The sequence below is a fragment of the Haemaphysalis longicornis genome, unplaced genomic scaffold (genome assembly GCF_048455015.1).
Source record: "Haemaphysalis longicornis isolate Haplotype H1 unplaced genomic scaffold, Haemaphysalis longicornis Haplotype H1 scaffold_4, whole genome shotgun sequence".
NCBI lineage: Eukaryota > Metazoa > Arthropoda > Arachnida > Ixodida > Ixodidae > Haemaphysalis > Haemaphysalis longicornis.
Window position 1 is genome coordinate 148,264,706 of NW_027526361.1, and position 144,179 is coordinate 148,408,884.

A 144,179-nucleotide genomic window follows, 5' to 3' on the forward strand; every position below is an offset into this window, starting at 1 on the left:
GGGCGGGGCTGGCCTGCGGCGCTGGGGAAGCTGACGCACATGTGGTAGAAGCTAACCTTTTGTACCTGAGCCCCTGATCTCTCCGCGCTCTTCTTGCTCACCTGCAAGTTGACGCTGACCTCCGATCGTGTTCCTAAATAAGCGCTCGACTCGGTGCTCGAGACGCTTTCACGCGCATGTGGCAATTATACACGGTCCGGAAAGCAAACACCCTTATTGAAAGCTCATTCTACAGCACACAGAAGGGTATACAATTGAGTTGGGTGCCCTTTCACTATATACACAGCTCAAAACACGATTCCGTGCTGCAGGTAAGGATTACAAGAAAGGCAGCCAATTACCCATCACTACATTTACAAACTGTCCTACTCGTGCGAAATAATACAGCTGCATCAGCTGCTACATTTTGACACTTTCATAAGCACTATTACATTGAATTTCGTTCACATTAACTTCATGGCATTATTCTTAATCAGGAACAGTGCAACTAAGGAAAACATTGACATTTTGTTAACAGCAATGGAAGGTGTGAATCGTTCTTGCAAGGGTGATACATTGATAAGAAGAACACCAGCTCAAACGTACACGTTTTACACTCGGTCATGAATTCTGCATAATTTACACTGCTGGTCATAATAATTTAGGCAAACAATATCGAAAATATATACCAACCAAGGGCTAAGTAATAGTTGGATTGTACAGCAACAGAAGTACTCGAGGAGTTTGATATATGTCTTCTGTACAGGGCTATTGACCACAGTCTCTTCACTGAAGCGACCAGGCCGAGTTTGATGTCAGTAATCATGCGTGCTACCACTCACGCTGTTGCCAAAGTCGATTAGTTATTTTTAACAATTTGTGCTTCATGCACACAGAGATTGTGCTGCATAAGATACGATATTTAAAAATAGACAGCTCCAGCAGGATCCGAATGGCGCTGATGCCCCCCCTGTAATCGGGAAGGCACACCAAATCGTTACCACTTAATTTGGCTCTGTCCATTATTCGACCGTAACCGCCACCAGCTTTTAACTCTAGGTCCCGCCCCTGCGACTAAACAGGAACACGTTAGTCGGGTCCGTGACGAACCCACCGCACTAGAAGAAATTACTGAGTACGCCCTTGAAAACAGGCTCTACAAATTGGTGTAGCAGCCTGGCCGACTTTCCCGTTCGGTATACAATGTGAACTGTCTGCAGCGTGCGCTGTTTTCAGTGTGAACCGCATTGTCCACAGTGTGAACTGTACACTTAAGTCTGAACTGTGCGTTTTGCTGCCACTGACTGACTTTAATGTGTTCATTTTGCGATTAGGACCCCAAAACTGCCACTCTGTTCATTGTGCGAGTTGTGACCTTCCCCTTTTCTCCTCATCCTTGCTCCCCCAGGGCCCCATGGACTCTCATTTATTGCAGTGTTACACTCACTCAAATACGTATATTCTTTTCGCTGGGACTAATGAGTAGTTGCCCGTGAGCTTGAAGTCACGGTAGTCGCAGCAGAGATAAAACTAAATAAAAAAGTTATCCCTTGGCGCACTATGCTTACGATAGTGATCTCGGAGTCCAAATAGCGGCAAAAAATTATCACTTTTAGAGATCCACTGATGGGTATAGGTGAGCAGTTTGTGTCTGTTTCCTGCGACGCATTTGTAGCTGCCACATATATATATTTCTTTAGTGTCTGGACTTTTAATTCGCCAGCATTGTGTCACAGCTCGTGCCTCAACTGTAAGCCACACACACGCAAAAAAGTATACAAATGTATAAACAAGAAATAACAGGGAATAAAAAATATAATTAGTACAACACAAGTTGCCCGCGGAGCGCAACCATCGGCCACCCGCAAAGCAGCCGAAACGAGGGGAGGGGGAAAAAAAGAAAACATCCACCTTGCACGAAGTCGCGCACATATAGGTAGAGACGTCACGGTACTGCGTTTAAGGAGGTTAAAAAATCGCAATTTGTTAACGTCATTGGCTGCGCCCCTGCTTAGGGGTTGTGGTCGGCCTGGGCCCCTACGGGATATGATTTGGGAATGCGCCGCCCGGCCGCGGCAGCGGTGATGCGCCATCCAGCAACTAAGTGGAGATCAGTGGTTGCTTGTCTAGATGCCGTTCATTCTTTAGATGTTGTGGGGTTAATAGCGGGGTTAAAGTAGATTGGTTTACTTTTCCCTGCAATAGCCAAACCGGCGACGAGAGAGACTAATCAGTCTTCGTCTTCTCGTTTCGCCCCGCTAGCAAGCTATCTGCCCCCACCCCGCGGCTGCGCGCTGTACCGCGCCAGCCGCGGCGGGCCGTGGCTCGACGGAACAAAGGAAGCGACAAGTGTTTTCGCTCATTGACATTTATTACTTAATAATAAACATCCAAAGAGCATGCAGGCTAGCTGGTTGGCGGCGAGGATCTAGTTCCTCGCCCGGGCAATTTAAGGGAATCGAGACGTTCGACTCACCGCGACAACAGTCATCTCCGGGGGCGCCTCAGCGCGCTCGCGTTTGCCTCGCTGGGACCCCGATGGCAGCCATTGTCGCCCTCCTTTTCGCCCGATCCTCGAAGGAAGGAGGTCGCTAGGCACGTCCTTTCGCCTCGCTTCCCGAGCTCCAACTTTCCCCGCAGCTCGCATCCCGCGCGCGCTCGCCGGCTTAAAGACACTCCTACGGCGAGGAGGTAGATCCCCCTCGCCGACGTCTTGCCGAGCAAGTTCCCGCGAGGAGCAAGCGGTGTGGCGAAGCCGAACCAAAGGGAACGCGCTGAGGTCGCGTTCCCACATCCCTCCAACCTTAAACGTTTCCGTACGGTGGAAAGAATAGCATACGGGGACATCTAAACGCAATGTTCGTAACACTATACAGAACATGAAGGTTCGCCCCCGCGTAGTAGCTGTCCTCGCACTCGCCGTCATCAAACATGCATCGTCAGCCGCATGCACAATCTTACGCTCAGGTGTCGCAGGTAACACCGAGGTTGTTCGAACACGCATGTCATGCACAGATGCAGTCTTGTCGTCGACAGCGGTGTCCGGGGCTGCTTTCGTCAAGACCCGCTGAGAAGGCATCAGCTGGCCCAATGCAACGGGGGCCGCAGAGTTCTCAGCCATAGGTTCGACGTAGCGCAGCACAGCTCAGGCCAACACGAGCATCGTTGCTCGCACTGGTGCTCTTGTCAGTCGGTGGTGAGGATCAGCAGGTCCCGTCCAGCCCTGGCCGAAGACAGCAGGACAGGGTGTCGAAGCGTAGTGCTGAAGCCAGCCCGAGCAAGTGTAGCGACTGCGCTGACAGATGACCGCCGTACAGCCGCTGCTCTCAGCTAGGATGCGCCGAGGACGTATCAGCAGGCCCAGGAGCCTCCCGACCGCAAAGTGCGGCCCAGCACCGAAGTGACGCCAAGCCATGAAGCACACGACGGCGCCGCCCGCACCAACACGCCCTCCCTCATGGAGGTAAACAGCAGCCGTAGGGAGCTCCTACGGAGCCGCTGCCAGGCCTCCTCCAAGTAGCCACCACGCCAGGACAGCCGCGAGTGGTCCCCAGCTCTGGAACGCTCGTAGACTCGGAGCAGCAGGTGGCATCACAGACATCGCGTAGCAAGCAAGCCTGGGTGACTCGACTCGCATTGCGTATCACATCGGCATTCCCGCAAGCCATGAAGTCAGGCAAGGAAGAAATGCTATTCCTCAGCATCGGCCGCGTGGCACAACGCTAAACAATTGCGGCTGTCAAAAGACGGTTTCCGACAGCGCACAAAAAAACTCACTTTCTTGAGGCGAAGGAGATCTGTTTTCATGCTACGTGCAGAACCACTTAAAACAAGCATTCCGACGACACGCACCCCGCCATTCAGTGGAGAAGAGGGGCCGTTTCCCGTCCGTCTGCTCCCGAGCTACGTCCCCCTCGTTCGTGCCCTCTCCAACGCGGTGCCGGCTCCGAAAAGCCTTCGGGCAATACGCATCTTTGGCAACGACCGGCAACCCAGAGGCTTGCTCTACTGCCCCATTCGCACAGCCGTGAAGGAGACATCGGCTTTGTTGTCGGCCCTGCCCGCTCGCTGCAATACAAACAGCTTAATGAGCGGCGGCGCCCATCGCGTCTCGCGATGTCGGAACGCCCGGTGCCGAGCCGCAATACCAGACAGCCCATACGGCACCCGTGGCCCCTGGCCACACGGCTCGAAGAGCCCCGACTCCCGGAGTCGATAAAAGAGACAGCAGAGAAAAAGAAAATCGGGCCAAACAACGCAGCTTCCGTACTCGCTCACTTCGGGCTTGCAATTACAGCGCGGGCCTTATGCCCTAGCGCGTCATGGGTGCTGGACTTCAGAATTTCAGTGCCTCAATTTGCCGCGGCAGAAACGTCCCGCCTAAACGGCGCACTGAGAAAACTCGGCGCTCACATGTTCTAGCACAATGTAGCAACGTTCACTCCGCTCTCAAGAAAGTACGCCTGCCTCCGCTAGCGATCTGATTCACGCTAGCAGTAACACTTGTCAGGTTCGGACAAAGAACTTTTCTCACACCGAACAAACACATGTTCCTTGTTCCGAGAGCCAGCCCCACGTTGGGCGCCAGATGTGGGGTTAATAGCGGGGTTAAAGTAGATTGGTTTACTTTTCCCTGCAATAGCAAAACCGGCGACGAGAGATACTAATCAGTCTTCGTCTTCTCGTTTCGCCCCGCTAGCAAGCTATCTGCCCCCACCCCGCGGCTGCGCGCTGTACCGCGCCAGCCGCGGCGGGCCGTGGCTCGACGGAACAAAGGAAGCGACAAGTGTTTTCGCTCATTGACATTTATTACTTAATAATAAACATCCAAAGAGCATGCAGGCTAGCTGGTTGGCGGCGAGGATCTAGTTCCTCGCCCGGGCAATTTAAGGGAATCGAGACGTTCGACTCACCGCGACAACAGTCATCTCCGGGGGCGCCTCAGCGCGCTCGCGTTTGCCTCGCTGGGACCCCGATGGCAGCCATTGTCGCCCTCCTTTTCGCCCGATCCTCGAAGGAAGGAGGTCGCTAGGCACGTCCTTTCGCCTCGCTTCCCGAGCTCCAACTTTCCCCGCAGCTCGCATCCCGCGCGCGCTCGCCGGCTTAAAGACACTCCTACGGCGAGGAGGTAGATCCTTCTCGCCGACGTCTTGCCGAGCAAGTTCCCGCGAGGAGCAAGCGGTGTGGCGAAGCCGAACCAAAGGGAACGCGCTAAGGTCGCGTTCCCACAATGTCTATGTCTGTTTTGTTATCTGCATCCTTGTGTCTGTACCGTTGTTTTGCCCTTCCGCTAATGTAACACCTCGCAAGGGTCCCCTGAATGAAACCACAATGGTAATAATGATGAATAACTAAAATATCTTCGTGTGAAGTAAAAACGTGTGATACCTTTTTATTGTACAGCTTCTTTTTTGTTGATCACCAGTGCAGGCTCATTGGCGCTGTTCCTGCTGAAATTGTATCAGCGCTCCCCTGCTATGGTCTCGCCTTTGGTGGCAGCAGTGAAAATTAAAAAAAATAACTGAGAGGCGAGCGTACTAATAATAAAGCTGTTTTTGAGCAACTAGGGCAGAAGCTGCTTTATTTTTAAGCAGTTTCAGTAAAGCGTGGCACAGCATTTGGAATTGATTTTATATGATGTCGAAAATTTAAAATGTTATTAGCATTTATGTTAGCATTTGTATACAACTAACGCAAAGAAATGTTGGGATACTTCAAGGACTTATTTGTGGTCTAGTTACACGCATAACCCAGTATTTAAATTATGCTGCACATGATCATTCATTCATAAATTATTCTCAGGCATTGCCAGTAACACAACCGATTGCTTCTCAAGCCGTGTTGACTACAATCCCGCCACAAGAAAACAAAATAAGTAATCAAGACAAGATGAAAAGAAGTTGCATTGATTCCAACGCCAATAACCTAAACTTTATTTGAAATTGAAGATCCATGTGCACAAAAGTCGCGGGTGGAGCGGTTGTTTTATATATAACAAAACTTGCGCGAAAACCATAGTAACAATAAAAATTATTTGGTCTACATCACAAACACTCCTAAGACAAGAAATGATCCTGTAAAGAATTGTATATTCAAGAGAGTTTTGTCTGCACGACGGAAAAAAAACAACGTTTGGAATCCATCAGACAATATTCCATCACCCCCACCCCTACACACATACGCACAAAAATACCGGCACCTCGCATACTGTTCTGCACGCTGCGAAGATGCACCATGTTCTAGGAGTATTCGCACACTAGAAGCATGAGTGTCGCAACGGCATTGTGCCGCCATTTGGTCCTGTGATCAGAGCTTGATCTCGTTTTTGGCATCTTCGTGAGCCTTGCGGGCGAAGGCGAGGAAGAGCTCCTCGAGGTCCATGTCCTTGACGATGACGTGGTCGAACGCGAACGTTCGCTGCAGGGCGGATACCCTTCGGAAGAGCGTGCTCCATGCGGGACGCTGGCTCAAGATAAATTTAAGGCCCTGGAAACAGCAAGAGACCATTTAACATCAAAACCGTAAAGACACATATTTTGTCATTTTTTGGCGCTTTGCCTGAAGATTACAGGAAAAAATTTTGAGTTGGTACTTTCTGTACAGTAATGGACAATTCAAATGAGAATCGCGGAGCGCACGGCCGAAGAAACCGGTGCCATCACTTGGCAGCAGCCGTGGAAAACTCACGGATATGCGAAGTTGAGATTAAGGGAGCGAGGCTGCGTGTCCCACCCCGATAGGTTGCCCTCTGCTCGCTTGCAGAGGGCAACCTTGCTTGTAGAGGGCGCCACGCCGCAACAGCGCTGAAAGCTGAGTTGTTAGCGAGGCGGCGCACGATAGTAGGCAACTGCGGTTACTCAGCAATCGACGCCCACGATCGGCCGCTCCCCGCCTTTGCCAGCGTCACATAGCTGCGCGTGCGTGGCGCAGTGACTCGAACGAACGACGACCGTTGGGACTGGCCCAAAGCCATGTTTAGTGCAGTCAGGAGTTGATCCTGAGGCGTGGCATGCATGCCACAAGACCCCCCCAAAAATAAATTAGCCCATTGGCAACGACGTCGTAACTCGGTTTATTTCAGCCAGGTAGCAGCCGCACAGTGCCGAGGCATACAGATCGAATCAAGTGCTTAGTGCCAACAACCAAATACAAATGAGATGACGGTGAGCGACAACCCGAAAACTGCCAATTAGCCGTGGCATTATTCCAAAAAAATGGTAAAAATGCAAGTGTCTGGCAAACAGTCGCCGGGATAGGCAGCAGCCCCTGGACAACAAAGGCAGTGGCGGGAGCCTTTTTGAGACACTCCAATACTTGGTGAAGTCCCCCTTGGCAGACACAACAGCCGCCACACGTCGTGGAATGCTCTCAAAAAGGCGCGCCGCGAAGTGGGTAGTCGGGAGGCGCTGCCACTCCTCTTCGACAGCTTGCCACAACGCGTCACGCGAGCCTCCCTGTAGCTGTCAGCTGCTAAGGGACTCGTCACCCTTTTCCTGGTGTCGCTGTTGTGTCAACAAAACTGTATGAAATGCGAAGAGGCCGTGAGCAGTGCCCTCATTTGAACCCTACCATGCCAAGCATTCCGGAGGAAGACCGACTGCGCATGATTCACCTCTTCCAAGAAGGTATTACGCAGCGCGATATTGATAAATCCACAGGACGACCACTATGCACCGTGAATCGCACCCTGCAACCGTTCCGCGATGAGGGCCGAATCAAGAATCTTCCCCGAGGACACAGACCACGGGCTACCACAAATGAGCAAGACATGCTAATCGTGGCCGTCGCGGTAGTAAAGCCGTCCCTGACGTCTAAACAAATCAAGTGTGAGCTCAACCTTTCGGCAAGCACGAAAACTGTTCGACGCCGCTTACGTGATGTGCGGCTACGAAATTGTGTCCCTGCTAGAAAGCCCAAGCTATCCGAAGCGAACAACCTTGCGACACTGCTTTTAGCAGAAGACCACGCAACCTGGACGGTGGAAGACTGGAGATGTGTTCTCTTCATGGACGAATCCACATATTCAACCCGTTGGGACCAGCGCCAACGCATAAGGAGGGCCGTGAACACCAGGTATGAGTGATGGAAATGTTTTTCCTTTTCTTTAAAAACCGAATAGTTATAGAATACACAGCGATAGTGCGAATATAAATAAAAGATAGACCAGGCAAACGAGTCCACGACAAGCTTTCGTGTTGCTTGCATGTTCGTTTACGAGAAGGTTCGTTTACTCACCACGCTTTTTGTAGTGCATTTATTTGATATCTTTGTTCGGCGTAGCCCCCGCCAGCCGTCAGAACTATTGCTCTCCCAAGCTTGGGCGCCAAGTTTCTTTTGTGACTCACAATAGAAAAAACGATGGCGGAGCATATGCGGTCATTTAGCTGCCTACAGCACTGTCTTTCCCGGGAGCGAAATGATGCGTCGGGTGAATCTATCGCCAATGGCTCAGAGATAAACAAACGTCTGAACGATTTCGGCACTAACCTACTGCGATTTCTTTCTTCCTCCGATTGAAGTCGTGCAACCTGCAGCGGATTTAAAGTAGCGGCCGGTGCGCCGTTATCGTGTGGGGTGCGATTTCACGCTATGGACTCGGTCCATTAGTTCGTATCGAGGGCCGCTTCAACGCGGCTTCCTACGAGGACATCGTTGACAGCGTGATGATACCCCACACCCTCGATGGTCCTTTCGCGAATGGACTCTATCATTTGCAGCAATACCGAAGCCCGATACACATGGCTCGGTCAGTAAAACACCTACTGGACGAGCGAGGCGTGATGGTGATCGAGTGGCCACCGCAGGGGGCGGACATGAATATATGTAATTGAAAACGCGTGGGGAGCAAGGAAGAAGTCCCTTAGCAGCCGACAGCTACAGGGTGGCTCACGTGACGCGGTGTGGCAAGCTGTCGAAGCGGAGTGGCAGCGCCTCCGGGCTACCCACTTCGCGGCCCGCCTTTTCGAGAACATTCCTCGACGTGTGGCGGCTGTTGTGTCTGCCAAGGGGGACTTCACCAAGTATTGAAGTGTCTAAAAAAAGGCTCCCGCCTCTGCCTTTATTGTCCAGGGGCTGCTGCCTATCCCGGCGACTGTTTTCCATGACACTTGCATTTTTACCATTTTTTTGGAATAATGCCACGGCTAATTGGCAGTTTCCGGGTTGTCGCTCACCGTCATCCTATTTGTTTTTGTTGTTTTTGGCACAAAGCACTTGCTTCGATCTGTATGCCTCGGCACTGTGCGGCTGCTACCTGGCGTGCGGATGCGACGCCTCAGGATCAACTCCTGACTGCCCTAAACTTGGCTTTGGGCCAGTCCCAATGGTCGTCGTTTGTTCTAGTCTCTGCGCCACGCACGCACAGCTATGTGACGCTGGCAAAGGCGAGGAGCGGCCGATCGTAAGCGCCGAGCGCTGAGTAACCGCAGTTGCCTACTATCTTGCGCCGGCTCGCTCACAGCTCAGCTTTCAGCACTCTTGCGGCGCGGCAGCAAAACAAGCATGCGAGCGAGCAGAGGGTCATAGAGTTTCTTACAATATACACTAGAGAGAAATCTCTTGCTAGCGTCTATGCGGCTCACGTCAAGGCCGTCTGTGTCGTCATGGGCCGCCATTACACATCGGGCTCGCTTAGTTTCATGATTGGCTTGGATTGAAACGTTTTACTGACCGTAAATCTAAACAAAGTGCCACAAAAACGCGAAGAATAGTGTGCAATTGTGTATGTGTAAAATAAAAACAGGGTGTTTTAAACTAAGGAAAAAAGGAAGAGAAGCGTACTTTTGCCGAAACGGTTGTGCCTGCTATTTCGCAGGCCACGGTTGTAGTTACGAACAATGTTAATATTTGGTAGGGGAAACTCATTAGAGACTCTGATTTTATTAATTTTACCATTATTTCAAATATTAAGTTGTTTGAAGAGTTTGGAAGAAAGTGTTTTGAGCGTGGCTATGAAAACTTTGCCTTCGTGGTGAACCGGTGCACCGACCGTCAGCTAGTTTAACAAGAAAAAAGACAACGTTGCGTTAAACAGTCGTGGACGATGACAACATAGTACGAATACAAGTTCCCGTATCTGTCGTACCTTGTTTTCGTCGAAGTACGTTTTGTTTTGTTTCTCATTTTTGTCGGCTACAAATTTCGCGGCGGCATGTTACCCGCTCAGTCATACGTCCTTCGACTGCGGTATAAGCAACGTCAGGTGTGATCACACACTGCCTGCTGTTTCACCCAACACGGCTAACGCAGAACAGGGAGTATTTCGGCTTCCTTGTAGCTCATAAACGTGTTAATGCATAGTGAAGAAAGCAAATCCCAAAAACCGCTGAAATATCCAACTGTCATGCCAAGTCCAAGCAAAAAGGGGGTCTTCCCATAAACCCCCACGATGACGTGGCTTACCAGGCGCAGTTTCCTCTCTAGTATACTTACTAGGAAACTATATGCAGAGGGCAACATATCGAAGTGGGTCACGCACCCTCGCTTTCTTCATATCAACTGCACATGTCCGTGAGTTTTCCACGGCCGCTGCCAGGTGACGGCCCTGGTATCTTCGGCCATGCGCTCCGGAATTCGCATTTGAATTGTCCATGACTGTACGTCCACTGGGTTATTGTTAGCCAGCTTAGTCCAGCTGTGAAAGTTTATCGTCCCTTTAACAAAGACCGAACCTTCCACCGCTTTTTTATCCAACGATGCTTGGTATTGGTTTCCTCCGCAATTTGCCCACACACAGTAACCAACCTTCCAATCTGCTCCACTTAAATTTATTGAAGCCAAGGAACATGTTTCTAACTGCAATAACAATGTTATAGTTACTGCAGTTATACCCGGATGTTATAGTATAAACTCAGTAACTACGTTATAGTTACTAGTTATACAAAAACTAGTTATATTTATAATTACAAAAACCGAATGACGACCTCGAATCGGTGATAGCTGCTGGCAGTTGAGCGACATAAGGGAATCCACGAAGGCCATCAGCTTGTTTACATCGCGCTTGCCCACAATTAGCGCTCTCAGCAGATTTTCAAGATTTGAAATAAAAAATGCGCACAGAGAAACCCAGTTAAATGCCGAATAAAGTTTCCGTAGCTCGTACTGAAATATTTTGTATTCCTTACATGTGTGCGTTAGAAGAAGTTTGAGTCTATTTGCGGTGAGCTGTATTTTCGGCAGTTTCTGCACGTTTTTTTGGGAGGAAATGATTTATCTGTGCGTCTTACTCAATAATGGCGACGGGAATACTCTTTCCGCACTTGTTACAAGTTGATGCCTTGTTAGAACTTGACCGCTTGGCGAATGACTGCCATTTTTTCAATTTCGCCCTGCAGCTAGCAATTGCATTTCTGATGTGGTACTACCTGTCGTGTTCTTCTCCGCGACAAATTCACAGAAAAACTTCTCTCACTCTCTCCCACTAAGTCATGTGACCTTCCCGAGTTTTTTTATTTGCTGATTCAAAAAGCTACTTTCTTTCCCTTACGAACTTCGTCTACCAACTTTTCGCCCATAACTCGTTGGGACGACCTAAGTTTTCCTTCCAAACTTTACTTAGGGGGCCTAGTTTCTGCTGGTTAAGTCAGCACCGGGAGTACGAACTGGTTATGTACTGCCCGTCTCAACGACGAGAGTAAGCCACTGTTCAATGTTTCGTTGTGATGCGGAGCAATCACCCGCCATAGTAGTGTTACGTCGAATTTATTTCTCGTCATTGGTATCGCAACTGACCACTGCTCCAAGATAGACAATTCATTCGCCTCTTTAGGTTTTGCATTACGTAGACAAAACGTGGAGCTTTCTGCGTGTCTCGGTATATTACTTCAAATGCATTCACCGTCATTCTTAATCTTACGACGGAGGTTTCTTGGTTTGGTTTGTGAAGAAAAGTATATGAGGGTTTCTCCAGCATCGCTCAACAGTTCAAGTCAGCCCGTAATTCCGAAGTGGTCGAAACATCCTGAATTTACTCCTACCCTCAACGTTATATAAAATTCCCAAACCCCACCCACTGACAATCTGAAAGGACTTGGAAAAGCTAGTATCTGATTTTGGTTGGCTCTTGCTCGTAAGATACTGCTCACTGTTATTGGGACGGGTTGTCATGTCCACGTGTTCCCTGTATACGTCCTCCGAGAGGATGGTGTGATACTACGATAGTTCGATAGTTCGATTCTCGAGTATAATAGTAGGATAGTGCGGTAGTTCGATTCCCGAGATAGTTCGAGTCAGAGAGGATAGTGCGATAGTACGATAGTGCGATAGTACGGTAGTGCGATAGTTCGATTCCCAAGTCTCTCAATGGTTTCAGTATCGTTGCAAGGTTTAAAGAATCAAGCAATTTTTCGTAGTGTACTTCTGCCCCGTAGATTAGTTTACTAAGAGGCTCACATTTCTATACTACCTGATGATGACATGACTGTGACAATTCTCGAACACCTTTTGACCAATTCTTGAAATCTAGCGTACATCTTTTACCGTTTGGCATTAACTCGGTGAAGACGTTATTCAATGGAGAGTAGGCGGATCGGCCTAAAGTTCTAATGCTGTTTGATGTCCGCTTTGTTGTCAGCGGGAGTATTGCTGGAAATGTTCAGTACTTGCCAATCTTTTATGTCCCTAAGCCTACTTAGAATATTTGTGTCAGTTTTTCAAGAACAATGCTTCCGTTATTATTTCGGTCATACACAGGTAATTGTTCTTCAGCTAGCCATCGCGTTGTCTTCGGTAATGCCTTCTCAATTGCTTGAGTTGGAACGTCGCGAACCAAGCTATTCCTTGCAGTACTTCTAGCTATCCTAGCGTGCAGCTTTGCAGAACCTCTTCACGTTTTTCGTTGTTTCTTTCATGTTGTGCGCGGTTACAATTTTCTTCCTGGAGTGCCTACAGTTTTTGTCGATATGTAACTCCTTTGGGGCCCTAGAACAGTAATGCACAAAATATTTCTATTAGGGTTCGCTTCATGAAAATTCCAAGATGCGTTCTTACTATCTTCAGAGCCAAAGTCGTACAACCTAAAGTAGGTGTTACTTTCGCCCTTACGAGATCGGGAAACTGTGCGGATCGACCGCTCTCTATAGTCAAACTCGCTTAGGGATGGTTGAAACGTAGAAGATTTCCACCGGCCAAGGTGAGTATGCTTCATCCCTTTTCATTCAGCAACAGGCATACTAGTCGTGAACGAACACCACAAACCAGTGGACGGCAATAAATAAGATATACAGTAAACAGTATGCTGGCATTGTGGTGGCCATTGTCCGCTGTAACCCCTGGACGCACCTCACGGCTGTTTGAGTCACTTTCCTTCTTCTGGACTAATGTTTACTCAGCTTAGTTGAAGGGCTTCCGCGCGATCCCGAAAAGTTACTCTGCATGCCTCGAAGCCAACTTTAAAGGTTGTGTCTGGACTGGGCAGAAAAAAGTAATCTCTGTTTCTGAAAGGTTACATTGCTTGCTTCCGAAGGAAACTTTAAAGGTTGTGTCCGGGCTTGGCAGAAAAATGTAATGTATGGTTGACCCCAGATAGCCCCGCAACTGCCCTGTGCTCTCAGCGGGAGGTTGGGCAAGCCGATACTGCATTGTCTGTGGGTTAGCAGGGACTCAACCCAGCAAAAAAGAGAAAACTGAAAAAGCAAATCTTGTGTCTACATTGTTTAGGCTTCCTCAATTTATTGAGCTTCTTTCTTTGCCAAGTTGCTGGTATAATATTCAGTAGCCTCTCTTCTGGTAACCCATGTCGACAGCTCCGACAATCCGCTTTGCTTCGCACCTCTTGGCACTCATGCTGCTGCGCTTGCAAATAAGTTACTGTGTTTAGTGGTGTTGTTCACCGGTTCCTCCTCTAGCCTTTCTTCTTCTTACGACAACTGCTGATGCTACGGATATCGTTTTTATGCGGTTGTTCAGTACGCGTATAATATCTTGATTCTCTAGGGTTAAGGCCGTGGATTTGTTTTGAAGCGGTATTCGAAACTTCTGTGCCCTAATTTTTACTAAATGCTAGTTTGGCTCCCTTCTTGTCTTGTAGTTTATATTTTTCCCCGTTGGAGATCCATAGTTTTTATCAACACCCTGTGCTCAAGCCTATTGACCTTGCCTTGTACCTATTATTTCCTGCAAAAGAAGTAAACATGCTCAGCACAGACCTTATTAGAATGCCAACTCGCTATTGCGTTGGGCTTTATAGGCGAGTATATAGCGCACACTCAGCATTTTGAGGGAGGTTTGTGGTAATATATAAATTAAGTACCGACCACAAGTAAAGTTTTGTGGTGTTGTATTTGGAAAAATGCTTCAGCGTAATATTCAAAGGATGTGGTTTGTACTTTATCAAAGTTCCTGAGCTGAAGGGGTGTCCGCACGTAGGTTGAGCTGCGACACTGAAGCGAAATAAAAATGAACATTTCGAAGAAAAACAACCATCTGGAGAGTGAAAATACATCTCAGAGAGACAGAAATGTAAAGGCACACAATGGAATTAAAATATCGATATAATAGAAACATGCCTCGTAGTTGCTTGAAGAAACCATTGACTTCGTTTGTAGTTTCTGTGTGATACTGTCTTCTTACGTTTTTGTTTTTCAATGTAACCGCGGTTTTGTATATCATATAGGCTTTTTTTCTATATAAAATCCCTAGTACCTATTCATACCGTGTGCACTTTTGCTGTGTTTCTATTGTATTTGAGCTTGTTTCTGTTTCCCTGTTATGCAGAATGCATGGAGTCAGGAAGCCAGACACGTGGAGTTTGGCCCCTTTTGTTCCTGTTCCTTTAGTTTGCTGTATGTAAGAAAGTGATAATGGTAATAAATAAAATAAATAAAAAAAATCAATTAATATGATGCAATAAATTTCCGTGCTGTTTTTTTTTTTTGGGGGGGGGGCTGTGTATGGGAGTGTGAAGGTGCCATATTGCTAGGTAACCATAATTGACAGTGTGATACTCTAAAACCTTATTGTAAAGGTGAAACTGGAGAACAAGTAAAAAATGGCTCCTTCCATTAGTTGGTAAGAACGTGTCTACAGATAGCCTGGAGGTTTGGAATTACTGTTGCTGTTATATGGCGCTCACATCTTCGGGGTTTTGCTCCGCTCCAGGAAACGATGTAACAACGGCCTGGTTCAGGTCCTTTGTGTTTATTTTGGAGGCCACAGGTGCCACGAACTGGATGCTGCTACCTTTCCCGAACTTGCTCTTCAGCTGCTGCATGGTCCCAATGCAGGTCATCTGGCCCTTGACCATGATGGCGAAGCGGTCACACGACACCTCACATTCCGCCATGCTGTGGAAGTGAGAGGATGCATTCGCTTTCTTATTTTATTCAAGTTGAACATTGTTAATAATGTACCTGCCTACATAATTTTAGTGCCGCCGTTTGGTATGAATCGTGACGGCGCGCTCAATTAGTAATGAGAAATATTGTGTTTAAGAATATATTAAGATGATGCGGGAAAAGACGATTGTGAATCGCAGGAGGAGTGATGTCTCTTTTCGCTACAAACCGCCGTAGGATGCCATTGAGGGTACAAATTCCTATTACTGCAAGTATAGCACTGCTGCGGCTGAGTTCCATTGCTGGAATGCTTCGGATGAGCATAGGTCGCTATAACTCAAAGCCAGTATTCGCTACGTTTTCTGTAGCAGCTGTTGCAGCGCGAATCCGAGTGCGAGAGTGCTCCATCGTGGTGTTGCATCAGGACAGTTCGTCCAAGGAGCAGTCGACGCTGTATAAGAGTGTATATTTTGCTTGCCGAAACACATAGCCCGAGAGTAGTAATCAAAGACGGAAACAAGGTAATAATGGTTTCAAGCACAGTTTTATTAGACCAGTAAACACCACTTAGAAAAAAGTGTGGGAACTCAACCAGAGCTGTTTTTAGAGCTTGCCTTCATTTTACCACAAGGTTCAAAACAGACGAAGTTAGAGGATTGTAATTTAATTTTCAAGGGGTAATCAAGATAATTATTGGTGAAATTATTGTTTGCACAAGAGCTCCGGAAGCGGAGCCAGCAATTTTCAGTGCCTTGCGAAGGGCAGTGGATGTCGACTAGGTTTCTTCCACGCCCTTCGGAAAAAAATATTCGCTGAGTTCCGAGCAAGGAGTAACCCTAGGCAAATCTGCGCAGCAGTGAATGTTTTTGGGGCCGAAAAAAGATGTGATTGAGCGACCAGTTTCCCCACCCGGTCTCCAGTTATCTACTGTACATATCTTGACTGGCCACAGCCAAGCGTTTAATTTAATGCAACCCAGTCGCCGTAATCACCGGGACAAAAAATCCGTGCAAAAAAGGAGGGCTAGATTTTTCAAAATACCAAGAGAACGAAAATAAAGTAGGGTTCTTTGTGTCTTCTGGTGGGACAACCGGTAGTACATTTGATTACCGGGGCGTGTCACTAAATGTATGCTAAAATAGCGTAGAGACCGCGTGGTTGTAAGGAGTGCTGAGTTAAACAAACAACAAATCAGGAAAAACCAAAGAGAAGCCCTCACTTGTGCGACGTGAGTACAATTGCGGTCTTGGTAGACTCCTTCAGTGCGGTGATGGCTTCACGCATGTTGTTACGAGATATGACGTCCACACCCGCGTACGGCTCGTCCAAGAACACGACACGAGGGAATCCCATCAAGGCCACGGCGATGCACAGCTTGCGCTTCTGGCCACCGCTGGGTCAAGTTTAGACAGTGTGCACTCAGAAAAATGTTTTTTGTTCGCTGTCTACCAATTCTACCGTTAAGGTGTCAGGGAAACAATTTTCTTATGTAATGCCACATTGCTTTCGGAAAACGACAAACATGTAAAGAAACATCCTTTAAATGCGATTATTAAAATCTCGGCTCATGTGAAGTAGAGCTCAGAAATGAGAAGTAGAACTCACCCAGAGTAGAAACGAAATCCCACCAACAGAAATACCTCCTTTCCTCGTGCATAGCGAAAGCCACCCAATACACTGAACAGGCGACTATCATGGCTTTGGGATGTTCTCTAACGAACAGTTGCGAGTAGGTCCAAAGGGAAATAATACTTAGAACAATTTATTGAATTCCACAACCAAAAACCGCTCACTTGAACACGCAGGACGGAACGTAGGAAACACGTAGGACGTATACGGAGCGGCCATCTGCCTAATCATGCTCTTGTGTCTGGTTTGTTAGCGCTCTACGGATTTTTCAAGAACAGAAACCAACTATTTCGCACTACGATCCTTATAAGTATAGTGGAGTTATGGTCCCACAAATAAACGAATCATGCTAATTTTACGCAAACCAGAATAAAACAAATACAATAGCAGCGACTACGGAGCTACTTTCACCACTGCCATTTTACCCGACCAGTACTAGTTGGTATGACTGGCACCCACAGGCGGCCCTGTAACGTTTATCAGTGTGAAATTGTGGTGATGTTCGGGTTTTTTATCGCACCTCTTCAATGCTGATTTGTACAATCTTAAGGAAAAAGACTAAAACTGCGTCATCTTGGGGTCTACCGCGTTTACCAGTATAATTACTTCCTTTGGGGACTAAATCTGAGCGGACGAATGGTTACTCCCCAAAGGGAATACCTGTTCGTCCGCTAAGTTAGTCCGCGACCCGGTAAGTCTGCCACCCGGTTGTTCTGTTGAATTACTCCACAAGAACAAGCTGCCAAAAGGGAGTCGCAAAAAAAAGCCCCAGTCGGGTTCAAACCACCTACTCCCACAATAATACCAAAGAAATCGAATACGCTACCACTAGGTCACACCGCAAGGCGGAACCCCCGTAGAAAATACGTACTTGAAGTGTACAGCGTGCAGTACTGTGCACAACGCGACAGATGCAGTGACTGCAACTGGTGTCCGAATTTCTATCGGTGCAAGCAGACGTTACCGCGATTTGCGCTTTGCGCTTTGCTAACGGTACGCACTATTGCTCATTTCGATTCTATGTAGAGCCTCACAACCATAAGGTTTTCTCGTAAAGAGCCGTGAACTCGTCGCCTAGTTGATATAGATAGCTGGGTGATCGGACGATTCATTTGTTTCCGCACAACATAGCGCAAACTAATTGTATTCTTACTGTTCCGTACATATGTTTAGTGCTCTATGTAACGTATGTGAAAGGGATCATCGGTGGAAGTGTCAGAATGGGGAAACAGACCATATTTTCCTGCATCGCCGCAACGAAATTCGGTGTTGCTTAGCCTGAAATCTGCAATATAGCGTCGCTAGAAGATTACGACTGGGAAATGCTACCCGGTTATACAGCAGTTGCAGCATTGTCATAGCTTTGGTGCACAAGGCAAATATGTACCGAGTAATAAATAGAACTCCAAGATGCTTACTTGAGCCAGCATTTTTATTTTGCAGTTGTCATCAGCAACTAATGCGTTTTTTCTTGTCTGTTACACATATATATATATTCACTAAGCTTGGGGATAAATGTTTGCTATTGCCACTAATATTTCTCTTCTTGTTGACGCGCTTGAAATCTTTCATTGGCCGTTTTTTCTGCGCATGAATCGTACGCAACACAGCGTGTTAACATCACCTCACCGAGAAGCTAGTGAACATCACATTTCGCCGCGCCTCTCCGGTACCCCCGCTCGGTTAACCCAAGGCGCTTTTCGTATAATTACCATTGATGTTTTCTTCCGTGGCAACATGTAACGGACCCACTCACTGCAATGACTTGTGTGTTATAAATGTAAAACTGTCCACAGACATATGCAAGAAATGGCAACGACGACGCGATTACAGGGGATCAACGACGCAGGAAACCGAGTAACTGCATGCGTTTCATCTTCCCGTTACTCCTTGTAGATCGGCCGGGACGAACAGTTAGTCTGCATTTGTGCACACGGCACACACTCTGCCACATGTACTGCCCTTCAAGATAGACGGTTGCCCGCGAAGACAGAAGGCCGTATGTTAGTCCCTGTTTTGCTCCCTTTTGCCTAAGAGGGTAGGTAATGCTGCGATACTTTTTTTTGATTACATGTTTCACGTCGGTATTGGCAGCAACCGCGGCACTGCGCACTCTGCAAAGAAAACTTTCTTGCCACACCAGCGGCATATTCTGGACCGATGCCCAATCTGTTAAGAACAGCACTTGAGGCGTTTTTTTCGGAATGAGCCAGATCCACCTAACGCGAATTTGAGACACAAGCGGAAGCTTGTTACCGGACCTAAATGCAACGCCTTTAATGCTATTACGTGATGTATTTTACATGTCAGCGAGGGGAATTTCATGGCCATGAGTAACTAAAAATTATGCCCTGAATATCAGCAATATTCGGGTGATAAGGTTTGATTTGGTTCATACTGAATTGAAACACTCTTGATGCGGAATCTTATAAAAACATTTTACAATAAACTTTCAAATACTGGGCGATAGGGGTTTGGAGGAAAATGCATTCAAAATAGGCAACAGGGCTTCAAGAACAGTAGAGCCATACATTAGGAGCTGGTGCGTCCTTTTTGAACCTCTTTTCGAATCCTTTCCTGGGAATATTTTTGTGCGCACGCCTGAACGCACTCACGAAGAAGCAAGCTCTTCATTGCTTTGCCACGAATTTCCAAAGCGCTTCACAAGAAGGCTGTTCAGGGCTACTTCTTCACCTTAACGAATAGGTTCGTAGTCTTAGAGGGGAGGATGGAGGGGAGAGTTTGGTGAGGGCTTGTAAGTGGCGGCTGTTTACTTAAGTAATAAAATGGTAAGTAGGGGAGTGAAAAAAAGACTAGAGTGTTTCGTAGTTACGGTGTTACGGGTTACGTAGTTACGTAGATACGGTGTTACGTAGCTACGGGTTACGGTGACACGAAATCAAATCATTGTTTCACATCTCTCAGTTTCATTTCGTTCACTTCTCCTTCCGTTCACCTTCATCGTTGACATCTGGGGACACATCTTTCGCTGATCTCCCAATTGCCGTCTGAATTCATAATAAGCCAGCTACGAAAAGCAAAAAAAAAACAATAAATTTTCGGAAACATCCACGAAACAGTTTGAACAGACAAGTCAAAAGAAAACACCCATTGCTCAAATGAATTGCGCTCATTTTGATCCGTGAAGTAGCAGGACCTGGCTCAATTTCGGTACGAACTACGATCGGCGTACGCGGTTTTTATGGCCCTATCTCAAATATCTTCCTGTTATCGCTTTTTTAGGGGACAGTTGCCGAGTTTTTTTTGTCACTGAAGTTTAATCCCACTCAGTGTCGGTTTCTGATTCTGGCTTATTTCGAAACAAACGCCTCCCTTGTTCATGCAGAGGCCAGAGCTTTCACCGGTCGAGACCACTGATGGGTATCCGGGGCTTGCCCACCTTACGACCTACCATAACAAGACGAAACTCATAAAGGTAAGTATGCCCCTTCCGCGCACTGCAACCAGAAGTCTCAACGTTGACGCTTGGGCAAGTGGATGTGCTATTTTCTCAAATATGCAACGGAACGAGGACTACGATACCTTGTCGTGCAACCATGCATATATAAACTGTCGCATAATGTGAGAAGGCTTGGTAAAAGTGTGAATGTTAGTGTTGTGTTTTAGGCTCCTGATAATCTTTTGTCGCTTTGTAGGCAGGTTACAGTGAAACGTCTCTTCTTCAATTCTTCATGAAGAAGCACCTTGGACGGTTCATTTCATAGGTTCCAAACATCGATTCAGTATTTTTATCATGTGTCTCGGGCTGCATCGTTCGAACTGAAAGTTGGGTTAGTGAAAAGCTAAAAAATAGCTACAACCTGTGAGATTGTATCACTGGCAATATTGACATATATTGCAGAGGCTGCCAGAGAAAGCCTCTTTACTATCGCACTTCATTACTGGCTGAAACTAAACAATATCATCGAAGCGACATTGCCGAATATCAGGAAATTGCAAAAAGAAATTGACCAGCTTCGCTTCTTGCGCGCTTTCGGGCAAAGAAATCAACTACTATACTGACCATTTGTAAGCGCAAACATGTGGCGTTGGAATGGTCGGCTGTTGCGTTTCCATTTCTTGGTTTTGATGCCTTGATATCTGCTGTGTTTATATGAATAACGTCCGAACACTAAAGTTTACTTGACAGTCAACGCCTGCCTGGCTCGTCCTTCCTCTCATTACTGTGTGCGGCGCTGTGTATTCGAGAGTTCACAGCTAGCAAAAAGCGCCAAAATCACTCCTTACCGTCTGAGCATCGGCCATACAGGCGGAAGAAGTACTTTACTTTCTAAGCTAGACCATACTGTCAACCTCAGCCGTACTCTACAAAGCCGCGCCAGTCGAGGCAGCAGCGAAGGTTAAATAGGCACATGGGAATCCGTATCGAGTAGCCACTTGGACTCGATGCGAAGTTCAGCGAAATGATTTATCGCTATCCTTGGTGCAATCACAAAGCATGTCTATAGAAGCGGGGACCCTTCGTGCCACTCAGCGAAACGAAATTCTCCTAATATCAGTATGGAACAGGGCAAGGTGCGGCAGCTGAGGATAATTGGTTTTTATTGGTTTTATTGTTTTTTTGTTTTCTTTTATTTGTTTTGAAACCTTGGGGCGTTTCCCGCGCTGAAGCTACGCCTTGGCGATAGGGCGCACCTTAGTGGAGAGTTCCGGATTATTTTACCCACTCGGGGACATTTAACGTGCACCGAAATCTTGACACACGCAAGTTTTCGCTTTTACCTACCAACGGCAAAGAACCCACGGAGGAAAGGATCAAGCACAGAGCCATTGGGTTCAACGTTCCGGTCAGAGGAACAAAAAGTCTTTGGTATTGCCCCCTCGAACGCTTGGCGGCATATTGATCTTGGCTTGAATTCCTCACCGCGAAAGCTGACACATTTTAAGTTTGCGCTTCCCGCGAGAACTTTCACCTGTGCTTTTTGGGAATTTTGCAAGGCCGTCATGCTGACACTTGCTCTGAACATAGTGCATTTCGGTGCGTGGTCCAAGCTGTGTTGAGCATGCATACTCTAAAATAATACCTTGTACTTTGTCAACTTCAATATACACATGCGTCTACGAAGCGAGGTGTAAAAGGATTAAGGATCCAATTAGGGAAAGTTGCATCTCTAACATCCTTCTAAATCTGGAAAGCACTGTCGAATATTTTTTTGGAAACAGCCGGGCCTGACGGGAAATGTCCGTGTGTGTGCTTGCATTCCAGAAAATTTCGCCCTTGCTTTGCACCGCACCTCCAGCGTAACTGCCTCTCATATTTATATCTCTCATCCCTTACTTTCTCACCCTTTACTCTTGATGGTCCCATGAACAGTACAGGAAGGTTTTTCAGTTCAATTTTCCGCCGTTTTCTCTGCATACGCACCACCTGTTGGAATAGCAGGGTTTTCTTTCGCTTGTTTTGACGCCTTTTTTACCACGGTGTTTTCGAGCGAACCTTGTATTGGCTAACTGGTACCTCCATCGGCGTTGCAGTCGCCGGACGCCAAAACCCTCCTCCCCCAATTTTCTTCCTCCGCTACCGCAGCTGGCGGGCGCTTCAACAAGTGGCTCGCCAAATCACCCCTTACTCCCACCAATAACACGCGCTCCCTTTCTCGGGCGAAAGGAAAGTGAGGTTAGCTCATGCAAGTCCACTTGGCCATGGGTACGCCGAGTTCGGTCCGCTCTTCCAGACAGCAGGCAGTCCTGAAAGAATGTGTGCCTTCTGAGAGAGGTAATTCTTAGTTTCCAGAATTGAAAAGCCAGGCGAAACGACAACGGGGTTCGACAAGGGCTCGGCAAGCGCTAATATTGGGCGTTTGGTTGGATATTCAATTCACAATGGAATGGTTTACGAAGCCACAGGGTTGGACAAACTTGACTTGCTTTCCTGCTCCCGTTAGGGAAGGAATTGGTAAGCTTTTTCCTTTTTCTCCCGTTAAACCATTTAGGAATGTATTTGTGAAAATAAAATTGGCTGATACCCTCGCTCATGTACATATACTTGGCTTGAGATATGCGTGAGCATTTGCTTCGCTGAGAAATGTCAACTTGTATGAGCAGCCATAGAGGCCGTTCACGGGAAGTTGAAGAGACAGAAACGCAGGCAAACATTCTTTGGCTCCATTGAACCGAGTGACCGACAGAAAAACCTTCCGCGTTGAGGTTGCATAACAAAGACCAGAGTCTCTTAAAAGAAGCGAGACTCTGTGCTCAGTGGCCTAATCAAGTTGCAGAAGCCGCGGTGTCTCAGTAGCTGAGGTGTTGCGCTGCTGGGAGCTTCACTCCAGCCGCGGTGCTTGGTTTTATGATGGAGGCGAAAAACGAAAACACCCGTGTGTGACATTTCGGCGCACGTAAACAACCCCTGCTGGTAATAATTAATCCGGAGCCCTCCACTACGGCGCACCTCTTAGCCAATGTTTAGCTACGGCCGTTAAACCGCACAATTAAGCAATCAGTCCATCAGCAATGGACTGATTGGTTTATTCTGCGACGCCGAATACCTGTAGTGCTCGCAAAGCTTGGTAGCATGCTCTTCCAGGTCGACCACTTTGATGAGCCGCTTCGCCATCTGATCCAGCTCCTGCCCCGTGACACCCCGTAGCCGGCCAAACAAGCGCAGAGTCTCGTACGCGTTTAGCCTACTCAGAAGAGCGTCCCTCTGCGGGCAGTAGCCGATGAAAGATTGCCACTGCAAACGAGAAGAAAAATGTGAGAGCGGCATCTATGAACAAAATGTCGCACTGAGAATGAAATCGCATCCCTGACGCAAATTTTCGGTACGCGTAGAGTAGGGGTACCTCTTGCAAGGTAATAGAGCTAAAAATGTAGACGCTGCTGCCAATTTCCGTTACGTATTATCCATAAAGATCGTATCTCGAATAGGGTGCTACTACAAAATGTGAATTCTGCTCTAGGAGCTTTAAAAATTATTTTATGAAGCCTTACGAGCTGGTTGCATTTGAGGTGTTCCAACAAATTTGATTGGCGGAGAGTCCTATGCATTTCTCGTAATAGCTTAGGGTTCCATAATGTGTATCTTCTTTTTGCCAGCGATGCTTCCACAACAAGACGATGCGTATTCAAGGCTTCTTTCGTGGCCGTTCTCTGATTTGGGGAGGTAAGGACATGACTAGACCAGGTTTATTTTTGCATTCTCTCACTCTCTGTGGCAACTTGAAATCTGGCAGCTTCGACATCGCTTCTTTCTGAGGTAACTGACGCGACTTTTATTACAAACTGCTTTCAAAAGAAGAATCGGTACTCACTTTGCAGAAATTAAAATCCTAACCGTGCTTCTTACTGTCAGGGATTTCCATACAATCTCTGTAAAGGCCGTGGCTGAAGCTGCAGGTTAGCATCATCGGACTGGATTTTAATCGGCAATGCTATCTATGCCAGCCGAATCGCAGCCATGAGGGAAGATTGCCAATTAGGTTCCTGACGCAATGCGAGTTCCGCGATCGGTGGAGAAAATGTATCTGTGCCATTCTGAATAGCAAAAATAGGGGCTAAATTCTAAACGGCACACACTAAAGGCAGCATCCATGACAATGTCGAAGTTGAATTCAAAACCACGTACTTAAATATTTTTTAGTATCTTAAGTGCATCGCCAAAAGTAAAAAGAAGAAAAATATGGCGAACAGTTTGCCATGCAGCTGGAACAAAAAATATTTGCAGGGATTCAGACAAACACGTATTTATCTAAAAGCAATCGCATAGGGCGCTGCGTAAACTCTGCAATTTTCTGCACCCAGAAATACCATATGTGCGGGGCAATTCTGCCCTCCATTTGGCAGAGTAAACAACATAACTTTCAGAGTTGCTCAACAAACTGCGCTCATTTAAAATCATTCGCTAGAAGGAAAAATATTGAGATTAAAGAAATGCATTCGAAGAGAAGTAGCAAACAGAAAACTGGTGATTCTCTGAAAGTACAAGTACCCGGCAAAAACTGCATCTTACCCGACTACCGAACTAGGCTTGAGGCTGCTGCGTATTCCAGTTTGATTTCAGAGAGCATCAGTATGAGGTGATCCACGTTTTTTTGCTTTTTCTTTTATTCTAAGACATCTTGGCAACTAGTAAGATTTTGAAGTGAAGTGGAGCAAATACAACATAATGGCACATCAGTAATTTCTTCCTGTGGCCAAGTGTTGAAAAACACTTCTGAAAGAGTTATGTACTCGATTGCTATTTGCAAAATACGGCGAGACTGCTTATATGTCTCAACTAACAACCCCAGCCTAAACTCGATACCCGAACTACGAAAAATACAAAGCGCTTAGATGGCCTGAAGTTGAAGCTCAGGAATTCCAGGTCTACAAATATTCACTACTTTACAGAAGTCTAAGGTATAGCTTGTAAAACAGACCATTCTTCTGACTAAACATGTGGTCGTGTCAGTTGTATTGCAAAAGCAATACATCTCCATTGGAGCAGACATTCAGGGCCATGCGTTTCGCCTTGCGAAATTGGAAAACCAGCCTAGCTGTCCAGGGATTGTCATGTAGTAACGACGGTCACAATGGTTTTGTTGCATCCAATGCGAAGCATGTTAATTACACCCTTTTTCGTACTGACACCTTTTCATGTGGCTAGAAGGTGTGGGGCTAGAAAAAGGGAGACGAGCCCATACCCGAAGGGGGATTGGCCCGAGAAGAATTTTTAAGGGACCAGTGAAGAAGATACACATGGTGATGGAAGAGGAGCAGGAGGTTAGCTGAACAAGCAAATGGGTTCCTCACACAGTAGAATGCGACGGGAAGAGGTGGATGACGAAGTTGTAGTAGAGAGTGTGGAACGAGGTCTTGAGAGGAATATTGGCAAGTTTGGCCCGAGCATAGTGGCTTTGGTGGCGGACCGGCATTGAGCCCCCTGAGCCCTGAAAGCGCTCTTTCGTGAGAGCGCACTGGCGGCATCGCAGCGCCGGCGACCCGTCCGGCCGTGCCCCACAAAGCACTAGCGGCATCGCACCGTTTGGCAGCGGGCAGCTGGGAACCACCCATTTACCAGCAGCTCCGCACTGCTGGCCTCCTGCTGAGCCGTGCTGCTCAAGGAACCAATCGCATCACACCACGGTCATCAAGACCACTGGCGACTACCACGGGCTATCGCGACGTGCTGCTACGTGCGTAAACGCGTAGGCCAGCCGACCCGACGCTCTAAAGAGTAGGACTTGTTTGACTTCGGCGTAGACAGTTCATGTATTACAGTGACTTGTTGACTAGATTTTTGGAGTGTGAGGTTGCGCCTGTTTTTTTGTTTAGTTTGATATGTGTGTTCATTCGCTATGATCCCGTTCGTTTGAGGTTTTGTTTTGTAAATATATTGTGTGGACATCGAATGCCTCAACCCGAGCCTCATTTCTCTGCCGCCTGGGACGCGTGACACGCCCCCACACTAAAATCGCAAACTGCAAAAAGAGGGGTAGGGTCCTCGCCATTAGCTTATGATTGAAACAGAGTCCCAAGACCACCCAGTACTTAACGACTGGGAATTTCGAAGTCAATGCCTAAGAACCAGGTTTTTCTACTCGTCTTTCCTTAAGGGCAAGTACGTGCTGACTTTGCTGCAAATATCGTAGAAAGGATATATTACTTCGTTATGTCCACCGCCTACTTCTGATGCTCTCCCCTTCCATTTCGATGCACCCAAGATACACACGGGGGAGGGTTGCTGAAGCCTATTCAATTTTAGCGTATTCCTGTGCTCGCGCCATATTTTGATACCTTGTTAGTGTAGCTCTGTAGCTACACTAATTAGTGTAGCTCTAGTTAGTGTAGCTCTAGTGTAGCTCTAGCTCTAGTTAGTGTAGCGCGCTAGCTCTCTCTGTATTTTGGCTCTGAGTGTTGTTTTGCACGTGTATTGTATATTTGCTATCACTTAAATTACGCAAACTTTAATTTTCAATTAGAAGAATACCTTAAGTTCCAGTTAAGCATTGATTTTTTGGCTCAATTATGCCTAATGTGTTTTTGCTCAACAGTGTTGGCAAGTGCGAAGTGCGTTATCAGATTTAGTTCTTGGGAAAGCTTTTGTTTATGTGAATTTTTGCTGAAGAATTTCTGTAACTTTTCGGGGGATGGTTGCATAGAGAGGAAGGCAGAGAGACACACGTACACATTGAAATTATCTGATACAACTAGCCCGAAAAGAGGTCTTTGGTCTTTCAAAGGTGGGGCCGGCGTCCACAGCGGCTGAGGCGACGTGCGAAGCCAGCTCCCTAGCCCCCATGGGTGCGAAGCCTTTCATGTCACATGCGTCCTTATAATAGCAAAGAAAAGGACCGTGGTAATTGGCACTGCCAGGCTAACATTGAAAGCGGAGAGGGCATCGAGCGCAAAGTGTTGCCTCTGTCGTCAGCGGAGCAAAAGACACCAGCGAGCCAGGCCGCGCGTCCCGGCAGCACAATTCTCATTATTACAAACCAAATGATTTTATTCTACACGTAACATGCTGTGATAAACCTTTACACGTTCACAAGGTAAATCTAATTTAAATATTTGCAGCTCACCTCCCGTGGCTGCTCCGACAGGATCAGGGACTTCATGTAGGCGTTGCCGTCCGTCATCTCAAGAAGGGCTGTCAGCATCTGGAACGTGGTGGTCTTCCCCGCACCGTTTACTCCAACGAGGCCGAAGCATTCGCTGGGGCGCAGGGCCAGGTACACGCCGCGTACCGCATAGAAGTCGTCGAAAAACTTGTGTAGGTTCCGCACAAGCATGGCGTGGCGACGAAACTTTTTCTTGCGGACCAGACGGTTCACCAGCTCCTTCTCGTCGTCTACGTCGTCGTCCAGATGGGGCGTGTGAAGGTCACGCAGCTTGAACCCGGTGCCGTATGCGCTCCGTCGCGTGCGCAGCACGCAACAGTACAGCGGAAGCGCCAGGGCGAGCATCATGACCAGCTCGGGGAGTATGCCGTACCACGTTGGCGAGTAAGGCGTTGTCACGTCCAACCGCTTCTTTCCAGGTGAGTAAGTCGATGCCGTCTTTTCTGAGAGCGCTGTAAATAGACGCGATTGGGGTTCAATACTCAGTGAAAGCGTGAAGACGCGTATCTGTGGTTTCGTTGTTGAATAATGCGGAAGGTATAATTACTTCCGGTGGCCGACAATCCGGCGGCCATGGCGCGCACAATGCGCAGCTTGTCAAACGATTAGAGAAAATGGTCAGTGATTATTCGGAATGACGCGAGCTTTCATATATTAGTTCCCGTGAGGAACGTTACGGAATCCCACTTCACTAAACTCGTCTTTTCTTGCAATTGGGCAGTAGGCAGGCATCTCACTGCATTTTGCGCCATGAATACAACAGTACACAACCTGAAGCTATGCTGCCATGCTGATGTACTAATAGAAAGTCTAAAACGGCCTTCAGCTTGAGAGTGGCTGGTCGTCAGTGCATCGAATCGTCAGTGTAACGACTATCGTGCATATAAAACATACAGTTTTGTTATACGAGTGTGCCAAATAATTATAAAAAAAGCTTTAGGTAGACTGTAGCCCCCACCTGCAAATAAGGAAGATTTGTGATTGATTATTCTTCTATACCAGGGTTGCGAAATAGCAATCTTGTCGCCGTTTTTTTTATTGATTGATCGGCATGACAGGACAGCCCATTTGCACTCCTGAATTGTATGCGCAGTTTAATTCCATCCATTTATTTCCTCAACGTTAGAACTGCTTCTTGTTACTGTATCGCTTTACTGATGAATGAAGCATGAAGCCTCTAAAAACATCCAAAAAGTCACGCGCGCCAGTGTATTTCGTGGGTGGTACCAGCTTGGTGACATATCTTGTGGATGACAGCGGCCCTTTAGTGTACAAATGGGCAGTATTCTGGCAACCTATTATAATATGGTTACATGAAAACAGCGCGTTAAAACAGGACCACGAATAAAAGAACCATACCGGGCGAGCTCTGATCATTAACTGAGATTTATTCAAAAATAAAGAAACATTTATACCTCAGAATTGGAATCGAAGGAAGGGTGTTTCTTTGTTTCGCCTAAAGGCATGTATCAGGAAAAGACGCTGTCGGCAGCACAGAAGAACTTCAAGAGTGCAAGTGTAAATCAGGCAGAAAGGAAAGAGCAAGCTTTCTCCGTGCTTGAAGAGATAAATCTAGAGGGTTTAGCGAAGTTTGTGAGGCAAGCATCAGAATTGCATCTTGAAGTGTTCTGCAATGCCAAAGCACACAATATAGGCATTCCCTTATGATGTAGTGGTGCCTTAGATTGCTACTAGGCAGCTTCACTTGTCCTCTTATTTGCAAAACTGCCTCTCCTCTTTGAAACCTCAGCAGCAGTTTCTCGTGGAAAACTCTGAACGTATCACTGAATATTTAGGGAATGATTGTACTGCCAATGTAGGGGCCTTCAGTATTTATGTTGACGATATATATTATTCTCCACCTCAAAACCATCTTTTAGTTGCTGTAAATGATTGTATAAAAATGGTAATGATGACCTCGCTTTACGAAATAGCAGTAGAATTAGCGTAGAATGTTTTCTATAATTGCTACTGTTTTACTTGCCTTCCACGTATGTCGGTTTCTATGAAGATGTGTTCTTGCAAAAATCTGGTTTTTGAATTCAATGAAAGGTGGCACCCATATTACGTGATATATTTCTTAGTAAAGTTTATTGTGCTTTGGATGAAGGATTGTCAGGAAAGCTTAGAAAAGTTTTCATGTATGTGGACAATTATTTAGTGATTGCTGAGAAGCGCTCCATTCTCCTTTGTACTGTGGATGTTTTAAGGGTATTAAAGAGAAAGGTATGGGCCTGAGGGTCACATGTGAAGCCAAGAATAACTCGTGTATCCAAATTCTAGACCTTTCCTCAAAATATGGTTCCGACCATGAATGCTGTAAATTCACACCTAGATCAATAAAGCCATTGTTGAATTAAAAATCCGGTCATAATAAATTCGTAAAGAATTCAACTGCCCTTTCGAGCATTCGTTCAGCTTTGTCAAAATGATGCACACACTCAATGAATGAAAGTTTCAAAGAATAGAAAAAAAAACTAAAAGAAACAGGTTTTCCAACCAATGCTTTGGCATCAGCGTGCAACAAGCTTGTAAAAATGATAAGACGTCGCAAAAAGACTGGAGCACAAAAGGAAGTACTAGTACAACAGGAAACGTGCGCCGTGGTCCCGTATGTTCACCGGACCACTCATGGGATAGAAAGCATTGCTTCCACATATGGGGTGCAGTTAGCCATATCGGTACCCAATAAACGAGGTAAAATCTGTGCCTCAGTAGACAGAAGAAAGCAATGTAAGGAAGCCGGAGGATATAAGAAGTGCTCGGTTACTTACAAGAAGCAAATCATCCCAATCAGCTGAATCGAGAGATTATAGAGGCTTTTAGCATAACTAGGCTTGGTGAAAAGTGCGTTAGTCACGCCTCCGGATGTCTACAGGAGAAAGAAATGGCTTTTCTCGATTGTTGTCAAACGCCGTAGCAAGGGTAAATTCTGCCTGTCGTCTCTCTCAGTGTTTGGGTGTGATTCTCACCACAGCGCATGCGCAGATTTCATTTTTTGTGTATAAATGTTTCTTCATTTTGAATAAATCTCAGTTTATATTCAGCGCTCGTCCTGTCTGGTTCTTCTCTTCGTATTTCTGTTTCAGCGTGCTGTTTTCAAGTAAGCATGTCGCGTTACTAACTCGCCCAACTCTCCATCCTGCTGCTCCTGTAATACTTGCGCGTTAAGCATGTTTTAGGGGCTCGCCCATGCGTGGCCGTGAGGAAGGAGCTCTTATTCGGTTGTCTGCTTTTTACGTTTTGTTGTACCACCTGTCGCGTGCTATCTTGCTGTAGGCAAATCGCAGACATGTGGATCTACCAAAAAACAGAAAGTAGCCTCAATGGGAGTTCTTTGGCTGAAACACGTCTTTGAAAGCTCACGGCAGGCGGCTTACTTCAACGTTCGGTAGTAAACTGGCGAAAGGAAAAGCTATCAGTTTACTGCGGTCGCCAAAGCAGTCGAAAATAGGTGCATTTACCATGAATCTACTTACCCACAAAACGGAGAATCTGGCTTTGAATACTACGCTAATAATAACAGCACTATAAAAAACACGCACGCCTCCTACTCCTTCGCCACTATTTCCACTGCGCCTGTATGCATATCACTGCCGGTTGGTCCTGTGTGTTGTGTGGGCTCTGGCGCCCATAATTTTTTTTGTCGACGTGAAATTGCGGCTTCAGGAATGAATGCGAGGTGCTTCCCGTCAACCGAAGCTCGCTGAGAACACTGGGCAACCAACCTGGGCTATCAGTGACGTACCGCAACGTCGCCTCCCAAATCACCGACCTCGAAGTACGGAAGCGAAGTAACACGAGGCCTAAAGGCAGTGAACGTAAACGGACAGTGGCTCGTTGAACACAATACGGTTGTGTATCCAAGGTAGTACATCCAAGCCGGTTCAAGGTAAGCCTCTCTCTTTCTCTCCTTCTCTCTCTCTATCGTACACACACACACACACACACACACACACACGCGCGCGCGCACACACACACACACGCACATGCGCGCACACACGCGCGCACGCACGCGCACGCACACGGACGCACACGCACACGCACGCAGCGGGTCACTCGTCCACAGTCGAATTCCGCACAGCAGAAAAAGTTTAGACCGGATTTATTCGCAGTGCTATAAAATAAACCTACATCTTTTCCAACAGTCATGTACTTGTTTACCCCTTCAAATATTCCGTTAGCTACGCTTCCTGGATAGCTCACTTTGTGAATTATGATTTGCATTGCACACAAAAATAAGCAGCACATGAAGATAGGGGAAAACCCGAGTGCTCGTTGATACTGAAGATTTTAAACAGTGCTTCCCAGTGCGTTGATTTAACCCGCTACATCCTTTTCCCCACCCCTTTTACCAAGTTGCACTGAATGCAAATAGTGTCTTATTGCTCACAGCACTTTCAGCTGCACGGAAGCCACTTGGCGACTGCGCACGTCCTTAAGTGGTGAAAGAAGGAACAAGCATTTTGTGCGGTGTTTTTCTGTGGTCTGACCACGATGAGTATGTTCCAACTTTCCACGTTTGCTACAATACGTTTTCTTCAGATAATTGGCTATACGGCCTCGATGTTAATATTGACTTTGAACTCTACAGAACAACTTTACAATCATGGGTTCGGCTGCGTGTGTTTAAGGCAAAGCTTTCTAGATCTATCAGTTATCGGTATTTTCGTGGGGAGCGGGACAACAAACTCCCAACGCATCGGAGGCGCGGCGGGGGGACGAGGGGGGGTGGAGAATTTCAGTTACGGAGCAATCTAGAGATGGTGCGGCGAGCGCGCGGAAGTGCGCACTCGCCGGTGGTGGCGTCGGCGGTAGGGATTTGTCGTCTACTTTAGCGACGGTTGTTTTGGGCTTGTTTTGGTGCAGCTTCACGCACACTGCGCGGTGCCTTCACTCAGCTTGGTTAACTTGTTCGACAGCACCTACATGGTAACCCGCACCCGACGGAATTAAGTGGTCGTACGGCAAACATTATTTAAGGATTAGTTTCCAGGACTGGAAAACAAAATGTAGAGACCACATTTAGACATGTGGCCACTAGAGAAATACTCCCTTTTTCGCACTGCTTGCCACGAATGGGGCTTCGTTTTATAAATTGGTGATTACCAATTCGGTTGTTTTAAGAGGTACTACAAAGGCGAAAGTACAAACTGGTTCTGGTAAATATCGATAATAAAAGTGCCCCTCAGCTTTCTCGCAATTCTCAAACTGAGTAAAATAACTAGATTAAATCGGTAAATATGAAAAGCACTAAGCTCACATGCCGAATTGTTTCGGTGTGTGTCGCGCGGTGGTGTCGAACGAACCTAGCACACCAGGATGGCTAGGTTTCACTATCTCACCCTTCGAAATGCGCTGCTCATCGTTTTCTCTCACTTCCGACTCGCGGCCTACCTACAGCGGTGGCGTCGTCTGCCGCTCTAGCCCGGGCGTGGCCGACGCTGCTGCTGCGTCCGGACGCCGCCCCCGCGAATTCAGGAAACGGCTGGCAGAGTCTCTGGTTTCACTCTTTGTTTGAATTCAACTGACGTTGCATGGGCAATTGTTGTGGCTGTCGTTTAAAGCTTTGGTTTCAAACCACCGGCACAGCGTGGATTGGAGCCAATGTTTTAATATTTGCGCTCGTGCTTTCAAGGTAGCCTGAGAAACATCTTTAAAGCAGCCACGAGCAGGATGTACAAACTTTATTCCTTCAATATACTGCTCTGTCTCTATCAGAATAATACCAATTTCATTTCAAATATCAAAGAAGTGGGGAAGATCTTAAAGAAGATAGATGAAACAGTCGTGAATCCCAAGCCAATTTTCGAAGATTTTTCGGATGTCACAGCAGTATGTGTACTGTGATTGGCGGGCGTCGACTTACACCACAGCCGAGAAACATGGCTGGGTGTTTGAAGTCGGGCCTTTAGTTCTGTTTGAATGACCGTTTAAATTATCACGAGCAGATGACGCTCAGCTAACTATGTTTTTACTGCTGGTTCACATTCGTCACTCCTGCCCGTTATGCGTCCCCGTAGAGCGAAGTTTGAGTTTCTCAATACTTCTTGCGTCTTGTACGTTTAATTTACATCTTTCGTCGCTGGAATGGAGGTGACTTAGTTGCTAACGGCTAGGGTCTTCAAGCTGAAGTTGTATTTGGCCTTCGCGCCCCTGTAAGTGTCCAGAGAAAAGCTAAGAGCCTAGGTAACGTTTCACGCTCTGTTAACTGACGTATCAATCACGCAAAAAGGCAAAAAGACTGCTCACCCTTGCAGCACTGAATAATGCCAGAGCCAAAAGTGCTCATCTTCTCACAGAACTGCGTGTCCAGTGACGAATGGCTCAAGATCTCACACATCTCCTCTTCGAATTCGAGGTTGATGGCTCGTATGGTTGTGGCTGCCAGCAGGAAAGGCGGAAAGAAGAGCAGAGGGATACGGAGGCCTGCGCTGCCAGTCGTGAAGGCGATGAACATGAACAGTATGAAGGCCGCTGGACCTGCGTGACATGGTGGGTTTGTCGGCTGACGGTACAATCAACGCAGACCAATCAGCAAGCGAAGTCGTGATAGTTTGTGGAGTGCCACAGGCCGGCGGGAATCTTGTGGATCGGCGCTCCAAACAGAAACACAAATTGCAACGCAATCAACATTTATGTGTGTACTATATTGCAATGAAACATAATATTTTGTAAGACAAACAACTTGACAAGTATGAATAGGGATTGAGTGAATTTTTTACTGAAGCCTGGAGGGCGCGTGCCATACGTTGGGGATGGGGGATGGAAGGGAGGAGATCGCTAACCAAGGACCGTATTCAAATAGGAAATTCTTGTTGAGGTGCGTGACAATCTTCACCAGCGTAAGCCCCAGCAACACTAGTTCTACCAGACCACTGCTAACTGCAAAAGCAGCGATTTCTCATCGGAAATCTTTACGGTGTAGCGCATTTGGATTGATGTTTGTTAGTCTTTCTTGAAGGTAATTGGCAAAGTATGGAGTCGTCCATTCTAAGTGGTGGATATCAGATTTGCCGTAAGCAGGTGTATCTCGAGAATGTGTTGAAGGATTTCGCGCATATCTGGGCAATGTGTGGAGAGTAAACTGCATTTACGTATAGGGTTTTGATGAAGACTTCTTCGGATATGGTGCAGGAGACAATGCTAGCTGGATACCGAGGGTGCTTAACCTGCTGATAACTTTATATTTTACTCTTCTTTTGTCGGATAAGTAACACGGCTTGAGGAGAACTTGAGAAAGGAGAAAGGGGAACCAACGCAGGAACTAATTTCGATCATTCCAGTGCTGCATCCTGGGCAGACTGGTGCACTGGGCCGGTTTCCTCGTGGCCTTGAATTCGAACTATTCTGACACTCACGTTGTTCGTTTAAAGGTGCGCTTTGTGTGAGAGAAAGAGGTGCTCAGCGAGTTCAAAAGAAAGTAATTTGTAAGGTTCTTGAATGGATTCGAATGAGTCTGGTGGAATGCGTATTTTTTCTGGAATTCAGTTGCTGAGGGCATAGAAAATATGATTCATGGAGTCCTTGATGGAATGGAGTTCACCTTCAAGCGTCGTTGCCCCGTAATGTCTGATGGAGGGTTTACTACCAAAGGGTGGGTTTTCGGGGAAGGTCCATTCCACGGCAATATATGTGGTTGCCACGGTTGCGGTGGCGTAGATACAGATGTTATTGTTTGGACTTCTCGAAGGAATGGACACGCACAGATCATGTTGTCGATCGACAGTGGTTGATCGGCGTAGTGAGACTGCTGTTAGTGTTTTCCGAGATTTCCAAGGGTGCTAAAGGGATGGGAAGGTTATCGTCCAGATAGCCATCTGGTCATTTGATACTGTAAGAAAGAGCCCTTTGCAAGTGAGCGCGCGCTGGGTATCTGCCGGTTTGCGAGCTTTTTTAATGAGATGTTTATGTCAGGCAGTGTAACTGCTCGATCAAAAGCTTCCGTGTTTGTTTGTGATGGGAGGCCAGCGAAGGCATGCAACGTGGATCTAGGGAGCACGTCGAGGTGTTTTGTGTTAGTTTTGTGGAGGTCGTAGAATGGAGCTTGTGGGGTTTCCAGGGGTAGGTAGGTTAGTTTTATTTCCCCTGCAACAGTAAAACCGGCGACTAGAGAGACTAATCAGTCTTTATCTTATCGTTTCGCCCAGCTAGCAAGCCTTCTCCTACTCCGAGGCTGAGCGCTGTACCGCACCAGCCACGGCGGGGCGTGGCTTGACGGAACAAATGAAGCGACAAGTGTTTTCCCTCATTGACATTTATTAGTGAATAATAAACATACAAAGAGCATGCAGGCTAGCTGGTTGCCGGCGAGAATCTAGTGCCTCGCCCGGGCAATTTAATAAGGGAATTGAGAGGTTCCATTCACCTCGACAACAGTCATCTCTCGGTTGCCTCAGCGCGCTCGCGTCTGTCTCGCTGGGACGCCCATTGCGGCCACTGTCGCTCTCCTTTTTGCACAATCCTCGATGGAAGGAGGTCACCAGGCGCGTCCTATCGCCTCCCTTCCAGAGCTCCAACCACCCACCACTTGCATCCCGCGCGCTTTCACCGGCCGCCCTCGCCGACGTCTCGCCAAGCAAGTTCCCGCGAGGAGCAAGCAGTGCGGCGGTGCCAAACGGAAGGGAATGCGCTAAGTTCACGTTCCCACATCCCTCCAACCAGGGACGTACCCAGAGAGGCGGCCCGGGGGGCCCGGCGTCCCCCCCCCCCCCTCGAATATTTTTGGGCCATACCTCCCTTCCCCGCGCCACCTCTTCTCTCCCCTCGCACACATTCTGAAGCGCTGCCATATCAATCCTGGGCTTGATAGCTATTTGAGGGTTTTTTTTCGAAATGAGCTAAATCCACCTAAGGGGACTTTGAGGGGGAAAAAACAAAAGTTTGGAAGTGGATCTAAATGCAGTGCTGTAAAAACTATTAAATGACATGTTTCACATGTCAGCTAGGGGAAATCTATAGCGGCAAGTAATTAAGAATTATGCGGAGGATTTGAGCGATATTAGGATAAGTTCAGATTTGGCTCGTACTCAGTTGAAAAAGAGAAGTTGGTGCGGCATTCTTATGGAAACTTTATTGGAATTGACGTTCAAGAACGGTACATAAAGTTTTAAGCAAAAAAGGTAATAAACATGCAACAGAGCTTAAATAACAGTAAAACTATACATGAAGAGCTGGTGAGTCCTCTTGGCAGCATTAACAGCTCTTTTGGAATGGCTCCATAGGGTACATTTTTGGGCACGCCGCAAAACACTCATGAAGCTCTTGATTGCCTTTGCATAAATTTCTTCAATGGCTTGCCATGGCTTGTAATAGGCAGCTAAGTTGTTAGGTACGTAAATGGGAAATATAGTAGTAATAACAATAATATTAATCAGATTTACAGATTTACTACGTAAAGACAAAGGAGACGAGATAAAATGATACTATCACACCTCTCAGTTTCATTTCGTTCCCTTCCGTTCACGTTATTGTAGACGTGTGGTGGCAGAGCATTTGCCGATCTCCTCATTGCTGTCAGAACTCATGATAAGCCAGCTCTCACAAGCAAATAAAAAATTGATGCAAAAACGCACAAAACAGCCCAGAACGTCACACCAAACGCGAATCCCATTGGGCAAATGAATTTGGCTCATTTTGATCCGTGCTACAGCAGGGTCTGGCTCATTTTCCACACGAAGTAAGATGTGCGTACACGTTTGCAGATAATTGTCTTAACTATTTATTTGCAACATTTTTGTAAGGGGGAAGTTGCCGACATTTTCTTGGCAGTGCAGTTTTATCTGACTTAGTTTTGGTTTGTGGGATAGGTTCATTTCGAGAAAAAGACGCCTGATTAGGTGGTCACTTTGGTATTAAAAAAAAGGCGACGTTTGTTTGATCCGTTTACGCGGAAGCCAGTACCGCTGTACCCTGGCTCGGTCGCGGAATAAATGGTCCCGGAACAAATGGTACCGTAACTTATGGTTCGGGAACTTATGGTTCCGGAAATAATTGTCCCGGAACAAATGGTCCCAACTTCAAAGTAGGAAAAAATGGTCCCACCACTACTACGCCTTAGCGCCTGCATAAGGGGAGGAAGCGGGTCAATCTATTTATGCTTGTATCTGTGCACACCGTATTTTGCATCTGTTCGTACACAGTATATTTGCTCATGGTGAATTTGCTCGAGCTCAATGCTGTATGCAAACGTTTTTTGTCGCACGTGTACGATCTCCCGTGCTTGCTATGTTCGTATGTTCGTACTTTTTTGTTATTCCGAGTGTCAGGCAAACCAGTGGTGAACCTTTCAATAAAAAATCTGCGTGTACTGGGCTGCCCTCGGCCGGTGTTTAAAGTAAATACAATAACGGGCTACCGTAAGTTTCTTCGTGAATGCAGTTTTCTTATGAAGTGGAGCAACACAACTGTTTAAATTAACATGGCTGACGTGCAATACTCGCAAGAATACAAAATATTGTTAATGCTTGAGAAGTGAGTCTGAGTTCATCCAGTGCGTTGAGCCTACTTACAGTGACGGTATTATTTAGGTTATGTAAAGTATCAAAAATGTCCGTGGGACGGTACTGTTGACCGCCAGTCAACATAGAGCTGTACTGGTGCATCGCCCTCGCCGTTTTGTCGGCGAGGAACTTTAAAGGCAACTTTACTCGATGAGGGTTTATTGGGTTGGCTAAGCTGAGTTACTGTGCTCACCACCTGAAATGCTTCGATATCCGCAGTTCGAATCAAGCGAAGCAACACCAGTCAAGATTTTGCACCTTGAGAATTTTACAGCTTGCAGTTTCGAAACTGGTTTTTCTCCGAAAATAGGCAATAATTTGCTGGCGGGCGGCATCTCCTCAAAAGCCAAAGCCGAACGTTTAGAACGATCTTCGCGTGGCTAACACCTTACGGTGTCGTCGCCTTCCCGCCCTGCCTTGAGGGAGTCGTGGCTAATCCCTTCCCAGACTAAGGGACACCGCCCCCCGCCGGACTACCGGAAAGAGCACCTTCAACCAAAGGCAAATTCCTAAGGCGAATGACCATCAACGAACAGCGCCGACGCCGGCTTCGCAAATCGTCAAAAACTAAAGACGGCACCCTTTCGCTTCTCGTCAAATTGTAACCGAACGACCGCATACCAACAGAGGAACTGGGGCTCAGCACCCCAGTCTTTTGCCACATAAAAGAGGTAGGAGCACAAAGCATGCACTCCGCGACCCCCAACTTCATGTCTTTGCGGCTGCATGAAAGGAACTGAGCGTACAGCTAGAAGCGGAGGCGACGCCAATAACTAAGCCACCGGCGGCTTTCTTTAATTAAATGAGAAGCACGAACTTAACACTGCTGACCGTCGCGACAGATTGGCGTGACCAGCGGCTCAGCTGATGCTTGCGATCAGACCAGACGTCCGCATGTCTCGACACTGTGCCTGTCACCCCCCTCGCTTACTAGCGGCGTCTCGCGACACGTGCGGCTTCCTGGAACACGGCCGGACTCACAATCGAAACGTTGAAAACCGAAAAAAAGGAAAATATTACAAAAATCAAATACCGAAAGAGAGAGGGAAGTAATAAATAAGAATGTTCGTCTTGAACGTATAAAAAATGCGACGACTAAAATAAAAAGGCAGGACAAAATATGCATAAAAAATTTCGAAAATGGGCCAATCGTGGGATGAATGCCCTGCACGTTCACAAAAATGCGTGTTTGCCATAAATACCGCGTTTAATCGTTCTAATCGGCGAAATTGAGCTAACCGGTTTAACGAAATCTGAAAAAAAGAAAACAAAAATAAAGAAACCTTAGAAATTAGAAACTGCACTCCAGCAAAATAAAACAAATTTGAACAGAATTCACGTGGAATTTTATAGAATCATTTTGCCTGAACAAGTGCCTGGGACCATTTGTTTCGTGGCTAAAAGTTCCGGGACCATTTGTTCCTACTTTCGAGTTGGGACCATTTGTTCCGGGACCATAAGTTCCGGGAACATAAGTTCCGGAGCCATTTGTTCCGGGACCATTTGTTCCAACACCCACACTGGCTTCGTGCTATGCTGCAGGCCTGCCACTTGCAATTCGTTGCACCCCCTTTACCCTGTCCGTCTGCAATCGGTGCTTCTGTCCTCTTGGACAGCAGTAACTTATCGCTTGTTTCGCCAGGGTGGTGGTTTCAGCGGCTCGGGCCGCATATGCTGCGGTGGGGAAGAAAATGTTTGTCTTTACACATTCAACAAATCCCTCCATCTTAGCGCGCCGTGGTGTCGGCGGATACTGTCGCCCATGCCTGGTGTTTGTGGCTCAACCGTTTTCTTCCCTGAGCCGAACACACAGCGCGTTTTTAACTAGTTTTCGTGGAAATGCTGCTTTTGCATTTGTCAGTAAGAAGGGTAAGAAGTCTGCTTGCCGCAGAAAAACCCGCTGTAGGGTTTCTCTACGCAATGCTTTCCAACGTCCGGCTCGCGCACGTGTGCAGCGTCCGCCGAACAAGCCAAGGCGACACAAGGACTTGGAACCGGATGGCGACGAGCTGAGTGGCGCGAGGGGATGCTTGACCCCATCGCCCGGCGCCTCTAACAATACGCCCGCTTAGGGAAAGCTACCGTGGAAGTAGAAAAGCCCTGCTCCACAGTCGGCACGTCCGTCTGGACAAGAAGGATCGCTCAAAGAGGAAGCGCAAGTATGTTACCAAGCCCGGCGACGGCAGGGTGACAAAGTGAAAGCGCACATCGCAGTTGTACGGCGGCAAGAGACACCGGCGGTATTTCTTTGGACAACTAAAGGAAGTGACAGCGGCACTGCTGATTGACAGCCATTGCAGTTAATCGCTGCTATGCAGAACCGCGGTGTAGTGATGCCAGCGCCGGTGGACCCCGTCGGGCGATGACCCCCCTCCCTTCTCGTCGCTTTGCCATGCCCCCAAGCCGTCGGCGGAGTGGCAGCCCTTTGGGACGGCCTTGCCGGTGACCTTCTACGCGGCTTTTGGAAAGACTCGTTTCCTCCCGACTTTCTGGGGCGGCGGACTTTCTGAGCGGGGGTCGAAATCCAAATTGGTACGTGTATTGCTGTGTGGGGGCTGCTTCGCTTGTGACCGAATGCGCAATTTTGCTTAGTTTGTCCGGAGCTGCGGCCAAGAGCGGTCGCATCAAGACTTGCTCTCGTCGAAGTTTCTGGGCGCCAGAGCCAGACGAATTGCTCGCCAACCGCGCGGCGGTTCGGCACTCTTTTTGGCCCCTCCGGCTTTGGCCCCCGGGCGTTGGACCTTTAGACGCTGAATCGTTCTTGGGGTGGCGTTAGAACAGCACACGACGCAAGGGCTCGCGACAGAAGAGCACAGACATAACAGCACGGCGTCAACAGAACAGGTGACAAAAGCGCCCAGCGTCAGAACGGCACGTGACCGAAGAGCACCGCGACAAAAGGGCACAGTGACAGAACAGCAAGCTTTTTGGAACGACTTAATGGGAACTTAGTTTTTAACGTATGTGCGAACATTATATGTTCTCTATGAGTTTGTCTTCCCATTCCGTAACTCTTTCTGGGAAAAACTGTTACAATTTTGTCCCCTTTGTTTAGTGTATTTTTATAGTATGTCTCTGTTATTTCTCAGCTTTAATAGCAGTCGCACTTTTAGTTTTGGAGTAAGCACAAGACAATGATATTGACCTTGCGTCTAACCTTTTACCTACATATTCCGCAGAAATATTTGGAAAACAGGTTAAGCCCCTTTGCAATGAGTTACCAATTAGCCTTGTTTCCTTTCCTGTAAAACGTGTTAACCACATTATAACATTAGAATATTTGCTGCTTCTGTAGGGGTAAAAATACTCCTTCCTATAATTTTATGTCCATGTTGAGTGTTTTTCCCGAAAATTGCGCTTCCAAGTGTATTCCGGCTCTCACGCTGAGGGCACAATGTCTCCTTCCAAACCAAATTGCCTTAGTTATTAAAATATGCAGGATGCTTGTAATCAATAAAAATCGGTGTATAAAAAAACTTGTCTTTGAATAATTATTCAGCAGTAAAAAATAGCACCGACATCTGCGGAAAACTATTCAGACACCGATAGAAAGCGCACTATTCTAGAACCACAAATTTAAAAAACGAAAGGCAAAACATTGGCCGTCATAAAATCTGAGTAAGCAAAAAAAAAGACTGTCCCGAGCAGTGAGTTCGGTTCTCAAATGCTTTTACTACAGTACGCTGTTTGACGACCGTTGCCATGGCAGAAAGCTAACGCTCGCACAAGAAAACACCCAGAGTACCCCTATTTTGCATAAACTTGTCCCAAATTTCAACCGAGGTTTTGTTTACTTTTAAACAACAAAGTTTGTAAAAATAATAAGTTACACTACTCATTTTTGAAGTAGCCCCATGATTTTTCAGGCTATTATTATAACAGGATAATTGAAATAAACCTGGCACGATGATCTCGTGTCATCAGAATGTTAAAATAAAATTAAGAACAGCAATTATAATAACGATACGAAGAAGAATGTCAGCAATAGTCTATTTGTTTTCAGCGCCCAGGAACTACGGTCACGTCTTAGTACTGGCACACTAACACAAATAATAAAACTATTGAGCTATTGTTTTTTCCACCCCTACAAAAGTCTCCACTTATCACAGTTCTTTTTAATAGATTCAAATATTTTCCACCCTTGCTGTTCCGATTGAACATGGAGCTGCCGGGAAATGTGGAAACTCGGCACTACATCCTGCGACTCAGCACTGCCTACACAAATTCTTTCTTGTTCCAAAATAACTGCAAATTCGCAATCCTGCATATCCGGAGTGTCCGAGGAAGATGTTTCGCGCATGTTTTCAGATAGTCCAGTATACTCGCGGCAACGCCGTGAACTGTACTACAAACTGCCCGTTGCGAACCATCGTGCAGTGTGTCTAGAAACTCTATTAGGTTGATGGCTCGACGCTGGCCGTGAATATAAGATTGTCCGTGGTTTAAATGCTTTCTTCACCTCAACAGGTATCGCGACAAATTATTAAACGACTGTGTAAGCATTCCACCACGAATCCGTCAATACGAACCGGGGAGGACATTCATAGACACCAAATGGACCTCAGGAACTTTGTCGTGTACTTGTGGTTTCTTTAACCGGGTCTATGACAATTCATTGGCTGACTTGGAGTAGCAAGAGGTTTACTGTCTGCCAACCCGTAATCTGAATGAGATAGTTCATCTACCAACCTACCTATTTTCGAGAAGACCTTGATGGATTCCTCGGCAAAAAAAAATTCTCAAGATAGCTTGGCTAAGGCCGAGGAACGAGTGCATGGCGTGGCTTACACTGAATGCACATTACCTGTCCAAATATTAATAACAAATATCATGATGTTTCTGCAAATGTGTACCTTGTAAAAAGATTGAAAAATAAACTTTCACTGGATACAAGAATGGAGAAATTATAGTAACACGAGCACAAAATTTGAAATGATAGTGAACACCGTTTACAAAAAGAAAAAATATCAAGAAAATACAAACAGTACAATGAATTTGTAGTGACGGATGATTGAATGAATGTACAAGAGTGACTGCGAAAAATACAAGACAGGATTCGATCTTTGGCTCTAACATAAGATAAAAGACATTCAGTTTAGCAGTTGCAAACTAAACAGTATAAACGCAGATACTACGGGAAAGAACTCAAACAGGAAAAACAGCAGAAGTCATTCAAGTTTGATGAGTTAGTATCATTTCCACAAAGCACCACTGGATTTCCTTAAACGAAAACTTGTTTACTAGTTTATATCTATTTAAGATGTCTGGAAGGTTGTGCAGCAACTATTGTAGTTCGGAGGTCGCAAGAAAGCGTGGTATGTGCCAAATGTCAGTACTGAGCATGTTTGCGTGTGCTCAGCGAGTTAGTATGGTGTTGCCGGTGTAAAACAATGTTTGACGCAATGCATGAAAAATCGGGTACATAGACGGACTGCGCTTTGTGACTGACCGCTGCTACAACGAGACCCTTGTCACCGCTGAGGAAGGGACCGACCTGGTTCTTAAAACTTGGGAATGTTGGTTAATGCTTTCCTCGGGAGATCGCGATTTTGTTTCTTTGAAATTTCAGATACCACGTAATAAAAGCTTTAATTCGCTAATATCTTTGAAAACTTGCCTCAGCCGAACGTTTCATGCACGGCACGTTCATACTCGGAGTTGGCGTCGTGAAACATACAGTCTGGCTCTTCGGTTTCTGCCCACCGCGATGTGGGTATGGCGTTCTGCCGAGGAGCAAAAGGACGTGGGTTCGATCCTGGCCACGGTGGCTGCTTTTCAAATGAATTTACAAAGTGAACGCCCTTGTGTAGCCGTATGAATGCATGCAAAGGAACCCCAGGTGCTCTAAATAATTAGGAGCGCCTCGTTGCCGAAGTGTAGCGACAGCTGCTCACAAATACCAAACAACCGGGAGAACGCTATTTGTGACGTTAAGTAAGATAGTGTTGGCGAACACTGGTTTAGACAAACGAAAGGCTGCTGAAAATATACTGGAGATCTGTGCCGCATGCATACGTATTTATGCTCGTTCTGAATAGAAAGGCTAAGAGAAGAGATATCTACGGAAAATATGCAGCCACTCACAAGTTTCAACATCAATGAAATGAAGAACGTACCCACAAAATACCGTTTTTTAGGAAAGCTACAATACGTAGTTGCTACAATTGGTAAGCACAGGGCCCTTTCCCCCGTTCTAAGAAACAAAAAGAATATGCAAAATAACGTGCAATAATTGCGGCCCCCTCGAAAGCCTCGCTTTCCTGAAAACACCAGAGAGGGGTTTGATGGCAGATTAGCTCCGGGTGCAAGACTAGTTACGCCCCTGCCCCCAGCTGTTGCAATGCTCTGCTTTGGAAGCTTGCACTTTTGTCGCGAGTGGTTCTATGGTAGTTCTATCCTGTTGCTTGCTATTTTCTCTCTGCGCTAATCTGTCGTGTGCGTTCTTGTCGCTGGGCCCCTCTGTCGCTGTGGTATTCTGTCGCGCGCTGTTTTACCGCGTGCTGTTTTGACGCCGTGCTCAAATGTGGGTGCTCTTGTGTGGTGTGCCCCCGTGTCGCGTGCTTTTCGGTCTGTATACCTCGTTATTGGGTCACTTGATACCACTAGAAGTTCCTTATGCTTTGAGGTGAGTTCAAGGCCAAGTTTCGTTATGCATGTTTTCTGGCTGCCCACTTCCGTAAGTAGCTCAACGAGCATGTAGGATGTGGAGGTGTCGTATGTACCTTCTGTTCATACTGTAATATAATCATAGATTCTAAAGTGGGCTGATGTTTGTGTTGTAAAGTTTTGGCTGACTTTGCTACAGCGATGTTCAAGAGTTCCGGCTCGAGCGTAGAATCCTGCGGTATACCTTTGCCAATGGAGCCGGCATTAGGTGTCCACGCAAGCAGCGTGGTGCTGAGTAGAACGGCTAGGTTGTGGAGATAGCATCGGAATAAAAGTTCTGATTTCTTGCTGGGAAAGGTTCGGGACAGAACAATCGGATCGTCATTTGATCTACTATGTCGAATGCTTCACGGGGGTCTATAGTAAGCACTTAGTCAGGAAGTCTTCGGTCATACGGGAACCTGCCGATTACTCTTATTAAAATCTGGCACCGATTGTGTATTATCAGATACAGACGAATCCCGGTTTCGCCTGGTGAACCAACGGATTCACATATTCCAATTGTTATTGTAGTCAGTTGGTAGTCACACGCTCAACCAGTTTACATAACGGGAATGTAAACGATATGGGTCGAAGGTTGCTGATGGCAGAAGGATCTTTTGGGGGCTTTGGAAGGAGATTTACCAGGGTTGGCTTCATGGTGTAGGTAATTTCACCCGTGTTTCACGAATGGATTATGTCGCGAAGATGGTTTTGCAGTGGAGGCTCAGAAAGGTTACGGATGTGTTGCCACGTAACTCCAAGTCCTGGGAAAATCTTTTAATTTTGTTGTATGGCGATGCGAAGTTTTGCCGTCGTCAAAGGGTTGTCTAGGGCTGTGTCGTCCATGCAGTTAGAGAGGTTTGTACGTGCGACGTTGCATACTTGCTAAAGGGAAAATTTTTTTCATAATCTCACATATTACCGTCTTCGGTTATGCAGTGGGAGCGTTGAGGAGAGGGGAACGCGTAGTTTGCGCTTTCCTGCCATGCCTGAGTACAATCGCCAAAGTTTAGAATGTGTGCTCCTTTTTTCTATGGTTCAGCATATTTCTTGGCAATGTTCATTAGCCACCTTTTTTACATATTCTTGAATCAGTTTGTATTCGTGCCGTAGTTTCACTTGGCCGCATTGACGTTTCCCTAGTGGCTGTATTAACGAGTGAGGTTTCTGCAAAGGTTATACAGGCTTGCCAGATGGCTGTCCATACAAGTGGGGTCTCGGAGCAATTGATCCACTCGTTCAAGGTTAGGGCTGCATTCTGAATACGCCTTCTGAAAGAATGTATGTTGCCGGGTATCATGATTCCTTCGACCTCCATCCCGGCCGCCGACAAGCCCGAAGCCAAGCACATGAGAATATTTGTGGAAAAAGAACAGATGTCGCCTATACGGATGCTAGTACCTACCCTAATGGTCAACACAAAGTAGCCGCAGTCACCACAAAGGGCGCCCTCATTACGTGTGCATCAATCAAGACATCATCAACCTGGGTTGCCGAGGAGCTAGCTATAGCATTAGCCCTCATGCACACGAAGTACCCAATCATTATCACGAATTCCCAAGCTGCCTGTCGAAGCTTCTTAGCCGGGAGTGTGGCGCCTTTTACTTTAAAGCTACTTTTACCTCATCAACCGCGTCGTAAAGTTAATATCATCTGGACTCCTGGCCATTCCTCCCTGACGGGCAACAACGTTGCTCATCAGCAAACCTGCGCCCTCTCTCTCCAGGCTTCCGAGGAGACCACATCGTCAATCCCGCTCGCGACGTATCAAGACATCACGCAATATTACCGGTCTGACAGACAACACTTCCCTCCCCTCACCCTGCGCTATCCAAGGAAGAAAAATCGCTGCTCCGCAGACTACAAACCAATACCTTTCCTCACCCAGTTCGCCTGCATCATATGTTTCCAACTCAATACTCTGCTCTATGTCAGTTTTGCTCACAACCCGGAACTCTAGCTCATATTATATTACAGTGTGTATGCACTCCCAAACTTCCACCTCTCCGATCCCCTCTTCCCACCCCTGAGCTGTGGGACAACCTGATGACCAGCGACCATCTGGACGTCCAGCAGCTCCTGGCATCCAGAGCGCTCTCTGCTCACTTGATGGATTCCCGTACTAGGGAACCACTCCCACTTTAGAAAGCTCGAATAAACGTTTCTCTCTCTCTCTCTCTCTCTCTTTTCAAAATTTTACGAAAGGCGGTCAGGTTTGTCAGTTCCGAAGTATTTGCCCTGATGGTAACTGATCACTGTCTCACGTAGGTTACTGCCTTTTCCACGTAGTTTTAGACCTGGAGTTGCGAATGTGAAGTCTGGAGAGGTGTCTTTCTGGAATGAGTGCAATCCTATTCTTGGTGATTCATTTGGGCCAGACAACCACACCAGCCTGTACATCTCCATTGTTGTTTCAATGATGTTCGAGTATCTGCAGATACGTTGTCCCACGTTGTGGTTTGAGCGTTGAAGTCTCGTGAGCATGGTAGAAGATGGGAGCCTGAGTTTGGCGATCAGTTGAAAAGATGTGTAGAGCAGATCCAGTTATGTGATTGTAGTAAAACAAGGCGACAAGAAGTGCTTTTCCATTGCGTAGTCTGCTGGGGATTACTACTGTTTCGTGTTGTAGCGTACGACCACGGAGTTTGATCTGATGGGATCCAATTTCTTTTCAAACCTGTACTAGCGCGTACCCAGGGGCTTGAAGCACAGGATTTGGTGGAGTGTTGGCTTGCATGTTCTTACAGCGTCCGAGTTCTCAACATGTTCACTGAGTATAGCACTGCTTCGGGGTTCTTGAACAAGAATAAACAGCGGCACACGTGTTTGAATCTTCTGGCAAAAGCTTGGTAAATTTTGAGAAACGTCTCGACATTTCTATTGCAGCACAATGTGTGCAGCCATTATAGATCTTGGGCATTGCTAGTTGGAAGCATTTTTCAACGTGTTTCTCCTTGGTGTTCTTGTTGTAGCTCACTTTTGGTGGTCTATAGGCTGTTGTATGCGTTAGGTTAGAATCCAGAAGGATGCGAATCCGGATTATATCGTCTTGCGTAGCAGCCCGTTCTTTCTTGACGACGGATGAAATAGCATTGGGAAATTCCTTGAGTTCAGGTTCAATGCTTGACTGAGACTGACTGAAGACTAAGGCGCTAAAAACGGGACCACAAGAACCACATAAAAACATGAACGGTATCAATTCTAAGCAAACGTTTTTTCTGGAAACCTTTGGTTAAACCTACTGTTTTGACATCATCAAGTCGTCACAAGAACGTGGGCAAACCGACACGTGACCATCTAAGAACGCGATATCCTTGGCCCACAATGCAACTCACAGTGCAGTGAGGCACTTGTCTTTCGCTTTATGAATGAAATACGACTCTACAATCTCTCTTGTTTATGTCTAACCTATTTCAGGAATGTGGCAAGTCGAAATGTCGGAGTGCCGTCCGCACATGTGGACACCCGCGTTGTTCTTGATTTCCCAGCACTGTTGCGTGCTCTGCCTTTGAATCATCTACTTGTCTAGCCAACAGAATATTTCTTACAACTTATGGGAACGTCGTACACGACTACCAAGGTGCAAACTGTGTAAAACTCCACGTGATCCCTTCAGAAAAATTGCTGGTCCCTTTTTGTGATTATACGACAGACGTCAGCCAATTTCTAGTGCGCGCTGAAAACAACAATGCATCCTACTTTTTGTGGAAGTCTTTTGACGCGGTACGAAATCCTGTGCCATTACTAAATACTATAAAAGTTTTGTTTTTTCTACTTTCTTTTGCACATCCCATCCTTGGGTTTTCATTCGATATTTTGTAGTAGTGCTTCACAGACACGATGTACAACGGCCGAAAGTAATTTCGGTTTGCTTAGGCGGACATTTGTTCATTGAAGGCCGAAAGGAATTTCGGTTTGCTTAGGCGGACATTTGTTCATTCAAGGCAACTTGGAATACGTAAGCGTACACCTAGTTTAACGCTGCTGTGACAAACATCATGTCCTCAACCAGTTTTACTTCGTGTGAGCGCCATAAAAGGGAATCGCGGCTTATTGGCGCGTGACTGGTGCTGCCATCATATGTGTGTGTTTTTAAATGTCATCCTCCGACCAAAGAACCCCAGACACCACTTGGCAGCTCCCACGTGAAGCTAAGCGATTTTGATGAACTGAGACAGGTGTCAATCACGCCATACTGCATCATTCAAGCTGCTGCTCGCAACTTTATTAACCGCATCAATATAGTCAGCCACACATCTAAGTACGGTGAGGTGGTGCGCATCTGTCAGTTTCGTCTCTACGCTCTTGTCAATGGCACTCAAATAACTATCCGACAGAACGGCCGCTGGAAATTACATGTGGTTGAACACAACATCCATCTTCAATTCCACAACAGTACACTGAAGGTAAAGGTGAAAAAGTTGTAACAAACTGTCACTGCTAACAACGGTTTTACCGTTAAATTTGATTTCCCCACAACCATCTGCCCTGTTTTACAAGGCACTGCATAACCCATCATGGTGAACACAGTAGTGCAAGTCTTCAACATTCACAGAAAAAGGTTGCACTCCATTCGAGCTACTTTCTTCTAGTAGTTGTTAAACTTTATCGTAACTCTGTACCAGGATGGTATTAGAGGCAGGAATTACGGAGGGGGTGGAGATGACGCTGTAGCATAACGTGAGCCTCCCAGATAGCCTCCACAGCCATTATTCGCACTTTCCAGCAACGGTGGCGCCGCCGCGTGCCTTTTTTCCGAAGCTGTTTGTAGATGATCGGCGTCGCGGGCGAAGGCAGCCGGATCGTTTGGAAACGTGGGGATTGAGAACGCAAAACAAAAAGCAATCGAATGTGCTGTGTACCGCAGTATAGAAATCGCTCACTGCTGGGAAATGCCAGCGTTCATACCTTTCTTAGAGATTAGAAAGCCTGAAAGGTTTGGATAACTATGCTCCGCATTGGAAAAGGTGTCAGCAACACAATGGGGTTAGCAGTAGTCACTTCACGAAAGCTCACTTCTTCTGGAGCAATATTCGTAAGTTCGCTCTCTCGTTATTGATGGTGAGTTTTTCGTGCAGGTTGAATGTGTCGTTTATTAATAGATGGTTTGCAGTCACTGAAACTGTGGTTGAAGAAGGGCACCGTGCCTCCACATAACATTCCTATGCGCACGCACGATAAGAAAGTGAAGCCAAGAGCCAACAGGAGAACGTCATTGTTCTTTTATTCACGCGCTGGTTTCTTTTAATAAATGCTGCATTCCAGTTGCATTTTGTGCTTTGTTGGGTTGTTTGTGCCTCGTTCTCTTTCTAGCATTATGTGTGATTACTGTTTTGAACTTACTGCTATTTTTTTTTATTTCTCACCCCCCCCCCCTCAGGAGTGTGCGATGTAGGCATTTGTTATAAATAAATAAACTTTTTATTGCGGCATCGTCGTTTCCGACAGCGCGCTGAAAGCACAGCACGGCTGATGTAACAGGCCCTGCCGCAGAGGCGTCAGCGTTTGATATTTAGTTTCGGTATTTTTATTATTACCTGTAACCTGCATGAACGCCGTTGGATCTTTCCTTGTAAAAACATCCCCAAAAAGTATAATTTACTCGCATTATTCGCACTTAACCCGACACAATTGCGCGAGTGGCAATGTTCGGTTGCATTTACCGAGCTCTGCTTGGCGCCTGATAAATATTCCTAAAGTGTGCTTGAACAATTTTATGAGCATGGATAGAAGTGTAACATCATTTATAGAACCTGCAGTGCCAACAAACGTCCACGCAGTGCGGTTGGCTGGTGACGCCATTCGGTTGCAGGTAATTCATCCATGCATGTCATCTTTGGCCTCCTGATGCCGCAAGGCACTGTGTGACTGGCGTTATAAACTGCTTCGCCTTTGACAAAGCACCTTTGTAGTCTCATCGGCACGAGAAAAAATGGTCTGAAGAGACACTAATGGGCCCGGATCGGCTTTTTCCTACAGACGCGCGTGTTTACGCGACGTCCCGATCATCGTCCCGTCCTACATTTTGGATACCCTATCGCGCCACCTATAATCACTGGAAAGTGCGAATAGCCCAGAATGGGTGTGGAAAACGCCTGACGAGCAACACGGGATGTAGTGGACGCACTGCTCATATCTGTGAGTACCATGCCGACGCAAAAATTCTCTTGGGTTGATTGTTGGTGCTGTCAGTCAGGAAAAGTGCAGATCGTGCAGGCAAATAAGCAGAGTGGTTTTCTGATCCCTCTGGTGAGAGCATAGCCAGACAAATGCCTTAAGCGCGGGTGCCCTTGGAGCATAAAAAATAGAAAGCAAGGGCCCCTGATGTCAAGTTAGAGTCCCTCATAATGGCGATGACCGAGGCAGTGACTGAGTTCTTGAACTACCTGAACAGCCAAGACACACAAGCCTGAGTGCTCGTTCCGGGCTACGTTGCCTAGGACGGCTACCTGCCCAACTCAGGTTGGGATATGCCTAGAGTGTAATCCTTGTCTCCTGCCCCTACAAGGTCTATTTGAGGTGCGGAGTTTGGATGAAGTGGTACAACTTCAAGAAGAATGGAGCTGAAATAGAGCGCATGGTTTTTCTATGGATGCTGTAGACTTGTAGTACAGTGTTCATGAAGAGTTACTCAGTGCCCTGTGAAGCAAGGTAGATGATATAGGTAAAATAAATTTTAATAGAAAAACCAGTGTTTCAGTGAGTTTCTTAGAACGTGTTTACTTTCACCCACAGTGTACTCTTGTAGAATTTGAAACATAAATGTTCAACGGCAAATAATTTTTATACGGCGTCGCAAGCTCATATATTTTCGGATGTATTTAAAGTGCCTTTTATAAGTGCGCAAAGACGGAACTGACAAATGGGCATCACCTCACCATACATAGAAATGTAGATGACTATGTGGTCGTGGTAATGAAGTTGCCAGATCCAGGAAGAATGATTAGGCAAATGGCAAGATTGAGATGTTTGTGAGCTTTTCTAAATTGCTAAGACTTGCATAGGAGTTGCCAAGTAACAACTGTCTATGGTTTCTTGATCTGAGGCTGTCATTTTAGAACACACAAGTTTGTTGGCAATACCAGCCACGAACCCATAAGCCGCGTATACACTTTGATAGCGCTCACTCAATGTTAAGAAAACAGGATGTGATCATGAAATGGATCGTGCGCTCACTTGTCATTAGATGCTTTGAATGAACAGATAACCCTTATAGCAGACGGGATTCCATACTGCGGTTGTTTCGGGTGTTTGCAATGCACTGCTGCGAAAAATCAGGCAAAAACCAAAGTATGGTGGCCGGAAAAATAAATTAAAAAAAAGGTTAGTATTTCCTATTGACACAGGATCTCGCATAACCTAAATAAAACTCGCACAGAGGTGGATTGCTATTGTTATTTTCAGCGCGCAGTGCAAATTGGTAAAAGTTTGTTGTATGACGACGAAAAAGAAGCCGCAATCTCGCTCCAAGAAGCTTGCAGAGTTTAACACAGATTGCATCAGGGTAGTTGAGTAGGAGATTCCCGTGAGTTGTAGCATATCTTATATTGCCCAGACAGGCAGATGCTTCAAACAGAGCGCGCGCGGGCATTGTTGGGCATGAAGATCAACGCTGGTGAACCATGGGTGGCCATTGCATCAGGTTCCCTGTGCAAGGGGCAAACTGTATTGCGATCATTCAAAACGTCACATTGTTGAAACGTGTAAGAGATAAGCGAGAAAGAGACATTTTAGAGGCGTACTTCATTCAGGAGGCGGGAGACAAGCACCTCGATGCGCCTTCAGTTGCATTGTCGGTCAATCAAAGCGAGTTCTTAGGTGGCCACGTGTGATTGCAGACGTTGGTGGTGTGACAACTTGATGAAGTCAAAATGATGTGTTTAACCAAGGGTTTTCAGAAATATAGTTTAGTTGAGAATTGCGCCATTCACCACAAAACTACTCGTAACACAGCGCTCTCGCCGACGCCAAGCGTGCTGGTCGTGGACACAATAAATATGCAGCTGCGGGAATAATTCACGGTAAGAGGAAAAGAAGGAGTGAGTGTCTTTACCTATCGACGGGCTCACTTCAGTAGCTTTTAATGGGGGACAAAGTGGGTTACCGTCTGCACTGTTGCTGTAGTGGTGGCCGATGTTACGTTTCACAGGTGGTCGTAAGGGTGGCCGCAAAATACCGGCCCTGTTAGAAACGCGATTACAACATAATTTAACTCTGTTTCCCTTTCAAAATAAGGTTCCTGGTATGGAGGAGGAAAATTAAGGTATCTCAAGAGGCGTTAAAATAAATTACCTCTGGAGCCGTGTCATAGTAGAGAAGGAAGCATACTGAAAAAAAGTCCCCCTTCTTCTGGTTCTAGTTCATATGAAAGCAAAGCAGTGCATGAGAATGTTGCATTGTGGTCTAAAACACGCTATTTGCTAAAACCTGAATAAACAACTTCAGTCCGAGAAGCTTCAAAACTTCAAGTTTCAAACATTTACTACATCGTTTCTATTATTACGCTAGATTGGATAGGTACGTAAAAACAAAAACTGGTAACACGAATACGGGTATATCCTATGTTTGTTGCCACCATTACTGACTCCTGTCAGAGTGGAACAATGTTTAGTGCATAGGCATTGCACTTGAGAAAAACCGCAGGGTGTATCTGCGACACCTTCTCGAACGCTATGAAAAAATACTGGTGGGGATACCTAGAAAACTTTTCACCTACCTCCAATGGCGAACACGCCCATCATTACAGAGTGAGCGCTGCTGTCCGATTCGATACGGTCCGTAATGAAGTAGGGTAGCAGTATTCCCAGGGGCGCGAATGAGACGACGATAACCCCTAGAGCTCCTGCAGGAGATTCGAAGAGATATGCCCAATTAGGAACAGAAACGCTATGCCAAAGTCGTTTTACAGAAAAGGGAATGTTGGTTTCTGACTGCGACCAACTGTACCGACCACCTTACGAGAGAATGGAGAGCCCTCGTCGGTTTACGAGGTAGATCTTAAATAAGGGATGCTTCCTAATTGAAGAAGATGAAGTAAGATAGGAGACCATAAAAGGCACGAATTGGTTACACGCTGTTCGTTCTTGTTCTGACTCAGTGAGCGAAATGGCGCAAACTTGCTTTCATTTTACACCAAAGCTGTATACAGTTACACTCCGGCTGAAGTCGATGTCAGTTCGTCTATGCTTCACGTGGACACTAAGAACTTGCCCTTTCCATTGAATTTCTTGTGAATGCTGTCTAACAGCCATATAATGTAGCCCCTTGAAAACATTACTCTGAACTTGGCTGCAATGAGGACTCTGTCCTTACTCCGAGCTTCGGTTACACTCCATAAGTACATACCTCACAGCGAAGCTGTAGACACAGAATTCCAGCCTGCTGTAAATGTAGGGTCATCTATAGAGGCAATGAGGCTCGAGAAAACAGCTGTGGCCCGTGTTTTATGCCAACCATAAAAATGTAAGAATTCCTTTGACGGCTGGCAAGTTATGTACGGAAAAACCAGCCAATGCGACAACGACGGGTTACATGAACACTGTGCATTTCCCAACTCTCATGGATCTGGCCATCTCGATTTTCCATAGCGCTAGTGCAGGTGAGCGCCACTTTTTTAAAATGTAACTATCATTACAGAGGGAGAGAGAGAGAGTAAGGGAGACACTTGTATGGTTTTAAATCATACCGCAACAAGAAAAAAATTCTGTCAATGTACCTTCGATAAGCTTTAGCGACAAAGAGACCGCCGTTTTAGAAGGCTGCTGATCTGGCTTACCCGGTGATTTGAGGCTGGCTTGTAATGTTTATATTAGAAAAAAAATTATTTTGTTCTCGAAGGAAGCATTGTGCATGTGTAGGCGGCTGGTTGTTCGTAGGGCGTGTTCTTCTTCAATTATATGTTTGTTGATAGTCTAGAGTGTGTATTCTCGTTTCTTCGCCTAGTGTGTTTGTTGTGTTTTTCGCTGGTTTCCCCACAACCTCAGCATGAACCGGCGAGCCCAGCAAACCACACGGCTACAGCATGCTTTCCTTTGACACAGAAAAGATGGCTCGCTCCTCCGGAATATTGCCATTTAACGCATACAAGTCGCGCGTTGGCTGACTGCTTATAATAATCATGATTCTGCACCTCACCCGTTGTCAGTGATGAAAGCTGCTGCAGGATGGCAAACGTCCCGTATATGGTCGCCATAGGAATGAGGTAGAATAAGAAGTCAAAGAAGAAGTCCGCTTTAAGGTACACGCATCCCGAAACACCGGTCATGAGCTGCAGGCCCCGGGCGCCATTGTGCGCCTCTGCGGCCGGGAACACGACAAACGAGGACAGGATCAGACCAAAACTGATCGTAACGATGCAGCCCCAGTAGAGCCAGTTCTCGAGGACCAGTTCCCGCAGCTCCTGCAGTCGCTGCTTCCTTTCTTGATCGGTGGGGGTGTCTTCTCTCTTCTCTTGAGGACGATCCTCCTCCGGAAGTGGGTACAGGGCCACGTCGGTGGTTATGGACGAGAGCGCGTTACCGGAGTACGTGCGGAGAAGCGCCGTGTGTACCAAATTTTTGACGATGGGTAAGCCGAAGAGGTTAATCGGGTTGTGCCAGACTTGAATTCTGCGTAGAAGTAAAATAAAAACCACATTTTATGCAGTGTAGTGAGTTTGAGCTTTGCGGAGGAGCAGCCAAGAAGTTCCTGTTGTACGGTAACACCCCATGTTTGAAAATTCGGTAGCTTGAAATAAAGCCGTGGAAGTGTGCGTGGGCACAACCATTGGCCTTGTGAAGTAGTTATTTCAATATCTATGTGCGACCTTTCCAGCCAGAGAATTCATTGCCGCACGCGCGGCTGTTAATGAACGGAATATAACTTCAACGAAGACGTTTCACCTGCGCACAAAGACAGAAGACGAAGCGTATATTGCTGCATCTACACTAATTACTAACTTTCTGGCCCTGGCGGTGTCAGCTCACTCTGCGAGATCAACCTTGATTTAGTATATTTAAAACAAAACCAAATTACTTGTCTGCGCTGGCCAAGTTCTTCAAGAATGCGTATTCAGCTTCAGTTTCAGTTTCGGTTTATTGTTGCTACTCAAACGTTACAGAGCATAAATATTCCTTGGAGGTCCCATAGTTATAGGCTAGGAAAATACCTCCTACCAATAAGTACAAACAAAGTGCTAACAGCAGTAACATTCCAAAAAAACACAAAGAACACGTTTACACAAACGAGTCAAATATTGTTAATAGCAAATGAAATCCACAGTAGATATAGCCATACTACCACAGAGTGACCTTAAGCTACAAATTCGACAATACCTTCGTAGGAAATGGCAAACACACTGGGATGAACAGACAGACAACAAACTACATGTAATAAAGCCACACTTGGGACGGTACACATCTGACTCACACAACAGACACACGGAAGTCGCCTTGGGTAGGCTGCGGATAGGGCACACCCATGCGACGCACTCGTATCTGCTGACGGGATCTTCTAGAGCCCAGTGCAGCAGGTGCGGAGAGGCCCTATCCGTAGTGCACATAGTAATCACATGCAAGGCACTTCACACAACACGACACAAACACTTCAGAGAACTCTACAGACAACATATTCCCCTACATCCATCGTTTTTTTTAGGTGACGAAGCCATTGTTTCCGTGAAACGTGTGTTTGAGTATTTGTCAGAAGTCAAGTTTTTAAACCTCATTTCCTATCACGCATCATGAAATCTGGCCCTATACACCAGCCATGCTCATTGTCGTTTTGTGATTTTACTTTTGTTTTGCTGATTTTACTTAGTGTTTAAGGTATCACCTCTCATATACGACTATTGTTTTGGCGCTCTTTGCCCCAGTTGGCCTTGCGCCATAAACATCAAACCATCGTCATCATCAGCAAATGAAATCATGACACAAAAGATTATATAAAAAAGATAATCAGGCACATACCACATGTATGCGTACATAATAACAGTCATTATGGCAACATGATCCGGCGAAGCTACCTCTTAAACGAAATAATTGAGGGGGATGATTTACTAGTTGGGGGGGGGGTTAATTCCACAATGATGTCGCCAAAACGTTGGCAGTAAATTGGCCATAGGTAGTCTGAGGTTTGTGTAAAAGATAGCTATTGTGCTGTGAGAATTGAATGGCACCGAAATGCGGAGTTTGGTCTCTAAATATAACAAAATAGGTAAATTTTTTTTGCACAATAATATGTTAAGAAGCAAACAGAGTATTTATTTAAATCACCAATTGACAAAATAAATCTGCGAAGTAATAATAATGCATTACATGTGAAATGGCTGCATGTGGTTATTCTCAAAACTTAGTTTGTATCTGATGTACAGGTGCCAACTGAGTTTGATATGTGTTGCCCCGTAAATAAACGAAATAGAAAATGTGGCTGTGAAGGAATGTGCACTAAAGTGAAATAAATACGTGTTCATTAAAATAGCATACGACTAAAATCAGTATTCTGAAGCCATCGGCCACTTTAAGTCTAGTAGTGATATATGATTTGTAAACTTTAAATACCTGTAGATTTTGAGGCCAAGAATGGTGGCCTGGTGATTAGCATGAAGCAAATTCAGACCAACGATAATGGATGGCTTTTCAGAACAGTGTTAAGCGTTACAAAAAATCACGAACTGTGAATTTGTACCATTTGTATTGTGGATACTATCACTACAGCAGTTAATGATTTTAGCTGCATCAGTATTTAGGTGAGGTACTAGCGGATAGAACAACGTCTTAGAAGAATAAATTGTCGCATAATCAGCGTATAAAATACAACTAGAATATTTCATCAGGTCTGGAAGGTCGTCAATGCGGCACATAGTGTTAGAATGTGAGGGTATCCAACCAAATCTACATGAGGGAAATATTCGGCCTCCAGAAGCCCTAGGATTCAAGGGTGTAGCACAGAGGAAGTTCACTTCGAGGCTGTCGAGGCGACGAGAAGAAGATTCGAATGCTGGCGGACGAGAAGCAGAGAGGGGAATATTGCCTAGGATAGTTACCCCTTTTAACAGAAAAACGGCATTTTGTGCCTAATAAGGTTTTTTTGCCTGGCCAAAGCAGCGCTAGTATTACACTAAGACTATGAAACGTGGGTATATTAGTCGTTTTTGGTGAGATGACATGTTAACACCCCACTGAAAAGGGGAAACCAATAGCAATCATCATAATCATGAATGCGACAAATAAAATGAGCCCCAAAATTGAGCCTTGTGGGACTCTAATGTTAGCCATTCTGGCACAGGAATGAACATCAGAAAGAGAGACCGCATACTTTCGATTATGAAAGTAACTGCAAATTAGGAAAAGTGCTGGGACACATACACCTATAGGGTTTAGTTTTGCTAATATTATGCCATTTCATTAATCGAGGATAAGTAAACAGGGCCCCGGTAAGTCTACATTCGACAATGGCATTTTAAGATGATCAGTGCGAGTAAGCTAATTCAGTAGAGTACCAGTTCGAAAGCAGAATTGATTGGGTGACAAAAAAGCAAATTGTGAGAACTAGCAACTTAAACGTTACACAAACAGTTTTTCAATATATTTACTGAAGACGAAATAGCAATGGGGCGGTAGTTCATCAACAATATTTTGCTACCATTTTTGAACACAGAAAAAATTTTGGCTATCTTAAGGCAACTAGGAAAGACGCCAGTTTTCCTGATATTTGAAAGTGCGTTAATTATAAGATGTGCTATGCAGTTTCAAATGAGAAGGATTAAAGTTGTTTAAGCCAGAACTCGTGTTTTCTAGACTCAAAATGGTCATGCGAACTTCTTCTGGGGAAACTGGACTGAGAAAAAACTGTGGGGGAGACAGTCAAAGTGTTGTCAATAGGAAGAGAGAGACGTGGCTGATTAGGATAGAAGGCATCGACGAAGGTATTAGCAATGGCGGACGGATTTTTTAAAATGTGCTAACCAACCTAAAGAGCAGGTATAGGGACGTTTGACGGTGTTTATCTAAAAATTAGTTATATGTTTTCACTGATTTCTTGAATCGTTATCAGCAAGTTCAGTTTTCTTTCCTAATTCTTCTTCTTAGCGTTTTTGATTGATTGATTGATTGTGGGGTTTAACGCTCCGACGCAACGCAGGCGATGAGGCGCGCCGTAGTGGAGGGCTCCGGATTAATTTTGACCACCTGGGGATCTTTATCGTGCGCCGAAATCTCGTACACACGGGCGTTTTTGCTTTTCGCCTCCATCAGAAAAGCGGCCGCCGCGGCCGGGAATCGAACCCGCGACCTCGTGCTCAGCAGCCCAACTCTTAGCGTTTTTGAGAAGCCTACCAAAAACATTCGAGTAGCGCTTATGACACGCCAGCACGGTCAGATTGAATGGCTTTTTTCTTTAAAATATCTTTCCTGCACACGCATTCCAAAAACCTCTCGGTCCTCCATGTAAATATAGGTGAAGTAAAGCTTATCTTGGTCGTAGTAATTATGACTGATTCAACAATAGCGTGAGCAATTGTTACAAAATATTTCAAAAGAAACCTCAGGGTTCTTTTGCACCATAACAGGGCAACAATTGGAATCAGCACTTGTATTCACAAATAAAACGCTGTCCATAGTTCTTTTCGAACGTGCGTATCCTGACGTTTCACATTACCCTCTATACGCATAAATATTTGGTAATGATCAGTTAATGAAACTTCAATGACACCATACCCAGAAATGGCCGAGAGGTTGGACAATGCGTGATCAATTAATGTATCGTGTCCGACAATATTTCAGCTAGTCGGTATACTTATAAGGAATTGAATGACATGTCCAATCAAAGTATCTTCAACAGCAGCATGAGATGAATTGTTGATGTCTAATAGATTGATGTGGACGTCACCCACAACAATGATGTTTAGTCGTTCCAGTGAGAGAGTGTGCACAATGCGGTTTAACTAAACAAAAATCAGAAATTGATGATGAAGGAGCGATAAATAGACCGGGCAGTTGGGCTTCTGGCATCAATATCTCGAAATGATGCGTCAAGCTCAATCCGCACAGGCTCGCTATTTAGTTGATTATTAGATGCGACGCATCTCATTCACTGGCATCGTCCCTGCATCCATCCGGCGTTGTTGTCGGCGTCCACCCCTCACCCATTCTTCTCGCCGCGCTAGCTGCGCTCTCCGCCGCTCACCCCCTCTCCTCTTCGATAGCGAACACTCTCTCGCGAGGGGCATTGGATTGGATTCGATTGGCTTGGCTTGGCTTGGCTTGGCTTGGATTATATTGGATTGGATTGGATTGGAACTCTGCGGTGCTTCGCATCACCTCAGGGTTCCCCTCGGGAAGATGGTGTAATTTTTTTATACGTCCGGACACCTGGAATATTGTAATTTATCGCCAATAAAAACAGCAGCGGCGCAATGACCACTGTCACTGCGGTGAGACTATTCGGCTGTACAATATGAAAAAGAGTAAATGTTGCTATCAGCTTCATTTAACCAAGTTTGAAGTGGCGAGTGAGCGATGCTGGGAAGGTAGTTATATCATCACCCTAAGGAAACATCGTCTTGTTGTCGGGTGTTAGATTATCAATAATGAAGATAAGCTCCTTGTTCTCTCCAGCGAAACGAAAATTCCTGACCCCCAACCTAGGCTTGCGAGCCTTCACCAGAAATGTAGTTTTCTTAGCGCGTTGGTAGAACCTTGCAATGATTTTTTGATGACCAGATGTAGTGGGAGTACAATGTGCAATGTGGAGTTCGACCAAAGAAAGAAGGAATGCAGCCTTTTTACCCATGGCAGTTACAAGTGAAGCGCAGTCGCCCTGATTAAAAAACGGCACTCCTGTGATGTTAGCATTGTCTATACTACATATTGTTTCATCTCAGGAATGCGTTTTTTAAGAACTTCATTTTATTACAGAAAAACGTTGTTTGAGGCTAAAAGCTCGGCTTGGTGGGTGCGCGTATTCTCAACAATGCAATAGGGATGACAAATGGCGTTTTAAGTGGAGCTTGAAGCCAAATGAAAGAAGCTGTAGTAACGAAAAGGATAATAAGATAATGTTAGAGCTAAAAAACAAGTCCCAGATTAGTGCAATGAGTTTAAATGTATAAATACGAGCACTACAACTGAAGTTTATCTAGCTAGGCATGCGTGGTCATAGGCTTTAGAAAAGCACGCAAGATTTTTCTATGCAGGGACAGAAAGTTTTAATTTCCTTATGAGCAATTCTAATGCCTTTAAAATATCTGCAAGGCTTGCACTACCAGCCTTATGTTTCTTGTTAGGCTCTAGGGGTGGGGTCATTTAGGGGAACCAACAAAATTATGTTTCTGCTAGGCATAAAAAAACCAGGACTGAAAGGTTTAAAAAGTTTCGGGGCAACGGTCTTTTTCAAGCGTAGTCTGCGTGTCCCCTACTCTGAAAAAATTGGTTACAGCTGTGCCTACTATAGATAAACCAAAATATAAATATATGAATTAAGGGCTTGTAATATATGCAGATGTCCGTCCAGGAACTGTGCTTAAGAAACTATGCCGTAGTCTCATAAAATAAAAAATGGTGGGAAACAGCATGCAGACGAGCTCCCTTAGGTCTGAGAAATGAAATACTAGAAATGAACGTTTGCTCCTTGCTTGGACAAGTTGTCAATGTTGATACGAAAAAAAGCTGCCAGCGAAGAGTTTGTATTGGCTTGAGTAAATTTAGTAAGCACTTGTAACAAATAGCCGCTCGTGGACTGATGGGCATAATAGTAATTGTACTTCGCGTATTGGCCACTGGAAAAATACATAAGGCCTTAGAAAACACTTCTAAGGAATTTGATATACCATAAAAAGTACTATGGTAGATTCAACACTTGTCCTTAGAAAACAAGCGCAGTGGATTAGGTAACAAGCTCCTGCCGAAACAGCATTAGGCGCATGCACAGGAAAGCTGGTTGCGACAATGAATGCGGAGCCCAGAGAATCAATAGAATACACGTCTAACCAAATAACCGCGAAGAACGTGAAAAAAAAAACTAAATAAACACATAAAAATACGCCCACACAGTTTATCGGGATGATCGGACCACTTAAAGTTCTGTTATATCCAGGAAATTGCCAACCATGGGCAGGTAACACCATGAACGGTCATTGATATTTGTGGCAAAAAAAGTTCCTGTTTCGTTCTTTTTTTTCTAGTGACATGCGGATACCGCGGGAGGGAAGCGATCTCAAGAATTGGCTGAAACGGTTGCTCGGGAGGTTGTATTTTAGGTGTGCTGTTCTGGTGCGATGAGAAGACAAGACACTGCAGTGCTGGCAACGAGATGCAGGGCTACAACAGTGCGGTCAAAGCGGCATTATTACCACTAGCGTTGATATTAACGCCCTGCACGGGTTCCCAAGGGCAAAGAGGGGCAGGGTACACGATCCCGGAAATTTATGTGTTCAGAAATCCTGAATAGAAAATAGGGCGTTGCACAAAACGTTCATAGCATGATAAGTTCTTTCGGACAAACCGTTCAACAGTGCGAGAATAAAATCACCGACAGCGTGAGGCAACCTGCATTCCCCTACGCCGCGGAGGAAGGGATTCAAATAACGCAACCATGCAAGACAAGAGACAAGCAGAGAAATTCACCAACGTTGTCAACTGTCCCCTAACAAGGGTGCAAGAGTCCGAAGCAGTGCAAGGCGTAAGAGACAGTTCGAAGCCAGTCTAATGGGTTGAGGCGGATGCAAAACAAAGCGTCTCAAGCGTCAAGGATTAAGATTACTTTGTTAACCCGAGTCGGAAGAAAGGCGCGACAGGAGTTGAAATAGACATTTTTTCCTTCACATCATCACCATCTTAATCATCTTCCTACATAGTTCACCTGCGGATCAAAGGCCTCTCATGGTGTGGAAGCAGGCTTGGTTGCTCCTTTTGAAACCGCTCACGGAGGAGGAATACTGCTGTTTTGGAGGAGCTCAAGAAACAATAAATGGGTAGTTTTGGAGCAAGTTTGGAGCTCTAAAAGGCAATGTTGGGAGCAGCGAATGTCTGTTTGGGAGCTCATTTTGGAGTATAAAGTTATTTATTTGTCGTTTCTCGGGTGAGGTAAACAGACACAAAACATTTAAGTAGCTTTTATTCAACATTGGCTCAATACGGAGATTTGTTTGCGACCACATAAAAACATACATTTCCAGAATTAGAGCGTCAGAGCTGACGGCGCAATCACCAAGAAAAACTAAAGATAAGCTATGCTTTGAATATAAACACCTAACTAGACTTTAGCCAAGAGAAAAAACCCATTACAGTCAAGACAAACAACCAGAAGAAGGGGTAATGATCTGCCAAGTACCTAAAATAGGCGTTCTTAAAATTTGCCCCTGAGGAAGAACAAATGTGGGGAAGCAGTTAATAGGAAAAGAATCTAACAGAAAACAAGATACTACCTTTGCTATACCTTACTAGACTCCGAAAAATTAAATAATAAATGTTCTCGTTCCCAAAACCAAAGGAAGAGAATATCCTTGCGTATTATTCGCACTTATGACCAAATACAGTAAAGCCCGCTTATATCGAACACGGATATATAGAATTATTGCCTATATCGAACCCTTGTATAATTCTGGTAAAAATTACATCCATTTAAAACTTTTTATATCGAACGCGATTTTGCTCACAATGGATTTATCGAACTCTCCCGCGCGGGATTTTTCGCTCACCTTAGGAATGCGGCACGCTTTCCCGCAATACATCGGCGTGCAGCAATTGCGCGGGTGTCGCTTGCGACTCCCGCGCCAGCTCGGCGCTTGCAAACCGAGGAAGTTGTACTATTCAACCTCCTTGGGCCAAACCGGCCATGGCAGAGTGGACCAGCTCCACGCATGCATGCCGTTGGAGCCGAAAGCGCCACATTGGGCGCTGCGGGCTGTGGTGTAACGGAACTTCAAGTCTGCGCCACTCGCTGCCCGCACTTGCTCGATTCGCTGGGTTCGCCGACATTCGCTTATATCCATGCTTGCCTCCGCTCTTCGAAGACGCCGAGGAATCTGTAACTCTTCCGAGCACGAGCGAAGGCGTCGCTGACGTGGCCCTGCTACGGCGATACTGCCGTGCCATTGAGGGCAGCTGTCTTGCGCTTGTCGACTGTTGAGACACCGTGGAGCAAGCAGTCACCAGCAACGCGTTGTGATCCAAGAAGCAGGCTACACTCACGCAGTTCTTCCGCCCCAATAAATTAATTTTTTCTTTCCGAGAAAGTGTCGTATCAATAGTGAACTGGAGGGTGGCAAGAGCTCAGCGTTAGCTCGTGACTCCGTTGGCGAGGTTGCTCTCATATAAGTTTTTTGTTGCACTTTCTATATGGAATTTTTGCTATATCGAACTATTTTACAATCCTCGCGCTGTTCGATATAAACGGGGTTTACTGTAGTATACGTCCCTGTAAGCAAAAATGCTGTGCAACTGGGCCCTGTTAAGCATGACAAATGTACCAATGTTTATCAACTTGTTTTTTCGATTGGAAAGAGAGCCTCCCTTTCAACCCCCCCCCCCCCCCCCCCCCGCTGCAGGAAGCAGGAAACAGGCGGTGTTACGCAAGACACACCAACGGAGCCGATTACTTGCACATCACTGCTAGCGCACGACGCCATAAATCACAGCTGAACAAATGACTCGCTACCTTAGTAATGATGATGATGATGGTTGGGTTTTTATGGCGCAAGGCCGACTAAGGGCAAAGAGCGCCAGAGAAAAGTTTATTTAATGCAGTGAAGTGGTTACCACATAAAGGTTAAAAAAAGTCAACCGAACATAGCAAAATCAGTTAAAGATAATGACGGAATCTTGAAGCGCTAGGACACAAGGGACAAGCGAGTGGGACAACACAATGCGCTACTTCCAACAGTTTTATTAGCAGGCGAAAACACATATATATGCACATGACCACTGGCCCACGTCATATTACATTCTTACACGTCACACTCCATTCAGAAAATCACGCTCTTTCTTCGATAAGGCGACAGACGCAGTACTAACACAATCGCGGCCCGCTTTCGCTATCATGTCAGCTTCTATTATTTCTCGCGTAAGCTGATTCTTAGGTTTGGCGACAACTGCGCAGTTGTCGAACAGGGGCTTGCAACCATGCTGCTTACAGTGTGACGCAAGCCATCCCCCCGTGTTGTTTTTTACATTATTGCCGTGTTTACGGAGACGATCATTTAGGCACCGCCCTGTTTGGCAGATATACCTTTTCCCACAGTCCAACGGAAGGCTGTAAACAACGCCTTCTGCGCAAGCCACAAAGCGATTTAAGTGCTTTTTGTTGCACCTCGGTCTCGTGGGAAGGCTGGGGTCAGTCAGTTTGCAAAGCTTGCCCAATTTGTTGGGTGCCGAAAAAACGACCCTTACTTTTGACCGCTCGGATATCTTTTTCAAATTGTGAGAAAGTTTGTGCACGTAGGGTATAACCGCCGTTTTTCACTTTTCGATGGGCGTTGCCTTAAACTCACCGTTGCCTCTTTTTTTCTTTTCCTTGAGCAATGATTCCGCTACTGAAACTAACATATGTTTGGGGTACCCTGCCTGAGACAAGCGCGCATCTTGATTGCCAAGGCTCTGACTCATTAAATGAGGACAAGATTTATTTAAGGCATTTGCGAAGCATAATTTCACGATTCCTCTTTTCACGAGCTTCGAATGCGCATAGTTGTGTGGGAGGAGCGGCTTATTTGCTCGTGGTGCGTAGCTCCAGCAGACATGTTTATCTTTAAATGAAATACATAAATCTAAAAACCGGATTTACCCTTTGTCGGGAAGTTAATGAGTTCTAGCGGTGCTAGGCACTGCCTAACTTTTTTAATACATTGAAAGCCTCCGACTCAAACATGTCACGAATGCAATTAAGAACAATTAAATAATCATCAACAAACCTAAAGATCCTAAAAACCGACGTCCCTGCAAGGGACGTCCCTGCAACCGACGTCCCTTCTCTTGCAGGGACATCGGTTGTTAGGATCTTTATGTTTGTTGATGATTATTTAATTGTTCTTAATTGCAAGCGTGACATGTTTGAGTCGGAGGCTTTCAATGTATTAACAAAAGTTAGGCAGTACCTCGCACCGCGAGAACTAACTCATGAACTTCCCGACAATGGGTCAATCCGGTTTTTAGATTTATGTATTTCATTTAAAGATAAACATGTCTGCTGGAGCTACGCACCACGAGCAAATAAGCCGCTCCTCCCCTACAACTCTGCGCATTCCAAGCTCGTGAAAAGAGGAATCGTGAAATTATGCTTCGCAAATGCCTTAAATAAATCTTGTCTTTATTTAATGAGTCAGAGCCTTGGCAATCAAGATGCGCGCTTGTCTCAGGCAGGGTACCCCAAACATGTGTTAGTTTCAGTAGCGGAATCATTGCTCAAGGAAAAAAAAAAAGAGGCAACGGTGAGTTTGAGGCAACGCCCATCGAAAAGCAAAAAACGGCGGTTATACCCTACGTGCACAAACTTTCTCACAATTTGAAAAAGATAGCCGAGCGGTCAAAAGTAAGGGTCGTTTTTTCGGCACCCAACAAATTGGGCAAGCTTTGCAAACTGACTGACCCCTGCCTTCCCACGAGACCGAGGTGCAACAAAAAGCACTTAAATAGCTTTGTGGCTTGCGCAGAAGGCGTTGTTTACAGCCTTCCGTTGGACTGCGGGAAAAGGTATATCGGCCAAACAGGGCGGTGCCTAAATGATCGTCTCCGTGAACACGGCAATACTGTAAAAAACAACACGGGGGGATGGCTTGCGTCACACTGTAAGCAGCATGGTTGCAAGCCCCTGTTCGACAAGTGCGCAGTTGTCGCCAAACATAAGAATCAGCTTACGCGAGAAATAATAGAAGCTGACATGATAGCGAAAGCGGGCCGCGATTGTGTTAGTACTGCGTCTGTCGCCTTATCGAAGAAAGAGCGTGATTTTCTGAATGGAGTGTGACGTGTAAGAATGTATTATGACGTGGGCCAGTGGTCATGTGTATATATATGTGTTTTCGTCTGCTAATAAAACTGTTGGAAGTAGCGCATTGTGTTGTCCCACTCGCTTGTCTCTTGTGTCCTAGCGCTTCAAGATTCCGTAATGTCATACCAACATGCCCAAAGCAGCACCCTCGTAAAGATAATGGTTATGGCTGGTGTATAAGGCCAGGTTTGATTATGCGTGATAGGAAATGAGGTTTAAAAACTTAACGCCTGACAAGTACTCAAACACACGTTTCACAGAAACAATGGCATCGTCACCTAGAAAGAGTGATGGATGTAGCGGGATATGTTGTCTGTAGAGTTTTCTGAAGTGATTGTGTCGTGTTGTGTGAAGTGCCTTGCATGTGATTAGTATGTGCACTACGGATAGGGCCTCTCCGCACCTGCTGCACTGGGGTCTAGAAGATCCCGTCAGCAGATGCGAGTGCGTTGCATGGGTGTGCCCTATCCGCAGCCTACCCAAGGCGACTTCCGTGTGTCTGTTGCGTGAGTCAGCTGTGTACCGTCCGAAGTGTGGCTTTATTACATGTAGTTTGTTGTCTCACTGTTCATCCAAGTGTGTTTGCTATGTTCTGCGCAGGTGTTGTCTTATGTGTGGCTTGAGGTCTGTGTAGGGTATCGTTGTAATGTCTACAGTGTTCCTGAGTGCAGCTGCATCGGCCCTCTCGTCTGCCAAATCGTTCCCACCGATCCCTGCGTGTCCTGGGACCCAGCAGAGGACCAGCTCACGCTTTTGTGCATACACGGACATGATAGTGTTGAATACAAGATTAACTATGTGGTTTTTGGGGGCTTGTGCGATGACAGTGCGCGAACAACACTCAAAGAATCTGTGTAGATGATGGAATTGGAATTTGATTTTCAAGAATGTGTCGTAGAATCAGTAAAATTCCATACGCTTCTGCTGAAAAAATTGTTGTGTGCACGCTCATGGTTCTGGCTGCATTGACATTTGGACCATGAGCAGTGCACGACACCATATTGGAGGTTTTAGAAGCGTCACTATAAAATTCTGCACATGTGTATTTAAACTGCAAAGACAAAGTGCTGCAGTATTGCAGTTCGGGGTACACGATTTTTGTCAAGTCTCATAAAAGAAAGGTCGCACGACACAGGGCGAACTTGCCAAGGCGGTAAACTGTTAGAAAAGGATGACCTGTACCCATCTAAAAACGAAGCACTGAGATCCGAAGCTTGCTCTCTCACTCTAAGTGAAAAGGGCAGAGGAACGGATGGGCGATTTACAAAGAGCAGAGTTGTTGATGTATCGTTAAAGACAGGATAAAAAGGATGATTATTCAGCGACGAAATTTTAAAAGCATAAAGCAAGTCCATGTACGTTCGTTGGTTCTCAAGGCTCCACTTATCACACTCGACATTAGGACTCTCGGCAGGGCTAGTGCGAAAAGCACCCAAAGCAAGACGAAGGCCCAAGTGTAGCACTGGGTCCAGAATTCGCAAGGCTGTCTTATTCGCCGACCCATACACCACACTGCCATAGTCCAAACGAGACCCAACCAAAGCAGTATACAAGCGAAGCAGGAGTTCTTTGTCAGAACCATAGGATTCGTGGGAGAGAACCTTAAGGATATTCATTGTTTTAAGACGTTTATGCTAAAGTTCCTTGATGTGGGGAATGAATGTGAGTTTGTGGTCAAACACCACACCTAAAAACTTGTGCTCCTTGTTCACAGGAAACCACACGCCATTAAGAGTAATGTCTGGGTCCATATAGACCCCGCGCTTCCCGGAGAACACAACGCAGGAGCTTTTTACAGCATTCAATTTAAACCCATTCTTGTATGCCCAGCCGGCAAGTTTCTTTACACCAAGCTGGACTTGACGTTCGCAGATTGACATATTGCATGATTTATAGGATGTCTGGACGTCATCTACATACATGGAATAAGAGATTGTAGGTGGCAGTGCCTTACCAAGAGAGTTCATTTTTACTATGAAGAGAGTGCAGCTCAAAACGCCACCTTGTGGCATGCCATTTTCTTGCACGTAAACTTTTGAGAGTGCACCGCCGACTCTTACTCGGAACGTTCTGTCTGACAAGTAACTGACAAGAGCGTTCAACATGTGACCCGAAACACCGAATGACCCGAGGTCACTAAGGATCCCATAACGCCAAGCGGTGTCGTAGGCCTTCTCGAGGTCGAAAAAGACAGTTAAACAGTACTGCTTATGTACGAAGGCATCCTTGATGTATGAGTCAAGTGCAACCAGTTGATCGTTCGTCGATCGCCCCACCCTGAAGCCTGCCTGGCTGCTCTCGAGAAGACCGTTGTACTCAAGGAAGTACACGAGCCTGCGATTTATCATCTTCTCGAAGAGCTTGCACAGGCAGCCGTCAGGGCAATAGGACGGTAACTTGAGGGGTATGACGGGTCCTTTCCCTCCTTCAGGAAAGCTACAACTATAACCTCCTTCCAAGAGTTTGGAATGTGCCCCGAAAGCCATATATTGTTATGTAGGTATAACAGTGTTAGAAGAGTGTCTCCTTGTAGGTGTTGTATCATTGTGTATGTGATGTTGTCTGGGCCTGGAGCTGAGGGTTCACACGTGCTCAAAGCAGCCCTAAGCTCATGCAGTGAAAACTCTGAGTTATAAGAAGATGTTGACCGATTGCTATCTAGTATAGGCTTCTTTTCGGCCATTTGTTTGTGTTTCATGAAAGTGTTTGTGTAGTGTGCTGAACTAGAAACGTGTTGGCAGTGTTGTGCGAGTGTGTCAGCCTGGTCTTCGAGTGTGTCCCCTGTAGTGCTGACCAGAGGCAGGCTGTGTGTTTGTTGTCCTTTGAGTTTGCGTATTCTCGTCCATACTTTGCGTGTGTCCGTGTAGGCGTTTATGGATGTTATGAAGGAACGCCAACTCTCTCGTTTTGTCTCACGGCGCACACGTTTTCCTAATGCCTTGGGGCCCGTTTGAACAAAATGAGGCTACCCGACGTGGTGTACCGACGAAGGACACCACATGCCTTGTTCTGGGGCTCTCGCGCCTGCCTACAGTCCACATTCCACCACAGCCTCCGCTGGTTGCGCGGGGCACCAGAGGCGTGGGGAATGGACTTTTCGGCGGCGTCGAGGATGTGCGCCGGGAGCAGTTGGGTAGCTTATTCAATGTGTAGGGGTCCTATGGATGTGTGGTGTAGTTGGGATGTCTCTGTAAATGTATTCCAGTTAGCTCTTGCTTCATTAAACCTTTTATGGGAAGATGGACTGCTCGGGCCTGTACGTATATACGTTAATGAAGTAGGGAAATAATCACTACCATATGGGTCCTTGCCCACACCCCACTCAAGACATGGAAAGAAAATTGCAGAACCAATAGCCAGGTCAAGATGTGAGTATGTGTTGTGACCTATGTTATGGTATGTAGGTTGTTTATTGTTGAAAAGGCATGCTCCAGAAGATGTAAGGAATTTCTCTATCAGGCGACCTCGGGCATCCGTTCTAGAAGAGCCCCAAAGAGAGTTGTGAGCATTAAGGTCGCCTGTAAGGATGTATGGTTCGGGCAGCTGGTCAACCAGCGCCTCGAAGTCGGAGCTTGTAAGTGCAACATCAGGAGGAATGTATATGAAGCATACCGTTATCAACCTATTAAATATTATTGTGCGAACAGCTACAGCCTCAAGGACGGTGTTCAAGGTGACAGGGTGGCATGCTAAGGATTTGCGGGCGATTATGGCCACACCGCCAGAAGAGTGTGTGCAGCCATCCCTGTCTTTCCTGTATACCAGGTAACTATTCAAGAAATTTGTGTGTTTGGAATTCAGATGTGTTTCTTGGACACTCATTAAACTTGGCTGATTGGAATGGAGAATCTCATACACGTCGTGAAGATTATTGAGAAGGCCTTTGCAGTTACATTGAACAATATTTTCTCTTCCCATTATTATGTGTTCAGAGCTACTGGAGTGTGACTATTTATGTAGGGTCTTTCGGGGCTTGCACTCTTGGAAGAGGTTTTCTGGCCTTCTCTACTGATCTGGACGTCGCAGCCCGTTCCTTCCGTTGCGATGAAAGCCGGAAGGGCTCGACGTCCATGTCGTCATCTGAAGGCAATGGGGTGCCCAGCGGACTGGGCCCCCTTGACGTGGTACCCTTTTGGGTGTTCTTTGCCTGCGGTGCCAGTGCCGAAGGCGTAGGGAACACCACAGATGGCACAGGCAGTGAGGCGGCGGAGGGGGTCACTGCGACTGCGTCCGTCTCCATCTCGTCCGGGCCCTCGCGTGTGCTTCGGGCCGGTGGAGAAGAGGAAACAGTGGGTGCAGCAGCTTCCCCACCATACTTGGTTGCCACCACAGCCGCTGCCTACTCAGCGAGCGGTGCGAGGGCGGGTTGGGCTGCCAGAGGCAACCCAGGGGGGGGGGGGGGGCGGGGGCGGGACCAAGTCCGACTCGCGGTACTGGGTCACCGCCGAAACCAGACGCCGCTCCGCCCCCCGGCGAGCTGCGTCGGCGTACCTCCACAGAGGGAAAGAGGTGAACCTCTTCCGCGCCTCTGGGAAGGTGATGTTCTCAGTTATCTTGATGTTGATGATCTTTTTCTTTGTTTGAAATTTTTCACATTTGCGGGAGTACGCTGCATGCGGTCCCCCGCAGTTCACACACGTGAGGGTGTCGGATGGGCAGTTGTCGCTGGGGTGATCGTACGCGGCGCATTTTGCACAAGTCGTTCGGCCACGGCAAGAGTTTGTACCGTGCCCTAACCGCTGGCACTTGAAGCAGCGGCGCGGGTTCGGATTGAAAGGACGAATGGAGCTTCGAATGAAGCCTGCATTTATGTATTGTAGAAGTGCCGAGCGGTCAAAGGTCAGGATAATGTGTTTGGTGGGGATTATCTTGTCGTCCCTGCGCATCGTGATGCGCCGCACACCTGTGACGCCTTGATCCTTCAAACCTTTGAGAAGGTCGGCATTGGTTACCGTCAGGAGATCTGTCTCAGAAATCACACCCTGGGAGCTGTTTAGGCTCCTGTGGGGCGTGACCCTGATGTCCAGATCATGGATGCGGGTTTGTGCAAGAAGAGTGCGGGCTTGTTGTTCGGCATTGAGTTCTACAAGGATTTCTCCAGTCCTGAGCTTTTTAGCTTGATGTTTGCAACCTATGGTGCTTTGCAGAAATTTAGAGATCAAGAATACGGACATGGAAGCGACAGGTCTTGCTGAGTCGGCCGACTCAATCGCAAGAAAACGAGAATAGTTTTTCACGGTTGTTGACAAGACAGTTGTTGAAAGAGGTGGGAGCGAAACTTCGGTGCGGCCCCTTTTCGGGGGCCGATCACGTTTGGGGAAGGGTTTGGAAAATGCCATATGATACATTGGAAAGCAGGGAGACGGGGGTACTTTCTTCTTTGACCTTACCCTGGTAGTCAAAGAGGTCCCGCAGCTCCCTGCCTGGTAGACAGACAGGGAGCCCATCCGCCGGAGCTTGACCTGGGCTCCGACGGCCACCGTTTGTGGTTTCTACCCCTCACCATACAACACATCGCCACGGTTGGATCCAGCCAGAGTCCTTCAATGCTTTACTGGTCACGAAACTTCGGCGCTCGTTTTATATAGGGACCGCGCGCGCCACTACAGGCGCCACCGCCGCACGAAGGTCATCCAGCCGCCGCTTTCGCGGCGCATTGGCCTGCTCTTGGCGTGCAAACGCTCGCTGCTTTTGGTGTCTGCGCGCTGATTAAGTGTGTTTTTTTTTTCGTAGTAGAGCGATGAATAGTCCAGTCATCACCTGCCTTCAATGGGGTTTTATTTTTCGTAGTAAATTACCGTACACTTCGGCCGCGAACGGCAACGGCTTCTGCGTGCTATGGCACAAGCGCTGCGCCGTCGTGTTTTCAGATTTTTAAACCTCTATTTCTTCTTTTCTTAAAGCAAAAGTTGTAAATACCACACATACGGTAGCTGCGTAGTCACGGACTGCTGCGGGCCCATCGATAATACAATAAAAAAAAACTGAAAGAAACCAAGTACGCGTCGTTCAGACTACGCTTAATGAATCCGTTGATTGCTTTGGAATGCACAGAACACTAAAAGAGATAGCCCAATAGTATTGTCCTTTCAATGAGTGGGTGCATACTTGAGAACATATAAAAACGCTGCAGAAACGCGAAGGATCAAAACACGAAGAGATATACGTTGCACCATGTGTCTTTCCGCTTCCACGCTTTGCAATTCATGCAAAAACAGGAAGCGAAAAAAGAACAATAAAACTGGTTTTATCACACGCAACAAAAATTCAATGTCACGAAGGGAGACAAAAGAGCGTGGTCCAGCGTACAAAAATTTATTTTTTCGCGCTGCGATGTGCAGGACACGGAGGAAACAGAATATTGCCACGTAGCCAAGAACGACGCAAAGCTTTTCTGAACGCAGCGAGCTAGCGAGCTCCTGTTCTACAGAAGACTAGAATGAAACACAAACGTCGAAGAAGCGACCGCAGTGTGACGTGCACAGAGAACGTCAATAAAGTGAGCTGCGCGGCGTTCGCTATGCATGCATTACTCTCGGAACGTTATTAATTTCAGATCCATGGAAATGGGATCGAGAACATTGTCGAAGAAACAAAAAATCAAGTTGGCGACAAGGTGGCACCCTTTTCATATCAAACAATATTGCCCGACGGGACGTACGACAAAAAGAGCAAACGGGCGCTCCGGTTGAAACGCCAGATAAGAAACCGGAATCGGCCACGCGCGGTTAAAAAATAAACAAGACGAACCCTAGGGGATAATTCGCGAAAATATGAAAAGTAAAAGCACAAGGACGTCCCAAAGCTTTTTTACACGCGAGCCTGAGCGCAAGGTAATACAAGTTTGCAAACAGGTAATGAAGCACCGCTACAACCTGACTGATATGACAAAAATCCGGCTTTTAGTTAGCCTTGTACAATTCTAGGTCCACGATGCTCTCAAAAGGGTACATTGCTTTTTCCATTCTCACACACAGTGCATTTCCACGCACTGTCACACACTTATAATCGAAGCTGAAATCTCCAGTTTCTTGCCTTGGAATGGCGCGCCTCCATTTCTCTCGCAGCTCCCCGTCGCTCGCTCAACAGAACAAGGAAACATTTTCTGTGGTATCGTTGTACAAGCAACGACATCCCGGGACGCAAACTATGTTAGGCATCGTCGTTGCACTACTTAAGTCGCATCACAAGAGCGCGAGATGCACATTGCATTTTTTTCCCGCACAAAACAAACACAACTCGCCGCGGCTCCGCCGTTCGAGCCAGCGCAACGCCGCCCGAGGAGTGACCTCAGTGAGAGGGTGGCGCCACCGCGCGGCGGCCAAACGCAGCATATGAAGCTCTCCCATTGAGTTACGGAGCAGTTTCGTTACCAGTAAAGCATTGAAGGACTCTGATCCAGCTTATGTTTGGGGGCTCGGGGTCCGCGGTGTCGCCAACACCGTCACCATGATTGCTCAAGGTGCCCTGTGCGGGGACTACCTTAGTAATGCTCCCTGCTCAATGCGACTGGCATTGACCATCAGGCACAGTTTCCTCACATCTCGCTGAGCCGCATCGGAGCAGTTTCGGCAAAAAACCGCCTTTTAAGCAGGATGGTCAGCAAAAGGGGATTGGCGCCGCGTGGTGCAATGGGCGTATTACTTCCAGATTTGCCTGCCATTTTTACCTCCGCCCGCTCCCGCGCTTTCTTGTCCGAGTCAATTTTTGTCCTCCGAATTTTCTTAGGTCTTTCCTACATCGAGTTAATGACGTTCCCTTCTTCCAGACCTGTCTCTCAGTAGAGACTGTGTTATCCTCGTGATCAACCAGTTGTCGTTTTGTCTCACTAGATCGACAGCCAAAGCCCATATGTGCCAGGCCAACAAACACACGCAAACGATCATCACGACGCACCAAACGCCGCGCCTGGAGTTCCGCCTACTTCATCTGTGGGTGAAACGTGGGAGCCTTACAAAGTGGTGGAAGTGGCAAACACAGTCGTCGCCTTCACAGACGCATGAACAAGCATAACAAGAAAGGGACGGGATACGCGAAAGCACTCTGTAGAGAAAATTGCCTTGAATTTTGCGACGCCTTCAAGGCACACGGTCGACCAAGGAAACGTGGCAATTTCACGGTCACCTGATTGACCCACTAACAAGCAACAGTGAAACCAACCGCAGCTTAGCTCGCACTCTCAACAACTACAAGGGCGTCGCTCCAGCACTAATGAAAGCAGTCAAAGATAAGTACTTTCCGACAAGCCCACCAGGCACCCCCATCACTACATGGGGCGCCCCAACGACAACCTAGAGAAGCCAATCCTTCACGAACTGAAGGTAGCGATAGCTAAGAGTAAAAAAAACAGCCACCCTAGACAACACAGCGTCACATACAAACTTGCAAACAATCGGAGGGACGATTTTCTTGCCTCCCTCCAGGAACACCTCAATTCAATCTGCGCTTTAGGCCCCTTACCTTTTCATAGAAATTAGCAGAGGCACGATTCATTACGAAAACTAGAAATTTTTTAGGCTTCATAATACCCCATGTGGATAACCTCATACCTAAATCCCCAACGTCCTGCGTGGGAAAGGTGATGGAAAGGATCATCCCCAATCGGCCACAGAAACGCCTGGACAAAACCGAGTTGATGCCCACGTTCATGTTTGACTTCAGGCAAAACCTCGGCACACAGGATATACTCCTTCAACTAAAGGTGCTCATACTCAAAGAAACCACCCGAAATTCTTTAAGAGCAGTTTTGACCGTCGACCGTAAGGGGGCCTTCGACAATGTTACTCATGCCAGCATAAAGGCTGCCCTCATAGCCACGGTCTGCTGGAAACGGACATACTTATACATAACAGACTTCCAATCCGATCCTATGGCGACACTCAAGATTTCGACAGTTACATCCAATTTCATCAGGCTTGCTGTCCACGGGACCTCTCAGGGGTCCGTGCTCTCTCCGTTGGTGTTCAACCTGGCCCTACTGAGCCTCCCTGGAAGACTTCCGGATATATTAAATCTCGCCTACGCCCTGTACGCCGATGATATTACCCTTTAGACGTTAACTTGGTCCCTCGGAGAGATCCAAGACTTGCTTCAACAGGCCATGGAAGTAGTATGCAAATATGCTAAAGCATGTGGCCTCCACTGTTCTCCTCAAAAATCGGAGCTCCTTGTCATGCACACTCATGCCTAATGACGCAAAACGGAATATATTCAAATACTTCTTCATGGTTAAACCATCAGTCGATGCCCCAGCATCAAGATCATGGGCGCGCACCTCCAGGCCATTACCACGAGTGACGTTTCCTTGCAGCCCCTCAAACACAGCATTAATCAAATCGTACAGATAATCAGACGAGTTGCAACCAAGAAGCGAGGCCTCAAGGAAGCCGATACCTTTCGACTAATTCAAGCTTTTGTCCTCTCGAGTATCACTTAGGTCACCCCTACCTTCTTCTCGGAAAGTGGGAAATAAAAATGCTTGATATAATTAGAAATGCGGTTAAGCAGGCGATTGGTCTTCCCATGAGTGCGTCCACGGAGAGGCTGCTTAGGATGGGGCTTCACAACATGTTCGAAGAGCTGATAGAGGACCACCTTTCTAACCAGAAACTCCGACTGCGCAGAACTCAGTGGGTCAAAGCATCTTTCACCAGATTGGCTGCGCAGCACAAGATGGCATTCCGCATGATGCGCTCCCGAACTCTTGGTGACAAGAACGAAAGATGCCCCCTTTCTTTACCTCAAAATATGAACCCCTCACGGCATGAGGGTTGCCGACAAACACAGGCTCATGCACCCAACATCACTCTCGGCGGGGTTCACAAGGTAATATACACAGACGCCTCCCAGCATCGAGGGAGTACGACATCATCGTGGCTACCACCAGAACCAACCTTTTTGCGTGTGCCTCACTCAAGACACAAGAAATGACCGGAACAGAAGAGGCAGCCATCGCCTTGGCTCTCACTCAACTTTGGGTTCGGAAGGTAGTAACCGATTCCCAATAAGCCAACCGGAGTTGCCAGCTGAATTAGGTGTCCCGAGCTGCACTGTGCGTGTTAAAAAGCTCCGCCCCAACGGGTTCACTTCAGCTCATCTCAACGCCCGCTTACGCTTCCGTGTAGGCCAACGAATATTCCCACCAATAAGCGTGTGCTTTTACTCACCAGGCTACGCAGTTGCACGAGGGCAGTCATCCCTTTTTTTAAGTTCAGGGACATAACGCAGCATTATCGCCTTGAGAGACAGACCCGACCCCTGCCCCACCATGACCTTTCCAGGGAACAACTACCAACAGCTCATACAATCCAACTCCTTCTTATACCGGATGCGTCTTCAGCTAATGCGCCCGATTTGCTACGACGCTGTATATAAATTTTGCTGAGAAGTACACTTCGCCACATAATCAGGGCTTTCGCCACATAATCAGCCCTGAGCACCGTCCTATCTTCCCCTCAACTACCCAACAAGAACAAATGGATATTCCTGCCCACTCCTTCAATGTTCCTGTCCACTCCCTCTCTGTCTACCCAGCTTCAGTTGGTGGACAGAGCACAGGTGGCGCGGACAGCATAGGGGCTCCAGTCAAGAAGGACAACCTTCCTGGGCCGCCCACTGGGCCGTTGAGAAATCTCAATAAAGTGCTTGTTCCTCCTCCCCCATTTCTTTTTGTTAATAGTAACTATGATATCTTCTGAGAAGCTCGAGATCTCTCCTTGATGCGGGCGTCTCGTTTCTTCTCCGTGAAAGTTACCCTTACTATCCTCTGTTCCATGCGTAGGGATAGCGAGCCGACCTAAGGTCTCCTTCCAGTTGTTGAGAAAGGCGACAAGGTTCCGCTCGATACTTAATCGCCGTAGCACTAATTGGTGGCAGACTACTCTTTTCAGTGGTAACGTAGCTTACTATTATTATTAGCTGTGATTATTACATGAGGAAACGCAGCCAATACGAAATCGACACCGGGTTTCCTCCTAGTGGTTTGAATCAGCAATGGCAACCTGTGGTGTGTACTTATACTGGTTTACTTGTTCTAGCCTTCCGTTACCTAATTGAAAGCGGGCGCTTTTGTCATGCTTATACATTATTCGTTTAGATTTGCCTATATTCATTCGTGGCTCCGGCAAAGCTCTCTGGTTGTGGTTCATCAGGTATATTTTCCAGGTGCTCTGCCTACTCACTGAGAAAGACTGTTATCTGTAAACATCAGGCTCAAGTATTCTCCGTTTATCCGTAATAGTACGTTTTCCTAGTCAATTACTCGCCGCGGTGTCTCAGTGGCTATGGCGTTGTGGTTCTAAGCGTTTGACACCGGCCGTGGGTTCTGCTTTTCAGGTGGAGCCACAAAGGGAAAAGGCCTGCGTGTGAAGAGTTTAATGAGCGCAAAACTTCCAATGTGGTCAAAGTTATACCGGAGCCCTCACAACGGAGCACCTGGTATAACAAGTAAAACTTGGACGCTTAAACCCCAGCATCAATCAATTTTCTAGTCAAGCCTTTTAAATACCCCCTCGAGACATTCTGCGAACAGTTGTGAGAAGGCGGCATCTTCCTGTCGCGCTCCAGTCTTGATTCGGAACGTTTCTCTCTTCTTGTGTAAAATAATCGAAAAAACCATGCGCAACCCATAAAGAGTGCTTAGCGGTCATGTGGCGTTCTAACGCGAATCTTTATTTATCTCGTCCAGCGGTTTTTCCGGCATGCGCAATTTGACCGTCATTTTACCTGAGCTGCGCAACACTCTTCGAGCGCATCACGTAACTCACCTGGCCGGCTTTCAGTGTTGCGCACAAGGCGCCGTTTTCAATCAGTTCTGTTTAAGTGAGCGGCGGCGGCGGCTGCGGTCGGGGTGGCGGTTCAGCTGATAGGCAGCGGACATCCGCCGCCGCCTCGCTGCCCTACAGCTACTAGCAGAAGAATGCGCCGCTGGGTCGTCTCGAGCTACGCCCCTCTTCGTAAGCCCGGCGAAGAACAATGCCGCGTTCGCAATGAATGAAAGCGACGTCGGTCGTACTTCTGTGAGCGGTGCACGGGAACAGAGAGATTTGAGCCGTGGTGGCCAAGCGGCGTCTCACCACCCGGGGGATATTGCTCGCAGAGCTCCTTTACTTGGCGGGTGAAAACGAAATGCCAAAGAGGCACAGCTAGCTTCGCAGACTGAGGAACGCTGAGCCATTCGCCGCCGCGTTGACCGCGAATGAAAGCGAGGCCCGGCGTTCTTCTCGAGAGTTGCACGGAACCCTACGGCTTTGTGCCGTTCTCGGCGAGTGGCCTCCGTTCACCCGGCATTTGCCTAACGATGCGCGGCTACCCAAGCTTAATCACACTCATGTCTAGCCAATGACGTAGACATGGTGAATTTTATTTTCGCACATAGCAACGTAAGCGAGATGAAGAAGGGGACATCATTCTGAGGAAAGAAGAGAAGGAGTACGAGGAACTTTTGGACGACATGTTAACGGCATAATCAATTCAGTCTGATTTAAATACAGCTATTCTTTCTTTCCGGTGTCTTGGGACTCCTTTGTTCCACGTGGAACAGCCGTTATTCATAACTGAACCATATGTGTATACCTAAGTATATTTGCCCGTAAATTAGAGGTTCACCCACATCCACATGCACATTCAGGGTTAGCTGTGCTACGCTGCAGCCATTTTTTTCTTTGATTCTGCCCAACTGAATAAACCAGTTTCGCTGCGCATTCCTCCACCATGTGAACGGCTTGGCCCTTAAACTTTGTTCAGGCAAAATCTACGACTGAAAGCGTACGCGATTGATGTACCACCTAAAGGGAACCATTTGGCGCGAATGGTCTTGTAGCCATGTGAATAATGACATTTTAAAATGTGTGTGCCAATAACTCTGAGCTACAAACACAACCGAGTATAAGGTAGAGCGCCACGCATAGTTTAGATAATTTTTTGTCAGTGAAGTGCAGGAAGAGATGGAGGCAGGGGAAGACCTGAGACCGATCCTACAGGTTTTCATTCTTTTATCCAGCCTTTTATCCAACATTGGCACCTTCGTTTGTACGAAACTGTATCGTTTTTCGCATTGCAATGTTTAACATGCTAACGCCGCTGTGCGTCAGGTATGCTTGTTATTGCGCTCTCAGAAATTATACGAGCATCGCGAGGATGCGTTTTACTCACCCTGTGTCGTTAAACACTCCGACCACTGCAGACTTCGAACCATACTCAAAATAACTTTCTTTCAACACCTCGAGCAGCTCCTTATCAAGGTCCTTGGTTTTGTCGATAGAGATGTTGCTGTTCTCCAGAAGTACCTCAAAGTTGCTGGAGAGGTTGGTACTGTTCCCAGTAACGTGATGCAGGAAGGCACGAACGCCAGGCCCATAAAAAGCAGCAGCGCCTAAAGGAATGCGCGTCACTGCCGGACCGACATCTTCCGTTTCTTGTAGTTCACCCACGATGAGAGGTAGGAGAGCTATGAGCACAGGTAGGAGCCAACCGAAGATAAAGAGAGTTTTTGAGTTGGACAGGTAGGCGTAGCGCTTGCCGAGAAGAGCCCGGAACTGAACGCACACGCCAGGCGCCTGACCGGAGCGCCGGGCTTTACGCCTGTGCATTTTCGTGGTGCCTAGAACGTCACTCACTGCAAAGTAACAAAAGCAAAACTGATGCTTTCATTTCGTAGCAAAAAAAAACGAATTCACTAACCAGAACAGCAGCGATCTTGGTGAATATTAGATAATCAATAGCTCCCCAGTATCGTGCACATGGTTTTTTCGGTAAATTGTATCCTTCGTAGACACTCTTTTGTTATGGGTAGTACACAACGGTTTCTTTCTGGTGCTCGCTTTCTTGCAACTCCTGTTAATCAACTTGGCTTTGTATCACTACATACTTATTCTTTCTACCTAACCCTTCCAACCTTTAGTGCATCACGTTTTAGGCGACTTGCAAATCATACTGTTTTAGAAGGCACTGTACTTCGGGCGAAGGCGAATCTCGGTTGGACAAATATAAACGCTGATATATAGTACAGGCTGTGATACCAGGCTTGCAAGCGCGAATGCATGGGCACAGAGCCACGACGAAATGCGTATATTTATGATTCGATATGCTAAAGCTTCATTTATGCTGTGAGGCACGCCGCAGTGAAAGACTATGAATTAACTGAGACCGAGGAATCTTGAGCCACAGGCGTTTCATTTTTCCTGGTCTTTCAGAAAAACCGGCAGCCGAAGTGCATGACATAAAACGCGTCATTCTTTCGGCTCAAGGGCAAGTGCCTTAGGGATGAAGCCACTGGGATGGGGACCAGGCTAGAAGACGGCAGGCGACCCGTATTCAATATGACGAAGTATTACGGGTGCACAACGATATGGCAAAGCATTGCGGACGAAGATATGACAAAGAAGTGCGGGTACACCATTAGAGATGACGACATAATCGACTGACATATTGGCGGTCTGTGTACCAGTGACATATAGGCCTCCTGCGCTGGAGTTTTACGACATGCAGCGCCCTTAGTGGCCGACGCCTCTGGGTAGTACAAAAGCAGACGACTCTCACCGCCCTCCATGTGTTTTCTAATACAAGCCAGACCGAAAGTTGGTTGTACTAACAATCACATTGTGGTGCGTTTAATTATCTGCATACTGAATAAAATGCCCTTAAAGTAGTTGCAGAGGCTAAACAAAATAATATCTTCTACAACGAGCCGATTTATCGGCGTTTGAGTGAGATATCGTGATCGTCGCGGCATGGGGCAGTATTCCCAGGTCGGGTGGTATAACTTCTTGACGATAATTATCGTTCGTTCTTGTTGCGGGAGGACGACAAAGGAAAGTTCACAAGTAACATAAACAGAACGTTTCTGAGCCTTAGGTAACTGTAAATGGTCGCTTCAGCTGGAGCATGCCAGCGGACGCGAGGAGCGCAGCCGATTCCGCGGACGCTGCTCTCCTGGCAACGCATCGAAAAGGAGTGAAAAATTTGTTTTGTATTTTCGCAAACTAAATGATTCTTGCTTAACACTTTACGCCACACGGTTTTCGAACGGCGGGGTACACGTATACTAGCGAGTACGTGAGGCAATACCATCACAAATAAACAAATTGAGCGCAATTAAAGGACGCGAATCAAGCACCAAATCGCACGTCCGTTGCCTGCTCAGATGTGTAATATACACAGTAGGATACACGGTGCACGGCCCAAATATTTCCATCAGATCGTCACTGGCTGTGTTGGTATCTTTTAGTGCAGTGGTCGTCGCTAATGTGAACGCCGACATGCCAGTTTTGTCCTCAAAATCGATTGGACGGCGAGACAATAACAGATCTGAATTTATCGTTTCCAGTTGCATTGTCCCCCATCTTCACACTTCGCCAGATTATTGTCAAATACTATTGGCTATTCGCTGATTTTTTTGTCTTTTTCCGTCAAAGCCACCACCCCCTCTCCCACCCGATTTGCCGTCCAGCCCTCCGCCATGTAGACTTCGTGACACCCGGCACTACACCTCGAAACGTTGCCGATCCTTACTTTAGTCTAGCAAGAGCGAACGTGGGGTACATGTTGCAAGAGCGTAATTAAATACGGTGAGAGTATGAAGAAAACGCAACGGCCACTCAGTTCGCGCGACCACTTTGTTTTACGGCCACTACTTTCAGAACCACAAATATGTTTGACGCTTATGACGCTCGCTTCATTTTGTGACTGAGCCACGGAAAAAACGGCAAGGTGGCGCTGCAATATGTATTTGTAACGATGACGCAAACCACCAGTGTTTATTGAAAATGCACGCATAAGCGCGCAGGTGCGCAAAAGTAGGGCTCACCGGAGCAGACGAGCCTGCGGTCCGCGAAACTCGTTGGCTTTTACGCGCGATCATCGCCAATTGCGTTACTCTTCTTGTTTGGTCGGCTGTTGTTGAAAAGTCCTTGTCTCTAAGCGTATTGGTATAAACAAGAATCTTTCACTTCAAATTTCACTTCATACGACCACCGATCGGTGAATCTGCGAGGGGCAGAGCGGCGTCACCGTCCTAGCACTTCCGTAGACGCTGTAAACGTATTTAGCGCTGCAAAGATTTTTTCCCCAATGCCATGTTGATGGCCGGACGATGAGACGCGTCAGGGATGGGCTGGAGACCGTGCAGTAAAGCGATCGGCAGTATCGAGCTCATTTTGCTACTGTCAATACAGGATCCTTTGGGACCCCCGCAGCTTTGTACTAACCAGAAGTACTGCCCGGAAGCCGGTTTCGCAGCGCCACCTGGGCAGCGCAGGAGCCCTTTTGGAGGTCTGTGTGTTTTCCTGTCTGTCGGAACCGGCCAGGGAGGGAGGCCATCGGTAAGCCGGTATTTTCTACTATGTTACGAATTTATAAAGCATGTAAAGGAGGTAAATAACAGCAGAAATAGTCCATAAACAGTTCTAGACTACGGGGGAGGAATTTGCAGTTCGTAAAATAGAGTTTTCATTTCGAAAACAGGAGACGAAATGTCGAAGCGAGAGCTAGGCTTTATTGGAAAATGTTAAATTACACTTTTAATTAAAAAAAAGTTTGGTTGCTTCTTCAAAAGCGAAGTATACCACTGGGTTCAGTAAATTTAGAAATGGAGCACAAATTATGTGTGTGTAATAGTGAAATTAACAAATATTTTGTAACGTGAGTCTTCGGGAGCCATTGCGTGTGGAAGAAATTTTTGGTGCAACCAGGACTGCACCCACAAATGTAAAAAAGAAGAGAGGTGTTTTGCCTACGGCATTGTTAGGATACGTTTTTGGCACACAGAAAAGCAGGAAAATGAAGGGAATTTAGCTGGAAATTACCAGAGCGATTCAATATTATTGTATGAGATGAATAATATCGGGCTGTTGCAATGGGAACGTAAAACGTGGAAATCCAGATGAGTAGTAAAATACGAAAGCCTGAGCAACTAAGTTGGTTACACAAATGTATAACCACGTTTTGAGCCTGACAAGCAGATCTAGCAGAAGCGATCACCTACTTCGTGATGAATTCAATAGAAAACTGAAAACAAGAAAGACGTTCTGTACATTATGAGTAAGTCACAGCAGGTGGTGGGTAACGAGCCCAAAGCAGAATAGGAGGCAGGAGGGAGTACGAGGGACTCTAGTTTGGACCGCAAAAAGAAAAAGAAAAGGGACGAAAGCACGTAAGGCAGAAGGAAAAAGAAAAGGTGGACCCCACAACAGCGAATTAAAAGGAGTTCCCGAAACTCGGAAACGACTAATGTGAGGATGAGTCGCGGAAACAGGTTGAAAACGCGGAAGGGGAAACCTTCAAAGCTCAACTGCAAAGGAAGGTAAAATAATTTGACGCAAGGATTCTCAGAAGCCTAATAAAGGTTACTCGAGCAACTGAAGACGAAAGAGCAGTGGGAAGATTGGCAGATGATACTCAGGAAATGAGGGTACTGACAATAGGCCTCATTCCCAGGGTGGCAGAACTAGAAGGTGAACTAGCAGCACTAAAAGGTATTCCACAGAGGACTTTCCCAGACGTAAGAAAGAGTAGCGAAGCAAAACGTCACTCCGACCCTGACCCTGTGAAAGGTGGCGAAAGAAGGAAGCAAATTGTTTTGCACATTGAACTCAAAGACACAGGGGAAAAAGACACAGCAAAGGTAGCAGAAGCTGACCTGAAAAATAACTTTGAACCATCACAGCTTGGGTTGATGAACGTGTCACTGCGGAAAACAAGACAAGGAGTTTTGGTCGTAGTCTATGGGAAAGAGGGAGAGGAAAGCCTCAAATAAAAACTGGATAACCATGAAGCGCTCAAAACCAAACTGGCAGTGGAATTCCCACGAGGAAGACAGCCGGAAATATGCATTTGGGGGGTTCCGAACGGGTGTAGGGTTCTTCACCGGGTATACTCAGGATGTTATATTTTTGGATACTCTCCAGAACAATGGAAGAGATCAAGAGTGATGTTTATCCTAATACAAAACAACTGAATAGATGAATATGAACGGTATAGACAAATTCCATTAAATTCACTACTAGGTAAGGTGTTTGAAAAAATTGTTAAATCCAGGATGTAATATTTTCTTTACAAAAATAATCACTTTTCTAACAGCCAGTTTGGCTTTATACATAACAGGTCAACGACCGAAGCACTGCGAGAAATTAAAAAGCGAATTTCTCAAGCAAGCTTTGATGGGAAAACAGCGGTGTTAATACCTTTAGACATTAAGAATGCATTTAACTTCATCAGAGCTGATCACTCGGTAGCATTTTGTAAGAAAATAGGTTTTAAGGAGAACTTAAGATTGCCGCAAATGTTTTAACAAACAGAACTCTAATATGCGACACCAGCTTTAAGAAACTCCAATTCAAATTACCCATGGGGTCACCTCAGGGATCACTATTGTGTCCCATGTTTTGGAACTTCCTGATTCACGACCTGCTGAATGAGAAATTCGGGGTCGGTTCCCATATACAAGCATTTGCGGATGCTATCACGGTGGTAGTTAAAGGGAAATCAAGGATTAAAATTGAAACGGCAGCAAATGCAGCCTTAAAGGAAGTTGCAAAATGGGCGAGCACGAAAAGTTTGCACTTAAGTATGGACAAATGTTACGCAATAGCCCTTAGGAACAAATACGACAACGAACCACCAATTTTTAAGATGCAGGGTAACAATATTAGAGTAGAGAAAGGGATAAAGATATCAGGAGTCATCATAGATAGTCACCTAAGCTTTATGAGCCATTTAAATTACATCAAAGGCAAAGTTACTCTGATGGCGGTATATTTATCGAAATTCACATCTAGAAAAAAAGGAAAGCAAGTCAGCATTTAAGAATAGTATACCTAACAGCTATTCAAAGGCTAATTATATATGCAGCACCCTTCTGGTATTCAGCTAAAAGTCACATTAGGCGGAAATTGAGATAGATACAGAGAATAGCTCGACTAAAGGTAGCCAAAGCCTATAGAACAGCGCCTTATATAGTTTTGAATATAGTAAGTAATATCTTGCCAATCCATCTTACGGTTGAGAAGGAGGTAGAAACGTACAAGATTATGAAAGAAGATAAACCTCTTACTTGGAAAGGTGTCGCATTCCAGAGAAATATTATGGCAAATAAGATAGACAAGTTGGAAAGGCACCCAGCAAAGTTATTAGCTTTCCCCTGCAATAGGGAACTTTCAGGGGAAGAGGACTATCAATTTCTCATTTTCACGGATGGGTCGAAATCAAATGACAAAGTAGGTGCAGCTTTTGTGGTTATGAATTAAAATTTGAGTAATGTAGATTTTTGTCAGTTTAGTTTACCGAAATGTTGCGACAACTTTCAGGCTGAAGTGGTAGCACGAACGAAGGCAATAGAATATAACAGTTCCAAGTAATGTAACAACGTAGAAATAATGACAGTCTTTCAGCATTACAGGCCATTAGCAATTCTTATAATGAAAACCCCACGATTTTGGAAGTTAAAAAACTACTAGAAAGCACTAAGGGTAAGGGAATAATCCAACTGGCACACATAAACGGTATTTCAGGCAAACCGAGAAACGAATTAGCTTACGATTTCGCAAAAACAGTAGCAGAGCAAAGAGAAAAACTTACGATCCCGATGACAAAGCATTTCATTAAAAGAAAACTATTTGCAGAAGCTTTGGACAGGTGACAAAAAGAATGGGTTAAGGAGGGTTCAAGCACTCCGGCATACCAATGGGTCCCCAGCGTTAACAAATATCCCAAGTCACTTCCCAACAAATCATTTTGTATCAGAAGCAGTGATGGGCCATGGCAGGTTCCCCCACTATTTGTATAGGTTTGGGCTTAAAGATGATAAAATATGCAGTTGTAAACAAGAAGCTAACAGTTCTGACCATTACTTAGACGACTGTCCAAGGACGAAATCCCTTAGAGGTAAATTCAAAAAGAAACTAAGGCATCGGTTATCGAAACAACAACAAGAAATAATAAAAGCCGAAAAGCTAACGGAGTTCCTAGCCCAAATGGTAGAAGAGATTAACGAAACAAAGTAACTAAAGAGTACTGTGTTAATGGGTATTCCGCCGTGCTCACTATTGATTTCACCCCCTGAGGGGGAGGACCGGTTCACTGCTGCGCAAGACCACCAGACCACCCAAGAGCTGAACATTGCAAACTTATATACATCAACAAAGGTTGGTATAAAAATGGGAAGGTCACTGAAAGAAGGCAAATCCACGCTTGAAAAAAATGACATCAAAATATTGAAACCACAGACTTCCGAGGAGGCGGGGAAACATTTTGCCAGTGTTGGTCTCATAGGTGGTCAAGAAGTGGGAGAAAAAATACAAGGAGCAAATAGGTATAAGCCTCTATCGCAGGGTCATCACCCTCAGGACTTCGACCAAGAACGGGGCCACCAGCACGTTATAGGTGGGGTGGTGGATTTTTGATTACTCCTTCTCGAGGTGAGGTGGACTTTCGCAGTAGCACAGCTTTAGGCTGTCAATACTGCACAAGGTAAAAACAAATGCTCCATTTAGAGTGTGCGCAACAATGCCCGGAGACCCTGGGCATAACTCGGACAAAAAAAGAAAACAATGGAGTAACAGAGTCGGTCTGAGTTTTGATCCCCTGGCTTATCTAGGCGGGAAGGTGCATTTCGTGGCATGAGGTGGAAACACACCCTCCCCCGTGGTGAGTATGTTCAAGAAGAGCACGGAATTCTATTAGAGTAGTTGGAAAAATTTTAAACAGGGTGTTGAGGGATTAAAACGGGAATATAATCCAGGGCTGCTCACTCAGGAGGGCACAATAACAATTTTGGACCTATTGGTGTGTTTTAGTGCTCTTTTAACAAAAAGAGAAGACAATTTAAAAATGTGTACACAGGAAATTAGGACGGGTTAAATAGGGGATGGGAAAAAAATTGTAAACGGGTAGAACTATATATGTACAGTAAGTTTTAAGGAAGAGAGGAAGAGGTTCGAGTGGCCACACCCGCTTGAAAATACCTGAGGTTAGTTATATAATCGCGTAGATGTAATCGCATAACGGCGTGCACGAGATCATATATTACTGATAATGAACGATAAACACGACATAAGGGCAATAGTGTAAAAGTACGTTATTGTAGGAAGTAGAAATTATAAAGGGAGTTAATTTTGTAGTAGTGGGAAGTAGCGAAAGTCCAATTAATTTCTGTAAAAAATGAGTTGCAACCACAATCAAGATAGCTAAGGTAAGGATATAAGTAACAGAAACAAGGTGAAACCACAATCAAGATAATTCAGGTTAGAACATCAGTAACAGCAAGAACTAATATGAAGTAAAGGGGAGGAGAACACGGGGAAAGATGGTTGGGGGAAGCAATCAGTTTCTGAGTTTTAGAGAAGGTCTACCGGGGCACAAGGGACACCAGGAAAGGGGAAGATGCATTCCTCGATCACCGCAGAGAACGAAGACGGAAAGAGGATCAACTGATAAAGAGGATTCAACATTGAGCACGAGATTTCACCATCGAGGAAGCACTTAAACTGCATATATGTTTGCATATCAAGATGAATTGTAGGAAGAACGACATGTTGAAGAACGACAAGAAGACAAGAGACCGACGGGGAGAGCAGCAGGGATGCGAGCGGCTGCAGGCAAGTGAGACCCAGAACCATTCATCACCGACACACCCTGAGCCACCGGGCACCATGGGTGATAGCGACAGCATACCGACCACCGACTCCCTCAAAGGCACCGATGCCAACACTGACGTTCCTACCATCCGCCTCGAGGAACGAATGACGAACCACACTCGACTAATACCGACAGCGTAGACCAATTGCAAATTTCTCACCGACACAGACAAGCTACGTCCCGTCCAGCCCTCCATGCTTGGCACGAACGCTACAGCTACCCAGGAGCAATCTGGTGAGCTGGACGCTCTGCGTTCGTTGCGGAACCATATCCGTACCGTCTTTAAGAGAATTCTTACCAGTTGCTTCCGAGCGTTAATTTCAACATCTCGCTGCGTATCAAACCCGAAAGCTAACTTAGAGAACCTTCATTAAATGAGAAATATCTTTTAGAATCGGACTACAATATTTTTGTCTTAATCGAAGTCAAAATTGAGCAGGAAGTTGACGAGACGGACGCTCTGTTTTTTCAGAGCGGGATCTTACCTCAGCAATTGGACCCAATGCCTCGAGAACAATGAGCTCTTAAGTATGAAATCTACAGTATTTTCTGAAATGGTTATCTTTCTAGAAAGGCCCAGAGACTTTTTGTACTCGTCTACTGAAAGCATGCCCAAGCCTTTCAAAAAAGACGGCGAAAATGGTTCATCGACCAAAGAGCTCGGGGAAACTCAAACGGCCCTTATTAAATCGAAAGTACTACGATCTCGTGAAGAGTCACGCATTAAACTGCGATTGTGGGAGCTCGAGTGCATCTTTGTTCCAGACTTCACGAATGGCGAATCCTTCCAGGAAATTCCTCAAGCCCAACTGACTTCAATCGCATAAATGTGTGAGATTGCACCCGTGCGCGAATTTAAGTCGTTACATCTTACTCGAGCTGGAAAATCAGAACAACCGCTGCTCGTCACTGCTGATCAACTTGAGGAAACAGCAACGCCTTATAAAGAAAAGGCAGAACCTTTTTTTGCCTTTAGGATCATTACGGAAGTAACGTCCATCGAAAAGAAAACGGGGGCAGCTATGGGCATGCATGAGACCAATGGGCGAAGGTCATTCAACTCAGCGCACAAGAATTATTCCAGAACAGCCAACCCTTTGAAAGCTGTCCGAGACCGTGTTCAGTATTCGTTCACGTCGGACGATGGACACACGGTATGGTTCTGCGGCACGTAACGTTGGCGACGGTCGGCGCTTCTGAGATTGAGACGCCGGATTCAGCACCGCTGCAAACGGAGGAGGCACCATGCCTTTACGACCGCATGGAAGGAAAAACATTGCGGACAGAAAACACAAGACTGAAGACTACGGACTACTGCTTTCTTCCCGCCTCCATGCCTCGGAGGCGGGAGTAAAAGTTGTGACGAATACGCAATCCGCATGCTCAACGTAAAGCCATGACGCCGGGCGGACATGTCCGAGGCCTGCAAAAACGGTGCATCACAGGCAATCTGAGTTTTTGTCCACTGTTTGAAGTGCTCGCTATTTTTTTATTCAGTAGTAATTGGTATTGCTGTCCTGTGGTATTGATATAGTTGTAATTGGTGTGGTACTGATATAGTCATAAACTGTATTGCGGTTAGCTTTCTCTCACTCGTTAATGTAATATTTTACTGGTGACGTGAGTACTCTTTGTATAAATCTTGTCCTTTCACAATGTATGTGCCCTTCCTGTACTAATCCCTAAGTGGGATTGGCAGTGTGTGTAAATAACTAACTAACTAACCAACTAACTAACTAACTAAATAAATAAATACAATCCGGAAAAATTGCCGTGTATTTGCTCCTTGTCGACGAAAGACGGTAGTCGTCTGGCGCCCCTGCCAAGTAAATGCCTCCCTTCTCTTTCCCGCTCACCTCTTTTGCTGGTACTCTCCCGTCTCGCTCCTTTCAAGATGAACTCGCTGGCGGTTTGCTCAAGTCAATTTAAATTTACCGCGTTCCAACGCTCCATGCTGGGGTCCGCGATTGCAGCGCAGCCGTACGGTGTGGTCGCACGTGAATCGAAGCACCCTATTCCAACTTTTCTAGAATCCCGTTGCCCTACTCCGCGTGCGTTACAAGTGGAACGTGGAACCTATCTGGAGGAACCTTTTGTTACTTTTGCCGCTTCAGTTCATAAAATGCCACCAGGAGCTATTGTGGCGCGGGAGAGAGCAGGCGACGGAGTGAATTTTTTTTTCTGCAATGGATGTAGAAATTCAGTTTGTATCGCAGAAATCAACCATCCGTGAATTTTTTAATAAAGGAGCATGGCAAGTATAGCTCATATATGAATATTCTGCCTCATATTTGCGTAGAGTGTTGTTTTGTTCAATAATGTTGACAAGTATGAACATTGCCACCTGACTTGGCGGTTTAGAGTTGTCTGTGGGTAAATAAACCCATTGTTTAGCTTCTGCTTCACTTTCGCCGGGTGGTTTAATTAAGTTCCAGACCAACAGACATCCACACCTGACTTGGCTGTTTAGATTTGGCTGTGGTTATATAAACCCATTGTTCGGCTTCTGCTTCACTTTGGCCGGGTGGTTGAATTGAGTTACAGACAGACATACACACAGACCAAAATGTTGCGTTCTAGTAGCCCAAGAAAGACTATCGCCTTTAAAATATACATGTCTGCAAGTTAAGTCTGTACTTGTAAGAGCTCGATACATGTGTGCTAGAGCGAGAGACACCAAGAAATACTACCATCATATTTTCATTCCCGGAGATCAATGAGGAATGGGTTATGCTACCTGCGGTTCCGCCAGTTTCCATCGTGGTGGCTCTGGTCGTTGCTCCAACTGAAGCCATGGATGTAGCTAGTAACGGCATTGTCGACGCTTGAACCTGGGTCTGCGGCATCGTGTCTGTTTTGGTGGAAAAACGTCACCGAGCACGTCACAACCTAAAGGAGTTTGCATGATTATGCAGTTTTGCAGATACAGTTTTGTCGTGACACGCCCCCAGAGACAAACATCATTCGAAGAATATTCATTTATTACGCATTTGCTTGGCCTGTGGGACCAATACATGGAGCGGTTATAAGATGTTTTAATTGTTATTCATGGGTAAATCCGTAGAAATAACGTCGCATACCCTGTGGTTGATCTATAGGCTTTCTCGAACTTTTATTATCTTTGATTTGGTCGGTACGGTGGAATTTCTGAACTGTATCTAAACGTCTTCTATGCTCTGTGAATCGTTCGATCTATTTATTCTATTTGTGCAATAGCTTCACCACTAACAGCACCTTCCGACCTTCTTATTATCTGTTAAATATTGCTTATACTAACATTAACATTAGAAGCATAATTCCAAAACGCGACCAGCTACACAGTTTCATTGAAGACATTGACGCCGACGTTGTTGCGCTAACGGAAACGTGGCTTCACAAAGACCTCCTTGATGCTGAAATACTTCCGCCAAGCATGAACTTTAATCTTTTTCGCCGGGATGGAGAGGAGAGAAGAGGAGGGGGCGTCCTTGTAGCCGTCAGGAATACCTTATCACCATTCCTTATTACCCACGAAGTAAACATAGAACTAACATAGATTTGCATATCATCTTCATCGTCCAAATCGGTCTTCGGAGTCTGTTACCGGCCCCCAGACAGTTCGCCTTCATACAGTGATCACTTTCGACAATCATTAACTGCAATTAAAAGTAGATTTCCCCATTCCCTTGTTTATCCATTCGGTGATTTCAACTACCCCCAAATAAGCTGGTCTTTACTCTCGGCTTCAGGTAGTACCGAACTCAATCAATTTCTAGATGTAACTTTAGACTTCAACCTTCATCAGTCCATTATATGCCCTACTAGGGGAGACAACATCCCTAGATCTTCTACTCACATCATGCCCAGATGACATCTTGAATGTGACTGCTCACCCAGGCCTCGGTGACGACAACCTACTCCACATTTCCTTAGCTTCACCTGTGACCAAAAAATCCCCTAAGAAGCAGTTAATTACAGACTACAAAAGGGCTAATTTCGAAGCGATAAAGTCCGGTATCGCTCACTTCCTTGAGAACTTTCAAAGCATCCACCTAACCCCCTCTGTCAGCGCTAACTTGGAGCTTTTCAAGACTACGCTGATTATCCTTAAAAATAGGTACATACCCTCCATACTTATTACCACAGATTCCAACAACCCATGGTTTAACGAACACCTCAAAGCCCTGCCTAAACAGAAGAAACGTCTTTTCTTAACCGGAAGAAACCGGAAGAAACAACCCTGAGGCATGGGATGAATAATACATTAGTTCGAAACAGTACATCAAAGAAGTGGCTGGTGCTAAGCGCCACTTTTTCTCCACAGACCTGCTCTCAATGCTGCAAACTAATCCCAACAAATTTTGGCGTACCCTGTCCTCAAAATCTCGACCCAGCAAAATCGAACTAGACAATTCAGATGGTAATCCTGTAAGTCCAGACCAGTGTGCCTCAACATTAATTAACTATTCCGCGTCGCTTTTTGCGGACCATCCTACCACTTCCACCCTACCAGTCTCACATCATTCGCCCCAGCCAATGCCTGAAATACTAATCTCTCCTGAGGGCATATCTCAATTGATTAATTCTCTCAAGCTCTCCTCCGCCGCCGGTTGTGACCTTATCAATAGCAAACTACCTAAAGGTACCATAGAATTGTCTAGCGAGATCCTCTGCATAGTATTCACTCAATCGTTAAAAACAGGTGACATACCAGACGACTGGAAAAAAGCCCGAATTATTTCTACCTTCAAGTAGCCGGTGATCGTGCAATGCCCTCCAATTATCGTCTGATTTCACTGACATGCATACCATGCAACCTACTTTAGCACATCATAGCCACTAGTATTATGACTCACCTAGACTCTATTACTTCTCTAACCCGCATCAACATGGCTTCGGCAAACTACTATCTTGCAAAACCCAGCTAGCAGAGTTCCCCCATGACGTTCTCCACGGAATGGATAACAACCTCCAAGTGGATGCCATTTTTCTGGACTTTGGCAAATCATTTCACCGTGTCCTACATGATCTACTACTAGCTAAGCTATCCGTTCTGGGTCTCCCCCCTAACCTTATCTCTTGGACCAAAAATTAAAAAAAAACAGGAAACAATTCACCATCGCCAATAACTACCACTCTCCACTCGCAGATGTTTTGTCGGGTGTCCCCCAGGGCGCCTCTCTATTCCCTCTCCTCTTCCTTATCTACATCAATGACCTTCCACGTAACATACTAACAAAATTAAGGCTTTTTGTGGACGACTGCGTTGTTTATTCGGCCATCCACAGCCCGGAAGAGTCCGAACACCTCCAGCACGACCTCAATACGATTTCATCTTGGTGGGATTCCTCACTGATGCCTTTAAATCTAGCTAAATGCAGGCTATTGTCATTCACACGCAAAAAGAGGGTTTCTTCTTACCCCTACAAAATTATTTCTGTTCCTGTCGACCGGACCTCAACTTACAATTATCTCGGTGTTCACATGACCTCCTCTCTGTCCTGGACTAAACATGTGGAAACAATCTGCGCAGACGCCTCACGGGCTCTCGGCTACTTACGTAGGAACTTAAAATCGGCATCTCCGGACATAAAAAAAAACTAGCTTACCTTACATTCATCAGACCCACGCTCGAATGCGCTTCTTCCATGTGGAACCCTCCACAAGCCGACCTTACAAACAAATTAGAAGCTGTCCAGAACCGAGCTGCCCGATTTATATGTAATCAATATTCTAACAACATTAGCGTGAGTGCCCTTAAACACTCATTATCCCTCCCTTCGCTAGCTTCGCGTCAAACCATCTCCCGTCTTTGTTTACTCCATTGTTTCTTTTACCACCCGCTGCTGAGGCACCCTTTGCTAAAACCTCCTCCGATAACGGCATCCCACCTAAACCACAGTCACCCAATAGAGCGCATCGCTGGTCGCACTTCAGCTATGAATAACTCCTTTTTTCCATATTCTATCATACTTTGGAACAAGTTGTCTAACAAAATCGCTAGCTGTTCAAACCGCACAACCTTTCGCGATAAACTTAGTCGCTACATACAGTACTTCCCTTCTCTATTTTATCGCTCGCCAATCACCACCACTCCACCCTCCAAAATTAAGTACTCTATAAATTATTCTTCTGTTGCGCCATCCTGTGCATAGCATTCTTCGCCGAGCACCCCACAGCCCGGGCGATGCAATGACCTGCATTTCCAAAGAAACGCGTGCTACACTGAACAGAGGGCGGATGGTGTGAGCAACGAGAACGGAAGACAAAAGGTATATGATAATGACACCGTTATTCGCTTCAATAGCGTAAATGGAGGTAAGTCGTCAAGCAGAATTTTGATAAAAATAATTAGGGAAAATAAAAAACCACAACTATCACAAAAATGGTTACATAAAACTAAAAATATACGCATCTGATAGCACTTCCCCAATTTGTCCGGCAGAATTTTGCAAGCCAGAAAAAAAAACAACAAAAACCCTCACAACACTGATCGAACGAAATTAAAAATATAAATATCCTATACTCCTCCCCACAAAACTAAAAAATAAAACAAAAAGTATGCAAGAGGACATCAAAATACAAATACAAATACCGAAAATGGCCATCCGTGTAACGCCCTGCATTTCCACAGAAAGTGCAATTATAGTGGAAGCAACACCTTCAATCGGTATAGTAGTTTAAATGAACCTAATTAGTCTGGCCGAATTTTGAGAAAGCCCAGAAACAAAGAAAAGTATAAATAAAACTCTCACAAAAATGATCTGAAAAAATCACACCATCTTCCCTTAGGGGAACCCTGAGTAGTATGCAAAGCAGTCGTGGGGTCGACGTAAGTTCCCATTAGTTTTCAGTTCGTCGTTTCCGTTGACGTTCAGCTTCGCGTGCCTTTGTTGTATCAGTAGCTCCTTGACGTAATTTGCATGAGTGAAGGACATAAGGCGCGTTCGTAGCACATGCTCCCATCTCGGTTTGTAGCGCAGTGGGAAGAGCGCCACGTACCTCCCGTTGCGGCCAGAGTCGTGGGATCGAAACCGGGCGCCGCATAACTATTTTTTTATAGTGGGCTGGGCTGACGTCAGCCCAAACGCTGACGGGGCTGAAGAGACGCGCATGCGCAGTAGAGTGCGGACGGCGGACAACGACAATGAGGGAGGCAGGGACACAGTCCCGAGCATGAGATGCTTCGCATCTAAAAATCGCAAATATGCATCTTGTACATCTCCCCCAAGCCGAATACTAAACAAAATATCCCTAAGGAGCGCTGCAAATATGAACAAATTATAGCGTAAACTGTGTAACCCCGAGTACGACTTGCAGCTTCGGGACAAACATACATAGCGAAGTAAAGGCAACTCATTGCTATAATTGTTTAAGTTTACATCATTGGCGAAAAGAAACAAATCTTCAAAGAATCAAATATTTCAACGTTTTTTGCTACTCACAACCACATTTGGCTGTAAGTAGCGATCACTTGTCTACAAAACGTACACTGTACACAAGTGGGGTGAATGCTACGCATTAGCAATGCATTTTCTGTATTTCTGCAGATTTTATTCTTCTAGCCCACTCATTACAATTTCGAGCTAAGCTTAGCCAGTGCTTTTGGGACATGAGAAATTTTTAAACGAAGCAAACAATAATCTTGACTTTATATGTTCTAAACTGACAATCCCATCAGAGAAAGGCGCAGCTGCAGAAAAGCCATAACGCGGCTTTTAAAGCCTCTTATACGCGTTGCATTACCAACATGCCCCATTTGCCGTGTTGGTAATGCGAACTGAAAGCTGTCAAGCAGTGCAAAGCTAATATTGCCACGAAACATCAGTTTGTTCCTTACGATTTAGGTGAAAAAAGCATTACTAATGTTTTTTTGGAATTACAATTTCGTGGCACTAATTTTCTTTATTTGAGGTCACTGTGCTCTTTTTAATCCTCCTAGACAAACTTAGTCCTATCCAGCTGTCTCGCAATAGCTGACCCCACCACACCAGTGTGTCATCAGCTGAAGGACACCAGTATCAAACAGAAGTACAAATCTAACGCTACGTACATGCTCCTGTATCGTTTTGCTGCCTGGAGGATTTCTCCCGGGGCACCCACTCTCTGTGCATCCTAGAAGAGAGACCAAGAAGACGCAAATTGTCACATGGTCTGAATATCGGCAGTGATTAGAAAATGATTTCGAAGTGGTAGAAAAAACGATCCTGGTTTCACATATATAAGCCAACTTATCCCTTCCGAAATGTCTGCAAACACTTTGTACACACAGTTTAATAAAATTTATGCCACTGAATTATCAGATTTCAAAGAGAAGTTGCGGTCAGTGGCCAAGTAAAAGTCACAATTTTGGGCGTTCCGGAACCCATACGGGATCCTTGTTCAAAATGATTGTCCGAAACCAGTATGCCGTGTGTGATCTTAAACGCAGAAAATCGTGATTGCTGCTTGGTCACTTAGGGCACCTTTGCTATGTATTGGAAAACTCAAAAGGTGGGCTTCTGCCGTGCATGGGATGTGTAGAGGTAGCCTGCGCCTTGCGCTGAAGGCGGAAGAAGACGCACAGGCGGCCCACCTCGCGTTCCATCTACGGCAAGGCAGAGCGACCAAGCACCGGCGAAGCAGCCGGTAAACCCTCGCCGCGACAAGTAGTTCCGCGGCGTTGAGCATCCGAGGAAGCGCAGGTCAGATGCCCCTTCACAGAGGATCACGTGGCAAGACCTGACGCTTGCTATAATTCGGGTCTGGAGGCTCAAGGCCATTTCGACTTGATGAATGACCTCGCGAGTCCTGACCTAGTAGAGATGTCCCTCTAAGAAACGCGGCTCCCATTTCCATCAAGGCTGAATAAGTGAACGTCGAGCGTCGCATACATTCAAAATATTACCCACAGTACGTACACAATCCAGCTAAACCGCTGCTTGATCGTACGCCTGTGCGTTTTTCGGATGTGCTTTCCGAGAGTATTGTAGTCACAGTTTCTTCGGCAAAAAGTACAGAAAAAATTGTTTCTGACGAACGGTTTTTTTAGGGCAAACCCGAACTGAACAAATAGGGTTCGGCAGTTAAATGATATTTGCATACACGAAGAAGACCAAATAAAAACATGAAAGCGGAATTAGGTCACGGGACTATTTGGGCACGCAGCTATGATTGGTTGCGCTTTTGCGGTGAATCAGTGACTTAACGGGAACTAGTGGATCGGCCCTTATTCCTCTCTTTTGTTACCGACCACAAAGGTGGGATTTTTATGAAAAAAATACAGGTGTTTGTTGCGTTCCTGAGTCTGCCAATAGCGAATGTAGCCTTATTAAAGCAAACCTTGACTGAACGGGGTGCTGTCTTACACAGATCGCAGCTGAGGCTGACGCTGGCTAAGGAGGTAGGCTGGCAGAATACGAGCCTAATTTGTGCGCTGGCAGAACGGGACATGGCTGACACAGTGGCGACATAACTGTCACGGTGGCCATTTGTTAATATCTTTCAGTAATGTAAAATGTTTAAAACTGTAAATACTATAAAAAAGAAAGAATCCGGCTCATCTACTTCTACAGCTGCATCGAGCACCGCGTCAACGGAGTGAGTTGAGGTCGCAATTCTGTGCTTGGGTTCCAAATTAACCCTCAACGTCACTCAGTAGTTAGAAGGAACTCGTTAAATAAGGCCCGTGAAATTATCAACAAGACTTCGTACTGGGGTTATAGTACGGCCTTGTTGGTGTGATTTTGCACGCCCGGAGATAATGCTATTTACTGTTTGAGAAGGACTGTCGGTTGCATTGGCGGTACTGTTACTTGTGATAACATTGTGTTTTAACCCATGTGACTCATTACTTGAATATTTATGCTTACTTACCTGGAAGGTGCTGGAGGTTGTCATCCACTATGCGCCATTGGCGCTTAACTCAACATCTACCGCTGTGACGTCACGATGGCTTCCACGTGTTTGAAGGCAACCTAAGCCTTTAAATTTGCAGTTTTCCCAGATTTTATGGTTTCTATCGACTTCTCGTTTGCTCACACGAAATTTGAGCAGCCGAAATGTATCATCAGTAGGCAACATTAAGGCCCGTGGCAAGGTCACTGACTCCTGGTACCTTAAGTAAGCAAATCGGTGAAGGGAACCGACATTGCGCATGCGGTTTTCTTTTGAAAACTGCGCATATTGTGGCAAAAGTAACCCAACGCAGCCTGCGCGTTCCAGGGTTTCATTGGGCCCTACAGTTAGAAAATATTTATCATTTACTTGAATGGGCTCTACGATGGCTCACTCCACATAGGGTATGCACCGATCCTCTATTCTGCCCTTGCAGCTGGTGCGGTCTGGTGCTGTCTGGTGACAATGGTACTTTTGCTTCATCACCCGAGGCTGCTATAATGGCTTTTGTTCATAAAAGTCGGTGTCACTGTTTTGGCGTGCATTAGTCCACTCTGATTATTTCCCATTATGTCGCAGGTGACGCGGACTTGTTCTATAAAGCCTTAGATTGTACTACTAGAAAACAGGGGACGTAAGTAGCTAGGAAAATGCTACCACTACTTTAATGATCTCCTGCTGCAACTCCCTGCGGCCCCATGGCGAGATACCTGGTGCAAACCACTGCGGATGTTTCATTGGGTGACGAAATCGGGCTCACATTACCGGCGCAAATTCCACCCAGCGACCAGTTTGGTTTTGGAAAAAGTAAAAGTAAAAATGAAGCAGGGACGTTGCAGAGACCGAAGTCAAACTGTTGTATTCTTAAATCTCATTGCGGTTATTTTAGAATTGCGCAATTTTTGCGGAGCGTGCAACTTACTCTCAAGTTACCGAAGGGTGGCCAGACCACAAAATAGGTTGAACATCATTTGAAGTTTCGCAACTCAAAATCAGAACGGAGTTCACTAAAGGAGAAATTTACTCACTTGATGTAAGCATCATTCATGGTGGCGGCCGACACGCTTAGGCTCTTGATGCCCATCCAAGTGGCACCCTGTTCCAACTGCCGAAACATCGCTTCGAAACCTGTGGAGTCGAATGTGTGTAGTGCAATCGAAATTTCGTCATCGAGCTCCCTCTCGATGACGGCGAGCGGAACCGTCTGGCGGACTAGGGCAAGGACTTCGTTAGATTTGAGTCCCGTCTCAGCTTTCCCTACGTGAAGCTTGTAGCCCACACCTGCGCAATATAGTGAGAACAACCAATCGCAGTTTAGGAGCCAGCTAGTTTTGCACCCAAAGAAACGCGTTGTTCGGTGCAAGGCTTGATGTGAGGCCGCTTGCAAATGTAGTTGTTCATATCTTACTAAAAAGATATTACTATTTATGGCGATCTTCAAATCAACTCCTAGCCGAAATCCAATTAAGAAATGAAAAGTACTGCCGAATTGGGGTCTTTCCTGTGGACGTTTGAATGGTCACATCGCAGGGCTCCGTAGACAGTGATTCTTCGCGCTAGACGGATAACACGCCACCAACACATCCATGGGGGCCCTCACACATCCCTCCGCGCCCGCAAAAGTTATCCCTTGCATGTAAGACCATGGTGGGGCACAAATGTAAGCAAAGCCTCTTCGTGTGCACCTGCCCTCCTCCTTCCGCATTTTCTACTTCATTTTACCCTTCATTTTAGCGCCTTCCTTTTCTCCACTTTCCATCCCGCATTAAATTTGTCATGGCCACACTTGTACGATTCACAATGCTACACGTTCGATAGTGCCATTGAACAACGCGGACTACGCCGAGGACATGAACAAGTCACTGCGGTACCTTTCTTATCTTGAAAAGCAAATTCCGCTTGTTTGCGCAGTGCAATGCAAATATAGGTATTCAAGCACACATTGTCGGGAAATGGGCCTTCCTGAGCGTTGAACACCCATAGCGTGGCTGTGTGGCTGACGTGCTGTGCTGCTGAGGCCAAGGACGGGGGTTCAATCCGGGCCATTGTGGCTGATTTGCAGGTCGGGACCGCGGTCGGGATCGAACCGGCGTCATTTGGAAAAGCAGCAGAACGCCTCAACCACCTAGCCACTGCGAGGAGCAGTGACGTGTATGGGGAGTCAATAGCCGCAGTAAATAAAAGTATGATAAATCTGGCCGGAACGCTCGCGTGTATGCACGTGATACGGTATTCGCTCTCAGATCGAACCCAATCGGCCTCTTTCTGTTGAGGGACGAGCAACTCCTTTTGTGGCACAGCGAACGACTCTAACCCAGCCGTGCGTGTGGATGCTGCTCTCGGGTCGGCTGGTCTTTCATGCTCGTTCACGTTGGGCATGGGGCAAGACGTGCTCTCAACATGATAAAAGTAAATATGTGTACTCCTTTGGCAGTACGCAATACCTAGATGCCTCAGCTTGCAGATTTCACCTAGGAACGCACAATAAGCGGCCGTTGCGTGATAACGCACTAGTTTAGTTCTACGAAACATCGTAGCCATGGTCGTCGCCGTGGTCATCTTCGTCGTGGTCATTCGACAGTGCGAGAAGTTGTCTGCTATCGCTAGAGCAGCCAGTCACCAGGGACCTTCCGTCCTGGGTTTGGCTTTTTTCAATAGAACGCTAGTGAAAACACGAGGTTTAGTGGGCAGCCTAGCTTACTTTTCTGGACCCCATTGCGTAATTTTGTAGCGGCATCATTAGAAAGGAACATTTTACCAAACCCGAAACTGTGTAAGTTCTGTTGCCATCATCATGGGTTCGTGATTGACTGCAGTTTAGGTCGTTGTATGCGAGATTTTGCAAAATTACAAACAGATCTCGTTGTTCTAGGAACCTATTAGATTCTAAGAGGAGCATAAAGGTTCGCCAGCCGGTCCGTAGGAAAAAAAATGGCCCATTGTATGGCAACCGTCGGAGAAGCTTGCTTAACAACACTAAACCGGGCAGTCACGTCACCAGTCTAGGGAAACGTGAGATGTCGACTGCACTGGGCGCGTTAGTGATTTAAGTGGTCACTTCGCTTCCGATTAAAGCCAGCTATAACTGACACGGCAGCGCTAGTCACCGAAGCTGCTTTCAATGTCGCTAAAAGTAGGAGTAACTGCGGATGCACGTAAAAGACCCATGCTAATATTTTTATTTACATGCCTGCACAGTTAAATTTTACAAAACATATATTGCCTCCCCAATGCAAAAAAAGGAACATCGCAGGATTTTATAAATATTTTGGGAGCAGTGAAGTGCTGTTCCCAACCAACAAGTGCACATATGCGAGCTTTTACAATGAAACTGGCTGGAACTGCTTTTCTCAACTGAAATCACGAAACTGGGGTTTCCTGATTTGTCCCTATGTTCAAAGTCATGCCCGGAAAGAGCTTGCTACAAACCGTGGCATACAAGTTCCATTTCATTATATTGACCGTTCAGTGATTGCCGAAGGGTCACCGCTTTTAAAGCGTAGTAATGAAAGCTTCTTCCCTTTCTCTAGATACAGTCTTTTCCACAGGTATTACCCCACACAAGGGGAAATTCGACACGAAGCGCACACGCTTCTGCTCAGCGGAGCGTCCACACTAGTAGCGCGATCCTGGCGCTACCAATGTGTCGATCTGGCGGTGAATACAACGTGCGTATTTTGCGAGACATTGAGTTCATCAACCTTCAAACACTGGCATCGAAACGAGGTTACAGCATGTAACTCAGTGTCCCTAACAACAGCTTACCGCATGCCTCCTTCAGAAAGGTCGGCGATCCACTGCAGATAATCTTGCCGCTGTGCATAACTATTATCCGATCAGCAATAGCGTCGGCTTCTTCCATGTGATGCGTGGTAACGAGGATGGTCGACTTCCCTCGCAGTTTATTGATCAAATGCCAGAAGCTTCTTCTCATCTCGGGGTCCATGCCTAACGTTGGCTCGTCCAGAATAATCAGCTGATGAAAAGGGGAGGATATGAGCTAATCTTTGTAGTGGCAAATATACACAGCATCTTTGTGCCAATAAAAATAGGCCCCTGGGTTTTGCTTATTCTTTAAGTAATGCTACCATCAACAGAACCGACAAGGATAAATATCTAGGCGTCACATTTACAAGTAACCTAAGTTTGAAATCTCACGTTGACAATGTTTGTCAGGGTGCACTTCAGAAATTGGCATTTTTGAAAAGAAAGTTGCGTATTACCCCTCCTGCTGTGAAATTAAACGCTTACAAAGCACTAGTACGACGTACGTTGGAGTACGCAGATGTTATGTGGAGCCCTTACCAGCAATACTTGATTAATAAAATTGAAAGAGTACATAATTTAGCTTTGCATTTCATTTATTCTGTTAATTCGGGTCACTCTGGTCTAACCGCTTTATTTACCAGTTAACAGCGTAAACCTCCAAGAACTCGAGCGTGTAGGGTCATATCTAGCTTACAATTTCTTTATCAGCTTTACATCGGTCACTTAAAATTTTTGCGGGAATACCACATCCAGGATCCTTTCAAACGTTTAGGGAGTACGCATCACAGTAAGACTATTAGGCAACAGATTAGCCACTATATTATGCATAACTTTTCTTTGTTTCCTCGTGCAGTCTGTTACTGGAATATGGTACCCCAAGAGTCATTGGGTGTCGTTAGAACTGTTTTCTCAATGTATTGGGAAAATATATTTTGGTTGAAGTGTTGTCTCAAAATTTGACTACACTATCTTTGTATAGTTCTCCACACCTGCCTGTCAGCATATTTACGCCTCCACCTATGTGTGTTGTGCGTTTAAATTTACGTCAAGCAACACTGATGTACGTATTGCCGAGTTGTATGTTGCACTTCTATCGATGTATTTCTTTTTGTTCGATTCTGCATGGGCCCGAGAAGAGCCTGCAGTATTTGTAAATAAAACAAAACAACTATGTGGTAGAACAGTGTCAAACCTGCGCTCACGAATAGCTTCTTGTTAATTAACATGCTTTGAAGAGGCGTCGAAGTTAGTCGACCATGTCTTATTCTTGTTTAGTGTTAGGTTGTGAGGCCACGACGGTTCTCACACACGTTCTATGATATTTTACAATATGGCAGTCGTCTAGAACATTAGAAAGGCGGTTGTGTGCGGCAGAGGATACAACTTGAGCCACCCGTAACAGCCGTCGTAGCCACTGCCCATATCAGGGTGAAGGGTAAAGGTTTCGTTTATAGCTTTTGGTGATTGCTACTGCCATCTGGCTTCTCCAAATATTTTTTTGCACTTACACTTTTCAGTGACTGCTATTATACGGTGCGGATAATTGTATTTGCCACAACAACGTAACCAAAGTTCTCCCTCTCTTTGTACCGTAAATTTGTTCACTCTTTGTAATTTTTTATAGCAGACTGGCGAAAGCTTCGTCAACTGTAAAAGCCAGTGTTTCAAGAAGGGCGACCTTACCAATGCAGGAGACTGGACTAATACTACATTATGAAGTGGTGTATCATTTCCGCTGGGATTTCACGGCATAAAAGGGAGGGGAGTATTTTGTAAAAATAGTTGACTATCATGGAGTACCCAGCCTTACCCTCAACACACATCGTGCTTCTGTGAGCGTTCCTAGGTGAATTAAAATTTTCTTCATCCTTTACCCTTCACATTAGACGCTACACGCCCAACACAGTCGTCTCCATTTCTTTCTCTCTGTTTCGAAGGTTCATATAGCCTTTTTCATCTCCACTTTGCAGTTTTGTTGGCTTTCTTTCTTCTTTGGTTCAGTCTATATTTGTAACTACAGGTATAGGTTTTAAGCACAGAATTTAAGGTTTAGTGCCTACGATTCTACATTATACCATTAAATTAAAATACCTAACTGCACGCCACACTTTGTCGAACACCCCATACCTTCGGCGATGTAATAAGAGCGATGGCTACGCTGAGCTTCCTTTTATATCCTCCCGAGAGCTGATGAGGGAAGTTCAGTCCCTTGTCTCGGAGTTTGTGCAGTTTTGTTTTACTACGGACATGCGTACTCGTGTCGGTCACGCCTTTGAGCTGGAAAAGAAGATAAATATTTTTATCGTAGTTAGATCTTGTGAAACTCCAAGCTGATTTTGGTTCTTGCTCTACTTGCATCACGGTCATTTGTATGATCTTGAAAGGGGGAACATCGTCACTGCATACTCTGTTCTTGAAAACAATACATGGTAATCTCTCCCCCTTTCAGCGTCACTGCTGACAATGCACAAATATTTTACTTAGCAGAGGTTTTTTAGTTGGAAATAATTTTTCAGACTGAGTGCGACTAGGCCTTTTTTCAACGTAGTCGCTTTTGTAGCATGCCCAACATCAAGTTTTACTTATGAAATATTCGCAATTATGGTCGTCGCCATAGCACTACCAAGGGTGTCAATTCCCCATAAAAACAACCCCAATTTCATCATACTCGGCGAAACTAGAAAATGGCAATACGTCTAATAACAACCATCATTATTTTTGCCAGAGGAGGGATTCCAGGTAGAGTTCTGAAGCCTTAATCCCCGCCTTTGCCATCGCACGCCCTTTGCTTTGGTTGAGAGGTGTTTTGTGGTATTTTATAGGTCAACCAGTGCGGTTGAGATCGTGTATTTCTTGTTCAATTTTGTGAGGAGAGGCGCACTGAGTTATTCTCGCTGCACCCCTTGTGTCGGGTAGCGAAGGCACGCCCTGGGAAGCCTTCGGGTTTGGTGGAGCCGCTACATAATAGGAGCCACCTGTGGGGGATGGCAGTGAGTGAGGCAATGGAAACCCTTTCACGATCTGCCTCAGCAAATCGGTGCGTTCTAATTATGTGACCACTTTTCTAACTGGGGACAGGAGTTTCCCTTTAGAAAGTTAAGTCGCAGTGGAAAAGCCTGCACGACAATTATCATAACTGTTCTCTTCGTAGTTTGAACACATGAATAGGTAGCCGTACATAGCGTTTGTGGTACTCTCCGGAATGCCTAAACGACAACCTCAGTGAAAGACAACCTCAGACGTGAGCGCGAACTGCTAGAAGCGCATTTAATAAGAATAAACAGAGTTGCGTTAGTGATCCTTCGGTTGTTATTACGGAAAAGGAATTTGAATTCTTATCTTTATAGTTCAGCTCTTCACGTTGTTCAAAAGTGTGCGCGCGAACAGGTTTTGGCGTATAAATGTGATGTGTTTCTGCCGAATAAACCAGTTGTTAGTCCAGCGGTGTTGTGTGTGTGCCTCCTCCTCTTGTCCTGCGTTCTGCTCGCCGGTTTCCCCTTTTCTGAACATTATGAACCAACTAGCCCAGCAATTCACTCTCATTGGAACCGCCCGCGCGAACACAGCCAGGATTCCTCAGGCTGTGCTGTCCGAAGGAAATGACGTCGCCATATGTAAGGTGTTAAATGAGGACGAACGGTTGCAGCGGAATGCGGGTGTTATCAAACCACTCAGACAAGCTTCCACGCCATGCTGAAAAAATTATGCACGCACGGTAATCTTACTCATCCACTACAGTGACGTAGCAAAACGTACTTACGCGTTCGGTAGGAAGCATGAAAGCATCGAATTCGCGGTCCCCTTTTATTTATGTTATTCCAGCATCAGCTAAACTTTCTCATGACTCTTTGAAGTAGTGGCGCTTCCAAGCAACAGCTGTCTCTCCATGAGAGCGTTCCCCTTATCACCCCTTGATAGTAGGGGATTAAAAAGTAACTCAGTACAAAGCAGAACTTTGGTCATCCAGTGCAAACTAGGCTTTACAGCCGCGTGCTATTGTATTGCAGCCTAAAAAGCCGTTTTTTACGATAAAGCAGGAAACATGTAAAAAAAACTTTAAAATTTGTCCAAACGGACAATAGAAGTGACGTAATAGAAAAAAGAAACCTGAGTGACAAGTTCACTAACTTAGCTTACTATTGAATTTTACACACCATTACAATGGTATAATTTTGTTTCTTGGTGGTTGTTTTGTTTGGCGACCTTCAATTGCGCGAACAAATATAGTGATGGCCTAATGACTCGAAGTGCATAAGTTGGTAAGGCATCATCACTTTTTCAGCATTCACTAACACCTATCTTTGTTACTAAAAGCTATGTGAAGATTGGCCTAACTGCCTGTAAGACGATGGAGCCTTCAGTAGAAAACATTTTTCTATGTTGTCTTCAAGGCTGTTCAGGATGACAGCGGTGAGAATTTGACAAACTTTCGTCTGAGACTACATCGTATAGGGAAACGCATATAACTTTAGGTTCGACTACCCCAGGAAGGTGTTTCGTAGATGGCAGTTATTCTTCTAATACTTAAACTGAAAATGTCTGGTCTCATGGTGGGTTTGTTCGTCACTCGGGGCAAGTGCATAGTGCTGGCGACAGAATTCGCCACGCACCTGTTATCGCAGCTACACATGAAGGGCTCGCATGGCTGAAACCTGTTCGCATTCAACACAAGCGATACCGCAGGCATATTTGAGGCAAAATAAGGAACTTTCAGACAGTAACGGTTGTATCGGCAAACACTATACGCCGGAATAATTTATATGACACAAAAAAAAGACTAAGTTAAAAACGGTCTAGGAGAAAGGCGAGGTAAAAGTACGCTGGCCCGAAATATGGCGTTGAGACAGAGGATATTTGAGTTAAATTGAAATATTGCGCATTGCAATTGCCCTGGCAGTAGCAAGAAAACAAGTTAAAAGGTTAAAAGTGATAGGGGTGAATAGAAAGGGAGTTATGTGACGGGGGTGAAAGAAAACGTTTTTGACATTTGCAGCGAAGCGAGCACACACAGTGCCCATTTCCGGGTTTCTATTTTTTTCAGAAAATATCAGCTCAAAGCCTCATTGATTGCCCACGAGTTGGTTAGTGCTTGAATAGTTTCTTCTGTATGTTTAGCAGCTTTTTATTGATCTTATATTTCAGGTTTTCTGAATACCTTTGAGTGACTGTATGAGAGTTTTAGAGGGGGTCACGTGACTATTTTGTGCCCACCTTTGTTTGACACTGCTGTTAATCAGGACCTAGTGTGGGGCAATCACTGTGCCATCTTTAGTCTGAAATTGTGACGTCCGTTTTGTGGGAGATGTCTCAGTGGTAAAATTGATTGATTGATTGATTGATTGTAGGGTTTAACGCGCCGACGCAACGCAGGCGATGAGGCGCGCCGCAGTGGAGGGCTCCGGATTAATTTTGACCACCTGGGGATCTTTATCGTGCGCCGAAATCTCGTACACACGGGCGTTTTTGCTTTTCGCCTCCATCAGAAAAGCGGCCGCCGCGGCCGGGAATCGAACCCACGACCTCGTGCTCAGCAGCGCAACGCCTTAGCCACTGAGCCACCGCGGGGGGTTCAGTGGTAAAATTGAGAACATTGATCTTTTTGACGAGAGAGAGGGAGACCCGCTTGATGAGGGCCTTGCCCTACCTCCTTCCTGCGATTTTGGCTATCAGTCACAAGTTGTAAATACTTAGTGTAAATAAAGTGTACATATTGAAGGAATGCTTAGAGTAGCCCTTCGTTCACTCATGGCTTCGACCACGAGCCATCGTTTTACTTGAATATCTCCAACATCCTTTGACTAATCCACTTTACAAGGCCATATCGTCTTCTAGGTTTAACTGGGGCCTTGGTCACAATATTAAAAGGTGAAAATGCTTCCTCATGTATGACTTCTGACATTGCACGGCACCTTGAGTACTTTTCTGGATAATTTCTAGTGATGCGATTTTGCGGGCCTGCACCGTCGGTATGCAGATATATTACAGGTATAGTTGTTAAGATTAACACGTCTTTGTAATCTACCGCTCTTTGCTTCGGCTGATTGTGTGTTTTCTGATATTCTAGTGGCCAAGAAAGTGCTTAACAAGACGCGTTTCTTCGTACTTTTTTTTTTGCTGCTGTCGCATGAGTTTCTTCAAATCACGAATTTGTTATGTATATACCTATACTGGATGTTCGAACAGTAAATGGCGGAAACACCGCCTAGATACCTCCCTTCCTTGACCTCACTATTGGCCTCTACAATCCTGTATCTAAGGTTCTGAAACTACATGTGTGCGGTTTGCAAACTATACGAGCAGAGTGTGTGTGAAAGCGCCAGGCTGTTGCAGGGCGGTAACGGAACTTCAGCTCACCCTTTGCTGCAGACGTACACTGCTCGCCCAAGGCGAGTTATCTATTGTCGGGACTAAAAACTCAAGCATACAGAATATTTGCAGGATAATAGTTACGGCCGCATTAGAGTGTATTCTGCCATCCGGTTCTCTGGTTGGTACAGATCGCCTTTGGAATGCGGCACACGGAAAGGACCACTGACCGCTGTGGCACTGCGCCTTGCGCTGGTACCATTTCACTGAAAGGTAGCACGCCTTGAACCCGTGCTTAAAAACGGGGACGTCACGATTCTGGCAATTACCGTCCCTGTTCTACACCATGATATCGCCGAATTTTGAAACACGTTGTAGCAAACTACATTGAAAGGTTTTTATAAAACATAGTGGTATGCTGTCTCACTTCCAACATGGTTTCAGAAAAGGTTTTTGAACTGGCACGCAGTTAACTTCTACTTCTCAGAGTTTCACAAGCATTGTTAGCAAGTCTTGATATGTTGAAGTAATTTTAAGTGCAATGCACTTCTTAAGCGACCCTGAACCTGCGTCCACCGGCGATGTCCGCATCACATACCCACGTGGGGGATTGGCCAGGAATCTCCTCGTCTTCCTTGGCAACGGGGGGAGATGGGCGCGCGCTGCCTGGCCGCTGACATGGCAAATACCCACGTGGGGGATTGGCCAGGAATCGGGCGTGAGAAGGGCTAATGCACCCGCTTAAAGGAGTACTGACACGAAATTTCAAAGCTGAGATCCGCTCTAGCAATCAAGTACAACGACAACACAAATAGGTGTCTGTGAATAAATGCATCTTTCTTTCTTTGTAGTTGTGTGTGTGTGTGTGATCTCTCTTTCGCGAACATTACCGAACCGCGCAAATTCAACTCGTGCATTCGCACTTTCACATTCTTCCCCTCGGGGAAATGCGGGGAATTTTTATTTGTTATACAGAAAGGGGTTTGACCTAGTTTTCTGCACTGTAAAAACTGGCCAATTTAACGGAGAAAGCTGCTGGTAAAATGTTCCCGGACACATTTTCGTAATTTAGACTACGGAATAAATTGTAAGAACCGACATTCCGTCGTACGGAAAGGCCGTAACAAAACAAACATTCCGTTTCAAAAAGCACGTTTTTCCGTACTTGATAGAACCTTCAGAAAAGAAAAAAACTACTTCGACGAGGAATCGAACGCGCGACATTGTTCGAATCGGCACGACGCCCGAGACCACTGCACCACCGCACGAACGCTGAACTTGTTGCCGAACAACCTGTATACTACATGGATGCCCACCTCGCGTGTGCCCCACATCGGTGTTTACTAGCTGGCTTACACATTTCCTGGCTGATAAAGTGCGATTTCTTAAATAGCGCTGCGCCGTAAGGTTCCGCAAAGTCCCCACCATAGTTGATCGCCATTAACTCTGCTGTGTTGAGAAAGCGCTCGCAAAAATGTGTGTGACTGGCTGCGACTGCCATTTCGAACTGCATGAATAGTGCTTGCTGTGCTTTGGTTTTAAGCTTTGGGATAAATACTTCGACCGATATTGATTCCTTAAGAAATAAATTACGTTCCGCAAGTCTGCTTCTGCCCGCAAATTACTTTATATTTTCTATAAGTGTGCCGGTCACACACGCATGTGCAGTTTTCACGCCCGGGGCAGCGACGTCGCCGGAGCGTCCTAAAGACAACATACAGCGCTCGTGTTGAGTGGTATAGGCCTCATGGTCCTCACTAACTTTACTACACTTTAGACACTAACGAAACATAGCCGCATTAATTACGGAACGAATGTTGTCAAGGCGCAGTTTTCGCTTCTCGATCAATTCCCGACGATCGACACGACAATATATTTCTTGCACTTATTAATAAACTGATCTGTTTCGGTTCTGCATCATACAGAGAAAACTCCCGTATTTTGGAAAGCAGAAAAAGATTCCGTTTGACGTGTAACGAAGAGAGCATCCGTATACTGTGAGACGGAGCGCAATGTAGTTAAATTATGGGTGTTTTCTTTGTTCTGCATGAAACGGAATACGTACTCTGTTTTACGGATTGTTTTTACAGTGTACGCACAAATTACGGATTGTTTTTACAGTGTACGCACATATCATGCACATACTACAGTCATTGCGCCTTCCTCAGTTGTTAACAAACTGAATTTCTTCCTCTTTGATTTATGCCCATTCGAAATATTTACCCATGGCATATGGCATGCGGCTATGCACGAAATAGGGCCTTTGTTGTTTTAAAGTATACCAATGACATTGGTTATGTCATTACTAAATCAGTAGCCATTAGATTGTTCGCGCACAATTTTATTTTCTTCAACAAAATAGCTTGCCCTGAAGACCAGATATAATACATAAAAACGCCTTAACGTTATTAAATGATGCACAAACCTAATGTAAAACTAAAAGGCGATAAATCGGTTGTCTCAATTTTCTAAGAAAATTATTCCTTCGTCCTCCCTAAACCTCTTAGAGCAGCCACTTTGCGAGGTCATGCTTACAAGTACCTTGTTGTAACGTAAACGATTAAATTAAGTGGGAACCAGCATGCTTTCAATACCTGCGCTTCATCATTTGTCAAGCTATGCCTCCTGATATAGAAATTTCAACTGGCTGTGCTAAGTACTAAACTATTTGCATACATCTCGGTCATAGCGCCAACACTCGAGTACGCATGATCAGTCTGCAACAAATACAAGGAAAATAAAAATATCCAAACTCTTGATATGATACTCCGCTGAGCTGTTCAATTTATCAACCCGAAAGATCGTATGCGTTCTCACCCACTAATTTGATGAAAGAGCATGGCATTCAGACATCGCGAGCATGCCGTAAATTTGAGAGAATACTTCACAAGCATAAGAGCGACAAATTTGGAATTTAGCCTGATCAGTTATTTTTCCAATGTTCTTTCCCCTAGTGAAGGAGAAAAAACATTTAAGGTGGTATTATGACTGAATCTTTCCATCTTTCGCTCTCTCAGTGCACTTTCTCTGTTTTATCGGCCCTTTTATCATCTATCCTGTCGTCTGAATCTACCGGCGCGGAGTACTGTGGATATAGGCCATCGGTTAAGGCAGGTTGAATATTTTTTTGCATCGCGTAACATAGAACTAGAGCCGCAGCGTCCTTGCAGGAGCCCGGGAAACCGGCCCATTCCGGCAGTGCCTCAAAGCTCGGGGTCAGGCTGGGCGCCGCGAAGAACATGGAAATAATCGGGCATTAATTTACGCCTGTAATAAACAGCAATATGCTTTTAATATGTCTCTCAATATTGTGAAAAAAGCAGTAGTTTGCCATCGCCTTCGTTTCTCGGGCGTGAAAACAATGAAGAACGTAGTAGGCTGCGGCCAAATGCCATTGGCCGAACGGAAGGCAAATGTGCCTAAATGTGCCTATGTGCTTTTGAGGAATATAGGATGGAGGATTCAAATTTCCACCACCGAAAATAATTCAGCTGGGGCTGCATGTAAAATAATAGAAAAACGCAAGCTCCTGACACATCTTATCGTTTTATATATGCTATATGTATGTGTTCGCAGGTCAAACACACCCTGGTGTGCTCATTTACTGTCACTTAAAATACTGCATTGAAACTTGGGGCAGCACATATTTATCGTATCTTTCCCCAGTTATAAAATTACAAAAACGAGCACTCCGCATTATAACCTTTTCAAAATGTACCGACCACACAGCTCCTTTATTCAATAAGCTAGAAATAATGCCTTTTTTGGTCGCCCGAGATTGCAAAATAGCCTACGTCACTCATAATATTTTGTCAGAAAATAGCCCTTTGCCATCAAATATTTTCATAAAATCAGGTCGAGTAACACGAAGTCACGCAAACATCAATTTTAGCATACAGCTTGTACACAACGTGTATTGCAGACGTACAATACAGTATCTTGGTACTACGATATGGAACGCTATTTCTGTTGACGTTAAAGAAAGCAGCAATTTTTCTCGAGCGTTGAACAACAGTATCAAAGGTAACAATTTCGAATCGCTAGCTTGACCTCCACATAATTAAGTTTACCACCTGTAAAACATGTATATTCTCTTTTTAAATGATTGGTCCTGGACAAAATATGGGCCACATTCAGCTGCGAAGCTATATTTGGCGTTTCTTCTCTTTCACGTGAGCATATATATGTCTATGTATGAGTATCTGCACTTGTATGCATGCGCATGTATGATTGTATATGTGCTATGTTTAAGTACATTGATGTGTACGGTGTGTTACGGTTCTGGCGAGCGCTTTTCTTTTGTTTTCCGTATTGAGTTACTTGAAAGGCTGATTTCCTACATTATAAACGTATTTATTGCATGGGCCCGCCACTAGCAAGGTTGCTATGGGCCCAGATAATGTATTGCAAATCAAAATGTATCCCCTTCTTGGTAAATAAAGCTGAATTGAAATGAATTGAAATTTCGGTCCGTGGACGTTGCGCATGGCAGAGTATAGTGTCTTATACGAACGTTTGGAGTAGATATTCAGGTACTGCGGCACTATTTTTATTTTTTATTTTTATTTCAGTTTATTTCATGTAGCAGTACATCAAGGCGTTGGAGAAAAGCTGCAATACCGCAGGTTGACAAAGCTCCAACCACCTGGACATGGACAACAGTGTGTACAACGCAAATACAGCAGGAAATAATCTCATGCTCATCATTTGATTGCAAATTGTGTAAGTGGTATATTCGGGATATAGAAAACGGAATATTGCCGTGCAATACACAAAGAAACAATCGCAATACAAAGAGAAAGCGACAGGATGGTATGCATATATAACAAGAGAAGGAACAGTACTGTATAAAATACAGTGCAGCGGCAATGCAATTAACAAAAATGCAGTAAGGTGAACATCACTAAAGAAACACTGTAACAAGTTCTTTGGCTAAATTTTCAGTTAACCTCTAAATTTATCAGAGACTCTGAGGAATGAATATTAAGGGTAGTTCTTCATATGTACATAAGCTATTCTAGTCATGCGCGCGTATATACGCAGGTGCATGCGCACTTTACTATTCCACATACCCGTGCCTAATTGGAAGCATACTTGCCCGTAACTAGAGTATTTTAAACACGAACACAGATTTTCATGCATGCCCACTTGCGAAATAGCACGGAAATAAAATACCAATATTGCACAAGGCGTATTAATAGTAATTGTAGTTTTTACCGTTATCATACATTTACTCATGCACACTATATGTAGGTGTCATATATATATATATATATATATATATATATATATATATATATATATATATATATATATACTCTTGCATTATCTAAAATCAAATTGGTACTAATAACTCGAAATTTATATCTTAATTACATGTCACGTTTCGGTAGCAAAGAACATGCTCATACAGCACTGTCAAGGTGCAGGCAAACACATTATTCTCCACATTGTACATTGCACGTTACAGAGTTCTGTATTTAACCTGTCTTTTTGCATGGCTGCATCCCGACAGAAAGTGCTGTATGAACCAGCCGGGCTAAATGCGTCAACATCCTCAGTTCGTCTGGGACCATCGGATGAAACAAGCTCTGGCCGTATGATATTGATGACTCGGCATTGCGCACGTTCGAAATATAGCGTCTCTCCTGGAGGACCAAAATTCACAAGTGGCTAGCCTTGGTTTCAGGGTTTCAGAAAAAGGCGAGCAGACACGCAATGACTAGCATTCTTTATTCCATCACTGTTTACCTCACCTGACCACTGCTGTATATGGGCTACTATTGAATTTTGTTTGTAACCATGATTTGTGTGAGATACCGAATGGGTACAAGTATATAAAGTAGAGTCGAGACACCTCCATGCTGTTATCGCCACAAATCTTTTACTTTTACTGATATAGCCTACGCAGGTTTTTGTCCACGGTGGTAGAGGTATGTTTAGTATTAAAGCAGGTAGGTCCACATGCAATCGCTAAGGTATGCGAAAACTTTTTTCCCGGACTGTAATTCTACTGTGTAATTAGGAAAAAATGTTTGCTTTATGGCTCCTAATAATTATCTCGACTGTACAACAAAACCGTTTTTTTATTAACTAGGTAAGGAAAGAAAGTTTCCGCAGCAACTTTAACGTGCTACGGAAATCGAGAACAAGAAATCTGTAGAAGACAACGCGAAATGCTTCTGGCTACCAACAAAGGTAACTTCAATGCAAACTTGTATGCGGCAGCCATTGAATCTCTGTGTTCAAGTTGTATGGCTCTCAGCGAAAATGTGAGCGTTGCTTCCTAGCCTATCTTTCTCAAAAAGATATTACCAAGGGCAGCGGTGGTGGTGGTGAAAGACGCTTGTTTTACCTGCTCTTTTTTTGCTGCCTACCCGGTGAGCCCAAAAGTTGCTGCCATGGCTGCGGAACTGCCTCAAGATTGACGTCACAGGCGTAGTGAAAGTATCGTCGCGTTTCCGGTGCCGAAATTGCAACTGGACACACAGGCAGTGGTGGCGGCGGTGAAAGGACACTTGTCAGATCTGCTCTTTTCTTGCTGCCTACCCAGGTCGGTAAATACGTCTATTAATTTCTTTTGGAATTGCGTTACTGCTGCCGCCATTGCCCCCGTGTTGCTAGTGTTTCGTGGTGCGATACGTGCGTAATACGCTCTTTGGTGAGGTGAATGCAACTATGTGCTCCTGAATCACGTGCCATGGCACACACAAACCAGTCCTGCGATGATCTCCTGCCAGACACCGGACGGTTCCTGACATGCAGGGAATGAGAGACCTGATACCACATCGGTAGTTATGTCTGTTAGGAGTCAATATTCAAGACCAAAGGCGAGAGTGGCCGTAAGGCGTGAAGATGCGTAGGCTGTCACCCACCTAAACACGAAGGTGGGGGCAAAACGAATACGCACCCATAGCTAACTGCTTGTCTAGCAGGCATAACGAGGAGGCTCGATGCCTTAACAGAGCTGCCTATCCAAGTACGGGAGATTGAAGAATCCATTCAGAGAATGTCGGAGGAACATGACGAAATCCTTAATCGTCCAGCAAGGCAGGAAAAAGACATATGTAGTTTAAATAAGAGAGTCGGCAAATTGGGGACTGTTTCTGCTACCGATGACCTCCATCACCTAAGAGCCACTGTGAATGATCTTACGTTTCGTAGCAGGAAGCTGAACATAGAAGTGGAAGGCGTCTCAGCTGCACCAAACGAGGATATTTTGTGAAAGATAAACGACGTGATCAAGTCTATTAACCTCCCAGAGCTCGATGTGAATGACATCAACGAAATTCGCAGGCTTCCTTCTAGGCCAAACAACACACCCGGAATGATTGCCGTATTTCTCCGGCAATCAACCCTTGATACGTGGCTGTAAAGCGAAAAGCTCCAGAAATAATTCATCGACTGTCTGTATCACTAAAAATATCACCCAACACAACCGAGAGCGTCTTGGCCGGACAAAAGAGTGGGCAGAAAGCAATGACTACCATTTTTTTCTGGCATTGCAACGGAGATTCTTGTACAGAAGAGTGAGCGCGACAATGCAGTGCTTGCTGCAAGTGTGCAGGTGGACGTTTCAAGTCTTAAAGGAGCTATGAAGAGAAAATACAAGTTGGGCTTATTAGAAAGACTGCTTAGTACGGATAACAATGATACCAATATCATCGCAATCTTCGAACAAATAACGGAGATAATAAAGAAAACGTGTGAAGCAGTCGCGACCCCCTAGCCAATTTCCCACAACTTTTCTATGACGTAACGGAACCTTGTCTGTGCGATTGGCGGCCGCCTAACTGACCTGTACGACGACACTTGACTGGACGTCTGTATTGGGGCCTCTAGTTCTATTTGACCACATCACTTGAATGCTATCGTGCAGTTAACGCACTGAAAATTATGTTTTATTGTTGGCCCATATGACGTCATTCTTGCTCATAACACGTCACTGTGGCGCTAAATCTGAAAGTTTTTAAATACTTCTTGCTTTTTTTGTTAAAAACATCTAGTTGATCAAAGAGTGGATTACATAATATAGGCTGATTATACTAGTTGATTCTCTTCAGGCAAGTCGTTCGTTGATTTAGGTACTAGAGCGAATCGTATGCTGACTGAAATCAATTCATGGGCTTTAATTACTGCCTAAAAGCGAACAATAATAAAACGAAGGTGTTGTATTTCCCCCCTCCCCAAACACACCTGTTGAGTTGCCCAATATTCAGCTAAACGAACACTAAAATTGAATTACTCAAAAGATTAAAATCGTTCGGTGTGTATTTCTCACAAAATATGACATGGTATGACCACGTGAGCATATTGCTAGTAAACTATCCGTTTTGGCTACCTCTGTTAATATACTAGTACATACTAGTGCATAACCCCTATTTTCTTCTCTGTTATATTATGCGTTCCTCGTATGGTCAAGAAGAACATCTGTAAACAATAGCAGAATTACCTTCACGCAGAAAAGAGCTTTACGTCTACTTTGTAAAGAGAGTTACAGCAGCCGCACCACTGAAGTATTTAGGAAATATCCCAATCCAGGTTCAATCAATGTATGGATATAAATATTGCCATTCATATAAACTGGGTTTATTGAAAAATAACGATGCCGTAACCAGCATAGCAAATTTAAAGCCAAATAGCACGTCTGATAATGGACTTCATCCTGAAGTGTGGCATGTCGCTAAATGCAGAACAATTTTATGGAAATCAAATGTTAAAATTTCAATTACCTGCAGTTTTAAACCGTATGCTAACCGCAACAAGCATGCAGATATCCTGTATATTAGTAAAAAGACTCTGCCTAATGTATGTATAATTATTTGCTGAGGAGACTTCTTGTGCGAGTGTGATGATGTTAAGGTTCGGAAGACACAAGGACCAGTTGCAGAGACGCAGGAATCAAGGATCGCAACACGAGTTTTGGCAGAAGGGAGGATGATTACATTTATGACGAACGATCACAAAGACGGGACGGGACGGTAAATAATACAGAAATGGGTGAAACAAAAGGTTGGGGAAATTAGCTCCAACGGAAGTAGAAATACAAAAAGTTCCTTACACCATGGCGCCCGTGGTCGTGGCGCAGGAAACGGCGACGAGGGCAACAGGCGATGGGCAGGGGCAAGCGTCTCAGGGGCAGCGGACTCGGGGATGCGGCACGTTGTTGAAGGGGTGCTGGGGAGGACAACGTGAGCAAGACCACGAAGATAATGAAGGTTGGTGGCGGTGAAAATACCGCCACAGCCCAGCGTTGCCGGCGACGTGGTTCCCGGGCGTCCTTACGACGGCCACGGGTCACCTGGCCGTCCCGAAGACAGGCCCTGGAAGTGCCGCCGTGAAGATGCTGCTTCTCCAGCGTGAGCTTCTTCCTCCTTCTCTTCTTTCTTGTGGGACCTTCCCCCGATCTCTGGCTGACTCCAATGCGGCGAAACCTCGCGCCCATCTTTTTCTTCGTCGGTTGTCCTTTGTGGTTTCGGGCGCCATACCACAATACCCCCCACTTTAAAAAAGTCGCTGAGGTGACACCACACGCACTTTCTAAATCCAGAAACCAAAAGGAAATAAGTCAAGTTCACTACTAAGTGCACTCGGTAAGTTTGTACTGCATAACATACCTACACACTTTCACACCAAATGTCCCACAAGTCCCAACACAATACTTCCCACTACCATCAAATTGAAACGACAGTCAGGTTGTAAAATGGCAAAAGTATGTCGGCAGTCCAAGTGAATGTTTCATTTCCATATCAGCGCCACTTTGTTTCTGCAGGTCAGATATTAGGTTTTCTCCGATTATACTTCCGGCATTGATGGCCATGAAAAATTATCCTCCTGACACACTTCTGAAGTCCCGCTAATTCCAGGTTTCGAGAGTTCCTTCTTAATTTGCACAAGCGCCTGGGCACTGAGCTGGTTTGTGTTTGTTTCTTGCAGTTTGTCGTATGTGGATTGGTTAAAGCGAATGGTCGTTTGTGCGATCGGACATTTTCGCTCGGTAAGAAGTAAAGCTTGCTCGTCTTGCCGGACGCTTGGACAACGGCCCTGCGGAGCTAATCTCTCGCAGGTTTACCAGGCTTGCTTCAGGATGGACCTGCTTCCGAAGCCTTTTCTTGGGGTATTTCTTTCCGATAGAGTTTCCGTTACCAGACGTTACGTTTGTACTGCTACTGGCCACGGTCATCCGTCCTTTGCTGTGCTTTGGCCTATGCTTGCACACTTTCTTAAACTTTACCGGAAGTGCTGGTTCCATCTGAACTGTGATGGATTCACCATTGGCGCGTTCGCTCGCCGCACCTTTACCGGGTAGTGCCGGAAGCGAGAAATCGGATTCGCTTGTGGCTCGGCCATCACCTCCTGCACTCAGCCCCAGAACCTGAGACGGTACTTCGCCCTTCCTTGAATAGGACATATAGGGTTTAGGAACAGAAGCGTTACATGACACGTTTGTTCTGCTTCGTCACTTGAAAACTTCGTGAGGAATCTCTCTTGGTGGACGTGAAATTGCTCAAACATGCTTTGAAGACTTTCACTTTGCTTAGGGTCTGCTCCTACATTAGAACAGGTTGCAGATGCCCCCTTTTGGTTAACATCACCCAAACGTCGTCGGAGGTGTGCCACCTGCTCTTCAAGGTCAGCAATCTGCTTCTCTTGGGCTGCTTTGAGCTCCGCTGCCCTTAAATCTTCTAGATGCGCTTTTACAAGGTCAGCAATCTGCTTCCCTTGTTCTGCTTTGAGCTTCGCTGCCCTTTCAGTCTCTCGCTGCGCTCTGAGTTTATCGCGCTCGGCTTCGACCCATTTTCGAAGTGCCTCTCCCGGAGCCCTAACTTCAGTCCCTCAGCAGTAAGCTTCTCCAACTCTTCGATTCCCATTGTTCGCGATCTCAAACTACTGAATCCTTATTTCCGGTCATGGTCTCACTCTCCACGATGTTAGAGGAGCGTCCTGTCCGGACGCCACTTTGTGATGATGTTAAGGTTTCGGAAGACACAAGGACCAGTTGCAGAGATGCAGGAATCAAGCATCGCGACACGGGTTTTTGCAGAAGGGAGGACGATTACATTTATGATGAACGATCACAAAGACGAGACGGTAAATAATACAAGAATGGGTGAAACAAAAGCTTGGGGAAATTATTCTCAACGGAAGTAGAAATACGAAAAGTTCCTCACGCCATGGAGCCCGTGGTAGTGGCGCAGGAAACGGCGATGAGGGCAACAGGCGATGGGCCGGGGCAAGCGTTTCCGGGGCAGCGGACTCGGGGATGCGGCACGTTGTTGAAGGGGTGCTGGGGAGGACAACGTGAGCAGGACCACGAAGATAATGGAGGTTGGTGGCGGTGAAAATACCGCCACAGCCCAGCATTGCCGGCGACGTGGTGCCCGGGCGTCCTTACGACGGCCACAGGTCACCTGGCTGTCCCGAAGACAGGCCCTGGAAATACCGCCGTGGAGATGCTGCTTCTCCAGCGTGAGCTTCTTCCTCCTTCTCTTCTTTCTTGTGGGACCTTCCCCCGATCTCTGGCTGACTCCAATGCGGCGAAACCTCGCGCCAATCTTTTTCTTATTCGGTTGTTTTTTGTGGTTCCGGGGGCCATAGCACAGCGCGTATCTCATTTATAAGTGTTGAAGTGACAATGCAAAACCTGTATGTGTTTCCCTAAGAAGGCTTTCATCGCTTAGATGCATGCTTTGTATGCCGTTACGTGATCCAGGGCGTCTGGGCCTCTCAAGCTGTTTCCACCGCTTTTAGCTGAGGAAACAGCCTAGAAACATTGAATTTTTGCGGAAATGTTTATTAGAAACATTTTATTGGAAACACATGGAAACATTTTATTGTTGCGGAATAAATTTCAATTTCAACATAACTTATTCACAGTGCATAGTGATGTACACAATAGAGTAATGCTGTTAGACTTTGACAGAATGATTCTTAATAATATGTGAAAAGTACGAATTTTGCACGCTAAATAAAAAAAAACATCACGTTGAAAGCTCCATTACCGACTCTCTTTGCTTACGTGCGAGAAATTCGGAGCACCGGCGTGAGCACGTATGGAAAATGAATAAACTATTTTACTGAAATCCCATATCATCTTGCGAGTTTCCGGAGGACTGCAAACAGGTACCTACAAGAAAGACGGGGGCTATGCTTCTTACAAGAATGCGGAAATAGTTTAGTGCCTACAATTACGCCAATTGAAATGAAGTTGTGTTGCTCTTAAGTCTCTAATTCATTTTTACGCCACGTTTTGTACTTAAAGTATGTATAGGAGCCGTATGGTTCAAATTCCTGACATCTGTGTCCACTAACTGTTAATATTTCTGTTTCGCTAGCCTACACAGGAATAAAATTGTGAACCGAGGTTTCACGCATCTTAAGAGAAGATATCATACACCATAGTAGAGGGCTATTTATGTCTTCTAAGTTGTCTAGCTTTTGCAAAAACGCGTTCCAAACAGGTTACTCTTCTGCTGCAACAGCCGCCTCACTGGGAATGAATACTTCCTGTCAAACTCAAACATAAACAAGAACATATTCATACGGCGTCAAATTATGAATAAAATATGGCGCTCCGAATGATACATCAATATCAAAAGAAAATGTAATGTTTGTTAAAATAACGGGGATAACACAAGGCGTGCTGATGTTTCTAGTAAGTACAAAATCAGAAATAGGGTCCAAAAACTAGATAAACTATGCTTGGTATTACTCGTGGTGCGAATGACCTATATGCCCTCTGAACAGCAGATTATACACAAGCATACGTACAGTACTTGTTTACACACCTTTCTCTAGTACGAGAATAAAGAAAGTGTAACGAGGCAACTGTTCGAATAATTCGTAAAGGCATAAATACAGGCTCGGAAAAATCGATTTGTTCTTCCTTGTTGGACGTTGACCTGTCCCCGATGTCCACTGGCTTGCTGAAACAACGTCTGTACCAATGGCGATCTCGCATTGAACAAGTATTTCGGAGAGCTATCTTCTTGTGCTCGTGATTTTCTAAGCAAGGATGCTTGCATGCATCCTTGCTTAGAAAATTTACTAAAAGCATTTTTTTATACGTATCCGCAAATCACCAAATATTTATTGCCAGATTTGCCTTTGTAATAAGTGATTCGCAGCTCGTTCCGACTGCCTAAAATAAAGTGACGGTCCTGAATTCACACTTTACGTCCGAGTACAGGGCACAATGGGGGTAATAAAATAAATAAAGTGAGCCCCAATATTCTGTATAAGTTTGAATCTTTTTATTACTACAATTTTGCTGCAGGCTATACCACGGTATTTATGAAGAGCTCGTTCTTTGGCATTTTGCCCTAATAAGTATGAAGCACTCACGGCCGCGTAGTACTCGAGATGTTCCACGACAGTGAGGTCGTCAAAGAAAACGTCGTTCTGGGGACAGTACCCGACCATTCCTTCGGATGCAGCGCTGGATACGTCGAAACCGGAAACAGTTGCAGACCCCCCGCTTGGCTTGCACACTCCTGCGTGCAAGCGCACCGAACTTTATTTTTTAAATTGTTCCAAAAAACAGTTACAAATGCATAAAAATGTAACTGTGAAAACGCAGACAAGCGTATGTTTTCTTTAAAAGGATTTGCCCGAATTTGTTGGAAAGCCATAAATGTATTACTTGTTTAAAATGTTTGCCGACATGAGCAGTGGGACATTTTTATAATCAAAATTTACTTTGGGCGCAAAAACAAAAGGGCACGATTAAATAAAGGTAACAAGCACAACCGCGCCGCCAAGGGATAAAATCAGCTCGCCATGACTATTCTGCGGAACCGGATGACCAGTGAAGCTTCTTAGCACACGACATTGAGGTGACTAGTTAGGTTAATTGTGCGAGGGCAGGTTATTTCTCTTTAGCACTGACTCTTGTGATACCTCAAAATCACATACATACACGCAAACGTCTTACTTTATTGTATTGATCTTGAAAGTACTGTCTACTTATGGTAAATATTTTTTCCTGAAGGCATATAAAATTGGGGATACGTAGAAGCGTGATGTCCAAATTATGTCTTAAATGGAATATGACCTTCGCGGTGACCTCCTCCAAAACCACACACACAGGGACGTTAATTTTCAAACAGTGCGCACTTTGTCGCCTTATTCAGGGCATGTTACGCCAAGTATTAGCTTCCACAACCAGAGAGGCATATAGCTCCGACGTTAGCGGCAATGTGCGCTCGCTTTGGAAATGTACATTTTATTATGCTGTTACCCGCCGCGTTGGCGGAGTCAGACGTGTTCCTGAGCCCAAGGACGCGGGTTCGATTGCGGCTGCTTTGGTCTCTGCTTTTCTGACAGCGGCTAAGAACAAAAATGCCCAAGTAGGGCCATTTCTACCCACTCATCGTAAGTAGCGCTAGAGACGGGACACAGAAGAGGAGACACACACGACGGCGCTAACTCGCAACTGACTTTATTAGGCGAAAACACAGTTATATACCCAAAAGAAAGAACAAAGAACACTTGCCCAGGTCAAACCCGAAAATGCAGTTTTGATAAACACAAAGGTCACAGGATTACGATTCGAAAAAAACACAAGATTACACTGCACATAGTCAACAACCAACCAGCGAAACATCTAAGTTAATGCATTTGACAGGAACAGAAATTCCTTTTCATGAAGTGCTACCGACGCGTGGCTGATACACTTATCCTCGTGTTTTCTTATATAAAAAGCTTCGATTACCTCGCGTGTCAATTGGTGCCTGTGTCGCCATAACACACTGGTGTTTTCAAAAAGTGGACAACATTGCGCCTGGGTCTTATCTTTGTGGGTCGCGCAATGTCGAGTGATATGTGCATGAGGGTTGTTTTTGAGCGAACTCCGGTGTTCCATCAGAATTCGGTGTTCCATCAGTCTAAACAATTTTGGAGAGATCGCGTTTCAGTTTTATTTATGATGCTCCTTAGAGGCTTCAAATAAAACGTTTCATTTATCCAAAATTCGCACGCCTTTATGACAGTTAGACGGGGTAATGAATACAAGCTTCGTAGAAAATATTCAAAACAGCTGTAAATTCGCGAATTTTCGTTCGACTAAAGTTCAGGTAGGTGTTGTAGTTGTGGACGCGCGGACGACCTTTCTCTCTTGTACCATGTGTCAAAGCAGCGGTTCTTACACCTTGGGGGTTCTCGAATCCACATCCAATGAGACCAGCAATGGTTATACATTTTTATCTTTGTTTTTAATGTCCACTCTACAACACAATTTAAAGTGCCAGGTTTGGTTGTGTTAGGGCAATAATCTGAAATTGTTTTCATAAAATTTAACAAATAACTCGCGAACAACTTGTCGTCTATGTGAGTCCGGAAGTTGTTGCGTACAAACCAAAACAACTAGTGGTGCAGTACAGCAGTTGCCGTTGGTGCAAAACAGAAGATAAAATCAATGGCTCCTTTCATCGAGATGTGATGCGAAAATAGGGGTGGTGGCAAGAGATGAAGCAGAACCTCTCTTTTATTCCCATTTTTTTCAAATGAGGCTTAGCCGGACACCAAAATTCCTCGCATTGTCCTTAATGTATCAACTGTCTTATAGTAATGCCTAGATGTTTTGCCTCTTCGCGTGCAAGTTTGTGCCGCATAAAATGCTTAGACACGCGGTGTGGCAGGTCTCCAGCGCGTGGGTGTTGGCTGCTGCGAATTATGTAAGCCATATTTTAGGACGTTTGCACTGATCGCAGCAATGCTTATTGCATGAATAGCTTCCACTGAATCATTTCTGTGTTTCAATAGCAATTCCGCAGGTCCTCTTCCCGTCAAAAAAACATATTGCACTTATGGGCACATAGCGTCCTAGACTTCGTTTTCTTACTCACTCTTAAACCTGGCTCCCCACAAAGTTAAAGAATCTCATGACCGGGTGTAAGGTTTGTCACCCGTTCTGAGCTACTTGTAGGCTCGCTCCCTGCTGCTCACTTGATACGCATTCAAGAACGTATCAACCAGCTTACAGTAGAGAATTGTGGGCTGTGACGCAGTTGAGTCTGCCCGACGCCTCTTTGGCGGCAGAATTAAATCGCTGGGTGTTCTTGAAGTTCGTGTTATGGCACGTCGTCGCTCTTTCTTTCCTCGTATTATTGTTTCATGTGTTACAGGATCAGCAAGACGCAAACTGCCGTCGCCATGAACAGCCAAGCGCTAAGTAATTCACCATAGCGCCACAACGTTAAATAGCCCGGAGCATTGAAGAAAATTATAATTACCCCTGTTGCTGTGTCGCGGGGTTCGGAATAAGCGGCAGTTAGGTAATGGGAGAGATTCATGTACTGGTTATTTTCGCGGAATTTATGGGTGGTCGCGCACCATAGCGCGCAAGTGGTTTTAAGGCACAATGCATCGGTTTCAGACAGATCCAGGTGCCTAGCCAGGACCGGTCGTGTTTCAACTGACATCAACATTATGTCGTTTTCCTGACTGGAAGCTTTTTTAGAAAATGGTATTGTAGTGGCTTCCGATATCCCTGAAAATCGTTGCAGTAACCTTAAGGATATACACGCCAAGTGTGAAATTATACTTGCAAGAGGACCGTTGCACACTTGATAACTTAGACTTCGAGTGGGCAAGGGGCAATACCTACTAATGAATTGAATTGATTTCGCACGCGTTTATATTAAACAATTGTTAGTCTGAACAGCAGCGGGCGAGGAAATTGGAGTGCGAGAATTACTGGATCGCGAGTGCAGAGGTAGCATTTTTAGGCCGAAAAAGTCGTGGCAAGTTTAAAATTTTCCTGAAATTTGATTGTTGCCCGAAGTTCCGCAAGACTATTCGGCTGAGGTATGCGCTGTATGCCTATCAATATTAGCTGCGGTCAACCATATCTCGCGATAAACATCTCGCGGTTGAGAAAATTCGTTCAAATATATGCCTGCTGTCATATTGGCCCGATAAACTTAAAATCACGCGTTACGGTGAACAACACATTTAGCGAAGAAATGCGGGTTATTATTACGTTCGTCTAGAACAAAGTTTCCAGTTATATAATTCTTGAAATTTATGTCACTTGATACCTAAGGCGGTAAGTTGGGCGAGTTGGTTACTGACTAAGGAAATCATCGTACTAGCGAACACTAAACAGAGACAGAGGTAAAAGAGGTGACGAAACACACGCTAAACCGACGCGCTGATACCGACGCGCAATATTTTCTCAAACTATTTTTATTTTACAAAAAAAATTATTACGCCGACCTTTTCAAATTTTCAGAGAGAGTTTCTCACCCTTATCAGAGAAGCTGGCCACCGATGTTAACCAACACTATTGTTTTTATAGTTGAAACCTCAAGTTAAACAATTTTTTATACTTAAGAGACCTTCTTTGCCAGTGCAAACCGAAGTGCGCAAGAAAATGAGGAATCTTGAGCAGGGTCTCACCTATCAATATGTTGAACAAGGTAGTCTTTCCGGCTCCAGTGTGCCCGAGCAGAACAGTGACCTGGCCACGGTGGATGGTCAAATCAAGGCTATCCAGTGCGGCGAAGTTACCATAATACTGCGGGAAGTAGAAACAAACAAAGTTGAACCCCCCGTCTGACTTTAGTGCATATATTCAAACAAAAATGTCCTTACATCTTGTAAAGGACGAATTCACAAACTGCCTGCTTGTTGCATCGTCTACAAAGACTGCTTTGCAGGAAGTCCAAGACATTTTTGGTGAAGGTTAAGTAACTCCGAAAGTATGAATTGACGTGACATTACAAACGCGTGGTTGATAGCTGTTCTGCGGCGCAGTTATAATTTTAGTTTGGCTTGTCATTGCCATTCTGCATATATATCACTGAAACTATGCTGCTACACATCGCATTGCTGGGTACCCAGACCCTGGGTGGGCTTTAAGGTCAGGCCCAACGCCACAAAAAACAGTACTCAGTGTTTCCTCGTAATCTGGCGTCACGAAAAATTTCTTTTATAAAGATCTCCCATTCTAGAAAATGTTCGTATTTGTGAAAGATTGCTGGACCATTTGGTTGCGTGAGTGAACCATTCTCTCAGCCTCTCTGACCACATCAACCGGGAATCCTGCACATCGCCTATAACCCGGCTGCGTAATTCTTCGCTGGTGGATATGCTTAGTACCAAAGTGCAGAAGTTAATTTATAATAAAAATAGTGGGTTAGAAAGACGGATGTTGTAGAACCTTCAGTAACTTGGGATCTGCAATAAGTGGGTTTCTACAGAGCCTTCTCTTTCTTGTCTTTTTGGTTGGAACGTTTTCATTACTTCTTTTCCGGCAACGATTTACCTGCATAGCTCCCCGTATTAATCTGGTGCATGACCAAGGATCCAATAATTGAATATTTTTTCATTTTTTCACGTGCGAAACTTCTATACAATCTTCACTGTTCAGAACTACCCTTAATTAAGCTCCACAAGTGACTTTAAAATATTAGATATCAAGTTTAGAACCCTAGTTTTATAGTTTTACACGCTATCCTTTTGAAGAAACTATGTATTTACCTTAGGAATTCCCTTCATAAACGCTTCGATTTCCATAATCTGTAGCTCAAACCGCTCATTTGTGTATCACTGGAATACACAACATCGATGTAAACTTCACGTGGAGGTGGCCAGCTTGTTGGACTAGCAATGTACTGGCTATACCGTGTCCTCTTGACTTCGGCGCTACCTAAGTGGGTCAGAAGGTTCAAAATAGCTGAAAGTGGCCGATGGCAACGCATTGGTTGTAAACTTAGTTAACGGCTGTTCTTGTGTAAGGACCCTATTAGACGGAAATTTTATAAAAAAAGCCAGAGAGGGGCGTGCGAACTCGACAAAATTCTTGTTGAAGTGACGAAAGCTAAGATAAAAGAAACAATATGACATTAGGCGGCGATTGTGGTTGTTGAAATTCTACACAGCTTAAATATTAGAGAGTTTTAGCAGTACGTTTGTTACGTTCGTTACGTTCGTTACGTTGCTACCGGGTTTACCGGGACCCGACTGCGCATGCGCCCTTTGTTCCGTACGCGGCCCGCGTCTCTCCCGGCGCTCTGCTTCCGTGTTACCGTATCCCGCAACCGGCTTGCGTTGCTCTGGTCGGCTCGGGTGTTGGAAACTTTAGGCTTAGCGTCCTGGCAAATATTTGATCGCCGCTATCTGTGCAACTGCGAATGACACTCCGTAACACAACGTTTCACCTCACTATCATCCCCTTTCTCGCATGTGAAACTTTATTTGAGCTACAACTGCCGTGAGCGATCGGTGACCGAGACATCTGCGTAGCCTGTTTCGATGCTTCCGAGGCAGGTATCGCCACCTCTCGGCCGCGCGCCGCACCGCGCGCCGCGGCATCCAGGGCCGGTCAGCATAGGCTTGCATCGCGGCAGATATATCTGATCGCCGCTTTTAAAATAAGCCCTGAGAACAATCCCTAGCACAATTTTTCACCACACTAACACCTACTTTCTCGCAGGTAGAACTTCGTTTTAATGATCAGATTGATTCGGAAGAGCAGCGACAAGCGGTTGCTACCGTGGTATGCGCCGGTTCGAGCCGCTGAGTGTGCCGAGCTGGCAGGCGCGACCGGCGTGTGCGCGGACTGTTTCCGATGCAGAAAACGCTTCACGATTGCCTGCTTTATCCATTTCTTGCGTACAAAAGCGCGGAATCTACAAATTCAGCTCAGCGATCGTCGTAGTTGACCATGGAGCAAAAACAGTGGGCGGAGCGGCGCCGACGAGGCATCGCACACCCGCATCGGGCCATGTGTCTCAAATTCACGCGTACGACTAGTCGTGGTGACAGTCGTAACGATCAGTCGCATACGAATCGCGTGTACCAATCGTACATGTGTCTAGCGCTTCAATCGGGCAAGGCCAAGGCCATTCCTCCACGTGAACGGCGCGCGACCATGTCGTCACCTGCGCTCGCTCTGGTGCCGTCGCCGCCACCGCAGCCCCTGCCTCACAATGCGTCCGGCCGAGCGCGATTTATTTTAGATTTGCAATGCTTTAGGGGAAACTGCGTTGTTTATTTACGTATTTTTAGCGTGTGGATTTTTGCAACTACTCGGCTAATCAGCCGTCACACGGAACGAACGGTACGACGCTACGGAGTGCTAAAACACATTTTCCGTCTCACTCTACGGAAAGAACCCGGTACGTACGCGCGCATGCGCAGTCGGGTCCCGGTAAACCCGGTAGCAACGTAACGAACGTAACGAACGTAACGAATGGACTGCTAAAACTCTCTATTAACAAACGTTGATCTTAACACCCTCTGCGTAACGTCTCCAAGCAGCTTGAATAGGGGCAATCAAAGCAAAATGTGTTTGTGTATGAATCATTATCTGCATGTCAAAATACCAAAATACCAGTAGATCGAGTAAAACCATTTCTGGTGAAGGTCAAATAGGGAAAACACTCACATGGTCTAAATAAGTCATTCAGGTTAAATCTTGGTGACCGTTAGTTTACCTACTATATACACTAAATACTACACTAAATATGCGGCACACGGAGCGAAATGTGTGGCTTTAAAGTTGTTTAAGGACATGGGGTGTAAAAAAGGCTTTTTTGCCTGTCTTACTCTTGAAACTAAATTTGCATCTTGCCCGACTGGTTGTCGATGAAGGCGGAAATCTTCAACGCATCTTGTCTGCAACGCATGGCGACCGGTAAGGGTATTTTTTTGTTGGCCTCGCTGAGACGTCGGCAATCGACATCAAGCTTCCATTTTCATTTTTATAAGTTTCGTCAATGTGCATACCACACACACTTTGCTGTGATGTTGTAATTCGTGTCCTCGATAGTGAAGAATGCTCGTCAACGCTTCTTTCTTCCGTGGAGGAACGGCACCTGCTTATTTCATTGAGGCATATACGCAGGTGAGTGTGTTTATGTGTGATTAAATAACACACACAAGTCCCACCCGTGTGTTGTGTGTGTTGTTTAAACTGAAGCCATCGCAGGCATTGCCGTTTATTCACCGTCTATAGGCCAGAACCGAGCGTAGTTGCCCTTTTTCACAACAGCTCAGGTTATCAGATCTATCAGCATTCACAATGGCGCAATAGAGAGTTTTTAACTCTAAACGCCGTATTCCTGCCGTGACCCACCTTTTTCAGTCCTCGGCACTCTATGACGACAGATTCCTCTGGAATTGTCTCGAACCGTTCATTCTCTGAGGAAGATGCGTCTTGACGTTTGCCCAATTTAAGTGGTCGTGGGCACCAGTAGCTGGGCTGTTCCAAAATGGGAACATCACAAAGGCACAGGCGTGAGCACCGTTCAAACAGTAATAAAAATTAGTAATATTAAATACAACTAACGAGACCAACCCGTCCTACTCTCCCATTTTTTCAAGACTTCTTTTGCCTTGCGTAACGGAACGCCTGTCTTAATAGCGGAGCTAGTTAAAGGGGCCATGCGGAAAAAAAAAACGTTTTGTTCATTCGAAAGATTGCCTGGTTAGAATCACACTGACATCACTTTGAACGCACGCTTTGCCTAAACAAGCAACATAATTAGGAAAAAAAAGAATGGCCATGTGACCCGCTAGCTCATTTTCCGAAACAGAACCTATGCAGTCATATGAGCCCAGCTGTGAGATTGGCTGAGGCCGGCAAAGTCAAACGCAAATTATCAACGCCTATAAGCTTGCCGAACGAACAATTTGGCTTAGATGTAACGCATATTCGTTTTACAGGAGCAAGAATGTTGCCGTAAACAATGAAAGTTTCGAAAACACACGTAAGCACAGAAGTACCGATGCGCACTGTTGTTGGTACTAGGTGTACTATGCCTGTTTTAGCTGCACAGCACTCCGCCGCGTTTAAGTTGTCTTGCACGACACTGGCCTATTAGCGTAAGCGACGTTGTCTTACTACACCCTGTTTGTAGAGGATTCCCCATGTTTCACGAAACGATTACTTTCTGCCGTAAGAATATCCGGCCAGGTGCAAATACGGTCAAAAACAAAGAAACGGCGGAGAACGGCTCGTGGATGATACAGTAGCGCCTTCTGGGCGGGCTGGCGGCAAGCAAGGCTGCAGAGCCGAATGACGCATTGGAAATGTGTTTGAATTCAAGCACTTATAAGTTATTTGTTGACGTTGCGAAAACACCATTTGGCGGGAGAACCAAATTTTTAATGTAAATCGATTAATTTCTCAGTGAATACGGCATCATTTGATGTCAGACAAGTGCTGGGTCGCTCTAATACGCGAAATCTTTCGAATAAAACAAACTTGTATTTTGACTACATGGCACCTTTGAGCTTTTTTAGTGGCTTACCAGGAAAATATTATAATTGGCGAAATGAGGAGGGGGGAAATGCGGGGCCAACGAGTCTGAGGGAGGTTTTGGAGGAGGCAAGGAGCCATCAAGAAAACCGTGTGTTTAACGAGGTTCCCAGAATGAAACTCGGGATGATTGCGCCGTGAACCCAGCAACCTAATCACTAGGCCACTCTATAGGCCTGAGGGGTACGGGGTTAGCAGCGGCGGGCAAAAATACCATGGGTAGCGAATTGAACAAGAGAGTTGGTTTTGTTTGCAGTGAGAACACCCTCAAAGAAACAAAACGCCAGATAAGAATATTTACAAATAGTAAAACAAAATGGGATATTTTGAAGTGAAAAAAATTCAGTAAACATAACAATAAATTTTTCAGCCCATACTGCGCACGAACAATTCACTCTCGCCTTCCGAGGCCGCCTTATTACGAGACGGGACAGAAAATGCTCACATGCGGTTGGGAGGGTGGGAATAAGTTATAAAAGAAGGATAGAAGCGATAACCTTACGCCAAAATTAAGCAAAACCGAAAAAAATATAAACACTCCAGCCGCATGAAGGAAAAGATACGACCAGGGGAAACAAACGCTTTTGGGTCTCGGAATCTAGCTTTGTCTCGCGCAATATAAAACCGGAGTCTACGGGACTGCGTTCGTGGCGTAATCTATAGCGTGCTGTTCTCATCACCAGTTCACGTGCGTGCCCGTCTCCAGTGAGCAGCACAGACGCCGAGTTCGAGCGACAGATGCCGAGTTCGCTAAGCCAGTGGCCGAGGGTTCTAGGGCGGGCTAACGCGGGTCATTGTGGAAGAAATGTGAAATCCTGCGGTCAAAACAATCCGTGCCTCCCAGTCATAGAGCACTTCAGCGCCAAGTCCGGAAATCCGTGCGAAGTACAACCACCGGGTTTACGACGAAGAAAGAGGGGCCGCCAGCTGTGCTGTTCACTAGCCTCGAACCGCTATAGCAAGCTGCGCCATTTTTTTTCTTTTTAGGGAAATTAGGCTACTTGGACTGTTTATTCCCGTTTACATACAAATCCTTTCGTTCCGGTCCTGAATGAAAGGCATATAAATTATAGTTTGTTTATAGGTTTAAATAAATATGGCCAATGATGCAAATAAAATAACCTGAGCAAATAAATAACCTGAACGAAGCCAAGGCACTCCGCCGAATCACGCAAAAACAATCGAAAAATTCTTGGCCTTGGACTGAAGGAAGCGAGTGCGCGATTTTCCATCCATTCCATAGTAACATTGGCAGCAGTAACAGAGACGGAAGCACCCATTCCTGTACCATGGACTTGCCTGTAGAAGACCTTGTTGAAGCAGAAATACGTGTTTACAAGGCAAAATCATAGGAGCCTACTTTGGTCAGGAACGACAATCGGCGACCTGTCTTGCAAAGTATGGTGGGATTCAGGGCAGTAGTGCTTCCTTCCACAGCCATATCAGTCGTGATAGAAGTAAATAGTCACACCACATAGAAAGAGACCATCACCTCGTCGTCATCTGTTGCCAGGTCACGAACTTTTTCGATTAAATCGCACGAGTTTCTCACATGCGTGGAGCCCTTTCCGGCGAGTGGAGACACAATTTTGTGCAGGTATACGGACAAATTGTAGAGAGGGGACCGGGTGTAGTCAACGATTAGACGCAGGGGGACATTAGTCTTGTGAAACTTCGGTAAGCCATGCAGTGCAGGTGCAGCGCCATTAGGACATAGAATCGTAGAATACAGCGACTTCCCAGATAAGCATTCCCTGGCGTGGTCTACAAACTTTCCAGCGTAGAGGGCGACTATGCATTCATCGATGAATCGAGCAACGTTACACTGGGATTGTGGCAGCGTCCGAACGATGTGAATAAGAAGCGAATAGTGTCGAGTGCTCTCGGAGAGCACGTGGTTGAAATAGGCCATGGGATTGATTGGGCTAAGTCAAGAATCATCGGCCAAGAAAGGAACTTCAGATGGCGGCTTTATCTCGAGTCTCTGGAGATACAGAGGACACGCAACATGCTTAATCGGAATGATGGGTCCCTCCCCCCGTCGTACACGCGCTGGTTACGTCACGTACTGAAGAGAACATAAGCGACCGTTAACTTTCCTTCACCCCATTGTGAACAAGGCTTCCGTATCGCAGCCGAAACGTCTTGTTTGTTGTTGTTTGAAAATCTTTAAAGTTATTAACAGTTTCGTTTGGTCGGTGTCTCCCTTTTACTTGCACAAATGACCAGAGAAGTCAAGTGACGTATGTCGGCGTACCAGTAATTGAGTCGCGATTGTAATTTGTTTCTAGCGAGTAGAACTGACAGGATTGAAATTATATAGGCTCGCAAACCCTTGCAGTTCAAATTTAACGCAGAAACTTTGGCTTACAGCAAAGGTCACCCTGGCGTCCTCGGTAACAAGACAGCTGAGGGATTAGCGATCCAAGCCGCCATTGTTTGTAACCGTTTACATATCCTCACAAACCCGGTTCATTAAAGTGCCACTAAACTAGGGAAGTACTGCTATCTAAAAAAGGGCGATGGCCGGGCAGGGAAGCAGCTTCGTATCAGCGGGTAAAAAGTGTAACTATTATACCACCCACTTCTTCCAATTACTACCGCACTCAAGCAATGTGAGGACATTGCAGGTTTTGATTTTATTTAAGAAACTCTAAGATAAGCGATATTACCTGCAGATGTGGATTATTAGCTGGAAAATTCCACCATTAACTCACTATGTGGGTGCAAAATAATAAGAAAGGAATGCGATGAACTGAGAATACTGTTTAAATCAAGCTGATAGCAATCCCAACAGAAAAAAACATTAAAAGCAAATCATCCACTGATATATAAGAAAAGTAACGTACTAAAGCTTGACTTTGGGCTAGATGGGCACACATGACACCTTAGGGAACAGCATAAAAACTTGGACAACGAGAGGGCAAACGTACACGAGCGCTGACGAGGAAAACTGGTGAAATTTTATTAAAGTTGACAATACATAGAAGAGGGAACAAACGTAATCATACGCCAGTGCGAGAAGGGAAAGCGATATAAATGAAGCTTAGAAAGCGGCGTCGGCTATAAAAGGCGATAAAACACATTCTTTTCATGCGGCCACGTACGCAATCTCCCGCTCAAAGAGTGCCACGGAAGGCGAATTCACGCATCCCTCCACCTTGAAGCTTATAACTGAAGCTTTAAAGATTTCGCGCTATCGGGCATCACGGTACCGTTTTAAGATGCGGGTTTCGTTGAGCTTGGGGTAGCAATCTTTGCAATTCTCGAAGTGTAGCGCAAGATTGCTCCCTGTTCCTGTGAGCATGTTATATGCGAGCTCACGAAGACGGTCGTTAAGAAACCTGCCACTCTGGCCCCCATAGACCTACCCGCACGAAAGTGGGATCTGGTAAACTATATAGTTCGTGCATTTAGCATATTTTGTTTCGTGCTTGGTAGTACACGTAACCCTGGGATCCTTTCCACCATTGACCATGACATGGCATTCAAGGTGGCTAGTTTGTTGGGCGCTGAAAAAACTGTCCGCACTCCTGCCTTGTAGCCTATCTTTTTCAGGGGGTGTGAGACGCCGTGTACGTAAGGAATGACGTTGGGATGAGGCGATGACGGGATGACGTCTGCTGGCTTTCACCATCCGCAATTCCTACGTTCAACCGGATGTCACCTCCATGACAGGACTACTACCGCCGTCGGTGGGCCATAGTGCCAGGATGTGCCGTATCCTCCGCTCAGAAGCTCACTGGCAAGTGCGCTGCCTTTTTTCGTGCATTCAAGTGGCACACTCGCAGGTTGCACCTGCCAGCCAAGTTCCAGGCCGCGTGCGTTCTGATGTGCGGGTGGCTCCACAGTCATCGACGATGTCTGGAAAGGGATGCTGGCGAACCTTCCAAGAAAGGAACGCAGTAAGAAGCCAAAACAGAAGATCCACCTGCTGGGGGTCGAACCTCTTCCAAACGGAGTGGAAAAGGCGCTGGAATTGGGTCGAAGTTTTTTCTGCACCCGCAACTGGAAAAGCCTCAGCTGCTCTCCCTGGTGCGTGCACAGTCAAGGTCACAGTCAAGTGAAGAGCAAGAACGATGCATCTTGGAAGGAGTCAGCGTGCTGCGGTCAAAAAGCAACCGCCAGCGTACTACCAAGCAAGACGTGGCGACAAGCTTGCAGCAAGCCGGAATGAAACTACTTGCTGGCAATTAAGTCGGTTTAACGGTTGCTTCCAAGGAACAGTATGAGAAGAAAGCCGATGAGACAATTGGAGAGAACGTCCGTGTCTTGACGGGGAAAAAACCTGAAAAGGCGAAGAAGGACGCCATCCGCTTCTGCGAGTCCCAAGAGTTGACTAAGCTAGCCAACTCAATGAAGAAAGCAAAAGGCTTGCACTTGAAAAGCCTCTTCAGTTCCAAGACCCGCAAGGAGTTGTGCCCATTTAGGGTGATCGTCACGGAAAGACGCACTTGGCAAAAACGCCTTTGGGCGCTACCTTCATAAGCACCTTCAATAGGGCCAATAAATGACCCCTTCTTGGTGCGGAACACCCGACCGGTCTCACAGTTTTAAATGCGAATGCATTTCTTAGTCGGGAGTTGTCGTGCTCCGTCAGCCAGCGCCTGCGTTCCTCCAGCGCGAGCGCACGTGAGCGCGCGCCTCGTAGTTCTGCCTTCGTCGTCGTCGTCGTCGTAAATGCGAATGTATTTCTTAGTCGGGGGTTGTCGTGATCCGTCGGCGTGCACCCGCAGGTATTATCTCTCCGCGCTCCTTCTCGCCCCTAGCAACAGCTGTGGCGCACCTAGCAACCGGAGCAGGTGGTAGCTCGGGCAGGAGTAGCGGAGGGCAAGGGAAGAGGAGGAGCGCGCTCGGGTGTGTGAGGGCGCTCGCATCGCGGAGCTCGTGCAGAGTAGCGGAGAGTGAGTGGAGAGGAGGAGCGCGCTCGGGCGTGTGAGGGCGCTCGCATCGCGGAGCTCGGCGGAAGAGAGAGCTCGCGCGTGGGGCGGGCGTGTTGCGCGGGTCTCTCTCTCCTCTACGCGTACCCTCTCTCCGCTCACTGCGCTCGGAAAATGTATATAAATGCAGTGGAGCGCACTCCTCTCTCCGTTACTGCTTGCCGCAGCGCACTCATCGGTGCACCCAATGCATTCGCATTTCCGCACGATCCCCTTCGGGGAGGTGGGGGGAGTTTTTTTTGGAGACGCAGCTCTCTGATCATCTGAGTGGCTTATCGGTGGACCTTAAAGGCGTGTTCTACTCGCTCCCTCATGCATTGGGTTTGGAAGCGGTGAGAGAGGCCATCGACGTGTTCGGGAACACAACTTGAGTGCGGAAGCCTTCCTTAAGGGGCTAGCATTTTAGCTGCAGTCAACGTTTGCTATACACGACAACAAGCTGTTCCTCCAGCGAAAAGGAGTGTGCATAGGCTCCTCGATAGCACCCGTGCTCAGCGACTTTCTTGCTGTATTTGACAGGCGTTTGCAGTCCGTCCTTCCTGACCTGGCAGTCGTACGAACGTTTCACTATGTCGATGACTACCTTGTGCTGTTCAAAGGCTGTGAAAACCCGTTGAATCAAGGAGGCAAGCTTCTTGAGGCATTTTAATGAACTGTTTATAGAACTTCACATTGACAAGCGAGAGGCCAGAAGACGAGACGCTGCGATTCCTAGACCTGGAATTAACCTTCTGCAGCCACACGGGCTGGCAATATTCCCTACGTTCGCAAAAAAGACTTCTGCCATTCACTTCAGACGGCGGTGAGACGTGGGATCGCCGTGGCAGCCATTGAGAACACAGTGACTAGGTCCTGCCTTCACACGATGACGAAGAGCTTGGATAGCCAGGTCAGCAGACTGGCTTCGGCAGGATATCTATCCCACCCCTTTGCTGCGGAGCTCAGCGGAGGCCGTTTTGAAACGGGTGAGTTCAAACACGGCTACAAAAAAGTCTCAAGAGAATGCCAGGAGCCGCCGAAAGGGCGGCCCCCCTGCATCCCTTATGTACACGGCGTTTCACACCCCCTGAAGAAGATAGGCGACAAGGAAGGTGTGCGGGCAGTTTTCTCAGCGCCAAACAAACTAGCCACCTTGTTCGCCATGGTCACTGGTGGAAAGAATCCTATGGTTAAGTGTACGACGAAGCACGAAAAAAAGTATGTAAAATGCTTTGACTCTATAGTTTACGAGTTCCCACTTTTGTGCCGGTCGGTCTATGTGGGCCAGAGTGGCAAGTGTCTTAACGACCGTCTTCGTGAGCACGCGTATAACATACGCACAGGAACAGGGAGCAATCTTGTGTTACACTGCAAGAATTGCAAAGATTGCTACCCCAAGCTCAACGAAATCCGCATCTTACAACGGTACCGTGATGCCCCATCGCGCAAAATCTTTGAGGCTTCAGTTATAAGCATCAAGGCGGAGGGATGTGTGAGTTGGCCTTCGTGGCACTATTTGAGCAGAAGATTGCGTGTCGGGTCGGCTGAAAAGATTGTGTTTTATCGCCTTTTATTGCCGACGCCGCTTTCTAAGCTTTGTTTATCTCGATTTTGCTTCTCGCACTGGCGTATGGTTACGTCATTTCCCTCTTCTATTTCTTTCCAACTGTAATAAAATTTCACCAGTTGCTCGTCAGCACTTGTGTACGTTTGCCCTATCTTTGCCCAAGTTTTCGCTCTCTTTCCTAAGGTGTCATATAGGAAAAGATGGTCAAAACTGTTAATCATAACATTGCCTAGCAATTAAATCCGAAAACCAAAATGGCATAAAGTCTAAGCAGGTTCTGAGCATGAACTGTAGTCAGGCCAATTAAGAGACTTGGGAATATTTAATTGCCATTGTCGAAGTTACAACAGAAACAGCAAATGCAAGAAACCCAGAAATATAAAGAAGGATCATTCAAGGAACATATAAAAAACAGTAGAATTATACTCTTATTTTCCAGTTTTAAAGCACTTTCCTGTGCTTACACATACTTCATGTGAATTTATGTGTAATGATCGTATCATATTTACGCATTACAGAAGCGTAGGCGGGGGTTGGGACTTCTTTTTTATTTCTCTGTATGTATTTAGTTCCTGTCCCAGAAATAAACGAAGTTTAATAACGCATTTATTATTCTGCAATTGTAATCACTAGTGCAGAAGAGAATTTTACTTGCTTAGTCAGATCATACAGCATGATATTTTGGATATCGAAGGGAGGTGGGCGCGTCTCTTTCTACTTTGTATATGCATGGGCCGCTTTCAATGGTGTAAGCGAGACTGCACTTTAGAGCTGTTTAAAATTTGTTCAAAGAAATCTTCTCTAGAACCACCAGGCCGTATTTTGCTTCTTTAATGACTCGAAAAGACAACCCATGGAGATCACACTTTCCACGGTGTTCGCGGACAGGTATTGTGAAACGTGAAAGTTACTGTGTGAGAATCCCAAATTTCGGTTGATTTTTTCGCTGGATTACCGAGTGTACACCTTTCAATACAGCTTCGGGTTTGCCATTTGACATTTCAGTCATTTGGTATGGTGCTTTCATTTTACTGGAAGGATTCTTCTAATACAGTAAACGAAGTGCGCGTGAACGGAGTGCCTCTGAGTCTCACTTGGTGATGATACCTCGAAAAAAAAGCTTCCTGTTGGCTGCAAAAGCGAAAGCGTCGGCGCGAATTGCAATTTTCCGAGGTTGAAAAAGCACAGCGCGTATTTACGTTTGTAAGATTTTTTCTTTGCAGTGTCAACGTGTCACGCAGGTTTCAGAAAAGTTTGGTAAAATGCTGCGCCCACTATGACGCTAAACCCTTCGCTGGTTATTGGATGCTAGGCACAGAAAGCTGGGAACAGAAACTAATAAAGAAGCCAGTGACTTCGCTAACAAAGAGAGCGCAGTAAACGATTCGAAGCAAGAAAGTGAAATGTCTCTCTTCTGAATGCTACAACCGATCTTGTGGGTTCCACAATAGGTCTTAGAACACAACCTCCATTATAACAGTTCCCTTGGGAATGACCTCGAGGTTGCCATAGCTTTATCTCCGGGCGATCACCCTGCTTTCTACATTCACGCTTTCCACAACGCCCTGTTCCAGACACCAGGAAAAGTAGCGCCTGTTCAACTGGATCTCCTCAACTGGATCTTGGCCATGTCCTTTGGTACGGGCTCGCCCTGTCCGTTTAAGTGCATTCCCGGCCTACCAGAACCACGTTTTTGCCATTGTCTTGTACTACCCTGTCAAGAGTGTCAGTGATTCACATGTATTACAATCAGATTTATTCAAAGTATCAGAATGGTGTGCGCAATGGCAGATGAATTTAAACATAGCTAAATGCTACCATGTAACATTTACTAATAAGAAAAAACCACTGCAGTGTAGTTATCTTTTAAACAATAATGTATTACAAAGTGTACAACAAATGAAATATCTAGGTGTAACATTGAACTCTAAATTAGATTGGACAGACCATATTCATGCAACAGCCGCAAAAGCTTCTCGGCTCTTGTACTTTTTTCAGAGAAATTTCAAACATTCCCCTCAATCTCTAAAAGAAACACTTTATTTCTCCAACATTAGGCCTATTTTGGAATACGCGTGCGCAGTGTGGAACCCATATACGGAAGTGTTGAAAGAACAGCTTGAAAGGCTACAGAAGCGTGCAGCCAGATTTGTTACAGGTAACTTCAACTTCAATTGAAGAAGCTCTGTCATCCGAGATAACTTAGGGTGGCAAACATTATGCTCGCGTAGAAAAATTTGTAGATTAAAGCTTCTCCATAACATTAAGATAGGGTCAACTGGAACTAACAAAAACACTTACCTAAAAACGCCGAATTACTTGTCCGCACGAAGAGACAATTTAGAAAAAATAAACCGTTCATGTGCCGCATCAATGTATTTAGGTATTCCTTCTTTCCCAATACAATTAACGATTGGAACGTGCTCCCGAATGAAATTGTGTGCTCACCGAATGTTTTGACTGCTCTTGAAAGTCTTTCCTGAATGCTAACATTTGATTTACTGCTGTTGACCGTATATTGTTGCTTTGTTCTGAATTATGTTCTGTTGCTCTGTTTTACTGCGTTCTGATTACCGAGACAAAAATGTATTCCCATTATATAGCTTGCATTTCTAGGATTACTTGTGGTTTTTGTGATTAATAATTAACCCCCCTACAAAAATGCCCAAGGGCACTGTAGGTATTTGGATTTATTAAATAAAAAAAAATAAATTGCGGACATGACTCGCTTGAAATAAATTTTTATTTATGTATTTATAGATCTATATCGCCCCGAAGAAACGTAAGGTGCATTAGTTGAGGTTTTATTGATGAAAGCGACTACTATAAGGCTGTCGCCTTTAGCAGGGGAAAATATTCAACTCGGGCATACGCACCAGTAGTGGGAACAGTGGGTTCTGGGGGTTAGAAGTTGTCCACGGCAGCACGTGGGACAGGTACCAGAGCAGGACACTGGCAGCCAGCGCAGAAGCCGCCATGACGCTCCAAACTTCAACGATGGTCACGTTGTCGCACCCCAGCGCCATTTTATCGACCACGTGCCATCCGACGTTCACTGCACCACGTTACCAACGTTTGCAGTAGTAAATGAGTATCCAAGGAGGCATGTCGATGGGGATTTGATAGAAAAAATGTGGCTCGCCGCATTAATCCTTGCGGTTTTTATTTATTACCGCAAGGATCAGCCAGGGGTCTCGCAATGTAAGCTGTTTGTTTACAACTAGTCATGCGTGTTCAATCCAGTGACTGAGGTCTACAGCACTGAATCTGGGAAAAATGTACCCTCATTAAGTATGCCGGTTAAAACTCATGGTTTTTGTAATATTCTGCACGCGAAATTGTGGGAAATAGAAGGGGTAATTATATTAATAAAATTCCTGTTTCCTTTTGTAGCTGTTTATTGTGAAGTTTTAAATGGTTCAGTAAACTTTTCACTTTAATTTTGCACTATTCTACTGACGGGCTGTACTACCGATGCAAATCAGCAAATGCGACTACGACGCCACGATATACATGGCGCATATTTTCCTGCCGTCGAAATAAGTCCAATGTTAACGCAGCACCTTTAATACACTGAATTTAATTAAACGCGTTGAGAGGTACTGAAGTGTGCATAAAAAGATGCGAAGCAGAAGATGAGTGCACTCCGGATGGGCAAAGGAAGCGCCGTAGCTGGGTTATACGAGTTAGTGAGCGACTGCCGAACTTTCCGGACGTGTCTTGTACACGTCGCAGCATGCACGCAGAGCCTGATTCCACATCGCTATGGTTGAAAACGCACCAGGCCCTAGTAGTGGGCAGATAAAACACAAAATGTCCGACACAGCAGAATAAAATAGGGCCGCTCGATACGGCGGTCGTCGTAACCACCATCGGGAGGAAGCCGCTATAGATAAAGTTGCTACGTAGGCACGTCGGGAGCCACCTAAACGTTCTGCACCCAGCTCAACCGAAAGGTCAACGGAATATTGACGGAAGGTGAACTAGATTTTTGACTTTACGTTTTTAGAAGGCTTGAAGTATCCCCCGAAATGTTTGTTTATGTTTCGTTTCCTTATCGAGTATCTAAATGGAAGATTTAGCATTGCAGAAAAAATGATCTTAAAAACACTTTTTGTAATTTATTGTTACTTTTTCGTTGTTCTCCTCTCTTCTATATTTGCTGCAAAAACTCGGGAGCTTTTCAAGATGATTTATTGTTTAAAGCAGTGCCTGTTGCCATGCTGTTAACTCAGTTGTGAAAAATATAAATGTACCGTTGGAGGACATTTTGATTCAATTTTTCTTTATTTAAGAAGTAGTCTGCGATGCTTACTAACTAAATTTTATTGAAAGGTGTGCCTTTACTCACGTTCAAAGTCAGAAAAGATGCCAATTATTTTCATAACGGTATCCAAGGCGGCATTAGAGTAGAGGCACCGGCGAAGCTTGGTGATTCTGTCTTCTCCTAGGTAAGAACTAAGAGGCGTTGGCGAAAATATGTTGAAGTTGAAGTTTGTCCGGTCGTAACACGGGAGGATAACAAAGAGTCCAAATCCGGCAAGGGCGGCCCACGGACCTGCAACCGCGTTTTGCATTGGTCGTAAGAAAATGAGTTCAGGATACTTGACAAAGATGCGATGTTCTACTCTGGTTCAAGCGTTAAGCCCCGCCGTGATAAAAAATCAAGGCCTCTTCCTTGAGTGAAAGATAATTAAATCGTGAAGCTTTCTCGCACGCAACCGACTCACAGGCAAAGACGAAAATTATCCCCTCCCCAAGTCAAAAATGAACTGTCAATGTCCTAAGCCTATGTCCAAACCCAACATCCAACCCACACACAAAGTACAAAGCAAACATCCAACCCCACAGCAGCAAAGTCGAAAGCAAAATTTGAACTGCTTATAAAATTTTTCATCAGCATCATCGTCGTCGTCGTCATCATCATTAAACGTTAGTGCTGCAAAGCTAGATTTTCAGTGTCATCAGAGGTACTTGAGGTGTCTATTTACTGGTTTTCTCTTTGTTGCGGCCATTTGTGTCCGTAAAGTGCGGCGATAGGCTTTTGAAAAACCATTTCAGTATGCCACCGCAATACCAGTATCAAGCCCATATTTGGCGCGTTGTAGCTGCCAAACAACAAAAATATTGCAGCGTGTCTTGGCGTAGGTGAGAAAGAGCAACCTTGGCTTTAATTGGTAAAAGCGTGCAAAACTAAATAGAATTTCCTACATTGGCTTTCAAAATATTGCGAAATACGTTGCCTAGCCGCAGTAGAACACTTTTTAAATTTGAACAGTCTTTAACACAAACTAAAAGTAGACGAAGATTGAACAAGAACAGAAAAATAATACTAAGAAATTTATCTACCTAGCTTGTTCAGATGCACAAGAAAAACGTCCCACCTCTGGGGTAATTTCAAAAATTTTCCAATTCGAGGATTTTTATTAAAAGAATTCACTCGGCGCGCCAAACGGTAATAGGTTAAACCATTTGAGAGTATGCAAACTTTTAGGATAACGGGAACTAGAACGGTAACTGCAGTAGTTTTTGTTGAGCAGTGGTAGATGTTTCAAACTTCCCGCCAGTCGGTCAACGCGCGAGTTATTCGAACTGACTTAAGTCATTTTGCTGAGAAGAGGGAAAAGCTTGTTTAAACAAGATAACTTGAGATGTGTTTTCTGCTGTACACAGGGAGCTATATACAAAAGTTTCGTCATAGTCTACGATGTCCACATGTCACGCCTGTCCCACTCTCGTGGAAACACCATGCGGCATAAAAGGCCTTGCTTTAGAGCCCATGTTGAAGCTGTTTTTCTTCGATACAAAAACTGGCAGCGGCTGCAAAGAGTGCATGAAAATGCGTTTAGATTCGGGCGGTAAATGAACACGTTTCTACGGATGCGCTATCCGAGTAGGGCAACCAGAATTAACCTTGTACGCTCGGCGTTCACGTGGTATGACGTAGTATGGCTTGACAGCTTCGCGGGACAGCACTTGAGCCGAACAGGCTCACGCCAGTAACAGGGGACTCTCATTTCTCGGAAACAGCGGCATAAACTAGCGGCAGTTTGGCTTCCTAAGTAATTCGCGCCAGAAAAATTGAGAAACGCAATCAATGAAGGAGGAACAAACATTCTGTAGCAGTAAAGAAGTCACCAGGTGAAGCAACACTGAAACATTCTGTAGCAGTAAAGAAGTCACCAGGTGAAGCAACACTGATTTCACCTTCAACCCAAACACACGGTCCTAAGTGCCTGGAAGGATTTTGTTGAAGCGGAAAACAGTGTTTCATGATACCTTTTTGGGCTAGGTGGACTTATAATCACGTTATTCAGGTTCCTGAAATAATGTTGGTTCAAAAGAAAAATTTGACAACTACCTATATAATGCAGCCCCACGGCTCAAAGGAAAAGCTGCGTAGCTTTCCAAGGAAGCGCGCAGTTGATCAAAACTTTGTCCTGTTCCAGGATTCCAACCCGGTACTATTGCCCACATGGGACAGCGGCTAACCAGGAAGTGAGCTAACAAGGCGGCCAGCCATCTGTAGCGCTACTGAGAAATGATCTACTAAATCGTTTCAAGGAAAAAGTGTCAATTCACCAGTTCATGAAAAATGTCCAAGATGGTGAAATTGCTGCGAAGGAAAAATTTCGCATTCATCTTAAATGCAGCCATGCGAGAGCTAGGTAAATATCGCAGTGAATGTCGTTGCAGTGCATACAATCCTCAGGGTGGCTGACGAAAGTTACGCCCTTGGGTGTAGGCTTATTTACTCATTCTTTTTTAGTAACACCGCTAAAGGCGCGCAAGGGCACACAAGAGTTATCCTACATAATGGCCATCTGATTAGGCCCCCACCCTCTACTCCTCGGAATGCCGCTTCTGTGAGGCTCCGGGCACGCTTTACCACATTGTGTGGGGCTGCGAGAAGAACCCCAGCCTACACCCCCTGCCCTTCCCCTCCCCTGAGCACTGGGAGAGAGCACTGTCCAGCTCGGACCCTGATGACCAGCTTTGGTTGGTGAAGAGGGCTCAAGAAGACGGACGGTCTCAAGGGGTCCTGGAATAAGGATTCTTCCCCAAGGCGAACTGCTTTATAGGGACGTTTATTCCTCCTCCTCTTCCTCAATAACATAGTATGTGCGGAGGATACCTGACAGCGGGAGTGGTAAAAGTTTTGTTTTGGCGATCGCCGAATACAAAAGATTGTTGGACAAAATGACAGGTTATGGTATCTAACTTTATTACCACTATCCCATGTCTAATTGGGGCAGCTGAGAGAGCGGAATGACCAAGGTGGCGGGGGGCTTCAAGCAGTTACTGAGGCAACCTT

At 45.7% G+C, this 144,179-nt stretch overlaps 1 protein-coding gene across 1 annotated transcript; it reads right to left on the reverse strand.

Moving 5' to 3' along the window:
• Positions 1-15,034: 15,034 nt before the first annotated feature.
• Positions 15,035-80,141, reverse strand: LOC144180041 (ATP-binding cassette sub-family A member 17-like). The gene is made up of 8 exons (XM_077708448.1): positions 79,705-80,141; positions 54,727-55,199; positions 53,309-53,434; positions 33,695-33,925; positions 27,404-27,894; positions 23,390-23,577; positions 16,471-16,644; positions 15,035-15,260 (listed from the first exon to the last, which is right to left on the reverse strand). The coding sequence occupies exons 1-8, from the start codon at positions 80,139-80,141 to the stop codon at positions 15,035-15,037; spliced, it is 2,346 nt and encodes a 781-aa protein (XP_077564574.1).
• Between the last annotated feature and the right edge of the window lie 64,038 nt (positions 80,142-144,179).

Excerpts from the sequence above, each read along its gene's own strand:
- LOC144180041 (XM_077708448.1), bottom strand. The coding sequence starts at position 80,141 with ATGCACAGGCGTAAAGCCCGGCGCTCCGGTCAGGCGCCTGGCGTGTGC. Across the intron at positions 27,895-33,694 it reads CATTATTCAGTGCTGCAAGG|CGCTCTCAGAAAAGACGGCA; the intron begins GTGAGCAGTCTT and ends GTCTATTTACAG. Across the intron at positions 15,261-16,470 it reads ATTGTACTCACGTCGCACAA|CATGGCGGAATGTGAGGTGT; the intron begins GTGAGGGCTTCT and ends TCACTTCCACAG.